Source organism: Lacerta agilis, chromosome 13, assembly GCF_009819535.1.
Source record: "Lacerta agilis isolate rLacAgi1 chromosome 13, rLacAgi1.pri, whole genome shotgun sequence".
Classification (NCBI taxonomy): domain Eukaryota; kingdom Metazoa; phylum Chordata; class Lepidosauria; order Squamata; family Lacertidae; genus Lacerta; species Lacerta agilis.
Window position 1 is genome coordinate 42,791,532 of NC_046324.1, and position 144,179 is coordinate 42,935,710.

At 46.1% G+C, this 144,179-nt stretch overlaps 1 protein-coding gene across 2 annotated transcripts; it reads left to right on the plus strand.

Moving 5' to 3' along the window:
• Positions 1-11,564: 11,564 nt before the first annotated feature.
• MAP2K3 (mitogen-activated protein kinase kinase 3) lies at positions 11,565-80,837 on the plus strand. 2 transcript variants are annotated; one of them, XM_033167381.1, is made up of 13 exons: positions 11,565-11,773; positions 65,716-65,748; positions 66,847-66,916; positions 67,444-67,492; positions 67,930-68,043; positions 69,450-69,569; positions 69,972-70,088; positions 70,712-70,763; positions 72,286-72,413; positions 77,398-77,475; positions 78,183-78,322; positions 79,657-79,702; positions 80,121-80,837. In XM_033167381.1, the coding sequence occupies exons 1-13, from the start codon at positions 11,758-11,760 to the stop codon at positions 80,202-80,204; spliced, it is 1,047 nt and encodes a 348-aa protein (XP_033023272.1). In that variant the 5' UTR covers positions 11,565-11,757; the 3' UTR covers positions 80,205-80,837. The 2 variants fall into 2 exon arrangements, with proteins under 2 accessions (XP_033023272.1, XP_033023271.1); XM_033167380.1 differs by lacking the exon at positions 11,565-11,773 and adding an exon at positions 49,591-49,810.
• Positions 80,838-144,179: the final 63,342 nt, after the last annotated feature.

Genomic DNA, 144,179 nt, shown 5'->3' on the forward strand with positions numbered 1-144,179 from the left:
AGCTTAGGGCCCCCCTCTCTTGGGGGCCCCAAAAAAATTTAAAGGGAAAAAACGGTGTGCATTTCCAAAATATAAGATAAAAAACAAATAAAATAAAACCTACATACAGCAACAGTGTTTTGTGTTGTGTAGGTTCCTATGATGTAAGTAATGGCCCCGCCTGCTAGCCTGCTCCCTAAAATATCACTGCTTTGCTCATTTCTATATATAGGGTGCCTACATTCTGCATGGACTGGTTGCATGGCAACATGTGCAAATGGCTTTAGATACCTGTTAGGTCCATAAATTACCATATAGCATCAGAACCGTCTTTCCTATTGGGCTTACTGGAGCGTTGCACCAGGGCGCTGGCCTCTCAGGGGCGCACCAGCGAGTGGGGGAACTGCGCGGCTTTGCCGGCGGCCTCCCCTTTCCCTGCATACCCGCCAGCTGTGCCCTGTCAACCATATGGCTGGCGGGCATGCAGCTTGCCTCCCAAGCCTCTGCGGGAGGACAGCGATCCCCGCAGAGGCTTGGGAAAAGGTCGACAACAACTCTGTGAAACGGGGGGGGGGGGCGGCGCCTGAGGGATCTTTGCACCATGGCACCAGATATGCTTAAGACGGCAGTGTATAGCATATACAGTCATACCTTGTGTTGCGTTTGCTGTAGGTTGCGAACGACACGGGATACAAAAGCCCCAAACCCGGAAGCAATGGAACGAAGTACTTCCAGGTTCGGCGGGTCGCGCATGCGCAGATGCTCTCAATGACGCCCTCTGCATGCGTAGGTGCGCCAAATCGCGACCCGTGCATGCACAGATGCGGCACTGCGGATTGCGGACTTCTCAGGATACGAACGGGGCTCCTGAACAAATCCCGTTCGTATCTAGAGGTACCACTGTATTCAACACAAAAAAAACCCCAGCGACAATTTGTTGTTGACAAAGGACAGCTGAATATATAAAGGGCCCCATTACCTTCAGTAGCTTAGGGCCTCATCAAACCCAAATCCGGCTCTGGAGGTGGCCCAGCCTCTGTCTGAAAACTTCTAAGGAAGGAGAACCCATTGTCTTCTGAGGGAGCCTATTTCACTGATAGCCTTCTTCTCAAAGAATTTGCCTAATCCAGGGGTAGGCAACCTAAGGCCCGGGGGCCAGATGCGGCCCAATCGCCTTCTCAACCCGGCCTGCAGACTGTCCAGGAATCAGTGTGTTTTCACATGAGTAGAATGTGTCCTTTTATTTAAAATGCACCTCTGGGTTATTTGTGGGGCCTGCCTGGTGTTTTTACATGAGTAGAATGTGTGCTTTGATTTAAAATGCATCTCTGGGTTATTTGTGGGGCATAGGAATTCGTTCATTTCCCCCCCAAAAAATATAGTCTGGCCCACCACATGGTCTGAGGGATGGTGGACCGGCCCACGACTGAAAAAGTTTGCTGACCCCCGGCCTAATCCTATTTTATATTTTTATAGTAGACTACCGAAGAAAGCATTTGGCTTAATTATATTTAGGTTGATCTGGGTTTTCTCTCTCTAGGCAAGCATTTAAAAGTCATGTCAGTTTTAAGCTGTTCATATTCATACTATAAAGTTGTCTTCTATAACCCGCTTATACAGCTCTGCTTTGTGGAGTTTTGATATTCATATCTCAGTTGGATTGTGTCTCTTTCTGTTGTGTGGGGTAGGGGCAACATTCCATTTTTGTTGGGTTCAGATAACAATAGGAACCGGTCCACAGAGCAATCTTCTCAAACTTGGTGCCTGCTGTATCTTTTGGACTACAGCTCCCATCAAACCCTCAGGAAACATGGCTGGCACCAATTTAGGGAAGGCTGCCATGATTAGAGAGATTAAATTTCAGTGCTTAGGGCATTTATGGAACTGGCACAAAATTTCTTCTGAATTTGCCCCATTGTGTGGATTCTGCCTAGGATTAAACTGCATGACATGAGTCATAATAGCTAACTGGGAAATGGAAGAAACAATCCTGGCTGAGTTTATTCACTTCTCACTTTTTTAATTAAGCCTCTTATTTGCAATGTCCCCCTTTGAAGTTAAATATAAATGTATTTTTCTTTTTTCTTTTTTAGAGAGTGGGCTAAAATCCTTCTCACAGTTATATAGTATTTGAGTTTAAAGTCTGGGAACTGGCTGGTGCGTCCGAACTCGGCTGTCTACACCAGGGGTCAGCAAGGTTTGCCTTGCCTAGGCCGGTTCACTCGAGCGGAGATCCCTCTATGGGCTGGATTGCACACGTGTGTGAACGTGCGTGCCTGCGAGCAAGTGCACCTGGGATTTCCAGCATCTGCACCTGCGCAGATGTGATTTCTGGCGCTGCGGAAGCGAGTCCCCGCACTGCGCCAGTTTAGCGCAGCGTGCAGGGACTTGCCGAGGAGGCGGCTCAGTTCGGGGGCGGTTTGGGGGCCGGTCAGACGACCCAAAGGGCCGCTTGTGGCCCATGGGCCTTAGGTTGCCTACCCCTGGTCTACACACTATACCTTTAAATCGCATGCAAAGCACATTCTTTCCCTCAAATAATTCTGGGCTCTGTAGTTTACCCATCAAAAAGTTACAACTTCCAGCAACCTAACTTAACAAACCAAGGTTCCCAGAATCCTTTGAGGGAAAGAAACATGCCTTGAATGTGCTTTAAATACAGAGTGTGTACACAACACAGGAATTCCCAGTGCATCTGCTTTGAATTCATTCCAGTTTTCTGCAAGGCTGCAGTACAGACCTGCCTCACATCTGGTGTTGCATATGGGACAGCCAGGTGTGTTTTCACAAAACAGCCGCTTAGGTTAACTGGAGAGAGCAGGCAGGCCAGGTTTAGTCAAACAAATATTCCCCACCCCAGGCCAACCTAGTTCTCAGTGGCCTACAAGATGGGAATGCAGATAGGAAGCCTACAAACATGATCTGAGTGTGACAATGCTGTCCCCGCTTGTGATTCCCATTAAGTGGTACATACGCGGGTGGCGCTGTGGGTTAAACCACAGAGCCTAAGGCTTGCTGATCAGAAGGTCGGTGGTTCAAATCCCCGCGATGGGGTGAGCTCCCGTTGCTCGGTCCCAGCTCCTGCCCACCTAGCAGTTCGAAAGCACATCAAAGTGCAAGTAGATAAATAGGTACCGCTCCGGCGGGAAGGTAACCGGTGTTTCCGTGCGCTGCTCTGGTTCGCCAGAAGCGGCTTAGTCATGCTGGCCACATGACCCAGAAGCTGTACGCCGGCTCCCTCGGCCAGTAACGCGAGATGAGCGCCGCAACCCCAGAGTCAGACACGACTGGACCTAATGGTCAGGGGTCCCTTTGCCTTTACCTTACATTAACAAAGGTATTTTTAATACAAATTGGTGTTGTCTCTTGTCTACTTCTTGGGTGATGCACGAGCGGCCATCCTAGTTTGTCTCCCCCTCTCTTTGTTTTTAGATAGTAGGGGACTTTTTTCAAAAACAAACAAACATCCAGTGTGGTGTAGTGGTTAAGAGTGGTAGACTTGTAATCTGGGGAACCGGGTTCGTGTCTCCACTCCTCCACATGCAGCTGCTGGGTGACCTTGGGCTAGTCACACTTCTTTGAAGTCTCTCAGCCCCACTCACCTCACAGAGTGTTTGTTGTGGTGGAGGAAGGGAAAGGAGAATGTTAGCCGCTGGGGGAAGCCATGGCCATGTTAAAGTGGTAGGAGTGCTTGAAGTGTAGGGTGTGAATTTGATCTCCATAATTAACTGACTGGTGTAAAATTATTAATGTTGATGTTAATTGCTTTGGGGCCTGGATCTGGCCCACTTGTCACAAGTTGGACCATCATTATTCTAGGTACTACAAGGATATGTGCACATTACTGTTTACTCTGACTCCAGCACACTCCCACCACTGGTGTTTGAAGCTGAGTGCATATGATGTGAGCCACACAATCCATATGCACCCTGTATTTCCCACAAACCAGCTTACACACAAATTGAACATGCAAGCCACAGATCGGACCACCATTGCACACACGCAGATGACAGCTTCCTAGAATAGGATTTCAGAGGAGTTGCAGGCACAGGGAAACAAATCAGGTAATGCACCCAGGTCAGGAGCATCCCAAACTCTGAGATTTCAGGACCCAAACCTGAGTCCTAAGGGCAGCTCCTGGTGATGTCATGGGGATGGGCCCTGGAGACGGAGGTTAATTGGGAGAGGGGAGCAGAGGAAGGCATATCTCCCACCACATACTTGCTCTAATTTGTAGCCAGCTTCTGAGCAGAAGCTTGCAAGCTGCATGCACCGCTTTCTTAACAAAGTCGCTCTTGGAGATTCAAGCCCTTCACCTGCTACCTGGAGGGGGCCAGGTGAACCTGAAGACTTCAGCTCAGACCTGGGAGGGCTGGCAACTCTAGGTACAGGAAGCGCAGATGTAACTTGAAATGCAGTGGTGGGGACGGCGGACAGACAACCTCACTGTGCTTTAAGCTGCTAATGTGTACACATGCCAAGTCACTTGCTGTCTCGTTTCCCTAAAGAGGCACTCGGCCAGCCTATTGCCTCTCATTGTGTGTCTGTTTTGTGCATTCTTTGGAGAAGGCCCTTGACAGCAAAGAATTTCTGGAATGGAAGTGGGTGGGGAATATGTAAACCACCCCGTATGTGCCCTGCTATTTACTCATGCAGCTCATTTACCATTCCTTTTCCTACAAGGCCACCTGACCTTCTCCCTGCTCCTGTTAAATCGCAAACAAGGGAAGGTTCTGTTGGCTGAATCTCAAGGAAGCATGAATGACGTGTGGGCATGTTTTTCAAGCTCAGGGTGGAAGGGGGAGATGGAGGAGCAATTTTGTCTTCTCCCAAGTCTTCGCACACAAACACTCAAAGGCTGGCAGTGTAGGAATGTAGAGCTTATTTATAACCTGAGGCTCATATCAAAGCCTTTCTGGGGATGGTCAAAGTATGATGTTGGAACACCTGCTTTGCATGCAGACGGTCTATAGTTTAGTCCCTGGCATCTCCAGGTACGACTGGGAAATACTCCCAGTTTGAAACCTTGGAGAGCCATTGCAGAAAATACTGAGCTTAGAGGAACCAGTTGGTTGACCTGGTATAAGACAGCTTCCTAAGTAGAAGTCTAAATGCAACCTGGGCTGCTGCCAACACCTGCCCTCCTTGAGCAGCTGAACAGGTGTCAGAAGCCAGAGTCACATGATCAGCAATAAAAAAAAACATGGTGTCAGTGCTCTTCAGTCTCCACAGAGCAGGCCTAGTGATCCTAGCATCTCTTCCCAGTAGGTCTTGCTTCAATGAAGCAGTTGCAAGGACTGGAGGTCTCTGCCTTTCCCCAACTCTGCAAGACTCCTCCCCTTCAGGGTCTTTCCCAAGCAGTCTCAAACTGCGCCTGTGCACAACCAATATCTGCTTTGGATTTGGATTTGATATTCCGCTTTATCACTACCCGAAGGAGTCTCAAAGCGGCTAACATTCTCCTTTCCCTTCCTCCCCCACAACAAACACCCTGTGAGGTGAGTGGGGCTGAGAGACCTCAGAGAAGTGTGACTAGCCCAAGGTCACCCAGCAGCTGCATGTGGAGGAGCGGGGAAGCGAACCCGGTTCACCAGGTTACAAGTCTACCACTCTTAACCACTACACCACTTTGCTCATTTCATTTCTCTTCGTCTTCTGGGAGGCCAGGGAGGAGGGGAGCTGGTCGCAGCATGGGGTGGGGGGAACTCTCTGGATTCTTCAGGGAGAATCCTGCCCCATCACTGCCTCTTGTCCCCTCTCCAGCCCTCCTCTTCTGTTTCTGAGTCTGGGTTTGCAGATGTTCTTGAACCACAACTCCCATCATCCCTGACCGCTGGCCATACTGGCTAGGAATGATGGGAGTTGTAGTCCAACACATATGGGAACCCAAGTTTGAGAAAGGCTGACCTTCTATGCCGCTGGTGAGTTAAGCTTAGGATCCATCATAGGTGAATATTCTTTGCCTCAGTCTTATGCCCAAAGAATCATGAAGACCCCATCAAACTATACTTTCAAAACAGTAACATTCCACTTTAAACAGTCATGACTTCCCTCAAAGAATCCTGGGAGGTGTAGTTTGTTAGCAGGGCTGGCCCCGGGCACTTTGGGAGGAGAACAGCAGCACCTACCGGTATTTGCCAAGAGGCTGCTGTAGAGGCGGAACGGCGGGGGCTGCTGAGCAGACCCCAAGGAGTGAGGGGCAGTTGTCATGCTGCTACCAGAGCAGTGGCGGCGGCAGCTGGCGATGTGTTCCTTGGAGGCTGGATCTGCCGCCCCTGTGGATCCTGCCGCCCAAGGCAGTCGCCTCACCTTGCCTAATTGGTGGGCCGGCCCTGTTTTGTTAAGGGGTGCCGAGAGCCATTAGGAGACCCCCTTACTCCCCTTCCCAGAATGGTTTAATGATCAATCCCTCTTGCCAGGGAACTCAGGGAATTGTAGCTCTGGGAGGGGAATAGTGGTCTCCTAGGGTTGCTGTATGTCCAGGGAAACCTGGACGTACCCTCTTTTTGCGGGCCAACATGCCCATGCGGGTGGATTTTTACATTTTAAAGGAAACATCCATGTTTTGGAGGGCTCAGGCTCAAGCCGCTCTGCAGGTCATGGCCGTCTCCAGCCAAAGAGGTGCACAGGCGTGGCTCTTCAAGATATGACAATCCTATGACCTAACAATGTTCAGCCACCCTTAACAAACTACAGTTCCCAGGACTCTCAGTGGGGGGGGGAGGTCAATTACCATTTAAAGAAATCTAATATTGCTTTAAACCAGGCTTTCTCAAACTCAGTCCTCCAGATGTTTTGAGACTACAGTTCCCACCATCCCTGACCACTGGTCCTGCTAGCTAGGGATTATGGGAGTTGTAGGCCAAAAAAAATCTGGAGGGCCGAGTTTGAGGAAGCCTGCTTTAAATGTGCCGTGGTTCTTGGAGGAAAAGGGTGGGATGGAAATGCAACAAATGAACAATAAAGTAATTAAAAGAGGCATCTCTATCTATACCCTGGATTATACGCTTACCCTTTTGCTGCAGGAAGTTGTGGTGGGACTCTCAGGAGTGAAGCAAAGTGAGAGGGATTCCTCCCAGTACAGATACCTCAGTTTCAGAGAGGGGACCTTCCTCAGGACCACAGCAGGGTGCAAATGGGCTGAACTCCCCTGCTACCTATTTACCTGTCAAACCTTCCCTGCAGCAGAGCCTTATTATAATTATTATTAGTGTATTTGCCTGTTAGGTGCAAAAGACACATTTAACATTGGTGGGATTGGCCTGCAATCTCTCATTGTTTCCTCCCAGGTGGTGGGTACTCCTTTAATCCATGACAAAGATTAGCAGCCTAACGGCTTCCTTTCCACACCTTCCTTTCCTACTGAAATGAATAACTTCTCCACCCACGCATGCTGTCCTAACGGCTCCCCGCCCTTCCATTCTTCTCATAAGGCTTCTCTTTTCCTGTCCCCCTTCTTACCCAGTTCCACCCTTCGAGATAAGAGGGAGTTAAGACACACACACACACAGAGGCCAGATTGCATTTGGATCCCTATTTTTTTTCCCTCCAGTGCGCGTAGGGCAGGCAAGGCCCAACTTGGCCCTCCAGCTGTTTTGGGATTACAATTCCCATCACCCCTGACCACTGGTCCTGTTAGCTAGGGATGATGGGAGTTGTAGTCCCAAATCAGCTGGAGGGCCAAGTTTGGCCATGCCTGGTGTAGGGTGTTGCCAGCTCAGGAGCATGCCAAACCTTGAGATTTCAGGGCCCAAACATGAGAGCTAGGGGTGGCCTCTGGTGATACAGCAGCATAGCATGGGTTGCCGGGACCCAGGGTGGACAAGCTGAAACCGCCACTTGAGCTCACCGCCACTGGAGCGTGCACAGGGGAGAGCCCAACCAGCCAATGCAGTCTTTGGCGGGGAATCCCCCCCCCCAACATCCTCGGAGAGGAGCACTGGGCTGAGCCATGCTGGGGCCCCTTGCCCGCCTCATTCTGGGGTCAACACCTGCTTACCATGAACCTGAGTTGCTCTGGTGCCGTTTCCAGAATGGGGCGGGGATCCCCATGGAAGCCGGCACCTGCGTGAGGGCTCCTGGTTGTGCCCCCCTCTGCAAACTGCCCTGAGATCTATGGACACCGTTTTAATAAATAATAAAATACAGACCTACAATTCCCGGCACCCTGAACAAACTACAGTTCCCAGGATTGCCTGTGACTGCTAAACAGGCACAACAGTGCTAGGGACCATAGCTGTCAATTCCCCCCCCCCTTTTTTTAAGGGAAATTCCCTTATTCCGAATAGGATTCCTCGCAATAAAAGGGAAAAGTTGACAGCTATGCTAGGGACGTGTGGCGTGGATGTGACCCTTGCCTGCCACACAATGTTAAGCTGGGACAAGAATCCCTTTTGATAGCTCAACCTGCTCTGGAAGTTCCAGATTCCAAGCTTGGGTGGTTCTCCGCTGATAATGCTATCACTTGTAGCTCCCAGGTTCACCACATGGGGCAGCTTCCTGACGACGGCGATGTAGCACTTCTATGTCCCACGATGCGGCATAGGAACATTTTGGTGAAACTCTTAATGGGCTGTTTTAATGCACTGTGGGATCATTTGGCTGGAGCTGGATGGGATGGGATACACATGTTTGTAATGTGGCTCAGTTCTGCAGCAGTTACATTTATGGTGCCCCATGATTATACATCTGGAGGTAACACATTTTCCTTAAATACAGTGATTCCCAAACTTCCCCACCCCCTCCACGGACCACGTGAAAAATATGGGTTTTTCCTACTGGTTGTAGCCAATGCTAGATTACCAAATGCATAGACTAAGAACATGTTTAGGGCAACAAAATTTTAAAAATAAATTCTTTTTTTTTTTTTTTAAGAAAGTCATAATCAAGGGAAAAACCAGACCTTCATTGGACTTTTTAAATTACTTATCCACACCTAAACTGGGGGCAGGCATTCCACTAATGTAGATAGAAATAATGCAGGGAAATCAGATCCTGTCATGTGTTGCATGTGACATGGAATCATAGAGATGTAGAGTCAGAAGGGACCGCGGGGGTCATCTAGTCCAACCCACCCCGCAATGCAGGAATCTTTTGCCCAACATGGGGCTCGAACCCACAACCCTGAGATTAAGTGTCTCAGACATACATGCATGTACATTTCAGCATACATATTAAGTTCTGTGTCGTTTCGAAAAATAAAAATTTACAGTTTTGCTTCGTTTTTATTTTGAGTTTACATATGGGGTGGCACCATAATCTCAGTGCTTAGACAGGGCCTCTTAAAAAGTCTGAGTCCAGCCCTATCTTTAGCAATTATAATGTGCCGTGCTAGATGCTATGTGGTTTATGATTGTATATTTGCAGACGTGATGGGGACCAACTGGTTGCAGCTCATCCACAGGTCACAATTTAGGAACGCCTGCCTTAACACTCAAATTTTAAAGCAGTGTTTCCACAGTTTAGCATGGGTTATTCTGAAAGTAGTGTGGCCTAGAGAAAAAAGTTTGAGAATCACTGTTTTGGGCAGTGCTGGATTAAATCCTGGGGAGACCCCTACCATGGGCATAGCCAGGATTTTTGTTAGGGGGGAGCAGGACTTTGTTTGGGGGGGGGGACTTTTGGTAGGGGGCAGAACCGATGTGATTGGTGAGTTAAGTATTTCTATTGTTTTACTTGTGGGGGGGGCGGGTGTTTGCAGCTGCCCCCCTTTGGCTATGCCCATAACCCATATACAGGCAAAATCTTGGGGTGGCCCTTGCAAATTATCTCCTAATACGTTTTTGATTTTACCAGCAGTTTTAATAAACCAAATTCGAGATAAAATCAGTATTATTTTGGTCTGGTGTTGTGGGACCCTAAGCTTGGGCCTACTCTGTCTATTTGTTCATCTGGTACTGGGTTTAGACCAGTGTTTTTCAACCTTTTTTGGGCAAGGGCACACTTGTTTTATGAAAAAAATCACGAGGCACACCACCATTAGAAAATGTTAAAAAATTTAACTCTGTGCCTATATTGACTATATATAAAGTAATTCTCTTGAATAGGAATCAAATAAACACAATTTTTCCCACGGCACACCAGGCAACATCTCGGCGGAACAGTGGTTGAAAAACACTGGTTTAGACAGTGCTGGGCTAGCCAGAGGCACACTCTGACAGTGCAACAAGACAGCTAGCTTCCTGAGGTTAAAAAAAAAAAAAAAACCCTCCCAGAACAGATTCTGTTCCTGTAATAGGAAAACACCAGATACAACACATCACATAATTTGGGATTGCCCTCTTCTCGACACTCATTGCAGAGATCTCCTAGGCACTCCCTTACAGCTCAAAATATCGATTTACAATGAGTCTGTCATCCAATATTTGTTGAGGGATGATACTACAAAGATCGTTTCGGGGTACTGAGCCAAGATCTTTAAAGCTAAATCTAACGTCGCCTGATTTATTCAATGGTGGCTATCTAGTCTTTCATATATTTATTGTATGTGTTTGGATTATAAATGCATTTGGATGACTTTGTAGGATTTTACTGTTTTAACTTATGCCAATGCATGCTAATAGCGGCGGCAGCTAGCTTCCTGTTTTCCTGGCAGCCCCTTGCCAAACCGCAGAGGACAAGGACGCAGAAGGAGCAAGACCTCGGATGCTGAAACACAGCATGCCAGTGGTAACCCAGTGCAGGGAAACAAACTTTTATTTTGAAATCTTTAAGATTACATTTTAGTTTTCTTCCTCATAACAATGACACCTTAGTTTTCTGCTTTGACTGTATGCTCTATATGTGATTTTCTTCAGATTGTTTTCTTGATTTAATATGCTGTAAACCGCTTTGAAAAAGCAAAGACATCACCTTGCCGACAAAGGTCCGTATAGTTAAAGCTATGGTTTTCCCAGTAGTAATGTACGGAAGTGAGAGCTGGACCATCAAGAAGGCTGATCACCGAAGAATTGATGCTTTTGAATTATGGTGCTGGAGGAGACTCTTGAGAGTCCCATGGACTGCAAGAAGATCAAACCTATCCATTCTGAAGGAAATCAGCCCTGAGTGCTCATTGGAAGGACAGATCCTGAAGTTGAGGCTCCAGTACTTTGGCCACCTCATGAGAAGAGAAGACTCCCTAGAAAAGACCCTGATGTTGGGAAAGATGGAGGGCACAAGGAGAAGGGGACGACAGAGGATGAGATGGTTGGACAGTGTTCTCGAAGCTACTAACATGAGTTTGGCCAGACTGCGGGAGGCAGTTAAGGATAGGTCCATGGGGTCACGAAGAGTCTGACACGACTGAACGACAACAACAAACCGCTTTGAGATTTTTCTTAAAAATATAAAGCGGTACAGAAATTTAATAAAATAAAATAACTTGCAGGCTAAGAAGAAGGCACCCGGAGCGCCAGCTTCTCCACCGCGCGGCCGGTGACTGGGATTCCCTGCGCGGCTACCTGAGAGTATAAAAGGTAGAGCAGGAGAAGGGGGTGTGACCTAAACACAACCCCGCCCCCTTCGGAGAAAGCAGCCAATGCGGGGGGCAGAAAGGATGGTCCTGGGCGGGTCCTGGGCTCCTTTTATGCAAGCTCGTCGCCGCCCCACCTTGCAGAGGCTGTGGCGCTTGATCCCCGGGAAGGTTGCGAGGCTGTTTGGACATGTCCTGGGTGCTGCCGGCGCGCGCCCTGCCCCGACGTCTCCCGCTGCCTCACCTGGGCGCCTAGCCGGATCTCATCGGGCGGAACCCGCGAGGAAGCAGCTCTCTCTTCCGCCGACACACGCAGCCAGAGAGCCATGTCCCTTCCGAAAGGTAAGAGAGGGATCTCGCGTGGGTCGCGAGTGGCAAGAGCTCTTTTGCGCCCCGGGCAAAGGCCAACTGCTCGCACTCCCGGACTGCACCCCAGTGCAAACTTCAGTGTTCAAAAAACGGATGGCTGGAAACGCACAACACTAGAAACCGCCAAAAAATAATACTATATTTTTTTTTTGCAAGGATTAGCAATGCAAGATATCTTGCTGATCTCTCCCAAATGCGAATGGAAATGTTTTAGCGCGCAAGTCAAATGGAATAATCTTGTGGCTCTGTATAAATCTGGCCTAACGATAGCTCTGGTACTCCGAGAGCGGGATCTTCCCGATTTTGCCCTCTTCCTGGAGGGCACCTGGAAGTCTAACAATCGGGCATCTATAAAGCCGAAAGGTGGTCACACTGTTTCTCTCTTTTTTATTATCTCTTACTGTTTTGTTTTTAAAGCGAGTTTTGAATTCGTTGATGAGATCGGTTGTCCCCCAACTTTCTTGAATGCGTTTTATTTTCAGTCATTATTATGCCAGTGCAGTGTCTTGAGAATAGTGTTGAAAGGCAATTTGCCAGTACTGTACTATTAATTTATTGATTATTAATGATTCTGTGGTACAATAATATCTGGAAGGTGGCTTGCCAGGAGCGTGATTAGTGCGAAATCGGAATCCTGCTCTCCTCTTTAGGTGTCAAATCTGAGTGTATTTTTCATTTTTTTTTTATAAGATTTTATTATTTTCTATTCAGACAAAAGAAAAACATAGCATAAACAATAACAATACAAAAATGCAATACATAAACACAACACAAAAACACAATCAAACAATTACAATAAAAAGAAACATATACAAACCTTTAAACTAACACTTATCCTCTTACTTTTCTTATTACTATCTTCTCTGTTTTGGGGGACTTCCCCCATTCCCTCCACTGTCTTCAGAATCAAATATATCTTCTGGGTAGCTTTTATATCTTATTCTATTCACATTTGCTCAATTTTTAATGCGCTTGCTTTACTTAACCATATCTTAACTTAAACACCAAATCTTAACACATTTTCTAGCAATTAAATCTTTCACACAAAAATATCTTACTAACACTTTTATCTAGCATATACCTGCTAAAGCCGCTATTCTATTTAGTTCTGCTCAAATATTCAATTTTACTGATTTAACTAGATAGTCTTTGAATTTCTTCCAATCCCGTGACACCTTCTCCTCCCTCTGGTCCCGGATTCTGGCGGTCAGTTCTGCGAGTTCCATGTATTCCATCATCTTCATCTGCCATTCTTCCACCGTTGGTATCTCCTCGCCTTTCCATGTTCTTGCCAATAAGATTCTGGCTGCTGTTGTGGCATACATAAAAAACACTCTATCCTGACTGGGTATCTCTTCATTAGTTATGCTCAGAAGGAATGCCTCTGGTTTCTTACAAAAGGTAGCTTTCATTACCTTCTTGAGTTCATTATAAATCTTATCCCAGAAAGCATTTACCGCTGGGCACAACCACCACATATGAAAAAAGGTACCTTTCGCATGTTTGCATTTCCAACATATATCTGACATTTTGGTATTCATCCTGGCCATCTTAACTGGTGTCAAATACCATCTGTAAACCATTTTCATTATATTTTCTCTTAAACTATGACAAGCAGTGAATTTAATACCTTTTTGCCACAATCCCTCCCAGTCATCCATCATAATATTATGTCCTATATCTTTCGCCCAATTTATCATTGACGATTTAACCAGTTCATCTTTCGTATGCCACTCTAGCAAAAGATTATACATTTTGGAAAGGTTCTTAAAGTTCGATTCTATCAGTTCTGTTTCCAGTTTTGATTTTTCTACTTGAAAACCAACTTTTTTGTCCATTTTAAATGTTTCATATACCTGATGATAGTGCAGCCAGTCGGGGACCTGGCTTTTCACTTGATCGTAACTTTTAAGTTTAAAAGAGTCCCCTTCCTGCTGCAATATGTCCATATATCTTAACCAGTTTGCAGACATGTTCGGTCTCTTATAGGCTTTGGCCTCCACTGGAGAGATCCATCTAGGGGTCTTTCTCTCTAACAAGTCTTTATATCTAGTCCAGACCTGGTACAGGGATTTTCTAACTATATGAGACTTAAAAGTTCTGTGGATCTTAACCTTGTCGTACCAAAGGTATGCATGCCAACCGAACATGTTATCATATCCTTCCAAGTCCAATACATCCACATTCTCTAGTTTAAACCAATCCTTTAGCCAGCAAAAGGCCGCTGCTTCAAAATAAAGTCTTAAGTCCGGCAGGGCAAAGCCTCCTCTCTCTTTAGAGTCTGTTAGAATCTTAAACTTAATTCTTGGCTGTTTGCCCTGCCATATAAACCTTGATAAGTCCTTTTGCCATTTCTTAAAACAGTCCAGTTTGTCCAAAATTGGTATGGCTTGGAATAAAAACAGCATCCTTGGTAGGACATTCATTTTTATCACGGCAATTCTTCCCATTAACGACAGTTTCAATCTTGTCCATATCTCCATGTCTTTCTTTATTTCCGTCCACAGTTTTTCGTAATTGTCCTTGTACAGGTTCAGATTCTTGGTTGTGAGATTGATCCCTAGATATTTTACTGTTTTGACAAAATTGAGGCCCGTGCCTTCCTGTATTCTTTGAATTTGTTCTGCACTCAAATTTTTTCCTAAAACTTTGGTTTTCTGCTTATTTAATTTGAAACCAGCTACAAGTCCAAATTGTTCAATTAATTCCAAGGCTCTGGGGACACTGCTTTCCGGTTCCTGCAGGGATAACATCAGATCGTCTGCAAAGGCGCGTAGTTTGTATTCCTTCTCTCCCACACGAATTCCTTTTATCTGTTTGTCCTTTCGTATCATATTTAGAAGGACTTCCAGGACCGTAATAAAAAGTAAAGGGGAGATAGGGCACCCTTGTCTTGTTCCTTTTTCAACTTCAAACTCCTCCGATATCACACTGTTTACTATTACTTTAGCTCTTTGTTCTGTATAAATGGCCTTAATGCCATTCAGAAATTTTTCACCAACTCCCATCCTTTCCAGATTCTTTTTCAAAAATGTCCAAGAAACTTTATCAAATGCTTTCTCTGCATCAACAAACAGTAGTGCCGCATCTGTATTTATGTTTCTCTCCAGTTTTTCTAAAATGTCCACAATAATTCTCGTGTTGTTACTAATTTGTCTTCCTGGCAAGAAACCTGCTTGATCTCTGTGTATGTAATCTTTCAACACTCTTTTCAACCTTGTAGCCAATACATTTGCAAAGATTTTGTAATCCACGTTCAAAAGGGATATTGGACGATAATTTTTCATTTGAGTCTTATCAGTATCTGGTTTTGGAATCAGTGTGATAAAGGCTTCCTTCCACGTCTCTGGTGCCCTATCTCCTTCTAGTATTTTATTGCAAGTTTCTCTTAGCGGCTGCGATAGCCAGTCTTTCAGTGTCTTATAATATTTTGCTGTTAATCCGTCCGGTCCTGGAGCCTTCCCTAGTTGCATGTTGTTTATTGCATCTTCTATCTCCTGTGTCGATATTGGGTGGTTGAGAGTGACTAATTTTTCCTCTGGGACTTTTTGCAATCCATTCTTTTCCAGAAATCGGTCTATTTCTACTTCATCTATCTTCTCCTCCTTATACAGTTGCTTGTAGAATCTTTGAAAACACCATCTGATTTCCTCCGGTTTCTCCACATTTTTTCCATTTACTACCAAAGTGCTGATGACATTTGCCTTTTGTCTTTTCTTCAATTGCCAAGCTAGTAGTTTTCCACACTTATTAGCCGATTCGAATGTTCTTTGTTTCATCATTTTCACTTTCCATTCAATGTCCTGATTCATTATATTGGCATATTGGGATTGCAAGTATTTGATTTCTTTTTGAATTTTAACACATCTGGGATGTCCTCTTAATTCTTTTTCCTTTTCTTTGATTGATTTCAACAATCTCTCCATTTCTGCGTTTTGTTGTCTCTTCTTTTTTGCTTTTTCACTAATGAGAAATCCTCTCATTACAGCTTTACTTGCATCCCATGCAATTCTTTTCTCAACTTCGGAGTTCCAATTTATCTGAAAATATTCTTTTATCTTTTTCTCCGCTCTTTCTACTAGCTTGGTGTCTCTCATCAAAGCGTCATCCATTCTCCATCTGAAAGAATCCTTGGAAATCATTTTTAAATTTAACTGTACCGGATTGTGGTCTGAAAGAGTTTTAGGGCCGATTTCTGCCTTTTGTATTTTTGGAGCCAATTCATTCGAAATCCAAATATAATCTATCCTCGACCATGACTGCTGAGGTTCGCTGAAATAAGTTGCCTCTGTATCTGTAGGGTTTTTTAGTCTCCAAGAATCCACCAAGTTCAAATTGTCAACCATTTCGAAAAAAGTCTTTGGGAGTTTCCCATCATTCGTTAGTTTGGTTCTTTGGGATCTGTCCATTAGTGTGGAAACTGCACCATTAAAGTCTCCAAGGCAGATTAATTTGTAATCCAAGTAGTCCAACAGCAGATCATGTATTTTCTTATAAAAAATTGACTTTCCATCATTTGGTGCATAAAGTCCCAGAATCAAAAGTTTTTCGCCTTGTATATTGATTTCAATTGCGATGTATCTCCCTTCTTCATCTTTAAAAAGCTGTCTTGGGCTATATTTCTCCTTTGCATATATCACTACTCCTCTCTTCTTGACCTTGTCCGATGATATAAACTCTTGGCCTAATTTTTTGTTCTGTAATAATCTTCTATGACGTCGGGCTATGTGGGTTTCCTGTAAACATATTATATCCAAATTTTTCTTTTCTATGCTATAAAACACTCTGCGTCTCTTTGGTCTCTGATTCAATCCCCGGACTGCGTCTCTTTGGTCTCTGATTCAATCCAAAATTGTATCGAGGTCTCTGTAATCCACAGTGGGTGCAAACAGGTGTGTGTGTTGTATTTTATGATGGATGTGTTATTTTTTGCTTTGTGTTGTAAACTGCACTTGTGTAAAAGTAGGAGACAGAAATAACCCCCACTCTGCCCATTGTGTTGCATTACTGGTAAGTTATTCAAAAGGGGAGTGATGCTAGACATCTTTTTGCATAAAGAAAATAAACAGGGCACTGATTCAGCTAAAGACTTGTAGAACATCATGGAATATTGGTGGCACATAGCCTTCCTTCTCCCTACCCCAAACGGACCCTGAGTTACCGTATATATTTTGGAGTCACACTAGTGTGCGAGGGTCCTTCAACGTAGCCAAGAAATGGAATTTGAAAAGGTGCTTCTGTATAAAATTTTGTACGGGCAATATTTATTTATTTGGAAGTTTGTATCCTGCCTTTCTTTGACTCGACGTTTCTTACAGAAAAAGAAAAAAGGCATAAAATATGTTGATGAAACAGCTCGGATGGCTAAGAAACAAGTTTACGGCTTAAACCTAAGAGCAGGGTTTGAAAAACCAGTTAAGCATAAAAATAAAAGACGTTGCTAAATTATTGGTGAAATTAAAAACAGTTTGTCTGAAACTTGACAGAGGGAGCCAAACAATCCTCTCTGTAACATATAAATTATTACACTTATGTCCCCCAGTTCCTTCAAGGAGCTGAAGGTGGTGGTGTACACTGTATCCCCCTCTCTTCATTGTATCCCCCCCTCTTGAGAGCCAGTGTGGTGTAGTGGTTAAGAGTGGTAAACTCGTAATCTGGGGAACCGGGTTCGTGTCTCCACTCCTCCACACGCAGCTGCTGGGTGACCTTGGGCTAGTCACACTTCTCTGAAGTCTCTCAGCCTCACTCACCTCACAGAGTGTTTGTTGTGGGGGAGGAAGGGAAAGGAGAATGTTAGCCGCTTTGAGACTCCTTCGGGTAGTGAAAAGCGGGATATCAAATCCAAACTCCTCCTCTTCTTCTTCTTCATTTTATCCTCACAACAACCCTATGAAGTAGGTTAGAGTAACCTAAGGCCACCCCGTCAACTTCATGGCTAAGCAAGGATTTGAACTCTGGTCTCCTAGGGTTCTGGTCCAACATGCTTAATAAAAATATAAATGTGTGTGTTGTCTTTATCTGTGCATATAAACATGAGGGGCAGTGTGGTGCAGCGGTTAGAGCATTGGCCAGCACCAGTTTCATAGCAACTGGGTTTGCAGGGTTGTTGTGAAGATAAAGTGAGTGAGTTGACTTCCTTAAGAAGCTGCGTGGCATAATGATGGTATAAGGTACAAACGTATGGAGAAAACAGAAGGCCTTGCTTGCCACTATGAGCTTCACAGGCTCTATGAGCTTCCCCTCTGCCGCTTCAGTTCGTCCTACAGATGTTTCATATTTCTGCTCTTATCATCCCAGGCTGCGTGAGCTCCGCTCTGTGTCATGCAGCAGCTCTGAGCTGTAACTCAGCCTTGGTGGGATGGGCAGATAACGTCATGCTTTTGTTTTGGAACGCTTGCTCACGTTTCTGTTTCCAAAACTCGGTCCTCTTTGCGTGGGATCTGGCTGCTTGTTCTCAACTGCCTGAACTCTGTCCAAGGGGCAAGATATTGCACAGCTCCTGTGGTCCTCGCCGCACGTCAGAGAGTGCAGGGCGGAATAAGAGTCAGGTCCTAGCTCGGCGGTAGAGCTTCTACCTTGCATGTAGAAGGTCCGCGGGTTCAATCCCCAGCACCGCCAGGTAGGGTTGGAAATGTTGCCTGCCTGAATCCCTGGAGAGGTGCTCCTGGTCATTGTAGACCAGCAATGTCCAACCGGTCGACTGCGATCGACGGGTAGATCGCCAGGGTTATCCAGGTCGATTGCGGGAGTAAAAAAAGAGATCGCCCGGTTGCTTCTGAGTGATCGCGATGTGCTTTGCCCCGGCGCCATGTCCCATCGCCGGTGCTAGCGCTGCTGTGAAAGCTTTAATTCCCTTGGTTGGCAGCAGACTGGGAGAAGGAGTGAGGGCTGCGGACTGTTGTATGATTGGTCTGCCACCCTTCCCCCCAAAAAGCTCAACAGCTCTGGTTATTATCCCCCCCCTAAAAAAAGCTCAACAACTGTGGGCAACGACAATGGGTAGATCACATTATACTGGGAGTAGATCGTAGTCTCTATAGAGTTGGATGTTTCTGTTGTAGACGATAGATGCAGCTGGATAAAAACCTATGGTCTGATCTGGTATAAGGCAGCTTCCTTTCCTGCTAGGAGTAAGTGGCTGGAGGATGCAGTGGCTAACAGCAGTATAGAGATAGAGGGCAAGATTCAGTCTGAATTCTTGCCACTGGCAACGAGGGATATGGGGAGATGCTTTAAAAGGCCCAAGCATGAACGCAAGTACCCCTGTGGCTCTGCAGAGGTGGAGTCTGTGGCCCATGTCCTCCTGTACTGGACAATATCTTTATCAAACCCCTCTAATTTGGAAGCTTCGGCTGCCCCAAAATGCTCCAGCCTGGCTGCTGACTGGCGCCTGTTCCAGAGAGCATAGAATTGTAGAGCTGGAAGGGAGCGCATGTAGATCACCTCGTCCAACCCCCTGCAATGCAGGAATCATTTGCCCACTGTGGGGCTTGAACCCACAACCCTGAGATTAAGAGTCTTGTGCTGTACCAACTGAGCTATCCCAGGTCACGAAAACAACTGCACAATTCAAAGTGTTGGTTATGACCTCTGAAGCCCTATATGACTTGTGCCCAGGCTCCCTGAGAAAATGTGCCTCACTATATATGAATGTTCTGGGATCCTCGGCTGACCACCTTCTGTCGGTCCCATGAGCATCAGAAGCGCATGGTCGGCGGTGACACGAAAGGGAGCCTTTTTCCGTGGCTCCAGCTTTGTGGAATTCCCTCCCAGGAGAGGTGAGACTGGCTCCCTCCTTGGCAGGCTAAGACTGACTTATTCAGAAGGCCTCAGTGTCCAAAATTAGCCAGGCGCCGTGTGCGTTTTGCCATCCAGCAGCCCTTTATGAGATGGGTGGTGGGAGGTCCTAATGGAGGTGTGGGCTTTGGTCCTGAGGACATAAAATGGACACACATTTCAAGATGCTATAAGATTATTTAGATTCATTCCTTTAGTCCGGGTTGGAGCATGGCCTGAGGAGGATCCCAAGGGCCAGGGAGAGAGGTTGTGTGCGGGGTGTGTGTGTGTGTGTGTCATTTATTTCCTGGGACAGAGGTTTAGCATCCCTGCCCTGCACCTAGGATTTCCAAGGCTGCTATTTGGGGAGGAAAAGGCTGCAAAATTTGGAAAATAAGCTTGGTTTGTGCTGACTGCAGTTAATTGTACAAAAAACATGTTATTGTCGTTCAGTCGTGTCCGACTCTTCGTGACCCCATGGACCAGAGCACGCCAGGCACCCCTATCCTCCACTGCCTCCCGCAGTTTGGCCAAACTCATGCCAGTCGCATCGAGAACACTGTCCAACCATCTTGTCCTCTGTCATCCCCTGCTCCTTGTGCCCTCCATCTTTCCCAACATCAGGGTCTTTTCCAGGGGGTCTTCTCTTCTCATGAGGTGGCCAAAGTACTGGAGCCTCAACTTCAGGATCTGTCCTTCTGGTGAGCACTCAGGGCTGATTTCTTTAAGGATGGATAGGTTTGATCTTTTTGCAGTCCACGGGACTCTCAAGAGTCTCCTCCAGCACCATAATTCAAAAGCATCAATTCTTCGGCGATCAGTCTTCTTTATGGTCCAGCTCTCACTTCCGTACATTACTACTGGGAAAACCATAGCTTTAACTATATGGAGCTTTGTCGGCAAGGTGATGTCTCTGCTTTTTAATATGCTGTCTAGGTGGACTGCAATCCCGTGCCCATAGAATAAACCCCATTGATCACAGTGGGAATTGTAAACATATAAAAATGGAATTGTGTTTGACGCTTTTGACCGGGCAGCACACCTGAGCTGTGTGTGCCTGTGTGTGTTCTGCTTAAGATAAAAATTTAAAAAAAAATACAAGGGAATGTCCCTTTCTGGGATTACAGTTGGAACAAGAATGCTTTTTTATTTGTTAATTCCCCACATCAAAGGCCGGGGAACCCTTTTAAGTACTCTGTTAATGACTAGTGGGGTATGGCCCGCATGTTGTTTGCATAGTTAGGCATAATAGAGTAATTACTACTTGCGTAACTGGCAAGAAGGCTAGATACTGAAATGTTCTTTGCGTTTCAGTGTTCTCATTTGCCAGGCTTGCTTTATGGCAGGCTAGTAAATAGCAGCTTGCCCGATTTGCCTGCGGTGGATAATAATCTCTTGCCTGCAACTGAACTGGGAGAATTTTGAAAATTGGAGGACAGTTGTCCATCAATGACTAACATAGGTATGTATGTGCAGGCAGGCAGGCAGATGAGTCAACAAATATGTATGGGCAGGCAGGCAATGTTTTTCTGGTTGGGCTAAGTAACAAGGGTGAGGAACCCGTGGGCCTCTCCAGATGTTGATGGGACTACAGTTCCCACAATCCCTGACCATTGGCCATGTTGCCTGGGGCTGATGGGAATTGGAATCCAGGAACATCTGGAGCAGAGCTTTCCAAACTGTGTGTCATGACATGTTGGTATGTTCTAGGTGTGTCACGCTCCCTGCACTCCTCCTGGGGCTGGAAAGGGGCTAGTTTAACCTCCAGTTTGCTAATAAAACTGAATTATTGTGTTGTGAAATGATGCACGTCTAAAAAGTGTGTCACCGACACGAAAAGTTTGGAAAGCTCTGATGTGGAGGGTCATAAGTTCCTCATCCCTGTATTAATGGACCTAATGTTCTACCACTGAGCTACAGTTTTGGTGGAATACAGTTTTGCTGGAGGCAGCCAGAAGCATTTGGAAATGCCTCAAAAGCTGGTGTGATAAAAGCAAGCGGCTGCTGTGTTGTAAAAATTGGTCCTTAATATCCTTTCAGCACGTACTTGGAGGCCTGTCATCGCCCACTTCCCTTTTGGCACGTTTGCAGAAATCTCTTTGGCGGGTGAGAATGCCCAAAGGTGTCACAGGAAGCCACTTAATGAAGTGGGCTAATTTATTTGGACCATTAAAAAAACAACAACCCTCTAAACGACTCCAAAACCACTTTGTATGTGGGTTTTTAAATAAGTCAGAAATGGAAAGCTGTAGGGTCATTGTGCCATTTATTTTTTAAAAGTGTGTGTATCTGCTTATCTTACTTGCCAAACTGCAAAATGAATGGAAAGTGGTTTGCAGCAATAGAATATTTGGTCAATATATTAAAAACTATATTAAAGATTAAGGTTACCAGACCTCCAGTTCTGAGCAGTCTCCAGGTTTGCCTTCCCCTGACAGGTGGACGGCTTGACTCTCCAGGTGGGTGAGAGTGCCTTTAATAGAGCAAAAGAATATTAAGAAGATTATGCATGTTGTTTGTGAGCTTTAGTCCGGTAGGACTTGGCTGCAAATTATAGCATAGAACGGGGTAGGCAACCTAAGGCCTATGGGCCAGATGCGGCCCAATCGCCTTCTCAATCCGGCCCGCAAATGGACTGGGAATCAGCATGTTTTTACATGAGTAGAATGTGTTCTTTTATTTAAAATGCATCTCTGGGTTATTGTGGGGCCTGCCTTGTGTTTTCACATGAGTAGAATGTGTGCTTTTATTTAAAATGCATCTCTGGGTTATTTGTGGGGCATAGGAATTCATTCATTTCCCCCCAAAAATATAGTCTGGCCCACCACATGGTCTGAGGGATGGTGGACCAGCCCATGGCTGAAAAAGTTTGCTGACCCCTGTAGAACTTCTGGGAGACCTGTCCTCCTCTGCTCCCCTCTCCCAATTAACCTCCATCTCCAGGGCTTGTCCCTGTGACATCACCAAGTCCCAGGCTTGGGCCCTGAACTCTCAGGATCTGGGATGCTCCTTATCTGGCAATCACACTGAAGATACATAAATAAGCAGTCATGGAAGAGCATGATGAGCCCCAAGTAGAATTAAATGACAGAAATCCTGATGCAGGTGTCTCCCCACTGATGGGGGTTACATTCCCAGGAACCACACGTATATGTGAAATCGTGTATAGTGGGGAACACCATCTAAAAAGCCGAACTCTTTCCAAAATCCACAAAAAACCCCACCAAACTCCACCACAAAAATTCCCTCCAAACTCTAGCTCTCCACAGTCCTCAAACCTTGGTGCAAAGGCTCATGGGATTGCAAGCTGTGTTCCTGCTCTTTTTGCGCCATTTTTTGCTATTTAAATCTATTTATTTAAATATTTCCTGGCGCTGCCCATAGATGCGGTCGCACGTGAGTCAAAATGCATGTAAGTGGGGAAAACGTTTGGAAACCAAGGCACAGCTTCTGATCGGCTGCAGGAAGCTCCTGCAGCCATTCGGAAGCTGCGTCGGACATTCGGGTTCCAAAGAACGTTTTCAAACAGGAACACTTACTTCCGGGTCTGTGGCGTTCAGCATCCAAAGCGTTTGACTTGCAAGGCGTTCGCAAACCAAGGTACAACTGTATTAGCATCACATACAAAAGCCACCTGCATAATCTTGTGCTAACCGAGCATATAAAGACGTGCAATGACCTGGGCTGTTTCTCACATAAACATGGCCACAGGTTGTCAAAGAAAAGATGGATGCCAGTTTGCTCTCGGTTCCCTCGCGTGAAGGCAGTTAGATCTCTGGCCCACTATTTGAGTGATCTGATAAATCCTACGCTAAGAAGGGCCTTTACACTAGCTCGATTTCATGCCATCCCCACGACATTCTTACAGGGTGTATTTCTCAATAATCCTCTGGATCTTTGACTCTGCCTATGCAACAAAGGAAAGATAGAGGACTTGATTCACTTTTTCCTCTACTGCCCACTATATGTCTCAATAAGACCTAGGCTTTTCCCTCTAATCCCACCGACTATCGCCAGGGACGTTGACCGCATGAAATACTTACTAGCAGATGCCAACCCCCCCTTGATTTTACGTGGAGTGGCCATCTATACGTTACAGGCCCTGAAACTCAGGACACCTTTTTGGCTAACTTGCCTTAGCCTTAGTCCTATGTATCTTCCCGACATGGACACTGTCGTCATGCCCTGCTATTGCTCTCTATTTTATCTGTATTATCCAGCACGATTTTACATCCAATGTTTTAATTGTATCTGTAGTATTCTTTGTATAATTGCGCCAGGCCACTGCCTGGTCTTTTACTATGTGCTATGGCCATATGGCTAATGCAATAAATAAATTGATTGATTGAGTTTGTTCTTTCTGTGAGCTAATCCATGGTCAGTCTTAGTTCAGGGGTGGCGAACCTGTGGCTTTCCCAGTGTTGCTGGATCAATATATTTCTGACCGTTGCCCAAGGGGCTGACGGGAATTGTTGTCTGTTTCCTGTGTATTCCTATATGTGTCTACTCAGAAGTAAGCCCCATTAATGGGATTGGGTTAATGGAATAACAATTATAATAAAAATTATTATAAATAATGATGGGTTAATGGAATTAATGGAAGTTTTTATAGGATTGCACTGAAAATGGACTTTATTGGATGCTCACCCATAAGAAAACACTACTTTTAGGAATAAAAACCTTTAATATATTCATATATTAATACAACAAACGTCTTTTTATTATAAGTATCCGATCTTCATCAACTTAAAGCAGCAGAATATTTTCTTGGAGAAGCGACATCACTGGATGTGATCAAAGTATGGTCCTTTCAACGGCTATTATCTATTGGCATTACAAATAATAGTATCTTGTGCTGCTGCTTGCGTGTGTGTGTTTGCTTAACCTCATCTGGAAAGGATGCTAGAATTGTCACCTGTGCAGGTGAGTGAGCCTGGAAGGCATCACTGGCTTGTCAGGTGCCTTTACAGGTGAGTGTGATGACAAGCAACTTGAATTATTTTTTCAAAACATAGGAAGCTGCCTTATATCTGAGTCATACCATTGGTCTAAGTAGGTCAGTATTGTCTACACTGACTGGCAGGTGCCCTCAAGGGTTTCAGGCAGGAGTCTCTCCCAGCCCTATGTCCAGATGTCAGAGATTGATCCTGGGCCCTTCTACCTGCATAGCAAATGCTTTACTACAGAGCCCTAAGGAAGGAAATGATATTTTCAACACTGTTGCTGGAAAGTTTTGAGGTGAATTTGGAAAGTGGTTTTCTGCTAATGGGGTTTTTGGGGACTATTTTAAATACGTTATATTATAAAATCATATTCTTAAAATTTTTTGTTCACCTCCTTTTGGCAACTCCTGCAGCCAAGCTGATGCCAAACGTATCGCTCTGCTTTCCTTTTAATTCAAATACATTTTATTCAATTCCCACAGATTTCACATATAATTCCAATACGTAATACAGTCATGCCTCGGATCTGTTCCGGAAGTCCGTTCAACTTCTGAAATGTTCGACTTCCGAAGCGTGGCTTCCGAAGCTCCTGAAGCCAATCGGAAGCCGCGGAAGTCCTGTCGGATGTTCAGCTTCCGAAAGAACATTCAAAAACCGGAACGCTCACTTCCGGTTTTCGATCGTTTGGGAGCCGGAACGTTCGACTCCCAAGGCTTTGGGGAGCCGAGGTACGACTATAATTATTTCTTTTGTTTTATCAACTTCTCATCCTGTTTTCCGATTCCCCCCTACCTCTGTGATGTACCCCATCTTCCCTCTTTTGTATCCTAATCACAGTACAATAATTTATAAATCTTTCCGTTGCTCACAACTCAAATCCTGCTCGCGTATTCATATTATAATATCCCTTTAAATACACTGCTTTCTTTTGGACCACACCAGTGAGACCAAGTGGGGGTGTCTTGTTGTTTGAGCAGCCCAGGGCCTCTGTAATAATTTAACAATTTAACAATAACAATACAGGAATTTATTATTTATACCCAGCCACTCTGGGAGGCTTGGATCAAAATATAAAAATGTAATAAAACGTCAAACATTTAAAACTCCCCTATATGTACAGGGCTGCCTTCCATACGCACTGCTGAGGTTTGCGTCTGGGACAAACAGATGTCAACAGCAATTTCTGTCCCACCTTTCTTCCATCCTGGAACTCAAATCGGCATACCTCCTGATCTGAGATGGTCACTCACCCACCTAGATACTGACCAGAGGCAGACCTACTTTGCTTCAGCAGGCCCTCTTGCATCTTCAGATCATAAACCTATTGTGAACTGCTGTGGTATATATTTGCAAGAATAATAATATACAGCTGTCTTAAAGCAGGTGTAGCAAATACTGCACACCCTCCAGTTGTTGCTGGACTCCCAATTCCCATCAGCCACTACTAGCATAGCCAATGGTTGCAATCCGGAGGGGCCTCCACATTGGGCATCGCTGCCATAAATGAATAAAAAAAATCACTTCCTTCTGAATCCGGTTAAGCTCATGCATAAATGCTGGCCATCACATCTTTATTACGCCCTCGAGGAAAGGAAGTGAGCTTGATGGAAGTTTCCGTTGTGTACCTTGGTTATTATTATTATTATTTTAGAAAGACAGGGTGCGAGAGGCAGCATGGTGTAGTGGCTAGAGCACTGGTCTAGGACAGGCCTAGGGGTGATGGGAATTGTAGAGTCCAACAATGCTTGGAGATGCCATAGGTTTCCTGGCTCTGTAGTTCACAAAGTACTTCACAAAGTGGGTGTGAGGGGTGTGTGAGAGAGAAATAGGTGGCTGTGGAGAAATAATTGTCTATGCTACCTTGAACTCCTTGGAGATATGGCAGGATAATAGTGTAGTTACAGTATGGAGTCGTGGTATGTAGTGCCAGAACTGGAGGGTGTTGCCATGTTCTGTTCTGAAAGGGGGGGGGGGAGAGAAATGGTGGTATAACTACCGGTACATTAGGGCAATTCCTTTATTTGGACCAACCAAAATGTTGCAGAGGTGTGCCTGTGTATTTCATTGTTCATCTCTCCCAAGGAAATGTGTGAAGGATTGTGGTCAGCAGGTTTTGCATACCATTTCCCGCCCCCCTAAACTTTCTCTCCCACGTTTCCCTCCTCCCCAGTAACACTTGTCAACACTGCATGGATTCTGAAGAGGTGGATTGGGTTTGCCGAAGGCTTGCCGTTCTGAATTCGTTGATTCTTTGCCGTTTTCGTTGCAGCAAACTGACTTGGCTACCCTTGGTGGCTGGAACCCATAGGTGCTTTTACGGCAGAAGGCCGGGGGGCCCACAGTAGGCAGAGCCAGGATTGTTAGCTGGCCCCCTATTCTCCTAACAAGGTTCACAGAATTCCCTGGGAAGAGGAATGGAGGGTTTAAACGTAATAAACTACTGCTCCCAGCATTCTTTGCAGGAAGCCATGACAATTTTGGGGATTCCAAACATTAAAGAGGGCCAGATTTGATAAAGTGAACGTGCATGAGGGTCAACTAAAGTTCTTGAGCTTTTTTAAGAATTTTACCCCAGGAGGTAGACTGCCGCAGGGGCCGGATTAAACCGACGGGTGGCCTGGAAACGGACTTTGGACATGCCTGGTTTAAAGCAGGGGTCAGCAAACTTTTTCAGCAGGGGGCCGGTCCACTGTCCCTCAGACCTTGCGGGGGGCCAGACTATATTTTGAAAAGAATTGTGAACAAATTCCTACCGGTATGCCCCACAAATAACCCAGAGATGCATTTTAAATAAAAGCACACATTCTACTCATGGAAAAACACGCTGATTCCCGGACTGTCCGTGGGCCGGATTGAGAAGGCGATTGGGCCGCATCCGGCCCCCGGGCCTTAGTTTGGGAACCGCTTTAAACGAATAGTGTGTAGACGGGTGGGGTTGAACTGAGTTTGTGTGTGTGTGTTTAACTAGAGAGAATCCAGATTTGCATTTCCTGTCTATTGGCGTGTAACCCTCTTATGAGTCAGCACAGTCATGTTTCTGAATGAAGCTGATTCACCAGCAGAAGTGTGTAGGCTGGGCCCAGTTCCCTGGTCCTTGAAGCAAGGGGCTCTGCCTTTTAAAGGGGAAATGGTGTGGCCTTGAGTTGTGACAGGGTTTGTAGCGCAAGTCTAAGGGTAGATCCCGAGTGGTCCAGTTTCTGCTCCCCTCATGTGGTGGAGGTTTGGGTTCAGGGGCGAACGATGGAAATATGGCTCTCTGAGCGAGGACAAAATTTCATAGAATCATAGAGTTGGAAGAGACCACAAGGGCCATCCAGTCCAACCCCCTGCCAAGCAGGAAACACCATCAAAGCATTCCTGACAGATGGCTGTCAAGCCTCCGCTTAAAGACCTCCAAAGAAGGAGACTCCACCACACTCCTTGGCAGCAAACTCCACTGTCGAGCAGCTCTCACTGTCAGGAAGTTCTTCCTAATGTTTAGGTGGAATCTTCTTTCTTGTAGTTTGAATCCATTGCCCCGTGTCCGCTTCTCTGGAGCAGCAGAAAACAACCTTTCACCCTCCTCTATATGACATCCTTTTATATATTTGAACATGGCTATCATATCACCCCTTAACCTTCTCTTCTTCAGGCTAAACATACCTGGAGCCCCGCCTCACATCTTATTCACCTTTTCTCAACTAAGTACTCACATTCCCACCCCACCCCCCACTGAAGTTCGCTTTTTGGAGGAAAAAAAAGAGAGGACTAAGTGCAATTAATAATAATAAATTCAAATTTCTAAGCCTGAATGCCTGCAAGTTGTTTGAGGGGCCTGTCTCTCCTACCCACCCCTCCCTGGGACGGGTCAGCATTTATAAAACCAACAGGCAAAATGCATTCCTTGTGTAGAAAATAGTAGAACTGGCTAGAGGGGAACAAAATCGAAAATTCTTTCTTGTAGCACCATAGAGACCAACTGAGTTTGTTCCTGGTATGAGCTTTCGTGTGCATGCACACGAAAGCTCATACCAGGAACAAACTCAGTTGGTCTCTAAGGTGCTACTAGAAAGAATTTTCGATTTTGTTTTGACTATGGCTAGAGGGGATTAGATTTCTTCCTTTGTTTAAAAGCGGCAGCAGCAACAATACTGGACAGCTTGAGCTTTTTAATGTGGCATTACACAGCTGAGCTATCTGGAGAGTAGAATCATATGGTGCAGTCGGAGATATTGGGAACTAACAAGACCTGATTGTTGCCATAATAATAATAATAATAATAATAATAATAATAATAATAATATTTTTTATTTGTGTACCGCCCATCTAACTGGGTTGCCCTGGCAACTCTGGGCGGCTTGCAACAAAATATTAAAAACACAATAAAACAGTGGACGGCAAGGTTTACCTGTGATTTCCGGCACCTGTGTAGATGTGATTTCCGGCGCCGCGAAGTGAGTCCCTGCGCTGTGCCAGTTTAGCGCAGCGCGCGGGGACTCGTTGAGCGGGTGGCTCGGTTTGGGGGTAGCTCGTGGGCTGGTTAAACAACCCCGTGGGCCGCTTGTGGCCCATGGGCCTTAGGTTGCCCACCCCTGCAATAAAACCTCAATATAACCACAATAAAAACAGGACTGCCTTCAGATGTCTTCTAAAAATCAGGTGTTTCTTTGACATCCGATGGGAAGGTGTTCCACAGGGAGGGTGTGATTAGTTAATGGAACCTCTCCACTGAGAATATTGATCTGTTGGTATAACAAGGTCTTGATTTTGGTCATTAACCTAGTTAAAGAAAGGGGGCCCTTGTGTCTTCGAAGGTGTCTCTCTTCATTATGCCTTTAATTGCCCTCTTGTGTCTGCTGAGAGGTTCCTTGTAACTTCTTGCAATGAAGGAACTCCGTGTCCGGCTGAACCAGGGGGTTGGAGACACTCCTTCAGCGTTAAATTTTAACGCACAAACAGACAGCTTGAAATGGGCATCAACTGCATAACGCTAGTTGGCCAAGAGATTGTCCCACCTTGGAGAAACTCGGCTCCGTTGCATCTGTCATGTTGCGATATTAATTGGTTGACGCTGTCAAATTCTGTAGTTCCATCAAGGGAGAAGTGTTCCAATGTGTCTTGGTAGCCTAACTCAAATTGGTGTGGTGAAGCATAAAGGGAGAGAGTGTCTGAGTGTCCCTTGCACCATTGTAAGGAGGTTGCATGCATGCACATACCTGAACTTGTGCTGCAAGTAAACCAGCCCCGAGTTTGCACAAGAGCTGAGATTCCTGACATCAAAACAAGTGTGCAACGTGGAAACGAGCACCTAGCACAGCAGCCGTTTTTAATCAGGTCCACGCGACTCCACAAATTTGGTACATTTCCAGGTAAAAAAATGGGTCATGTTGCGATTCTATTAATAGAATGTGATGCATAAGAGAGGGAAGGTTTGTGTGGTGGGAGGCATTCTCTGGGGAAACAAAGGGTACCGTCTTGGAACTTGGCGAGGCCGGAAATTAATAGTGCAGCGAGCGAGCTGAAGGGGCTGTGCTGGGAATGGGGCAAGTTCCTTCCGGCTGGTGGTGGCTGCAGATAGTGGAAGGAAATGCGGAAGGAAATTCCAGTAAAACAGGAAGGATGGGCCAAAAGAGCCACCAGGTGCCCGAGCCTCTCAAGTACGCCTGCAGCTCTTGAAACTCACCAGCTCTTCCTTCCCCTTTCTGCACAATGAAAATGGAAGTTATTCTGAACCCTGGAGGCTTATCGTGCTCCTTCTGGGAGGTGCTGATCTGGATCTTGTGCCGTCAGGGCTCTGCACGAGTGGCAGTGTGGTGTAGTGGTTAGTGTTGGACCTGAGAGACCAGGGTTCCAATCCCCACTCGGCCATGAAGCTCACTGGGTTGACCTCTCAGCCTAACCTACCTCACAGGGTGGTTGTGAGGATGAAATGAGGAATTGTGCATTTCACCCTGAGCTCCTTGGAGGTCAAAGGCCCATCGAGTCCAGCATCTTTTATCACAGGGTGCAGCCAGATGCTTGCCAGCAAGAGCTGAGTGGAGGGAACAGCATTTTCCCACTTGTAATTCCCAGCAGCTGATATTTAGACGCAGACTGTCTGATAGCTCAGTTGGTTAGAGCGTGGTGCTGATAATGCCAAGGCTGTAGGTTCGATCCCCGTTTGGGACAACTGCACATTCCTGCATTGCAGGGGGCTGGACTGATCCTCAGACTCCCTGCAAATTCTTTGACAGGATCCAGCCATTGTGGCTAGTAGCTATTGCAGCTGGGACAACCAGAAAGCATAAAACAAAGCAGCTACATATTCTGCAAATAAGAACATTTAATAATAATAATAATAATAATAATAATAATAATAATAATAAATTGATTTATATACTGATCTTCACCAATCAAAAGATCCTAGTCTGGTGTACATCATTTAAATAATAATAAAAGCAAAATACAAAGCATAATAGACAGCATAATAGTAAAATAATTATAATAATCATTTTGATATTATAGTGTGCTTTGTTGGCATCCGTCTGTCTCGAGAGACAATGGAGTGCGCTTCTGGCGGTCAAGTCAAACCACTGCATGATATACGACACAGGAATGTTTCAAAATAAAAAAAAATTGCTTCCTGTAGCACCTTCGAGACCAACTGCATTTTTCAAATATCTGAAGTGTGCATGCACACGAAAGCTCATACCAAGAACAAACTCAGATGGTCTCTAAGGTGCTACTGGAGGGATTTTTTTTATTTTTTATTTTGTTTTGACTATGGTAGACCAACACGGCTACCTACCTGTAATTAGATCATGAGGTTCTTAGATGTAGACCTGGATCTCTTGAGCTAATAATGGGAGAGGACTCTGGGATGACGGAAGTTGTGCTCGGCAAATTTTGCTACGTCAAGTGGAGTTTGGTTCTTTTGCTGCTGCGCAAGGGAAATTAATGTTGTCTTGCCTTGTTCTCTGTTTGCATTGGCCCACTTCGTGACTCGGCTCTGAATGCCTTTCTCCCCTTTGTTCTGGCTTGCAGCGAAACAAATATAATGGTTTAGTATTACTCGAACATCATTTGGAGCACCACGGATTCTCCGCCTCTGACCCATTCCATCATCTTTGTTTACCCTAGTGGGAAACTCGCAGACAGGTCACTAGTACAATGACTGTCTCCTGCTGTCATCCCCCAGTACAGTGATACCTCTGGTTACGTGCTTACCGTATTTTTCGCTCCATAAGACACACTTTTTTCCTCCTAAAAAGTAAGGAGAAATATCTGTGCGTCTTATGGAGCGAATGGTGGTCCCTGGAGCTGAATTGGCCAGGGGCCAAAAGAGGATCATGCTTTTTATTTTACAAAGAGAAAAGGGGGTGTTGAAAGGACCCCCCTCAGCAGCTGATCAGCAAGAGATCGGGAGAGAGATAAGAGTCCCCAGCTCCCTTTCAGCCCCGCCCTCCTTTGTTGAATGTGCTGCAGAGGGAGCTTGGTTGTTTCCCCAGCTACATGTGACTGGCTGATTAGATTATCTGTCTGGAAACTGTAGAAAAGGCTCCCTTTCCTTTAGAAGCTGCAGAAATGTGAGTTGAACTCCATAAAAACGGGGCTTTTCCTCTTTGCTTTTCCCCCTTTGCAAAAAAAGCTGCAAAACTTTTAGCTGATCCTAAAAAAAGGGTTTTTCCCTTTGCAAAAAAAGCTGCAAAACTTTTAGCTGATCCTCAAAAACAACAACAACAGGGCTTTTAGAGGAGGAAAACCAGAAAAATATTATTTTTCTGGTTTCCTCCTCTAAAAACGAGGTGCGCCCTATGGTCCGGTGCGCCTTATGGAGCGAAAAATACGGTGATTCGTTCCGGAGGTCCGTTCTTAACCTGAAAACTGTTCTTAACCTGAAGCACCACTTTAGCTAATGGGACCCCTCACTGCCGCTGCGCCACCAGAGCACGATTTCTGTTCTTATCCTGAAGCAAAGTTCTTAACCTGAAGCGTTATTTCTGGGTTAGCGGAGTCTGTAACCTGAAGCGTATGTAACCCGAGGTACCACTGTATCTGGAGGCATTTTTGCCTCTGATCCCGGGGTTACAAAACACCCAGTCTGACTAGCCAAGCAGCCACTGATTGTCTCAACCCCCCATGAATATCCTCAATGCTCTGCGATTCCTGGAAATCTTTTGGACATGACCCACATGCAGAGTTCTCTCTCGTGTAGACCAACCAGGCTGCCTTGCTGGCTAAGTTACAGCCTTGCATTTCTGGAGTGCATTTGTACAAGAGCTCCACATAGTGGCTTTGGGTTTATTTTTAAAACAGTGTCAGAAGGGTTGACTCGAGTCGCTGCTTTTCTTTTTTAAAATAAGTATCCCTTCTCCTTTTCTTTAGGTGAAATGTTTCGCTTTCCACCCGGCGTTGCCCATTTAATTCAAACTCGGTTAGCTAGCAACACTTCCTGTCAACGGCCCTCCCTTATTGGCTGGCGTTTCGCAGCCGCCAAATAAAGCAACAGTATATAAAGGGAGGGTGTCAGGCCGGCTGCTGTGGAAAGAGCTTTTCGTGTGGGTGGCTCCGTTGTGAATGGGATCATAACTGCGGCTCTCTCTCTTATCTTCCTGGCAGCATTCACCAGGGGGTGGGGAGTGTTATTTTTTTGTTTCATTTCCTTTTTCGAAGGCTGAAACTGTGTTCCAGCACCTGCAAAATCCGCAAGCATTTGGCTGGAAGTTATTGTACTTTCAACTTTCTCACCGGTGTGATTCTCTTTAATTTTCTATCACTGCTTTTGGTGCTTTTGTTAAGAAGGGTCAAGCCCGTAAACTAGACTCTGGGGAAATTTTTGTGGGGATGATTAAAACTACAATGGGGCATGTCAGTCAGTGTGACATACCACAACCCTCAATACAAGCAGTCATGGTCATTGAAAATTCAAGAGTACAGTATCTGTTTATTTACATTTATATCCCGCCTTTTCTCCAAGGAGCTCACTGCATTGTGCTTGGTTCTCCCCTCTTCATTTCATCCTCTTAACAGCCCTGTGAGGTAGGCTAGGCTAAGGGACTGTGAGGGGCACAAGGTCACCCAGTGGGCTTCAGAGGGGTGGGTGGGTTTGGACCTTGGTCTCTCAGGTTCTACAACACTCCAGCCACTACACCAGGGGTCAGCAGACTTTTTTCAGCAGGGGGCCGGTCCACTGTCCCTCAGACCTTGTGGGGGGGGCAGACTATATTTTGAAATAAATATATGAATGAATTCCTATGCCCCACAAATAACTCAGAGATGCATTTTAAATAAAAGCACACATTCTACTCATGTAAAAACACGCTGATTCCTGGGCTGTCCGCGGGCTGGATTTAGAAGGCGATTGGGCCGGATCCGGCCCCCGGGCCTTAGTTTGCTTAACCATGCACTACACCATACTGACGCTGATACAAAAATAAAAACGTACAAGTGGTTTCGGACACGATGTACCGTATTTTTCGCTCCATAGGGTGCACCTTGTTTTTAGAGGAGGAAACAAGAATTTTTTTTTCCTGGTTTTCCTCCTCTAAAAGCCATTTTTTGGGGATCAGCTAAAAGTTTTGCAGCTTTTTTTGCAAAGGGAAAAGCCCTGGTTTTTTTTGAGGATCAGCTAAAAGTTTTGCAGCTTTTTTGCAAAGGGGGAAAAGTAAAGCTCCTTTTGCAAAGAGGGAAAAGCAAAGAGGAAAAGCCCCCTTTCAACACCCCCTTTTCTCTTTGTAAAATAAAAAGCATGATCCTCTTTTGGCCCCTGGGCAATTCAGCTCCAGGGACCACCATTCACTCCATAAGACGCACAGATATTTCCCCTTACTTTTCAGGAGGGGAAAAGTGCACCTTATGGCGTGAAAAATACAGTAATTTGTGGGGACAACACACAGTAAGAGCCTGTCTCTTGTGCTTCTGTTGGGTGCCTGCAGACCACATCTCCCATCATCCTGGATCATTAGTGACGCTGAATGAGGCTAATGGGAGTTGCAGTGTAGCAACATCTGGAGGGTTGCAGCTTCCCCATCCCTGGTGTGCAAACCTGTTCCTAACACATGGAGAGATGCATAATGTCCGTGTCGGATATAGTGCACTGAGAAATGAAGGGAACAGGAAGTACAAGGGGGACATGTGCTTCCTCTTCTCCCTGTCTCCAAACCATTCCGTAATGTCTGGAACCACAGACTTTCCAGGTGTGTTTGAACCTTGGCCTGCTAAACGCCTTATCTGCAAGAAAATCAACATTTTGCTAAGCTTTTTTAGGTTGGGATGGACAAGGCTTTAGTTAGAAGTCTGGTTTTCGTTGTTAACGTCCTTTCCTTGAATTGTGCTGGTAACAATTGCATGGAAAGAGGCTGAGGAATGTTACCCTCTCTCTTTCATCTTCAGATGCTGACTACTGCCACCCTTCTTGTTTGTGCTGTTCTTGAGTTCCTCCCTGGAGAATTGTATGGGACTTCCCCCCTTTATTTATTCTGTGTTTCTCTTACACAAGCAAAGAAGGAATGTTGGTGCAGTTCAAGATTTCCTGAATTCAATCCTCTATTGTGCTTCAGGCTCAAAATATGCTTAAAAACCACACAAAACACCTGTGGGTTTAAAATAATGGTTTATGGAAGCATGCTGTTAAGCCTAGGAAACAAGATACTAGTCCTTAAGGATGTTGGTATGAATGCTCCCCTTTAGTCCTTTCAAAGACCGATCAAGACCTTTCCCAAATAGCCTTTGAGTTGACTTGTTGGCTGCTGTTTCTGCTGTTGTATTCTGTACTGGTCATTCCAATTATTCCATTAAAAAAAAAATGCTATCTGCTCAGGACAGTGTGATCGGTCCTTTCCTCCACCATTAACTTTTATCTTTACAAGAGCCCTGCGAGGTCGGTCAGGCTGAGAGTGACAGTTCAAGGTCACCCAAAGATCCTTGTTAGCGTTTCTCTTACTATGCTACGTGCATTATTTTTGTGTTTTTATATTGTAAACAACCCTGTAATCCTCGGATGAAAGGTGGCATAGAAATGTAATAAACAAGAACAGAAATAAATAAAACTTCATGACAAAGTGGGGTTTTTTAAAAAGTTTTTTTTTTGGGGGGGGTCCTTTTTATTTCTTTTTTTTTTTTACTACTTAATGTATTTTTTAAAAAATAATTCTACTCTTCTTCCATTCAAGAGCCCAAATCAGTTAACAGCAAAACATTTTTAAACCCATAAATAAAAATCTTAGGGAAACGAACAGCTGGCTCAGGCAATAGAGCACAAACTTTGCCTGGCATCCGTCTGTCTCGGGAGACAATGGAGGTTTGCGCCTTTTGGGAGTAAAGTTAAACTGTTGGAGAGTTGCAGCGCCCTCCGTGGCCCTAGAGACCGATACAGGAGAGACATGTTTTGTTGCATATGGGGAAGATGAAGGTGCCCGGTTTTGTTGCTGTAGATGCACAATGGCGTTTCTTCTCTCTGTACTCCTCCAAGAGGTCATTCTTCCTCTGGTCGCTGCTATGGATACGCGACTTGACTGCCTGTCTCCGGGCACTGCGGTTGTCTGCGAGGGATTCCCACGTGGCAGTAAAGTTAAACTGTTGGAGAGTTGCAGCGCCCTCCGTGGCCTAGAGACCGATACAGGACAGACATGTTTTGTTGCATCTGGGGAAGATGAAGGATGCAAAACATGTCCCTAGATAAGGGTTGGGGAAAGCAGTTGCTTGAGACCCCTGGAGAAATCTTGAATGCTACTGAGGAAGATAAACCAGCAGTCTGACTTGGCATAAGTGAGGTCAGGAACCTTGTGGCCCTCTAGCTCCGCATCAACTTTGACCAGCAAGACCAATAGTCAGGGACGTTGGGAACTGTACGCCAGCAGTATCTGGGGCGGAGGGCACAGGTTCCACGACACCCCTGTGGTATAAAAAAGCAACATCCTATGTTCTTCATGATGCAGCAAAATCGCTGCAGCAGATCAATACCAACCTCCTCAAAGGCATCCTGAAAGTCAGGTTTTAATTAGCTGGGGGAAATGTCTATGATGGCAGGCATGACAAGACTTCCTTTGAGAGACTGCAGACTTTAGAGCAGGCTTCCTCAACCCCGGCCCTCCAGATGTTTTGGGACTACAACTCCCACCATCCCTAGCTGGCAGAACCAGTGGTCAGGGATGATGGGAGTTGTAGTCTCAAAACATCTGGAGGGCCGAGGTTGAGGAATCCTGATTTAGAGCATCAGTGCCATCTGTACTTAATCTGGCAGGGCGGGCGTGGGGCGGGACTCCCAATATTTCATTCTTTATGATTGCAGTAAAACCTCCTGGCAGTTTGCAAGAAACATTCAGATTATCAATAACAGCTCAAATGTTTGCAATTGCTTTAAAAAAAAGGTAATTAAAATAGGCAGTTATCTAAAAAGAACACATTAGGCAAGCCTATCTGGACATACAGATGTTAAACAAAATAGTTCTAAGCAGGTGCTGAAAAGAATACAGCAAAGTTTCCCGATATCAATTGGCAGGGAGTTCCAAAGTGTAGCTGCTACCACAGTTAAAGATCAGTTTCTCACAAATGTGGACCGTATGTGTAACAGGGCGACTTCTGCTTACTGAAGCGGTCAAATGGGCATCTAGGGGGAAAGGCAGTTCCACAATAAACTAGTCCTAAGCGGTTAAGAGCTTTATACTGGTATATCAAGCTTTTGATCTGAGTGCATGGGGAGAAGCCAGTGTGGTGTAGTGGTTAAACTGTTGGACTAGGGACTGGGAGAGCTGGGTTCAAACCCCTACTTGGCCATGGAATTCACTGAGAGGCCTTGGGCCAGTCACAATCTCTCGGCCTAACCTACCTCACAAGGTGGTTGTGAGAATAAAATGGGGGGGGGGAATGACCACCTTGAGCTTCTTGGAAGATAAAGATGGTTTATAAATGTAATAAACAAAACTTGGTTTTGTACACTGCTCTGACTTTTTTTTTTAATATATAAAACAAAACAGGTGGAAACGTATTTTTTTTAAAAATAAAGTAATAAAAATGTGTACATTTGGACATCACAGCAAACTGTAGCTAGAGGAAAGGCAGACGACACACTGTTCTTCTGAATGTTACCGGAAGGCAAAAGTGTGGCAGCGACGACTTGGGTGCAATTTGTAGGTTGATTCTTCAACATCAACTTCGTTGGACTGGTCATGTTGTGCAGATGCCTGATTATCGTGTTCCAAAGCAACTACTCTATTCCGAATTTAAAAATGGAAAACGTAATGCTGGTGGTCAACAAAAGGCGTTCAAAGACTAAAGGCAAATCTTTAAAAATGTAGTATAAACACCGACAACTGGGAAACACTGGCCTGCGAGTGCTCCAGTTGGAGAGCAGCCTTTACCAAAGGTATCATGGGCTTTGAAGACACTTGAACTCGTGACACAAGGGAGAAATGTGCTAAGAGGAAGGTATGCTTGGCAAATCCACACCGTGATCGACTAATGGCTGGAAACCTATGCCCCCAGTGTGGTGTAGTGGTTGAGAGTGGTAGACTTATAATCTGGTGAACCGGGTTCGCTTCCCCGCTCCTCCACATGCAGCTGCTGGGTGACCTTGGGCTAGTCATACTTCTCTGAAGTCTCTCAGCCCCACACACCTCAGAGTTGAGTGCGGTTGATTCACAGCCTTTGAGATCTTGAGCTGGAAAGGGATGGGGTGCTTTTGTGCCTGGGACTAACCTGCTGTGGGGAAATTCAATTTCCATAGAACTGAATGACTTTTTATTTCCTGAGTCATAACTGTGGATAGTTGAGGGGGAAAACCTGCAAAGCTAGATTTCCATGTAATCTTGGAAACTTCCATCTCAGTTAAAAAGATGCTTTAAAAAAATTCCTTCTTTTCCTCCACCCCATTTTTTTTAAATAAAAAAACTAGATTGTCTTAGGCAGAAATCTTTGAGGGGTGGTGATCAATTGGGATGCAGGAAGAAATTGAAATCTGTTTGCATTTAAAGGTGGGCCTTAGCTTATTTGCCCTTCCTGAAACAACTGAACAACAGCAGTTCTTTGAGATTTTCACGTCTCTGAATTATGCATGCAGCATTCCAGCCACGTGCCGTGCACAAGAATGCACTTATTAGTGTAAAATTTGCATAAAAATATATGCACAAGAATGCAAGTGTTAACTCTCCTTCACTGGAGGCTTTTAAGCAGAGCTTGCATGGCCACCTGCCATGGTTGAGCCCCTGGTCTATTGTGCACTGAGCTGTGCAAGAGGTGCGACAGTGTCGAAGGGGTGCAATTTCATTTTCTGCCTCCAGCGTTCCTCCTTGTGCTACCTTCAGACACAGAGCCTGCAAAGGCCCCCTGCCCTAGAAGTGAGATCTGGCCGAGCTCCAGGCTTGTCGGCGAGGCGCTGAGTCATGCTGGCCTCTCTTCCAGTCGCTCCTCCTCGTTCTGAGAATCCCTTCCCTTGCAGGAAGAGTTGAGTGTGCAGCCCGCTTTCGGACTTCAAGGCCAGCCACGGCTGCTGCTGCCCGGCGGGGTCTCGAGGCACCGCATATTTCAGAGCTGACCTGCAGAGCACAAGAATGTGGACAGTCAGTGCAAAAAGAAAAAAAAAAAGTGCAAAAAGCCAGTGGGAAGTGAGAACTTCGGTGTTCCTGGAACTGTACCTCTTCAGATTGCAAGGGAGAGAGCTACACATCTCATGTTCCCCCTGCCAAACTCCCCGCATGCAGTCTTAGAAACTCAGATACATAATCTAGGCGTCAAATGGCTCCTTAAAACAAGGTTGCAGTCGCCAAAACAGAATGCCTAGTTGCCATTTTTGGGCAAGTTGGCTCCAAAGTCTTATTTTTTTTCAAATGTCTGACGGATTGTGACTGATTCTCAGTTAAACCTCTGGCTAGTTCAGATGACAACCTTGAGCTAGGTTAAGAACGTCTGAGAACTTAAAGAAGAAAAGACACCTGACCCAGGGGCAGTCTACATACAGTGGTTTACAACGCCTTAAAACATCCCTCCCCCCAAAAAATCCAGAATAAAACATTACTGAAGAAAGTATAAAGTATACACCCAAAGCAACATCATTAACAGGAAGCTGAAATTTTACCTCGGTTTTCAAAATGAAACATTATAAAAGAGGTCAGCTACAACAGAACGCACGTTTAATGCAGCAAAAAAATAAAATAAAATAAATTCCTTCCAGTAGCACCTTAGAGACCAACTAAGTTGCACACGAAAGCTCATACTAAGAACAAACTTAGTTGGTCTCTAAGGTGCTACTGGAGGGAATTTTTTTTTTTTTTTGACTATGGCAGACCAACACTGCTACCTACCTGTAACGCAGCAAAGTTAACCAAGAAAATACAGTGGTACCTTGGGTTACATATGCTTCAGGTTACAGACTCCGCTAACCCAGAAATAACGCTTCAGGTTAAGAACTTTGCTTCAGGATAAGAACAGAAATCGTGCTCTGGCGGCACAGCGGCAGCGGGAGGCCCCATTAGCTAAAGTGGTGCTTCAGGTTAAGAACAGTTTCAGGTTGAGAACGGACCTCCAGAACGAATTAAGTTCTTAACCCGAGGTACCACTGTATATATATATATCGGCCTATTCCAACTTCTTTTTCTTAATAGTGACTGCTCCAGGCTGCACAGAAAAAGCATTTCGGTTCCAGACGTTCACTCCGATTGTGCAGATAAAACAGAATTATTTGGGACGGGGTATTAGTGTGTGAAAACAGCCCAGATCCAATGATCCCCAAATGGTGGAGATGTCGGGCACCATCCTGGCATCTTCACTTGGTCACGAGTGCCCGGAAGCCAGGTGCAAAATGCGCCTGGCTAATTTCGAACACTGGCTGCATGTGGAAAGACAGTACGCTGGGACCTCGCTGTGTGATATGCAGATGCAAATTTATTTTGCTTGTAGGAACATAGGAAGCTGCCTGGTAGCAGACCATTGGCCCATATCAGGGGTTGGCAACCTAAGGCCCGGGGGCCGGATGCGGCCCAATCGCCTTCTCAATCCAGCCCACGGAGAGTCCGGGAGTCAGTGTGTTTTTACATGAGTAGAATGTGTCCTTTTATTTAAAATGCATCTCTGGGTTATTTGTGGGGCCTGCCTGGTGTTTTTACATGAGTAGAATGTGTCCTTTTATTTAAAATGCATCTCTGGGTTATTTGTGGGGCCTGCCTGGTGTTTTTACATGAGTAGAATGTGTCCTTTTATTTAAAATGCATCTCTGGGTTATTATTGGGGCCTGCCTGGTGTTTTTACATGAGTAGAATGTGTCCTTTTATTTAAAATGCACCTCTGGGTTATTTGTGGGGCCTGCCTGGTGTTTTTACATGAGTAGAATGTGTCCTTTTATTTAAAATGCACCTCTGGGTTATTTGTGGGGCCTGCCTGGTGTTTTTACATGAGTAGAATGTGTCCTTTTATTTAAAATGCATCTCTGGGTTATTTGTGGGGCCTGCCTGGTGTTTTTACATGAGTGGAATGTGTGCTTTTATTTAAAATGCATCTCTGGGTTATTTGTGGGGCATAAGAATTCGTTCATTCCCCGCCCCCCCTCCAAAAAAAATCCAGTCCGGTCCCACCACATGGTCTGAGGGATGGTGGACAGGCCCACGGCTGAAAATGGTTGCTGTCCCCTGGCCCATATGGCTCTGGAGTGCCTGCTCTGGCTGACAGCAGCTCTCCAGGGTTTCAGACAGAGGCCTCGCCTTGCCCTGCCTGGAGATGTCAGGGATCAAACATTAGGACATTCTGCATACAAGGCTGATACTCCACCTCTGAGCTCTCTCAATCAGCACTGGTTGTCCTGGAAAGCAATCGGGCAACGGGGAGAGGAGATGCTTAATCTTCACCTTTCCTAGTATTTTCCCACTCAGAATTGCCAATGACCTTTCTGCATTGTTTTTGATGTTTCCCTTCCATTAAAACGGACTGAAGTTAGTTATGTAACTAGCAGCATTATTAATCCTTGGGTTTCTAAAGAAATGAATAAAATCAGTTATAATAATGAATTTATTATTTCGGTCACAGACCCGTCCCAGCTCACATGCAATATCAAGGAAGTCATAAAACACGATAGGGATACATTTGAATTTGCAATTGGGTTTAACGGGGACAATACAGATATAGCAGCAGTTAAAATACATATAAGTTCAATCTTAATCACTGAAATATAACCTAAAATTGTCATTTAAGGCCTTAGTCATTATGGTAGCACATCTTGTTCCCTAGGTTTTTATGGCAGTCGCACAGAATTTGGCCACCCTTAGCGTGATCTCTGGGTCCACTACCAGGGATTTTAGACATCGAAGTTTAGACCTATTTGGAGATTTTTGTATAGCAGTGATAAATACCAAACGTATATCCCTGTAGAAACGACAGTGTAACAAGACATGAGGGACAGACTCGTTCTGCATGTGGTTTACCCTTGAATCTGCCCTGCAATAAGGTAGATGGCAGCACGTTGAATCTAATAAAATCAGTTAGTTTATAGGAGAATTTTAGTATAGTTAGAGCTATGGTTTTCCCAGTAGTAATGTACGGAAGTGAGAGCTGGACCATCAAGAAGGCTGATCGCCGAAGAATTGATGCTTTTGAATTATGGTGCTGGAGGAGACTCTTGAGAGTCCCATGGACTGCAAGAAGATCAAACCTATCCATCCTTAAAGAAATCAGCCCTGAGTGCTCACTAGAGGAACAGATCCTGAAGCTGAGGCTCCAGTACTTTGGCCACCTCATGAGAAGAGAAGACTCCCTAGAAAAGACCCTGATGTTGGGAAAGATGGAGGGCACAAGGAGAAGGGGACGACAGAGGATGAGATGGTTGGACAGTGTTCTCGAAGCTACTAACATGAGTTTGGCCAACCTGCGAGAGGCAGTGAAGGATAGGCGTGCCTGGTGTGCTCTGGTCCATGGGGTCACGAAGAGTCGGACACGACTGAACGACCGAACAACATAGGAGAATTTTAATAGTTTGGAAGCTGGATCTGCCCAGTCCCTCTGCCGTTTTGTCTCATTTGCTCCTCACTACCATTGCTTAAGAAGGGTAAATCAATTGCATCAAGGTCCCACTGGTAAAGAACAGGTTCTTTACCAAGGATGGCATCAGTGCAGCTAGTTTCTCATGGTTGTCTCATGCAGGAGGGAGAGGGGGGAGATAGAGTACGCAAGAGGGAAGGGGCAGAGCTTTGGGGGCTTACTGGGAAACAACAAAGTGTAATTTCCTCTATCCTTTTACACTCAACCCTCCCCTCTACTGACCGAAGGCATGCAAAGTTGCATATACCCAATGTTAATTGTGTTGGTTCTGGAGGAAGCCGAACTGCAGCCGAAGGGAAACAGCACTGATTGTGACAAATGCAGTGCAGGGTGGAAATCTTAGCCTCCTCACATTCCTTCTCCCTGCAAGCTGCAAAATAGTGCATGTTGGTGGTCAGGAGGCTGATCTGAATCCTTCTGCCCAGGGGTGGTGTTGGAGAATATCTCAAGCCCCAGGGTTTTTCCGATCTGCGCCCCATATCTCCATCCCCTTCTCTCCCCTCTGCAACTTTTAAAAACATAACCGGAAGAGATATAATTATTTGCTTACGGGGTTTGTGGCCGTGCTGCAAAGCAGGGAGCTTGTGCATCTTAATTTGCTCTGATTGGATTTTAAATTAGTGTCTGTTCGTAGACATTAGCCTATGTAAATTTCTGTCATGGGCCTGCCTCTTGGCCACACCCCTGTTTCTGCCTGTGGTGATGCTTTTTATTGTATGTGTGTGTGTGTGTGAGAGAGAGAGAGAGAGAGAGCATGCCACGAGTGTGCAATTCCTTTCCACACATCTACAGTCTGTCTCAAAAACCCTCCTTTCCACTGGTTCTTCATACCCCCAAGGCTCAATTGCTGTTTCTCACCCAACCCCTTCCTGGTTTCTCTTCCTCTAGCTGGTGAATCTGCTGTGCCCACGGTCTTGCAAGCCCGCTGGATCTTGAGTTTAGTGCCAGGTCAGCTTGTGTCCCTGAGTCTTGCATGAGCTGGATTTTCTTTTTTTTGCTGAGTTGATTAAAAAAAAAAAAGTCGCCCCCGCCCCTTTTCTCCAGGGGCATATGAGATCACGGTTCTAAAACCCAATCAGCAGAAATGGTTCGATGGAGCCAGCCTTGCTATTCACTTCTTAGGATTTCTGCAGAGCAAACCTCAGCGCCTCTCTCTGTATATGGAGATCTGTGCCTCTGCAGCCCATCTGGGTCCCATTATAGAGGGGCTGAAGAGGCACAGCCTCATAGTGCAAGAATTTTGCGGTTAACTCAGCCACGATCCTCCTCCCCGTCCCCCACCCCTCTTTCCCCACAAGTTTCACTCAACGTATATGGTTTAACTTAACATAACGTAATTGGGGCATTTTTTGGCGATGACGAAACTCTCTGCTCATTTGAAGGTAAAGCAACCGGATGCCCTATTGTTTCCTAGACTGACTCACTTCGGAATGATAGTTTGAGGGGGGGGGGGAGAGAGAGAGAGAGATGAACAAGTTTCTCCAGCCACACTGAAACTTCGATTTCTCTTTGATCAGCTAATGATGACCAGTTTTCCTACCAGCCCTTGGGAAGCAATAAGACAGTGTGTGTTTCTATTCCATTATATAGTTACTGTTCCATTTGTGTTCCGTCTTTCCCATAAAGAACTCAAGGTGGCATGCCTGATTCTCCCCATTTCATCACCGCCACAACCCTGCGAGGTCGGTGAATCTGTCAACTTTGGTTTCTCGTTTTCCCCAAGTTCAGTTCTCCACAATAAGTTATTTTTTTTTTAAAGTCCTAATGAAAATTCACCAGCATTTTAGTCTCAAATTTATCCAGATATATACATTTACGTATGCAAGCTTGTCATATATGTAATATAGGTAAAGGTGAAGGGACCCCTGACCATTAGGTCCAGTTGTGTCCAACTCTGGGGTTGTGGTGCTCATCTCGCGTTACTGGCCAAGGGAGCCGGCGTACAGCTTCCGGGTCATGTGGCCAGCATGACTAAGCCACTTCTGGCAAACCAGAGCAGCGCACGGAAACGCCGTTTACCTTCCCGCCAGAGCGGTGCCTATTTATCTACTTGCACTTTGACGTGCTTTCGAACTGCTAGGTGGGCAGGAGCTAGGACCGAGCAACGGGAGCTCACCCCGTCGCGGGGATTCGAACCGCCGACCTTCTGATCGGCAAGCCCTAGTCTCTGTGGTTTAACCCACAGTGCCACCTGCGTCCCATCTATATATATAATATACATACATACATGCAATTTCCCTTAATACAGTGTATGGAGCTTGCAGCTCGTGGGTCAAAAATGGGGTCCAATTCGGCCTGCCAGGCCATTCCCCAACCATGGCCCCCCGCCCATCAGCATTCCACAAATGGGTAGCCACAGCAGAAAAGGCCCGTTCTTGTATTGCTGCCACCTGGACTTCTCATGAATGGGGCAATTGAAGAAGGGCCTCAGGTGATGATTGCAGGCTGTGGGTCAGTTCATTTGAGTCTGCTCAAGTTTTATAATCAGCATTGGAGGCTCTGTAATCTACTGGTGAAAGCTGTGAGATTAGTGAGTACCAAGGACAGAGCCTCTTCTATGGCGACTCCACATTTTCTTTGGAAGAATGTATGGCCTCCCTTTTTTGCATGTGGTTAGTTTCAATGCCCCGTGCTTTTTAACAGAGGTTTTCTCTGCTGCCGCCACCTTGACTATTTATTTATGGTTTGTTTATTCATTCTGCTTTTAAAAGTATGCTGTAATCTGCTTTACGAGGGGCTAGTTACCCCCAAAAGCGAGCTGGAAATCTGTTTAGTACCATGTCAGGGATTGAGTGTTCAAATCTGTCCTTAAAGGAGTAGATGCGTTTGGGAATCTTACTCAGTATATGGTGTCCAGCGGCTTAGTTAATAATAATCAGGACTGGACCTCTGCCACCTTTAATAGCAGGGCAGAAGAGGGAGGCTTATCCGTCTGGAAGCAAACAACGTCTCCCCTCACCCTTCCTAAAACTCGGCTGCAGAGAGGTCCCAGTTTTGATTGAGACTTCGGTGCAGAGGAAGGGATCTAACTTTTAAAACCATGCTGTAGTGCTTACCTAAAATGTCTCTCTCACACCCCCCCTCCGCCCCGCACTGAGAAGAGAGGTACATTATAGACATTTAAATCATTATGAGCCTCTGCAGACAGTTTTTTATTTGCAGTATTTCATTGATGCAATAATCGTACATTTGTGCATCAGTTCGACAATAGTGCACAAATTCTCCTCCTAGCACGGATCTTGCACCGAGTTGTGTTTCACTCCCGTGCCCGCCTGCCTAGCTTCAAACAAGTCCATCCAATCTCTTCTCTTTCTGCCTCCCTCCTTCCCACTCCCTGAAAAAAAATCAAAAAACCCTGCAAGCACACTGGCATAGGGTTACCGATTCCACTCTCCTCCTGACAGCTGGCTTGCTCATGTTCCAAAAGAGGATCTCTTGTTTCGCTCCTGACGCAGGTTGCCGCGAGGGGGGGGGGGCCGGGCTTGGGAGTTTGGCGTCAACGGGATAGGTGAGAGCTGTCACCAGGAGGCACCCTCTCCCTCTTCTCCAGAAGAAGTTCCATAGCTACCCAGCTACAGTGGAACACAAACAAAACCTTTTCACCGGCGCTATTATTACTGTTATTATTTCATTTATTGAAAAAACGAGGTAGCCTTTGTTTCCGTCGCCTGCTTCCCCTTCGATATCTTGGAAAGATGCGTGGTGCTTCTTAAGTCAAGTGCAGGGAGTTTGCAGGCCTGTGTAAGTTGAGATTCCTGCATTGCCAGGGGGGGTTGGATTAGATGACCCTCGGGGAGCCTTCAAATCCTGCAATTCCATGATTCTATGTTTTCCAAGGGCGCGCACGCACAGCCTTGCAAGGGGCTGAAATGTGGGTTGACAGTGTGGCGCTGTGTGGTTAAGCCACAGAGCCTAGGGCTTGCAGATCAGAAGGTCGGCAGTTCGAATCCCCGTGACAGGGGGAAGGTAAATGGCGTTTCCGTGCGCTGCTCTGGTTCGCCAGAAGCTGCTTAGTCATGCTGGCCACATGACCTGGAAGCTGTACGCCGGCTCCCTTGGCCAGTAAAGCGAGATGAGTGGCGCAACCCCAGAGTTCGTCTACAACTGGACCTAATGGTCAGGGGTCCCTTTACCTTTTATGTTTGCCAAGGGTTCACACACACAGCCTTGCAAGGGGCTGAAATGTGGGTTGCCAGTGTGGCACTTGTGGGCACACATCTTATGGGCCACAGGGTTTCATTCTCTCCATGCCCCCCTCCCAACCCCTGCTGAAATTGTGCTTGGAAGAGGTCGCCTTTAGCCAATAGAAGGCTCATTTTAAAAGCCAAACCATGGTGCAGGGGCAATTTCAGTGATGCCACAGATGGGGAGAGAGGGGATTTTTGGCTGGCAGCAACTCCTCTGGTTTGCAAATGTACCCATGGGCCCTGAAACGATGATGGCGCCCTGTGGACATTAACTTGTAGGCCAGACCTGTTTTGGGTGTGTACCCATTGGAGTTCTGAAACCTGGGTTTGTCCATGTAATGTGTGAAATCACACAAGGGTTGTCAAGTCTCGGAGTTGTCTCATGTTGGTCTTACCCAGAGAAGACCCATTGAAATTAATGCACATGACCTATCGATTTCAGTGGGCCTACTCTAAGTAAAACTTAAGTGGATGCAACCCTCTGTATTTGATCTGAAATTTCAGGACAGGAAGGAATATCTGAGTGGAAGGTGCTAGAATTCGTGTCTAGCTACCTTCTGTTGACCAGTTTCTCACTCTTGGCTCCACCCCATGTCCAATAGGCTCCGCCTACTGTTAGAGCCAGTGTGGTGTAGTGGTTAAGAGCGGAAGTCTCGTAATCTGGTGAACCGGGTTCGCTTCCCCGCTCCTCCACATGCAGCTGCTGGGTGACCTTGGGCTAGTCACAGTTCTCTGATGTCTCTCAGCCCCACTCACCTCACAAGAGTGTTTGTTGTGGGGGAGGAAGGGAAAGGAGAATGTTAGCCGCTTTGAGACTCCTTCGGGTAGTGATAAAGCGGGATATCAAATCCAAACTCTTCTTCTTCTTCTCAAAAATATTTGGGAGAACTTTTAGAGAGAAAAAGTGTGATTGTCGGCTCGTGTGTGCCTGTGTTGCAGCTGAACCACCATCTTTGAAGGGAAAATCCCCTTTTCTCTTGTCCAGGAAGGAATGTCTCTTTCAAATCTATTTATCACAAAGGCATCTGCTACCCACATTTTTATTACTTTTTTGTGCATTCGTATTACAAGCAATTTGGCGTTTATCTGTTGGCTTAACCTAAAAACAGGGTCATCGGATTCACTCCTGAGCTAAAAATAAAAACCAGATTCTGCCTTTGTGCACAGAGAGGAACATTTCTAGGAAAGTGGGCAGTTTTCCGGCCGAGAAACAACAGCACATTACTCACAAACGCCCCCGCCCTAAATCTGATCTCCCCTAAAGTATTATTCCTCTGAAGTCACTAGTCCTCTGAAGTCAACTTTCAGGTAACTCTTCTGACTGCCTACCGTTCTTAGTAGATGTTTCTGCTGTTTCATAACTCAATTTATTTCATAAGAGTTATATGCCACCTGATTGTTAAAAAAACAATTACCGGTAAGCAAGGCTCAAAGCAGTTTTTAGAATACTAGAATTCAACAACGGCAAGGTTTTTAGAAACAGTACTCAATATTATAGCTAAATAATAAAATGTTATGATTAACAACAATGCGTTTTTATTATATAATGTCTTTAGCTGCTTGGGGACTTTTTGTGCAACCAGAGTTGCCTTGGGGCAAGAAAAAGCGACTAACAAATTTAATTCATAGTAAGTGGGATGGCTCAGTCCATAGAGCGCGAGACCCTTAATTTCAGGGTTGTGGGTTCGAGTCCCACTTTGGACAAAAAGATTCCTGCATTGCAGGGGGTTGGACTAGATGACCCCTGTGGTCCCTTCCGACTCTATGATCTTACGGTTTCCTATGCCTAGTTGGGGTTGCAGTTTGATTCAGTTACAAATTTGCACATGAATGGGGCATGCCTTTCCGTGAGCCACCAGGTGGGGAACAAAATATTGGGGTGCTGGCATGGGCGTAGCCAGGATTTATCTTGGGGGGGCAGGTAGCCAGGATTGGGGGGGAAGGGGCAGGACACCCACCTGTCATCATACTCTTAATAGATTCGGAAGTAAATGTCTCCACAACAGTTCTTTTAAATAACTTTTCCCCAAGTGCTTGGAAAAACCTGTCAATCTTTCTACAGTGCAGTGCCCCCCCCCTAAAAAAAATGTTTAGGGGTACTCTCATTTTCCTACTCATATTGAAATACTGCCCCTCAACGAGGCCGAACTTTAGATTCACAAAACGTTTAGGTGTATGCGTCCCCCCCAAGAAAAAAGCACCGCTACAATGTATACTTGTGGTTAAGTATTTTTTTATTTATTTGCTTGATTGGGGGGGGGGCGGCAGCTGCCCATGGGTGCCGCTCGCCCCCCTTTCATGCGCTTGGAGAGCAAGGGTCCCCGGTTCCAATCCTGCGCTGGCGTTTCCAATGCAAAAGTCTCGCCTGGGCTGCCGGATCAATCTTTTTTGGGCGAGCAGTAGCAGGAAGAGGCTGCGACGACCAGCCTCGTGTGTCCCGTCCCAGAGCTGCCGTCTCCCCGCTCCCTTCCGCCCCGATTCCCGGGAGCCGGGGCTTTTCCTCGCCCGCCTCCTGCGGGCAGCTTGGCCGCTGCCTCCCCGAGTTGGCGGCCTTCCAGTTTCCTGTTTGACGTCACGGGCCTCTCTCTCTCTCTCTCCTCTGCCGCCGCTGCTCTTTTTGCAACTTGCGCTGCGTTTCGCTTGTAATCCGAGAAGCCCCCGGAACGGGGCAACCTCAGCTGCCGCCTGGAGAGATCGCGCTGCGCTTTACTACCGCGGGGAGTTGCTTCTCCCTCCTTGCTGCCTCTCTCGCGGGGTCTCTTTTTTTAGCCTGCGGGAGGAAAAGGAAAAAAATAAATAAATAAAAATCCGGATTGCTTTGACTCTGTGCAAACCTTCCCTCCCTCCACTCGCCTCCTTGCTGCGGGTTTTCTGCACGCCGAGAGCACGAAGGAAGAGTATTTTTTTTAAAAAAAAAAATTTTTAAGGGAGCAGGAGGCGAAAAGATAAGCAATTGGCGGATAAAGGTTCTAGTCCGCAAGAACTTGGGAGCATGCACCCGTGCTTTTCCGACTAGCCGCCGCTTCTTGCAGCCGACCGGGGGTTGCCTTTTTTGCAAAATCGCCCCTCCGAGGCGTGCCGTTCGCTGTTCTTTCACTTCTGGGAAACCGACATGGACAGAAAACAAGGTAGATGTGTGTTGCAACTGTCGGAAAAAGGGTGGTGGAAGGCTTTAAGAGATCGATTGCTGCTTCCAAGACTCCTTAAAATGTCCTGCGTGCAATTGCTAATTTTAATTTTTTTATTATTTTTAATTTTGCAAAGGAGGGTCTGTGCTCGGCGGAGAGTCGCAGGAAACTTGCATGCTTTTGCGGGGAGGTGCCGGGAACAGCCGGAGGAAGGGATTTGCAAGGTGGAGGGGAGGGTGGGGGCGGCTGAAATGTCATCCTGGTTCAATCGTGAGCGTGCAAAAAAAAAAAAAAAGTTTTGCAAGGGGGGGGAGAGTTGGGTGGTGCATTTTGTGTGTGGGTCTGCGCGGAAATGTTTTTCCGTTGCACAACTTAAACAACCCCCCCCCCCAAAGCGCCGGGTTATTGTTCTGCAGAGCATTTTAACGTTGCATGCTGCCTGCAAGCCCCCCCGCTCCCCTTTCCAAGTTCTGATTTTAGCTTGGCAGTTGACAGGTAACAACACTCTCTGGGGTTGCCTCTGCAGCTGCTGCTGAGTTTTATTCCCACCCCCCCTTTCCCTTCCTTTGCACAGGCCTCTTCGACTTGGAAAGGGGACTTTTCTTAGTGAGCTGCTTTTTCCTCTCTCGTCCGCGTCCCCTCCCCCACGCCCAGTTGCAACTTCTGCAAACAAAAAATGTCACTTGGCTCTGCAGGAGAAAGCTCTCCGAGGGTCGGCGATGGGGCGATGGGCGGCAGCTCGAGGCTCCCCCCCCCCAAGCGCTTGCAAGCTTGCAATGTCCACAGTTTGTGTGTGTGTGTGTGAGAGAGAGAGAGAGAGAGACGCTGCGTGCGCACGCACCTAAAAGCTCTCGGTTCCTAGACCAAGATGTGCTCGGTCAATTTATTCGTTCCGCAGTTTCCTACTTGTGGACCATGTGGGGGGGGGTTTATAATCCTGGGGTATAAGGCGATGCACTCTGCACGTGCACAAAAGCAGGCTTTTTGCCTGCCATGCACGCGTTCGCAACTCCTATATATCTTTGTGTGCTCCCGGGGACCTGATGGTGCAAAGGGCCTCTTGGAGAGGGGTGGGAAAGAAACTCGAACTTTTGCCCGCTGCTCGCTCAGTCAGGACTCTGTGTACTTTCTTGCAATCTCTGCAGGATTAATGCATGCCTTCGGAACATCCCTTGATGTCTGCGGTGGTTTCGCGTTGAGCAAGTCTCCAGTTCTCGTGGCTGGCTAAAATAAAAGTTTGGCTGTTAGAAAAGAAAAGTTTGCAGACATGCACAGGAATTTCTGCCGCGTCTCTTTAAGGGGGGGGGGCAGGGCTTAGAGGCGGCTGGACGCGGAAAGGCACCCTGCTTCTCAGCCTATTCCTCCTTCCTCTTGAGGCAACATCTGTGCAGTGCGCACCAGGCAGGAATCCTTGCAAGCAGACTTAAGAATATACAACCAGATCAGTTTCAGTGGCTCCCCTAGTCCAGCATCCTGTTCTCACAGTGGCCTGCCAGAAACCCGCAAGCTGGATTTGAGCCCCAGAGCGCTCTCCCCTCGCCTGGTTTCCGGGAACTGATATTCAGAAGTATTGCTGCTTCCGAGACCCACTGCTGCTTCCAGAGGCAGAGTGTAGCCAGTGATCCCCCCCCCCACCCTAGAAAAATAGGTGCCGGGTACTGCATTACCCTTAAGCACCCCCTGAAAAAAAATCCTGCTGTGTAAAGCCATCGTGGCTTCTGTAGCCATTGATAACTGCCCTCCAGGATTGGTTCACTCCTCTTTTCAAGCCGACCCATGTCAGTGGTTTTCTATATCCTGTTGTCAACACGTGGGATGGGCTGGGGCTTGCTGATTTGCCAAAGACCACCCATTCAGTTTGTGCGGAGGTGGGATTTAAGGCTTTCCAGGTCATCCCACATCAGTGGCTATCTCCCACAGAGGACAGGATGGTTTGAGAATATTGCACGGATCCTGGTCCAGCTGCACTTACTTGCCACTCATTTTCCAGGCCCTTTCCCCAGGGAACTCCAGGAATTGTAACTCCGCAAGGGGCACTAGGCATCTCCTAACACAGGGGTCGGAAATGTGCGGCCCATGGAGGCTGTTTAACCTGCCCACAAGCCGCCCCAGAACCGAGCCGCCCGCTCAGTGAGTCCCGGCACGCTGCGCTAAACCGGTGTGTGTGCACGAATCAGCCCACGGAGGGATCTCTGCGGGACTGATCCAGCCCCAACCCCTGTCCTAACAACTCCCAGAACCCTTAGCAAACAACAGCTCCCAGTATTCTTGGGGTGGCAAGCCATGACACTTGAAAGTGCTATGATACTGCTTTAAAATTATAGTGCAGATGGAGACTCGGGGGAATAAAGCCATCCAAGCAGCTGAAGACATTGTAGTTTATACCGAAATGTCTGGGCAAATAAAAGTTTTGTCATCTTGGCACTTAGCGCAGTGTTTGACGCCAGGTGTATCTCCATCTAATAGTGAACTCGGCTGGTGAGTGCCAACAAAACTGTAGCCAAGTTGGAACAGGTTACCTGTGTGCTCAGAGGAAACTCGAGCTTTGCAGAAGTACCCCAGAACCCTTAAGTGTTACCCACTTCGTAGTTTAAGGGTTTGGAGTATTTCTGCAAACCTTTCTCCCACCCCCAAATATTGTCCCGTGAAGCCTTAAGATGCTCAGTGACCACAGAATGCTGAGCTCTCTTGGAGGAATTGGTGGGGGGGTGGGAGGTGCTAGAATGTGTGTTCTGGAAGAGACGCAGGCTGGCTTTGGGCTTTGTATTTTTTTTTTAATTCATTCCATAAAATTTATATATCTCTTGATTGTCCGGGGGGACGGGACCTCTAAACCCGGAACAGGAGTTCTTCAAACTGCAACACATTGGTCTCTGTTTGCAGCATCACTGTTACAGTATTTATTCTTCCTGTCTTCCAGGAGCCCAGAGTATCCTGCTTGGTTTCTATCCCTTAAACCCATCCTGTGATTGTGGTTAGATTGGGATAGTGTGAACGGGCCAAGATCCTTCGGGAAACCTTGGTACCTGAGTAGGGATCTACTCAGTGTGGTGTAGTGGTTAGGAGCGGTAGACTCATAATCTGGGGAACCGGGTTCGTGTCTCCGCTCCTCCACATGCAGCTGCTGGGTGACCTTGGGCTAGTCACACTTCTCTGAAGTCTCTCAGCCCCACTCACCTCACAGAGTGTTTGTTGTGGGGGAGGAAGGGAAAGGAGAATGTTAGCCGCTTTGAGACTCCTTCAGGTAGTGAAAAGTGGGATATCAAATCCAAACTCTTCTTCTTCTTCTACCCAGCTCTCCTGGATGTGCATGACTTTGATCATTTTGTGCTCCACTCTGCTCATGCGCTGAACGCACATGCGCAATACTCTCGACGCATGGTCTGCAAGGCAGGGAGAATTCCAAGCGAAACGCTGCGTGTCGTCTGCTGTAGAATTGCTAACCCAGAATATAACAAGAGGCTCCTTCCTGGAGCTTTGATATTGTTGGAATGATCGCCTGGAAGGCTAGTGAAAATCCATACTCGGTACCAAACAAATCAAGGATTTGGGAGAGGGTTGGTGGTTGATGCCCCAAAGCGTACGTACCATTAAAAACCCCAGCAACCCTAATCCCCTAAGTGATTTTGGATGTGTTTATGAAGGATTTCCATTAGGGGAATTGGAGGAAGGCCTCAGGGTGAAAGAAAAGGTAGTGCAATGGAAGTGAAATAATTTAAAAGCACGCCCCCTGGAAAACAATTGTCGCCTGGGTTGTTTTGGCAAGATATTGAGGATAGGTGAGTGAGTGTGCTGCATGCTTGTCCACTAATAGGTCAAATGTCAGCAATCGGCTTCTCCGTAATTCCTAAAGGTAAGAATGACACTGTGCAGGACAGCAGTTTATCTTTTCGATTTTATTTATGGGGTTAGTTGGTCGACAAGAGTATAAGCGAGGACAGCTTGTTCTCTTTCCCCGCAACCAGTCTGCAAGTTAGGAATCTGTTTGCAAACTTAACATGCAAGCCCGTGCGAGTGAACTTTGCAAGATGCGTGGAGCACATAGTGGTCTTGAGAGTTTAAGAACAGCTCTCTCTGGTCCAGTGCCCTGTTTTCACACCGGCCAAAAAGATGTCCCAATGAAGAGGCCACCGAGCGGGATCTGAGTTGCAGCTTTGCTCTCCTGGGACTTGGCGATTTCCAGCAGCTGCAATTCAGGGGGCAGACCCCCTCCAAAATGTAGAGGTACAGCATATAGCCTTAGCTTTGGTCCATTTGTCTAATACCGTATAAGAGCATCAGAATACAAGAAGAGGCTGCCAGATCAGGCAGAGGGCTTGCCTAATCCAGCTTCCTGCTCTCGCAGTGGCTAAACAGATGATTCTAGGAAGCTTGCAAGCAGGATTCTTGAGTGCAACAGCTGTCTCCTTGCTTGCAGCTGGTATACAGAGGTTTGCCACCTCTTGCCTGTAGCACCTGAAAGCACATTAGGCAGAAAGATGGCTCCTAAGCTGTATGCGTTCTCCTTGGTTAGGCGAGTGAGCGGTCCTGTTATTCCCGTACTTTACAGAACCCTTCCCTGCAAACTGGCATTTGCTTAATGTTCAATTCCTGCTTTTTTTTCGGGGGGTGGGTGGGATTTTTAGACCAGCTGGAATTCTCTTGTCTACTCTGTTTTGGTTTGTCATCCTCCTGCTTGCTCAGACAAGTATTCGGAGAAGTGTCAGCTGAGTGTAAATCTCCTTGTGCTATTTATAGCTTTTCTTTGCCCTGTGTGTGTGTGTGTGTGTGTGTTTGTGCGGTGATGAGGAGGTTTACGAGAGGTGGAGGGAACTGCGCTGCAGCCTTTAGCTAGCAAGAGGCAACCCTGAAACTGTAGCCGCAGCAAACGTTGACAAGGCCTCCAAAACAGAAAGGCGGAATTTCCAGCAGAGCTTGTTGGGTTAGGAACAGGTCACCAAACATGCATATTTTCATGCATGCTCCTGGCTTGAGGTGTTCCAGGAAGCTGGTGCGTCAGAAGGGTGGAGATTGCAATGCAACGTGAGGTTGCAACCCATCCTTAAATCCCGGAGGTGTTGCAATGGTGCCACTGAGGAAAATACAAATGTTAACAAGGGCGCAGGTATTGAGGCGGTGGGTTTGAAGGTGCTGTAAACTGCAGCCCCACCTGTGGAGGGGTGGGGGTTGTCGTCCAACCTGCACCCTACAGCATGGGTAGGCAAACAGGCCCGGGGGCCAGATCCGGGACCCAAGGACGGTCCAGGAATCAGCGTGTTTTTACATGCGTAGAATGTGTCCTTTTAGTTAAAATGCATCTCTGGGTTATTTGTGGGGCATAGGAATTCGTTCATTTTTATTCCCCCCCCCAAATACTATATAGCCCACCCCCAAGGTCTGAGGGACAGTGGACTGGCCCCCTGCTGAAAAAGTTTGCTGACCCCCTGCCCTACAGGGTCATTATTCTAATGTAGGACCCCTCCAGATGTGTGGGGCCTTTTTGCAGGCATTTCCTGCAACTTTTCAAAGATGTAATGATAGTGCTTTGGTGGTGGATATATATTGGACTGATATATTGGACCGTCCATGCAGTATCATTCTGCTTTATTTTTTTTCTATGATGCTCCCCCAGTGTTAATGCATTATTGCCATCTGGAGGGACAACCCTCCAAAAAAAGAGTGGTATTAAAAAATGCTGTATTTTGGTAGGAAGTTATGGGGAATGAATTAGTTGGAAACAAAGCAGTAGGTTCAATCCCAAAACATTGCAGGAACAAACAGTATTGAAAGAGGAATTGCGTATAACTGCCCTGGTTTCATCTTTTATCATTTTATTTATCATTTAAATTTATTTATTGTTTAAATGTAGCTTCCCACTCCGCAAAAAAACCCCACGCGTCTTTTTTAGATTTTTAAAATACAGTACTGGTTTTAATGCATGTTAGTGCTTGTTTTTTGCTTAAATTATTGTAAGTCGCTTTGAGTTGCTGTGGCAAAAGATGCAACTAATAAATTTATTTTAAAAAATATTATTTGGTTTTACAAATACAGAATTATAACAGTACAATACAAGATAGATATCTATATATTTAGACATTTCTCCGAATCTCTAGACTTCCCACCTTCCCCTCCATGGGGTCCTATTGTCATCCTTTTCATCTGCATATTATTTCATAATCCATGTTATATGTCTCCCATTTTTTCCATATTATTTGCTACATTAAAAGTGTTATTGCAATCCTGATAGTGTTTTCATCTGCTTACAGTGGTCCCTTAGATAAGATGCAACTAATAAAATAAATGAATAATAATGATTACAATAATCTGGAACTAGACTCTGGATCCTTGGAAGAAGTAGGATTTGCTGGTGACGTGGTACTAGCACCCATGATTGTGGAGGATTGGGGGCAAAGTTTGGACCTGAGGATCTGGCCATCTATGGGAGACTGGGCGCCTCTGCACTGAGAGCTGTGCCCATCTACCGATGAACAGAACTCCCTCCTTTGTGTGTCTCACACTCTCTCGGTAGAAGTTGTGGGCTGCAGGTTGTGGACACAGCGTTCCAGCTTCCTGATCCATCCCAGCTTTCACTTGGGGGGGGGGCAGCAAGTCTCTAGGCCTCAAGGATGTGCTTGAAAATGAGTGGGGGCGATGGCTGCCAGAATCCCAGGGAGGCATCTTGAGTAAGAACTTCTGGGTGGCAGGACTTCAGAAGCTGGCTCTGCTCCTCGTTTAACAGTCTGGGAAATCAGAGGAGCAAAAACAGCAGACCACTGCAGAAGTTCCTCAGGGAAAATAAGCCAATTGGCCTAATTTTATGCTGATTGTAGAATTTTGGGTTTCCTACATGCAGTGTTTTGGATTGCCTAGCCTAGAAATACGCGCCTTCTCTCATTAGCATGGGGTTTCTCTCTCAGTGTTAGAAACTCAGATATATGAACTAGGCACCAAATGGCTCCTTTAAACCGGGATTGCAGTCGCCAAAACTGAACGTCTTAGATGCTGTTTAGGGGCCAGGCGGCTTGAAAGTTCTTTTTGGTTCCTGAATTTCGTTCCGATTGTAATAAAAATTAGGTTCGGCCCCAGAAGGGAGTCCACGAACCCTCAGCAGGGCTCCCCTCCTGTCAAGAGCACCTAAGAACAAATAGAGTCGATACAGAATCTCCCAAAGCAAGGCGATAGCCCTTTATTAGAAACTGCTGCAGCAGGGTGTTTTGCAAGCAAAAGACCTCCAACAAAGGGGCGCAAGCTCCTATATAGACTTTTGAAATTGCCCCCCTCCAGCTCAAGACCACCCCTCCATACATCACAAATTGGGAGGGTCTGTTAGCAGTGATCTGAGCACACTGGATCCTGCCCCCTGCCTCCTCTTGCCCTCCACCAAAAACCCATCAAGTGAAACAAAATATATTTACATTTCCCTATATCCCAGCCAAGTTAATCACACCTTTTTGTCTGGCACTCAGGTATCAGGATGCCAGAGATTATCACTCAGGCAGAGGGCTGCTAAGTAGCTGGAGGGGCAACCCCCCCTTTGTTCCTGAGACAAAGAAATACTTGGTCAGTTGGGAGTCAGACTGGAGTGAGGCCTGTCTTCCTGTGCTGTTTTTCAGACATGTGGCCTTATTTGTTTTGGTACATTAATAACAATTATTATATATAAATAAAATACCTTAAAATTCTTACAACACGATGCTGCAGATAAAATATCATGGGTAGAATTCTACAGGATTTGCTGCTAGCTTGTGAAAACAGGCAAGATCCAAACGTCAGGTGACATTTTGGCACCTGGGCATCTTCACTTGGTTGCAAAATGCGCTTGGTAAATGTTGAACAATTCTCTCTGGGGACCTTTCTTGTCGCCTGTCCCAGATTTCTACCCCTTTGCCTTCTGCGTCATTCTAAATTCTGCAGAAGTCCCTACGATCAGAGTTCACTAATAAACTGTTAATAGATGGGCATTTAAAAAACAAATAAATAAATTGGCGTCTAGTCGGAGGGCAAGATTAAGGGTTTTTACCTGCTCGCTGGAATGCAGCAGTGGGGAACATACACCCCCTCAGCTATGAAAAGATTTACAGCGCCTGACACTAGGCCAGGGGTCAGCAACCTTTTTCAGCTGTGGGCCAGTCTATATTTTTTTTGGGGGGGGGGATGAACGAATTCCTATGCCCCACAAATAACCCAGAGATGCATTTTAAATAAAAGCACACATTCTACTCATGTAAAAACATGCTGATTCCCGGACTGTCCGCAGGCTGGATTGAGATGGCGATTGGGCCGCATCTGGCCCCACGGGTCTGCACTAGGCAGACCAGCTCTGTTGCAGTCATTCATTTAGGGTGACGAAGGGATGGTTCACACAGTAATTCAGTCTACGGCCAAGCCCTTGGCAGGTTTCTCCCCCCCCCCACACACACCTTAGCAACCCCTCACTAACCTACATTTTAAAATCTTCATGAGTTTGGGAGGTGGGTAGTAACATGGCTGGGGAACGTTTCGGGGGGGGGGAAGGGGGAGGAAGAGAAATCAGAGTATTGGAAAGCTTTTAATTTTCTAAAAAATGCGTTGCTTCATTAAAGATCATTAGTAACGTTATTAATAGCTGCAACACCAGTCAAACATCAGGCAGTTTTAGAGTTGCAATTAATTCAAGGGTGTGTGTGTGTGTGTGTGTGTAGGTCCACCGCTTTTGGGATGTGCTAAAATTTACAAATGCTAACGCCCCCCCATGCCTTTGTTCCCTCCTTAAAACATCTGAAATCTCAAGAAAGTTTAGAGATAAAAACAGAAGAATACCCGGAAGTATTTCAAGGCATGGCCTATATAGTTTTCTTACCTCAAACAATGTGAGGAAACTACAGGCCATGCCTTGAAATACTTCCAGGTATCCTTATTTATTTATTTATCCTTAAATAATATTCACTTGAGTTTTCAGATGTCTTAAGAACAGAATGCTATATTTTGCATCAAATACTATACTACCAGGTATACGGTGAAAATTACTTTCTAGGTAAAGCTTTGCATTATTATTATTTTTAAATGTAACATTAAATGTGCTTAATGGGTTTCCCCTCTCCACCCATCAAATATTTTAATTCATATCTGTTGGCCTTTCGGGGTCCAGGTTACACACTCCGTTTAGGGCAAAGGAACATTTTCCGCGTTCCATTTTTTGCATGAAGGCACATCTCTTGGGGAGAAATTTGCACAATACGGTGTTTGTGTGTGTGTGTGTGTGTGTGTGTGTGTGTGTGTGGAGCCTCTGCCCCTCCCTGCCAGCTTGCAGCTAGATCTCAGAGACAGAGTTGGTAAACGGGACAGACAGACGGGGCCTTTGCATGCTTCAGCTCCGCTTTTCAGGTCTTGTGAGCTGACTGCCTCTTCTCTTCAGATGAGAGATCCCAGGCTTCCTCTGAACTTTGGAGCTGGGGAAAGGCCACTAGCCGCAGATTGTCAAAACCAGGGGTCAGCAAACTTTTTCAGCAGGGGCCCGGTCCACCGTCCCTCAGACCTTGTGGTAGGCCGGACTATATTTTGAAAAAAAATAATGAACAAATTCCTATGCCCCACAAATAACCCAGAGATGCATTTTAAATAAAAGGACACATTCTACTCATGTAAAAACACGCTGATTCCTGGACCGTCTGCAGGCTGCATTTAGAAGGCTATTGGGCCGCATCCGGCCCCCGGGCCTTAGTTTGGGGGACCCCTGGCCAAAACGGACTCATCACACCAAGTAGCTGGTTCCAGGTTTTCCAGGTTTAGGGAGCATGTGAGCCCCAGCTTTGAAAAGGGTGACAGCTAGAACAGGCCTCCCCATGCATGCATGCTCTGGCCGTCGGTTTGCAATGGGAAACAGGGTACAGTGGTACCCCGGTTTAAGAACAGTCCTGTTTAAGAACAATTTGGTTTACAAACTGCCCAAAACCGGAAATAGTTTCCCGGTTTGAGAACTTTAATTCGGTCTAAGAACAGAATCCGAACAGTGGAGGCGCACCGGCGGCAGGAGGCCTCATTAGGGATAGCATGCCTCGGTTTAAGAACGGTTTCGGTTTAAGAATGGACTTCTGGAACGGATTAAGTTTGTAAACCTAGGTACCTGTGTGTGTGTGTGTGTGTGTGTGTGTGTGTGTGTGTATGTGTGTCTGAGTGTGTCTGTGTCTCCGAACTCTTTTTGTCCATCTTTGCTGAACACTGAAAGCACTGTACAGTTGTACCTTGGATCCCAAACACCTTGGTACTTGGGACGTTTTGGCTCCCGAACGCCGCAAACCCAGAAGTGACTGTTCAGGTTTGTGCATTCTTTGGAACCCAAACGTCCGATGGGGCTTCCGATTGGCTGCAGGAAGTTCCTGCAGCCAATCGAAAGCCGTGCTTTGGTTTCGGAACATTTTGGAAGTCGAAGAGACTTCTGGAACGGATTCCGTTCGACTTCCGAGGTATGACTGTAATAGCACTTTAAACAATTGTGGCTTCCCCCATTTGTTAAGGGAGGTGTTAGGAGAGGACCCCCCCCTTTAGTCTCCTCTCAGAGCTAGTTCCCGGAGCGGCTTAACTGTCAATCCCTCTTCCCAGGGAACTCTGGGAATTTCTGTTCTGTGAGAGGAACGGGAGTCTTCTAAGAACCCTCAGCACCCTTAAGAAACTACAGCTCCCATAATTCATTGGGGGGAAGCCTTGTTGATTTAAAGTGGCACGATACTGCTTCAGATGTTTAGTGCAGATGAGGCCAGAAGCAGAACTGGAATATTGGCCGCCCACTCCTTCCCCCTACCCAAAAAGCTCTGTCTTGAAAAGTGCACGGAGGCCATTTTGTGTTCTGGAACATTTTTTCCATGTAAACCTGTCCCCGAGCAGTAGAGGCCTGTTGCAGTTAATGGCTCCTCTCAGTCCTTTCATGCTAGCAGAAAATAGGAGGATTCTCCATCGCTGCCGCCGCCTCCATGAAGGCCGTAATGAATGGCCATTGTCCTGCTGTCTGCTGTTCCAGTCTGACATCACTGGCACTGTTTTGCGATGGTGTGGGACACTCTCTCTCTCACCGGTTAACCCTTCCCACAATCTCTTTGAATTTTGCAAGCTCCTTTCTACATCTTCACGACTCCAGGAGAACCGCAAATTTGCTCAGGGTGCTCAGCTGAGCCTGAGACCGTTCAGACTTGACTCTGAAACTGTGGTTTTTTGCATTCTTGCTTTGTTGTGGCATCTGCACCAGCTCCCACCTGACAGAGCTATGGTTTGGGAGAGGCTGCCGAAGCCGTTTGTTTTTTTCAAACCATGGTTCAGGCGGCTGATGTTTTGATGTTGCGTGTGAACTGACAAATTGTGGCGTTGCTTTGGCCTCGAGAGGCTTTGGTTTGGGGGTAGGATTTGGGGACTTTTGAGGCACAGGGGAACGGAAACAATAGATGCTATGGTCTGCCTGAATATTGGGGGCACAAATTGTGGTTTGGAGCCTAGACTGTGGTTGGCAGCACAGGAAGTTGTCTTCTACTAAATGAGACAAATGATCCTTCTAACTGCTCTGCTGACTGGGAATGGCTTTCCATGCTTTCAGATGGGGAGTCTACACCAACTGCACCGGGAAGTGCTATGAAACTGGGACATTCTACATGCAAGGCAGATGTTCCACGGCTCGACTAGAGATTTTCCCATTAGCTCATGTCATCTGTTGAAGCTGCTGTTGCAATCCTGGAGCTGCAAGCTCCCCTCCCCCTTTTACCAAAATTATTACAACCCCCCCCCCCATGCTTTATGCAACCTACTCCTGCAGAACTGTAGTTGGGTGTGCATTTTGGAATGTGCCAGGCAAAAGCTTTCCAGCGGGGGGAGCCCAGGCATTAATTGGAGCGTCAGGGGCCGTCAACAGATCTTGCCAAGGCCCCGCAAGGACTGCGCATGGCTGTGTGCCAAATTTTGGCCTCGCACAGAGCGCCATAGTACCTGAGTAGGCCACCAATATTGGCCATGAAGATCACAGGGTGACTTTGGGGGTAGCCGTAGTTGTTTTTTGTTTTTAATGTTGTTGCTGTTGTTGTTGTTGTTGGGGTAGCCGTAGTAGTTTTTGTTTTTAATGTTGTTGTTGTTGTTGTTTATATGCCACCCATCTGACTAGCTTGCCACTCTGAGCGGCTTCCAGCAATATATATATATTAAAAAAAAACACAATAAGACACCAAACATTAAAAACTTCCCTATACAGGGGAAGTCACTGCATCTCAGCCTAGCCTACTTCACAGGGTTGTTGTGGTGATTAATTGAGGAGGGAGGAAGAAACAAGCAAGCATGCCACCTTGATCTCTTCGCAAGAAATGAACAAGGAATAACTCAACACGCGGCAAGACCGCTCCCACTGATGCTATTATGTGGAAATTCAGAAGAGCTCTCCTTAAGTATATGGTTACCAGATTTTTTTCAATGAATCCGGGGACCCCCCCTTTTTTTTTGAAGCTGAGTAGCAACAGGGAGTCAGTAGTGGGGGTGGTGAGGCAAAAGACCCTGGGCCCAAGCACACATGCATATTGTATAAAGGTGCAAAGCCCTTCTTTCACACCCTGTGAAACATAAATGCACAGAGTTTTTAAAAAACTGGGCAACGGTCGCCCGCCCGCAACTCCCGAGCCTCCCCCGATCAGTCAAAACAAAGGGGGAAGGAGATTTGTACCGCCGGATGTCCCCGGTTCCCCTTCGGGAGTGGTTGCAACGGTGGCAGCCCAGAGCCAGCATGGTAGCGCAGTTGGCTCTGGCTGGCTTCAGGAGCTGCTTGCTGCCCACTTCTGTGGTGCCCGCCATTTTTCCTCTCCAGAAGTCCCCATATGATATGTTGCACACAAGACACATCATATGGGGACTTCCAGCAAGGAAAAATGGTGGGTGTCAGGGCAGCAAGCAGCTCCTGAAGCCAGCCAGAGCCAACTGCGCTACCAGGCTGGCTCTGGGCTGCTGAGGCTGCCGCTGCCATGTTTCCCGGGTACAGATTTGCAAATTGGGGGACATTCCGGGGACGGAATTTGTCCAGGGACAGATTTGCAAATCCGGGGACGTCTGGTAGAAGAAGAAGAAGAAGAAGAAGAAGGGGAGTTTGGATTTGATATCCCGCTTTATCATTACCCAAAGGAGTCTCAAAGCGGCAAACATTCTCCTTTCCCCTCCTTCCCCACAACAAACACTCTGTGAGGTGAGTGGGGCTGAGAGACTTCAGAGAAGTGTGACCCAGCCCAAGGTCACCTAGCAGCTGCATTTGGAGGAGCGGAGACGTGAACCCGGTTCACCATATTACAAGTTTACCGCTCTTAACCACTACACCACACTGGCTGACCCTACTTAAGAACCCTACACTTGGTGCCCAAGCCATTAAGACCAAAGTTCCCCGTGGAACGGATGGGCATTTCACACCTTCTCTCAAGTTAACCTGAGGATACCAACAACTGCCACTAACGCCAGTCCTGGCCAGCTGGATCCAGCCTCGGAAACTTGACCTGAACGATCATAACCCCCTGTGAGCAGTGGCTGCTGCCACCGCATTCTGAATGAAAAGCTTGAACGGATTCTGGAAAAAGGCGGCGTTTGTCCTAAACTGGGTTTCATATCTTGATTCATTTCCTCCCCCCTCCAAATGCTTGGAAATGTAGTGACCTCTAGTGGTCAAGAAAGGCCTGAAGCGGTAGAAGCCCAGAGCTTTTTTGCCCTTGGCTCCCCAAGGGTAGGAACCCTGGGGAATCGAAATTCAGCCACTGCCCCTGAGACTGTGTTGTGCATCCCACAGCCCAGAGCTGGTTCGTGCTGGTTAGGAGTTAAATGGCAAAATTCAAGCATAGGAAGCTGCCTTGTACTAAATCAGATGGTTGGTTTATGTGGAAATGGTTCAGTTTGGTTGTGTACGTTCTGATGTTTAGCTTCTGTCTGCTTTTGCTTATGTTTGTAGTTCATAGCCGTCAACCATTCCCTTTTTTTGCATGAAATTCCCTTACTATAGCATTGGGAAACAGCAGGGAGTGTTGACAGCGACGTAGTTATAAAAAGTACGTGTGTTGTAAGGTGCCTTGAATGTGGTTTTAACTTTGGAAAGGCAGCATACTACTACTACTACTACTACTAATAATAATAATAATAATAATAAAATTTTTTTATTTATACCCCGCCCTTCCCTGCCAAACCGGGCTCAGGGCGGCTAACACCAATAAAATCGCAACAAAAAAACAGTTCATTAAGATACAGATTAAAATACAATTTAAAATTAAATCTAAACTGCAGCCTCATTTTTAAGTAGCCCACCAATCACACCAAAGGAACATCAGGGTTAAACTGAAACCAACCCAAAGGCTAGGTGGAACAGCTCCGTCTTGCAGGCCCTGCAGAAAGATGCCAAATCCCGCAGGGCCCTGGTCTCTTGTGCCAGACTGTTGGAGCCAGTACTGAGAAGGCCCCGGCCCTAGTTGAAGCCAACCTAGCATCCTTGTGGCTCGGGACCTCCAACAAATTATTATTTGAGGACCTTAAGGTCCTACCTGGGACATACCAGGAGAGGCGGTCCCTTAGGTATGAATAAATAAAATGATTGATGGATTGATCATTGGTCCATCTAGCTCAGTTGGTAGAGCCTAATAATAATAATAATACATTTATTCTGTATTAATTTGTATACTGCCCTATACCTGCAAGTCTCAGGGCGGTTACAGAATAAAACCACAATATAAAAATACAAAATAAATAATAAAAACAAAAACAGCTCAATATTTCTATCAGGCATAGGCAAACTCGGCCCTCCAGATGTTTCGGGACTACAATTCCCATCATCCCTGACCACTGGCCCTGTGGGCCCTGTTAGCTAGGGATCATGGGAGTTGTAGTCCCAAAAAATATCTGGAGGGCCGAGTTTGCCTATGCCTGATCTTATATGCTGCCCACCTGACTGGGTTGCCCCAGCCACTCTTGGCGGCTTCCAACAAATTAAAACACAGCAAGACATCAAACATTAAAAACTTTCCTATAGTTTGGATGTATAAATATGTTTAAAAGTGATAGTGTGTAAAATAGAATGGATGATGAATTGGAAAACTGGGAATTAGGTTCGATTTTGAATTCAACAGGGGGTGGGATCAGAGGAAGTCAATCGATGATGAAATTAGGAAGAGTAAGAGTGTCTGGCCCCAGGAAAAGGGCCAGGCCTAAGCAATGATTTATACAAGTTAATTGGCGAGATTACAAGAGATACAATACAAGAGAGCCAGTGTGGTGTGAGAGCCAGTGAGGTGTAGTGGTTAAGAGCGGCGGACTCGTAATCTGGGGAACCGGGTTCGCGTCTCCACTCCTCCACATGCAGCTGCTGGGTGACCTTGGGCTAGTCACACTTCTCTGAAGTCTCTCAGCCCCACTCACCTCACAGAGTGTTTGTTGTGGGGGAGGAAGGGAAAGGAGAATGTTAGCCGCTTTGAGACTCCTTCGGGTAGTGATAAAGCGGGATATCAAATCCAAACTCTTCTTAAATTTGAAATGGTATTGTATGTGCTCCTGTGAGAGGGGGCTTGGATATTTGCTCCCCTTGGTGGGAGAGGGGGGAGTTTGAAAAAAAATAACCGTGTAACGTTTTGTGCTTAAAATGGTAAAAACCCTATAAATTTTTAATTAAAAATAATAATAATAAATTAAAAACTTTCCTATACTTATGCCTTCAGGTGTCTTCTAAATGTCAAATAGTTGTTAATTTCCTTGACATGTGCCGGGAAGGCGTTCCACAGGGCGGGGGCCACTACCGAGAAGCTCCTCTGCTTCGTTCCCTGTACAACTCCTAATTTCAGAGTTGTGGGTTCGAGGCCCACGCTGGGCAAAAGATTCCTGCACTGCAGGGGGTTTAGAATTCTTTAGTACCTGGATAGCGTCTTGGCTAGAATTGGGCTCTTAAGTTTGTTTTCTCTTTCTCATAGATCCTAAAGGATCCTCGGAAAAGCGGAAAGGAGGTAAGGGATCACCTGAACTTTCGGAAACGTTCCTTCCTCTCCACAGTGCTTTTTCTTCTCCCCACCCATGGACTGTCATGGACTGGTTGGAAGCAGAGGAATGATGGGAGGAACCAGCTGGGGAACTCTTGAAGAGAAGAAGGCTCACAGCCCAGGGATTGGTGGTGGGACAACGATAAGTAGAGGGAGGAGACTGGGAAGAGGTGGTGTTGAAAGCTGGAGAGGTAACAGGGCTTAGTGAGATGGGAGAGTCTGTGGCAGAGAGAAGTCCAGATTCAGAGGCAGAAGCTGAAGCCAGGAGTGGAGGGAGGCCATCAAAGCAGACAGCTGAAAAGGGCTAAATTAAAGGATTCTAATTAAAGGTTTTTTAATACAAAGTTTTGTGGACTAAAATCAAAGTTAAAATTGATATTTTGTGGGCTAATATAAAGTTGCAGGCTAAAGTACAGTGACATAAGGGAAGTTTTCAACTGATTCCTTAAGGAGAAACACCCTGGTGCTTCTCCATGGAGATGTGTTCCATTGTTTTGGTGCCACTCTTGAAAAGACCCTGTCTTGCATATTTGCTTCAGAGAACTGATGTTTAGGACCTGGTCCTATTCTGAACATCGCCTGAATGGTACATCAATATTTAATTGATTACATTTTGGGTGTACATTCCCCCCTCCCCTCCAAAGAGCTCAAGTTACCCCATCTCTCTTGAAACAACCCTGTGAGGCAGCTCAGATAGTGACTTTCCCATGGTCACCCAGTCCAGTGAACATTGTGTTAGAGTGTGGATTCGAACCTGGGTCTTCCCAACCTCATTTCAGCGCTGCTATGCCCCTGCTGGTTCTTGCTTTATTAAAAAAATACCTGGAGTAGCTCAGTTAGTAGAGCATACGACTCTTAATCTCAGGGTCATGTGTTCGAGGCCCATGTTGGGCAAAAGATTCCTGCATTGCAGGGGTTGGACTAGATGACTCTTGAGGTCCCTCCCAAAAGATAATTTGATGTAGATGTTCAATTTCGTTGTTCTGCATTGGACAACGACAATAAAGATTATCCTATCCTATCCTATCCTATCCTAACAAGAGAGTGTGTCCTCTTTCTTTCCAGGGCCGAAGAAGAAACGGCCGCCCCTCTTGAGCATGCCATCAGCAAACAAACAGTCATCCGTCCCCCCAACGTAAGAACCGCTGCTTCGCTCTCTTGCAAATTCCTAATATGCTGTCTGCTGTAATGCTTTTTATTATTATTTTTAATTATTGGTGCTCTGTAATGTGTTTTTAGTGTTGCACGCTGCGCTGGGATGTTTTTTGATAAAGGGCGGTTTATAAATAGAATAAATAAATAAATGCAAATAAAGCTGGAACTCTCCAGCTCATTGTTTGTCTACGTAAGGAGAAAGGAGTCTGTTGCTCTGCTGGACTATATATCTCTCATAAAGCCCTGACCATTGTGCATGCTGGCTTGGGGCTGATGGGAGTTGGCGTCCAAGATCACCTTTGTTAGGGTCACAGTTGCCCACTTCTGCTTTAGATTCTCCTCCCCGTTTATGTGCCCCTCAGTTTTGCTGACTGAAGCCCTAGTGACTGTACTGAGTATACCCATTTGATACCCACCAGCAGCCAAATTGCAAAATTTCAGAAAATCGACCCCAAGTGGTGAATACTGCATTGGACTTTTAAATACAGTCTTTGTCTTTCCTTGCAGACCTCCAAGAAACTTGGATTCCAGGACTTTCATTACTGTTGGTGAGAAGGTATGTTGATGCCGATGTTGTTTTGTCCCCCCCCCCCATTTTTACTTGTTTGGCGCCTACACACCGATTAACAACAGTCCCCCCCCCCCCCCCGTGATGATATCTGGATTAGCAATAATTCTTCCTTGTTCATCTTTAAATAATTGTTTTGGGTCCGGTTTTATATACATTACAACTCCTTCCTTTTTTGTTACACCCGAGGTTACAAAATCCTTCCTCAAAGTCCTTTTGTTCTTCAATATTCTTCAACGTTTCCTCGCTATGTGTGTTTCTTGGAGGCAAATCACACATCAAGGTTTATCTTCTTTAACAACAAGTTTTGTTTGCGAAAGAGATAAAGAAGGTCGCCGGCTGATGTAACAATACGAATATTGGCTCCATCCTAAGCTAAACGTATATTTTGACAGTTTTTTGTGCATCTCTCTCTCTCTCAACAGAACTTTGAAGTAGAGGCCGACGACTTGGTGAGCATTTCGGAGTTGGGAAGAGGAGCTTACGGTGTAGTGGAGAAAGTGTATCACGCGCAGAGTGACACCACCATGGCTGTGAAGGTAAGAGCCGCAGTACCATATAAAAATTTATTTATTTGGTTTTTCAAATTAAAGTTTTACAATCACATATCCAACATGCATCATAAAAACAAGATCCCAAAGAATCTCCTGGACATCCCTCCTCCCCTTTGTGGATCCTGTTGTTAGTCATTTCCTCCTACATCTGTTATAATACAGTGGTAACTTGGTTCTCAGACTTAACACGTGCACCACATATGATAAAATGTGCCTGCTGCAGTGAAGTACTTGATCCATCTGGAATAGGGTGTAAGAAGCTGGGCCTGTGGCTCTGCAGGTGTTGCAGTCCAGCCAGCATGGTCAGTGGTTGGGGGCAACATGTGGGGTTGTAGTAACACCTGGAGGAGCTGGGGAGAGGTGCAGGGCCCCTTGTGGTTCTGGAAAGCTTTAATTAAATAATAAATAAATAAAACACACACACACCATATTAAGGGACACAGGTGACTCTGTGGTTTAAAACACTGAGCCTAGGGCTTGCCGATCAGAAGGTCGGCGGTTCGAATCCCCGCGATGGGGGTGAGCTCCCATTGCTCGGTCCCTGCTCCTGCCAACCTAGCAGTTTGAAAGCACGTCAAAGTGCAAGTAGATAAATAGGTACCACTCTGGTGGGAAGGTAAACGACATTTCCGTGTGCTGCTCTGGTTCGCCAGAAGCGGCTTAGTCATGCTGGCTACATGACCCAGAAGCTGTACACCGGCTCCCTCAGCCAGTAAAGCAAGATGAGCGCTGCAACCCCAGAGTCTTCTGCGACTGGACCTAATGGTCAGGGGTCCCTTAACCTTTATATACCATATGTGTCAGGGATTGGACTCAAGGGGACGAGATGGAAGAGGAATGGGGGAGATCACACACACACACACACACACACACACACACACACACGCCGCTGCAGGAGAAGAGGAATACACCATTGATTGAGGAACACAGCATTGAACAGGGGGTTAAGGAGTTTGAAGAAGGTCGCAGCTCAGAGATAGACGAACAGAAGAGTTGGGAAGTGTTAGAAGAATTGCGGGGGGGGGGGGGGGGGTTGGAGCTGTGGCAAGACAGCCAGATGACACATTGTCACTGGAAAGTATTTCTGACCCCACTTCTCCCAGAACTTGCTGTTCGTTAAGACTCGGAGACAATTGGCCACGAGTGGCCACCAAAAAGGGAGGTGCTGTTGTGAGGAAGGAGGAGCCAGTTGGAGGAACGCCATTGTCAAGACTTACTGCATTCTTTTGTCTCTCACTGTTATGAATGAATGAATAAACTCATTAAAAAGGACTCTACCTCGTTTTCTCTGCTCTTGTTGCAACCGGGGGGGCGGGGGCGGGGGGAAGGAATAGTTTTCCCGAAGCCTTGACAGTATGGTTACTTTCTTTTTCCTTTTCCACTCTTTGCAGAGAATCCGAGCCACTGTGAATTCTCAGGAGCAGAAGAGGCTGGTGATGGACTTGGACATTTCCATGAGGACCGTGGACTGCTTTTACACCGTCACGTTCTACGGAGCCCTTTTCAGAGAGGTAGGTGAGCAGAAGTGAGGCCGGAGTGTCTTCATTTTTGCTGGCCGCCTTGGACAGCGAGCACAGCTTCTGAAGCATTTGTTGAAAAGCAGGGGGAATAAAGCCTCGTGCCCTCCAGGTGTCTTATTTATTGATTTAAAGGAGGTATACAGCATAAAAAGTAACACTTCAGTAATAACATTGGTTAAACAAATAGCATTCTCAATAAAGTGCATTTAAAAAAAATCAGGTTCCAAAGGCATGTCTCGAAATAAAAGCAGGGATGACTCCTGCCACACCTTTCCATTGGCAGGGAGTTCCACAGGGCAGGACCTGCTGCACTAAAGGTTCAGTCCTCTGATGAAGGCCAACCAATTCATCTCTCCCTCCCTTCTCCTCCTCCTCTCACTCCTTTGTTTTCAGGGTGATGTGTGGATCTGCATGGAGCTAATGGATACGTCTCTGGATAAATTTTATAAGAAGGTCCTGGAAAAGAAGAAGACGATCCCAGAAGACATACTTGGGAAAATAACCGTGTCTGTGAGTGGCATCTTCTTTCTTTGGGGAAGGTTGCTGTGGGAACCACCCACCCATAGCAAGTGAGCAAGGGAGGGCAGTCTGCATGATTCCTAAGCGCAGAATGCAGCAGCCAACACAGATGGAGAGACCCCAGCTTCTCTTTAAAATCAGGGGGGGGGGTTGTGCAAAACCCTTTTTATTAATTAAACTTCTATACCGAGGACTGTCTCCCCAAGCTCTTTATTTCAGGCTGGCGGAGAGGCATGTGGATCTCCCCCTCCTGCTGCAACAAGCTCCTTTCCCTGCTTGCTCCCAGAACCAGAAGAGGCATGAAATGGGCAGAGGAGAGATAGGCGGCACGCAGGCGCAGTCTCTGATTGTTTGGAGAAGAGGGGACTTAGGCAGCTGTGGGGAGATGGGGGACCTTTGGTCTCATGGGGGCAAGACTTATTGGAGATGAGTTGCTGTGCTCATTAGGCCTGACACTCCTTTGCAGATTGGCATTTTTTTTTTTTGCTAATAAAGAGTTAACTGCAGCTTGCACAGTGTGATTTACTGCTGGATCGCTCCAGGCATGTCATGTCACCTGGTTGGCCAAAGCAGGTCTGCAGCTAGAATACACCTCTCTCTCTCTCTCTCTCCAGATTGTCCGAGCCCTGGAGCATTTGCATAGCAAGCTGTCTGTGATTCACAGAGGTAGGCATCGGACTTTGTGCATTACGAGGGCTGAGCAGGGGGTGTAGAGCTCATAGGCAGAGCACCTCTTGGGATGTGCAAGATCCTAAGGTCAGCCTCCAGCATCTCCTGTTGGAATGATCCTGGCTGCAGACAATATAGAAAGATTGCCTGCCCAGAACCCTACCAAGCTGTTGCCAGTCAGTATGCAGTACTGGGCTAGATAAGAGGCAGAAAACAGTCTGAGCTGATAGGAGATGGCTTCACCATTAATCATTCCAGAACCGCTAAAGTTAGTTTCCATTCTGCCTGACTGGACACACCTTGTCATGTTTGCATCTGTATCTTTGCATATAATAATAATTTATTATTTATACCCAGCCCATCTGGCTGGGTTTCCCCAGCAACTCTGGGTGTGGCTCCCAACAGAATTAATGATGGTAATAGTAATACTAATAATAATATGATGAAACCCCAGACATTAAAAACTTACCTAAACAGGGCTGCCTTCAGATGTCTTCTAAAAGCCAGATAGTTGTTTATTTCCTTGACATCTGATGCATTCCACAAGGCGGGTGCCACCACCAAGAAGGCCCTCCACCTGGTTCCCCGTAGCATCACTTCTCGCAGTGAGGGAACTGCCAGAAGGCCCTCGGAGCTGGACCTCAGTGTCTGGGCTGGATATGCGTCTTCAGGTTTAGGGCTTTAAAGGTCAGCACCAACACTTTGAATTGTGCTCGGAAACGTACTGGGAGCCAGTGTAGGTCTTTCAGGACAGGTGTTATATGGTCTCAGTGGCCACTCCCAGTCACCAGTCTAGCTGCCGCATTCTGGATTAGTTGTAGTTTCCGGGTCACCTTCAAAGGTAGCCCCATGTAGAACGCATTGCAGTAGTCCAAGCGGGAGATAACCAGAGCATGCACCACTCTGGCAAGACAGTCTGCGGGTAGGTTGGGTCTCAGCGTACCAGATGGAGCTGGTGGACAGCTGCCCTGGACACAGAACTGATCTGCACTTCCATGGACAGCTGTTAGTCAAAAATGACCCCCAGGCTGCGCACCTGGTCCTTCAGGGACACAGTTACTTCACATGCATAATTTTGATTTACGTGTTAATGTGTGGAAAGTCCTGGGAACTTGATGCAATGCAACAGGATGGGAGCACAATACAGAACATTTCAGCTGCGTTTGTCTCCCCCCTAATTTAAAGGCCCTTGGGGAGGAATACGAAGCTGTGCACAGCATGGGAGCCCTGCCCAGGTTTTTGTGTTCCTTCCACAGACACTATCATGAGGTCTAGGAACCTGTTTGGTTTGGCAGTGACTTAAGACTCTTAACGTTCAGCACACGGCTAGAGTTGTGCGCATGGCAGTGGAAAGCCCTCACAGTTCCAGCTGCGTGCTCTTCAAACATCCAACTAAAACTGTGCACCAAATGTGCCTTTAAATAATTTTCATTAAAAAAAATTAACAGAGGGAAGTCTCCCTAACCGATCCAGAGAAAGGAGTGTTAACCGATCTCTTTGTGCATCTTCCTCTTAACAGATGTGAAGCCGTCCAATGTCCTTATCAATAAACAGGGACATGTCAAAATGTGTGACTTCGGGATCAGTGGATACTTGGTAGATTCCGTGGCGAAGACCTTGGATGCTGGTTGCAAACCTTATATGGCAGTGAGTTTTTGATCAGTTTTTTTGGGCATCCCGCCCTTCTCTTGTCCCCGTCTTCCACCCCACCCTGTTCAATCAATCAGTTTCTTACAATCAGTGGTCAGCCTTCAGGAAGAAACATGCACAGTTATTTATTTATTTGTTTGTTGGTTTGTTTCCTATATCCGAGGATCACAGGGTGGGGTACAATATAAAAATACACGACTTGGTATCAAATGTAAACAATAACCGCTCCCCAGTATAAGAGGCTATAGATGGTTTAATTAGCCCAAAGGCCTGGGAGAAGAGGAATGCTTTTGTCTGGCATTTAAATGAAGGCACCAGACAAGCATCCCTGGGAAGAACATCCCACTAGTGGGGAGCCACCATAGAAAAGGCCCTGCTCTCAGGTTGCCGCCCTCCGGACCTCTTGCAGAGGAGAGGCATACAAAGAAGGGCCGCAGGCGATGATTGCAGGGTCCAGGTGGGTTCATATGGAGAGAGGTGGTCCTTGATGTCTTGGCGATCCTGAACTGTTTATACAATAATACCAGGTCCTGGGATCTTCTGGTAAAGGGTAGTAATGTTAATTGTATCAATAATGGGAAACCAGACTGATAGTTACTAATAACAGTCTCATGCTATAAAGCGGCAGGCATGGAAAACAAAATTATAAGTTTGCTCAAATAAACTCTGGCGAGTTTCACATGCACAGTATTTAGCTGCCCTGGAAGGAAGAGATGGATGTGTTCTGATCTGAAAGGACACCCCCCCCCCCAAAGCATTTGATCATCCTGGGAATTTCCATAAAGTGAGTTCAGTACAAATCTTACATATATCCCAGGATGAAAAGTGGTGCTTAAGTGCATGAGTTGTCAAGTTCTACTGTGGTTTTATAGGGACCCAGGTGGCGCTGTGGGTTAAACCACACAGTCTAGGGCTTGCTGATCAGAAGGTCAGCGGTTCGAATCCCTGCCACGGGGTGAGCTCCAGTTGCTCGGTCGCAGCTCCTGCCCAACTAGCAGTTCGAAAGCACGTCAAAGTTGTTGTTGTTGTTGTTCAGTCGTTCAGTCGTGTCCGACTCTTCGTGACCCCATGGACCAGAGTACGCCAGGCACGCCTATCCTTCACTGCCTCTCGCAGTTTGGCCAAACTCATGTTAGTAGCTTCGAGAACACTGTCCAACCATCTCATCCTCTGTCGTCCCCTTCTCCTTGTGCCCTCCATCTTTCCCAACATCAGGGTCTTTTCTAGGGATTCTTCTCTTCTCATGAGGTGGCCAAAGTACTGGAGCCTCAACTTCAGGATCTGTCCTTCTAGTGAGTACTCAGGGCTGATTTCTTTGAGAATGGATAGGTTTGATCTTCTTGCAGTCCACGGGACTCTCAAGAGTCTCCTCCAGCACCATAATTCAAAAGCATCAATTCTACGGCGATCAGCCTTCTTTATGGTCCAGCTCTCACTTCCGTACATTACTACTGGGAAGACCATAGCTTTAACTATACGGACTTTTGTCGGCAAGGTGATGTCTTTGCTTTTTAAGATGCTGTCTAGGTTTGTCATTGCTTTTCTCCCAAGAAGCAGGCGTCTTCTGATTTCGTGACTGCTGTCACCATCTGCAGTGATCATGGAACCCAAGAAAGTGAAATCTCTCACTGCCTCCATTTCTTCCCCTTCTATTTGCCAGGAGGTGATGGGACCAGTGGCCATGATCTTAGTTTTTTTGATGTTGAGCTTCAGACCATATTTTGCGCTCTCTTCTTTCACCCTCATTAAAAGGTTCTTCAATTCTTCCTCACTTTCTGCCATCAAGGTAGTATCATCAGCATATCTGAGGTTGTTGATATTTTTTCCGGCAATCTTAATTCCGGTTGGGGATTCATCCAGTCCAGCCTTTCGCATGATGTATTCTGCATATAAGTTAAATAAGCAGGGAGACAATATACAGCCTTGTCGTACTCCTTTCCCAATTTTGAACCAATCAGTTGTTCCATATCCAGTTCTAACTGTAGCTTCTTGTCCCACATAGAGATTTCTCAGGAGGCAAATGAGGTGATCCGGCACTCCCATTTCTTTAAGAACTTGCCATAGTTTGCTGTGGTCGACACAGTCAAATGCTTTTGCATAATCAATGAAGCAGAAGTAGATGTTTTTCTGGAACTCTCTGGCTTTCTCCATAATCCAGCGCATGTTTGCAATTTGGTCTCTGGTTCCTCTGCCCCTTCGAAATCCAGCTTGCACTTCTGGGAGTTCTCGGTCCACATACTGCTTAAGCCTGCCTTGTAGAATTTTAAGCATAACCTTGCTAGCGTGTGAAATGAGTGCAATTGTGCGGTAGTTGGAGCATTCTTTGGCACTGCCCTTCTTTGGGATTGGGATGTAGACTGATCTTCTCCAATCCTCTGGCCACTGCTGAGTTTTCCAAACTTGCTGGCATATTGAGTGCAGCACCTTAACAGCATCCTCTTTTAAAATTTTAAATAGTTCAGCTGGAATATCATCACTTCCACTGGCCTTGTTGTTAGCAAGGCTTTCTAAGGCCCATTTGACTTCACTCTCCAGGATGTCTGGCTCAAGGTCAGCAACCACATTACCTGGGGTGTATGAGACCTCCATATCTTTCTGGTATAATTCCTCTGTGTATTCTTGCCACCTCTTCTTGATGTCTTCTGCTTCTGTTAGGTCCTTTCCACTTTTGTCCTTAATTGTGGTAATCTTTGTACGAAATGTTCCTTTCATATCTCCAATTTTCTTGAATAAATCTCTGGTTTTTCCCATTCTGTTGTTTTCCTCTATTTCTTTGCATTGCTCGTTTAGAAAGGCCCTCTTGTCTCTCCTTGCTATTCTTTGGAAATCTGCATTCAATTTCCTGTATCTTTCACGATCTCCTTCGCATTTTGCTTGTCTTCTCTCCCCCGCTATTTGTAGGGCCTCATTGGTCAGCCACTTTGCTTTCTTGCATTTCTTTTTCATTGGGATGGTTTTCGTTGCTGTCTCCTGTATAATGTTACGAGCCTCCATCCACGTCAAAGTGCAAGTAGATAAATAGGTACCACTCCAGCAGGAAGGTAAACGGCGTTTCCGTGCGCTGCTCTGGTTCGCCAGAAGTGGCTTTGTCATGCTGGCCACATGACCCGGAAGCTGTCTGTGGACAAACGCCGGCTCCCTCAGCCTATAAAGCGAGATGAGTGCTGCAACCCCAGAGTCGGACACGACTGGACATGATGGTCAGGGGTCCCTTTACCTTTTACTGTGGTTTTATAATTTGTTGGGAGCTGCCCAGAATGGCTGGGGCAACCCAGTCCAAAGGGTGGCATAAAAATTATTATAATTATAATTGTAGTAATAATAATAATTATTAGTCTGCCTCTCTGGATTCACAGAAACGTTTACATTGACAATAGGGGACTTCTTTGAACTTCCCCTCCAGAAGTGCTGGTGAAAGTGCATTTAACATTGCCAGAATAAATGCCCCATGATGTTCAAAGTGCACACACAGAACCCTTTTCCTCCTCCTTGGTCGTTTCACCAGAATGAGTGTCACTTGGCTGAGGACCCTTTCCAGGCACTCTTTGGGGTGAATGGGTGGGAGGGTATATTCTGCATCTTGAGAGCCAGTGTGGTGTAGTGGTTAAAAGCGGTGGACTCGTAATCTGGTGAACCGGGTTCGCGTCTCCGCTCCTCCACATGCAGCTGCTTGGTGACCTTGGGCTAGTCACACTTCTTTCTGAAGTCTCTCAGCCCCACTCACCTCACAGAGTGTTTGTTGTGGGGGAGGAAGGGAAAGGAGAATGTTAGCTGCTTTGAGACTCCTTCAGGTAGTGATAAAGCGGGATATCAAATCCAAATAATTCTTCTTCTTCTTCTTCTTCTTCTTCTTCTTCTTCTTCTTCTTCTTCTTCTTCTTCTTCTTCTTCTTCTTCTTCCTGTTGGCCCCATAATAGTGTTTTAGTGATAGGAGTGATACACATTGTCCACACGTCATTCCACTTCATTAATTGTTCTGTAATTCTTCCCACGATGTGAATGAGCACGATTGCCGTCTGGAGGATAACTCTTGTGCTCTTGTAGGGCAAAGCAAAACGTACCTGGATATTTGCAGTATTAACCCCCCCCCCCACCGGATTTCAGCAGGAAGCTACAGGTGGTACCTCGGGTTATGAACTTAATTTGTTCCGCAAGTCCGTTCTTAACCCAAAGTGTTCTTAACTTGAAGCGTGAATTCCCTACATAGGCCTACTGCAGCCCCAGAAGCAGATTGCATTTGTATCCCGGGGCAAAGTTCACAACCTGGGACACCTACTTCCGGGTTTGTGGAGTTCATAACCCGAAGCATTCATAAGCAGGACTGTTCGTAACCCGAGGTACCACTGTACTTAATGTGCAGTGTGTCTGCCCTGAGATTCCTGCAGGCGCAAACAGTATATTTACAGGTGAAACTCGAAAAATTAGAATATCGTGGAAAGGTTCATTTCTTTCAGTAATTCAACTTAAAAGGTGAAACTAATATATGAGATAGACTCATGACATGCAAAGCGAGATATGTCAAGCCTTTGTTATAATTGTGATGATTATGGCGTACAGCTGATGAGAACCCCAAATTAACAATTTCAACATTGGGGTTTTCATCAGTTGTACGCCATAATCATCACAATTATAACAAACAAAGGCTTGACATATCTCGCTTTGCATGTCATGAGTCTATCTCATGTATTAAACTCCAGTAGCTAATGAAAACAATTGCTTACATAAATGGACTTTTCAACGATATTCTAATTTTTTGAGTTTCACCTGTATATCTTAACCTAACTGCAAGGAACTTGGGGGAATGGGTTCTTCACCTCCCCTTTTTTATCCTTAAAACAACCCTGCAGGGTAGTTTGCGGCTGAGAGAAGGAGTGGCCCGGCTGAAGGTGAGCTTTCATGGCTAGGCAGGGACTTGAATCCAGCTTTCCGTAGCTCAGCCACCAGACCATGCCAACCCTTTTTCGATACCTTTCCTTTGCAGCCAGAGAGAATAAACCCTGAGCTGAACCAGCAGGGATACAATGTGAAATCGGACGTCTGGAGCCTGGGCATCACCTTGGTAAGAAATCGTAAGCAGAAGTGTGTCTATGTAAAGGGATCAGTGCTCTTGTGGGTTTAAGAATTCTACAGTCAGGAAACAGGTGAACGCTGTTGGGGATCTATGAAATATATTGCATGAGATATTGTCACCTTATTGTGGTGCTTGCCCCAATCTAGAATAGACATATGGAACTCCCTGCTACCAGATGCAGGGGTGTGTATTGGTGTACGGTGGTACCTCAGTTTACGAACTTAATCCGTTACGGAAGTCCGTTCTTAAACCGTAAACTGTTCTTAAACCAAGGTGCGCTTTCCCTAATGAGGCCTCCTGCTGCCGGTGCCCTTTCACCGTTCAGATTCCATTCTTAGACCAAGGTAAAGTTCGCAAATTGGGACACTACTTTCAGTTTGTAAACCGAATCATTTGTAAACAGGGCTGTTCTTAAACCAAGGTGCCACTGTACTTGGCTTTAAAAGAGGATAAAAAAAAACCACAGGGAGAGTTTCATCAGTGGCTACTGGGCGTGATAGCTAAATGGAGCCTCCTTGTTCCAAGGCAGGATACCTCCAAATAAAAAAATGTCAGGGACCTAGAATGATGAAGCTGTTGCCATCAGGCTTTCTGGTTGGCTGCTGCAGCAAGCAGAAACACTGGACCAGGTAGAAGTTCCGTTAGACCAGGAAGGGCTCTCTGTTTTATGTTCTGTTCTGGTCTCTCCCTCTCAGATTGAAATGGCCATTCTCCGATTCCCGTACGAATCCTGGGGCACCCCTTTCCAGCAGCTGAAGCAAGTGGTGGAAGAGCCCTCGCCTCAGCTGCCTGCTGAGCATTTCTCACAGAACTTTGTGGACTTCACAGCCCAGTGGTAGGTGCCCTTCCCATCCAGGCCGCCATCTTGTCTCCCAGAATGCACTGCACCGGAGGCGATCCATTTCCCTGAAGCACAGTGCTTCAAAACACCCCCAGCTTTGCATGCAGAACGTCCCTGGCAGCATCTCCCAAGTTGGTTTTTCTCAAAGTATTGGGCATTTTAATCTGGTTTAGGACTCCTTTGGCTGTTGGTGGTTTTAGTGACGTGTGCAATGCAGCTTCTTCACCTGAGCTTGCTGTTGAAGGGAGTGATTTGTAGGAAGAGGAACCTCATTTTCCCACCGTCTGTTATTAGCAGCTTGCAGTGAACTTTGCCAGCAAGTGAAATTCCTGGGAGAAGCACCTCTGGGTTCATGTGGATCATGCATGGGCACACATGCGTCTTGGAAATGAGGAGCTTCTGCCATCTCCGACCACCCCAAGCCCAGATTTACCCCTGCACTTCTGTGGTAGCAAGCTGATACCTTAAATACAGTGGTACCTTGTGTTACGTACCGTCCCACTTTACGAATCCTGCTGGTTACGCGCTCCGCTAACCCGGAAGTAGATGCCCCTTGTTGCGACCTTTGCCCCGGTATGCGAGCGGAGGGCGCCATTAGCGAGAGCACGCCTCATGTTACGAGCGGTTTCCTGTTACGAATGGACCTCCGGAACGGATTAAGTATGTAACACGAGGTACCACTGTGTGGCAGATCCAGAAATTAGTACTCTTGCAGCTCTGCAGAAGGCAAAAGCAGCAAAAGCAATTTTGTAGGAACAGGCGAGAGGAAATACGGACTGTCCCTGATGAATTTGGGCAGCTGAAATGTATGCAGATTGAAATTACTATGTGTAATTAAAAGGCAAAATAAAAGCTGCTTTCAACAAGAGCAGAATACTGGGACCTGCCCTATCCCATTTTTATTTTTATTTTAAAAAACCATGGATGTGTAAAATATGATGCAAACTATTGTTGCTTTTTCCTTATTCAAACATAACCTTTGTTAATTTTCTGCAGCGATAATATATATTGGGAGGAGTTAAAGCTTCACACAGCACTCAAGTTTCTTCCGGGTCTTGGTAGGATGCATTTAATCACCAAAACATATATTACACATAACCATATATCACAAAACTCTTATTTACATGAAACAACCTGATGAATATTCAGGACTCTATTAAAACGCCACACAAATAAAACCAATGGCTTCATTGCTATGAAAAAGTTACATTTTATGTCCACACGAACATAATACCTATCCGGCTTTCCTCTAAAGTTCTTAAGGTTTTGTACAACCGACCTCTTTAACTCTCACGAATTTCCTCTTTCCTTGTTTTCCGTTCTCTCAGTTTGAGGAAGAATCCTGCCGAACGATTGAGTTACGTGGAGCTCATGGTGAGTGTCTCTTCTTCCTTCCTTCCTTCTCCAAATTTGGTTAAGGGTTATGTGGTGCCAGCAAGGAGTTATAGAATTGTAGAGTTGGACGGGACCACGAGAATCATCTAGTCTAACCCCCTAGCAATTCAGGAATCTTTTGCCCCACGTGGGCCTCGAACCTGTGACCCTGAGATTGAGTCTCACTCTACTGAGCTAGCCAGGAAATGACTGTCCTTCATTGGAGGAGTTTGGACGGCCATCGTATCAGGGACTCTTTAGTTGTGATTCCTGCATTGCAGGGGGCTGGACCAGATGCCCTTTGGGGGTGCCTTCCAAGTCCACGGTTCTATTATTGCTGCTTCCTTTGCTCCTTGTGCAAGATGAGACCTCTTCTCCCTCCCCGTCTCAAACTGAAACCCTTCTCCATTCCCAACAGGCTCACCCGTTCTTCACTATGCACGACACCCGCGAGACTGATATGGTCTCCTTCGTCACAGAAATCCTCGGAGAAGACTCCTAAAGTCTCACGGACCTCGCCATTGGAACAAAAGAACCAGCCCTGCCTTCTCCTGGCGGGGAGAGAAAACGGAATAAGGATTTTTATAGCATCAACTGTGGTTTGCACAAAAGAGAATGAATGTCTTCGCTGCTTCCTTACCCCCCCCCCCAAAAAAATAATTTTTCTCTTCCCTCCCACCCCCTTTCTCGGCATCATGCTGGACTTAGAGCGATTTTATTATTATTATTTAACAAGAGGCCTCCTATGAATGACATGTTTTTGACACGTAGAAGTCTTCGATCCCAACTGTAGCCACGCACAATCTGCTTTAAGGGTGAGAGTTTGCTGTCGCTGCTCTCCCTCGGGTGGGTTTTGATAGAAGCACGTTGTGTTGCTTTTAAAACCAGGCGCTTTTTTGAAATGCGGCTGTGTGTGTGTGTGTGTGTGTGTGTATGTATGTATGTTTGTGTGTCTATGAGCATGTGTACTTCTGCTTGGAGAGACCTGAGCCCATCCAAAACTGCATTAATACAAAAATCACAGCGGCCACAGAAATGTCACCTGCCGCAGGTTAACCAGCAGAGCTGCGGGGCTGGTTGTTTTTTCAGGTGGTGTCATTTCATCTTGCAAGCGGCAGATTGCATTAAAAAAAAATAGCTCAAGTCGGTAGAGCATGAGGCTCTTAATCTTAGGGTCATGTGTTCGAGCTCCACATTGGGCAAAAGATTCCTGCATTGCAGGAGGTTGGACTAGATGACTCTTGTGGTCCCTTCCACCTCTGTGATCTAATATCTATGAACTGAACCCACACCCCAGTTACTCCCTGTATGTAGAAAACTAGCTCTTAGAGCAGAATGGAAGAGTTATTTAAATGTTCTCCACTATGGAAGTCTGGGAAGGAGACTCGCCTATAATTCTGTTTTTAACACGACTCTTAGTTTTGTTACCGCCCCCAAACATTTATTCATTTAATTCTAACAGCCATTTTTCTTAGGCCTAAACAGACGTCACCTTTAGCTTTCCACAGCTAAATGTAATGTATCATCGGTTTATTTTAAATGCTCTGTCCAGTCACAGTTGTGTGGCAAAATCAGTAGACACACACATACACAAACCCCTCTTTAAACACAAGCAGAGAGTCCGCCTCTCCAAAGTTGCTCTGGAAGCAGTGATTGAGTTGAGCTGCCATCTCTCTGCTGACCTAAGACCACAGGTGCATTCTGTTGTCGGACTGCTGTACCCATCATCCCTCACCCGTTGGCCATGCTGTCTGCTGGGGTTGATGGGATTTCTAGTCCAGCAATGTTTTGAACACCACGTGTTTCCCACCCCTGCTACAGAAAGAGTCCCAAGGACAGGCAGGCAGTTCCTAGCCATATTTAACGTAGTGGTGGCAGTGGAGGGAAGAATCTAAATTCCAGATTTATCTAACGGATCCCCAGATCTTTCTTTCTTCCTTCTTAATGAAAAGAGCAGTTGAACGTGGGGTGTCTATATGTATTTGGGTGGGGGGGCATGTTGACACTTCCTCTGCTGTCTTTCCCCCTACCCAAAGTTCACACACACAAACCAGCTTCAATACCACCCAGCCAGTATGATTGGTTGCCGGCGATGATGGGAGTTGTAGTCTTAATAAGGCTTTTTTTTAAAAAAAATCCAGAGACACATTTTCATCTGCGACACATTGCAGGATAGAAGCATCCATGTCGATTTCCCCACTGCAAGCAGAAGCAGGCTCGCCTTTTCTGTCATGCCAGTTAATGCCCGCACATGGGGAAGTTGCTGTCAGGATGCCCTACACACGAGTAGAACCTTGGCAGAGACACATGCCTGACTGGCATGTTTCCTCCCTCCTGGGCGATCATTCGGGAGCTTCAAAAGCATTCCTCAGCCCGAACATCACAGCGACTGATGCCAGAAGACACCAGCACACTTAGGGATCCGCAGAGGTTTGCGCAGTTGCGTAACAGAACTCAGCAGCTCAGCATTTAGGCTAACCTACTTTATTTACATATAAATACACACGGAGCACTGCAACATGGCTCCCTCTCTCTCTCTCTGGCATCAGACAGCAAAGAGAAAAAGGACAAAGGACAGTAGTCCCACTTCACAGAACACGGTAAGACAAACATCCTGTCTTCGTCGCATCCCATTCCTGTGAAATCAAAACACACACCGTCATGTGACAGACAATAAACCCATGACTGCACATGGGGAATGAATCTCGGAACAGTTGCGAGTCAGGTTGTCCAGTATTGTGTGTGCTAACTGGGATTTCTCAGGCAGTGTCCATTTCCATTCCTACCTGGAGATGGCTTGGAATTGAAGCCTGCGACCTTCTGCATGCGAAAGTCAGGTGCTCTACCGCTGAGCTAGGGACCACCTCCTTATGCTCATCTGCCTCATCCTCTCGGAAAAGGTGCTTACCAACACGTTTGACACTTGTTTCCAAGTTGTACTCTAATGCCCTGCCCACGACCGACAAAAGGGAAGCTTTTACCTGTGATATTATATAGCCCCACTTGGTTTCTGTGGATTGCGCCTCTCTCCCCTCTCCTAAACACACGGGCAAGTCATATCCATTATTATCTTTCTTTCTAATGTATTTGTACATATAAATTATATTTTGAAAACTCGGCATTATGCCGAGGTGGGAATAGGTTTGGCAAAACAACCAGCAATTTCACTCAGACCAAGCAGCCTTAGGGAGTGTTGGCAAAGCGTTGTGGTTCAAAGAGAAAAAACAAAAACAAGCAACCTAATTTTTAACAGGTCCTTTCTAAAGAAGCACCCCTGGATTCTTTAAAGCATGCCTTGGGTCTTCAAAAGTGGCCGCCACCTTTGGAGAAATTAGGTTCCCCTCCTTTGCTCTCCCTCCTACCCCCCAACCCCAATAATGTTCCTAAAAGTTCTCTGCCTTAACTTACTTTTGCAATTCTGTGGAATAAGGTGTAGGGTTCTGGAACCGTAGGAATGCAAGCAAGATCAGTCGAAAGCTCTATCATTGACCAACCAGATCCCTCCGAGAGACCTGCAAGTGGGGAGCTAAGGGCCCTCGACTCCTGTTAGGGCCGGTCCTGCCATTTGTCAGAGTGAAGTGTGCCTCAGGCTGCATCTGCTGAGGGGATGGGAGCAGCTAGAGAGTGGTACCCGCATGCCTCCCAAGCTAGCAAGCTGATTTGGGGGGCAGTTGAGGAAGCAGTGCCATCACCAGTGCTGAAGTTTGGCCCCATTTGCTCTACACATTTGAAGTAGCCTTCTCCTACTTCAAACAGTGCCAGAAGCGGCTGAGAGCTGTTGGGAGAACCCCATTCAACTCGCAGAGCTTCAATTTGCAGAGTCCCTTGGGGAAGAGGGATTGGCTGCTAAAACAGCTCCTGAGAACTGTAGCTTCTGCGTGTGGTGGGTGTGGAGTTACCTTTGGCCTTCCCGTTGTTGCTGACCTACAACTCCTGGGATCAGTGGCCTCGCCAGGACTGATGGGCGTTGTATTTCAGCAAAGGTTCCCCACGCCTGGTATATGGAATGGGTGAGGAGAGGTGCCACCAGCTTTCATGTGGGCAACACAATGCCGTCACTGGCTGTGTTGTTTTTTCGTACCTGGGCTTCAGTAGCCATGCCATCACTGAAAGTGGGAGGTTGGTATATTGCCATCATGGTTCCTGTTACTTTGCCCAACCTCCCTTCTGTAGCCACCAAAGCCAGCGGCCGTTGTGGCATATTGCGTTAGCAACCTCCTTAAATTAAATAGGTGCCGTATGATCAAGTTCGTTCTTTTGCCCGTCCCGGAAAACCCATGCCTTCACCGTTTTTAATGTTTTGTTTTTTAAAAATACAAAGACGATGAACCACTTCCCTTTTTTCTTCTGAATTCCCCCTTCCTACATCTCTTCCTAAGGCAAACGCCTGCACTTTCCTCACGGGTTAGCACTGCAAGTGTCGTGTGGCAGGTTTTTGAATTGCAGATGTTGGGAAAGATGGAGGGCACAAGGAGAAGGGGACGACAGAGGATGAGATGGTTGGACAGTGTTCTCGAAGCTACTAACATGAGTTTGGCCAAACTGCGAGAGGCAGTGAAGGATAGGCGTGCCTGGCGTGCTCTGGTCCATGGGGTCATGAAGAGTCGGACACGACTGAATGACTGAACAACAATAATTTTTATCACTCATCTTGATTTTGAATGTTGCAATTGTACCTTTCTGGAAAATACCCCCCATCCTCCTCTTCCTTCAAAGCTTCGGTGGATTATTATTTTTTAACTGCATGGTTTTGGATTTTCAGGCTCTTTTTCTCCACTTTTCTACCCCACCACCCAACCCCACTTTTTCCAATAAAAACCTGGTTTGAAAAGCCGAGAGTGACTCCATTTTGAACCCAGCAAACGAAACGACTGCTTCCCCACTAGAGGGAATCCAGGCCAAGGGGCTAAATGCAGCCTATGTGGCCTCTGAATAGCCGTGTGGATTCTCCAGGCCACGCCCCCTCTGTCCAGGCCACGCCCATAACTGACCTTACCTCACACATTTGTTGAGTGGTTTTTGCCTGACTGGAATGTGTCCTAATAATGCCTTTTGCTTACCTGGATGTGTGTGTGTGTGTGTGTGTGTGTGTGTGTGTGTGTGTGTGTGTGTGTAGAAATTAGCTTATTGTGTGTAGGTAAAATTCACATTAGCGTTTGCCTCTGGTCCTTGCCCACTCCCGGAATGTGGCCCACCAAAGGTTGCCCACTACGGAATGTGGCCCTCAGCCTGAAAATGCTTTCCTATCCTTGTTACATGAGATGGAACTACGTGGAGCCAGAGAGAACCTTCTGGGTTGATCTTACTTTAGAGAGAACGACATAGCCTCTCTAAACTGCACTGCAGCTTGCTTGCTTTTTCTCCTCCGCTTCCCCTGCCTCGCCCAGATCTTTTTTTTAAAAAAGGCTCACCAGTGGGGATGGAAAATGGTTTCGTATCTAGGAAAGGACTGGATGCTTTTATGAATTGGAAGACTGTATATAACAACGAACTTGGTCATTGGTTTTCAATAAAATAAGCCACCCAACCCAGTTTCTTCTGTGGTTTTTTTCCTTAAAAACACTTTAAATAAAAGTAACAGCCAAGTTTTCATTGATGATGAATTCTTATTCTAAATCAGTTTTTCTCAAACTTGGGTCTCTCCAGCTGCTTTTTGGACTACAACTTCCATCATCCCTGACCACTGGTCCTAGCTAGGGATGATGGGAGTTGTAGTCCAAAAAAACAGCTGGAGTAACACTGTTCTAAAGCTGTTCGCCATCACAACTCTTAAATGTTGCACCAATTCCTAGCTGGGGGAAGAGAACTGCTTGCTTAAGGGATCCTTGATTTGACCCAAATTGTTCTGTCCATTACTATAATGTGTTGTCATCGTTCTGTGATGAGTTGCACACCTAGATGCTGATTTGCAATAGCTCCAGAATGCCTTACATGTTTACAGAACAACTTACAGAAAACTCTTAAATCCAAATGTTTTTAAAATGTATATTCTGTCAAGGCAAGTGTACAAAGGCCTTCTACGCTGCTGTTAATTTTTGCAACATGACATGGATGCAATAATGGTGCAATAGCGGTGGATTTACACTGGACTGTTGACAAATCATTCTGCTCTTATTCTGCAATACGTCCCCCATGTTAATTGCATTACTGCTATCTGGAGGGGTCCCGCTGCATGACAGAATAAGGGCAATAAAAAAATTAAACCGAAGCATCACATCAGCCGTATAAAATGCTACAGGATTTCAGCAAGAAGACACAGGATGGGAAACAAAGCAGTACGTCTGCCACAAAACATTTGCAGGTTCAAAAGGTATTGGAATAATCATGTATAACCACCCCAGTACCAGCAGGAGCAGAAAACCACCATGAATGCATAAGCAGGAGCGGCCCATTGTGTCCTGACTTAATCTCCAGATTCCTGGTGGAACTTAAAATGTCCTATGCTATTGCCATCGTTTTATCATTTTCCCCACATTTTTTGCTGCAGTTAAAAAACAACTGGGAGGATTGCAGTAGAAAGTGCAGGCTAACCAGCAGATTAAATGCAGAGTGCAGATGGGGCCTAGTTCATTCTCACCTGGTTGCTCGTTCTTATCCATGAGAGCCAGTGTGGTGTAGTGGTTAAGAGCGGTAGACTCGTAATCTGGTGAACCGGGTTTGCGTCTCCGCTCCTCCACATGCAGCTGCTGGGTGACCTTGGGCTAGTCACACTTCTCTGAAGTCTCTCAGCCCCACTCACCTCACAGAGTGTTTGTTGTGGGGGAAGAAGGGAAAAGGGGAACGTTAGCCGCTTTGAGACTCCTTAGGGTAGTGATAAAGCAGGATATCAAATCCAAACTCCCCCTCCTCCTCCCTTAAAGCAAGGAATTAAGTGCCATTTCCCTTTTTCACAGAGTTGGAAGAGAAGAGGTGTAGGAGGTACTTCAAGAGTGTTATCACATCATTTTTTGACGAATGCCTTCTGAATTAGGTACCATATCCCTATTAATCTTTTATTCATAACAGCACAGCTTCAAAAGAGAAGTTAAGGGGCTTTGTGCTTATTTTTAAGCATTCTTGTCTGCTCAAAGTGGCTTAACGATGCCAAAGTTGTCTTCCTGGTGAATGTAATAAATGCATACCGGGGCAAGTGCAAGAAATCCATTTGATGCTTTTGTGAAATGATCCATTTTTATCCCCCCACCCCAACCCCCGGTAACCTCAATACCTCTTGTGCCACAGATGTTCAGGCTGGAATTACTTGCATTATTTTAAATTCTTCAAGGAAAGCACAGCTTAAGCCGCCGCAAAATAAGATATTGGAGCACTCCAAATTATTTGCCTGCGCATGAACACGGAAAATAATACATCTAGCTGAAAGGCAACACATGGAGATCTGCATTGAACATTGCAATGTATCCCTAATCATAACTATTGCATAATTATAATTAGGGATACATTGCTATTTTATAGTTATTATTGCATAGTTATAAGATTATTGTATAATTGTAGGAGCAAAATAAATAAATTCCTGGATGCCAAGATCCAAGTTTGGGGCAAGTAGTCTTTGGTGATAGAACCCCAGCAGAGATTTAAAGTCACAAAGTATGCAGCAAAGTAAATTGTGAAAATATAGGCTGTTAGTCCTTTAAAATGTGACCCTCCAAGTGAGTTCCAAAATGTCCTATTAAACAGTCCCCCCCACTAAGTTTCCCTCCTCATCGTAGGAAAAATGTGGCATATAGAATCATAGAGTTGGAAGAGACCTCAAGGGACATCCAGTCCAACCCCCTGCCAAGCAGGAAACACCATCAAAGTAACTTATATGTTAAGTTAAAAATGAGTTTACTTGCAAAGCCTTCAAAGGTCATGTTCATGTGCTTCAGAAAAACTGCAGAGGCAGTGGAACTTGGTTTAGTTACAAAGTGGTAAAGGTTCCTAGATTATTGGTATATGAACTCAAAAGTGGCTGGTGAGAGCCATACAGCCGAGCTGGAAAAACCAGCCCAAAGCTCTTCACATGCTGAGCTTCTCAGGTAGACAGATCTGATTACCTCTTTCCTCCCAAGATAAGGGGAAGTAACATAGCTAGGCCTGGCAGGACAGCTTACTTTATGGTTTTAACCCCTTCATGCATTAATTGATTTAAACATGTTGGTTATATAAGGCTGATTATCCCACGGAGGGGACTATCGTGAAGGGATCCAGTACTTCTGAGTTTGCCACTACACTGCTGCTAGCACCGGAGTAGACATAAAAATGCACATTGTGTCTCCGCTCACAGGTGCTATTCATCCCATTCATCCCATCAGGCACTGCTGCAACACAGTTTCCCTTACTTGTTGGCCATTGTCTGGGAAATTTTCTGATAATTATAAGAAAGTTATATCCAAGCTTTCCCATCATTCACCACTAGAGGGTGCTGTTGACGTACGTTTGCCCCTCTACATTGCACCATAGAAGATTGCACTGTAAAACAATATTAACCATGTCGGCTCAGAAATAAGTCCTATTGAATTCGACGGGGCTTCCAGGTGAGTGGAGCTGGGATTGTAGGCTTAATTTGCTAACTAGCTACCACAGTCGTAGATCCCACTTTTCCACCAAGATGCTGATGGTACTGTACCTGCCATCATCCTGTTTTTATTCTTGCAGTAACCTTGAGAGGTATGCCAGACAGCAAAAACGTGTTTATTAATCAAAACCACATGCAAAATATGTTTATTGAGAGAGGATAATATTAAAATGCATTTTTTAATAGGGATTTAAAAAGGAAAATCCACCTCCTGCACTTCCCTGGTGGTAAAAATATAGAATTGTTGGCATCTGTTTGTCTCGAGAGACAATGGAGTGAGCCTCCGGGGGTGCAAGCCTGGGCAGTGTGTATGGGGGTCCTGGACTGCCCTTGGCATCCCTGATATGGACCAAAGCAGGGGTCAGCAAACCTTTTCAGCAGGGGGGTGGTTCACTGTCCCTCAGACCATGTGGGGGGGCTGGACTATATTTTTTCAGGAAAAATATGAACGTATTCCTATGCCCCGCAAATAACCCAGAGATGCATTTTAAATAAAAGCACACATTCTACTCATGTAAAAACACGCTGATTCCCAGACCGTCCGTGAGCCGGATTTAGAAGGAAACTGGGCCGGATATGGCCCCCGGGCCTTAGGTTGCCTACCCGTGGACCAAAGGAAAGCAGAGCAAGATGTTTGGCACCAGCTTGGCTGCAGGAGTTCCCGGAAGGAGGCGTACATTGCGCCATCCAACTGTGTTAGGAACCCCACTCTGGATTTGTGTAGGGTTTACTCCTGAGCTTTTTCTTTTCCTGAAGATGTCCTACAAGGCAGAAGGTACAGATTATTCCTTGGGTTTACTCCCAAAGCCTTTCTCACGAATGAGTTTAGCCGCAAGGCCATGGAGGTTTAGCACCAGAGTTTTCCTTCTAGATGGGCTACCTTCCCAGGTGGACTAGCCCCATCTTCCCCTCACTTCCCTCTCCAGCACATGCAGAAACCACCTTTTGGAACATTGGACCCGCTGTTGGTCTTGTCTGCTCAACATAGCTGTCAAGTTTCGGATTTGAAAATAAGGGATCAGCAGCCTCACCTATCCCGGGGACAGTCACATGGCAGTGGTGGGCGGAGCCAGAAGCAAAAGTGGGCGGAACTGGTGTGAACGCACGCAGTAGACTTACTGTATTTTGGAAACGCTGCCCGTGGGCTACGACGCCTGTAAGCACGGGAAATGGCTCCCGCTTGCTTTGAGGCTGCAAGGAGGCGAGGTCTTCCCAGTCCCTGGCCCGCAGGGGGTGGGAGAGGAGCTGCTTCCTTTGAAAAAACGGGAAATTAAAGGGATATAAAAAATAAGGGATAGCAGCGGGAAACTGCTTGAAATAAGGGAGATTCCTGGGGAAAACGGGATACTTGACAGCACTGCTGCTCAATCGACCGCAGCCTGTCTTTGCATGCAGGCGAAGTCCCTAACTCCCTGAGGGTTGGAGACCCATTGGTTCCCCTCACCTGGCCGCTGTCGCATGCTGACAGCTTCTAGGAAACACAGGTGAGAACTGAATGCAGGGTGGGGACCACAGGTGACAAACTACCCCAGAAGGAGCACAAGGTGCCCCCCACCAAAGGTTTCAGTCTGCCTGCATCTTTGGGACTCTCCTTGGAAGTGTCCTGCAATTTAAATTTTACCACTGCTCCACAGTCCAAAAGCTTAACTGTAGCAAATAGCCACATGCCGCCACCCACCTGTTTTGTGTCAAGACCTGTGACTGGATGCCACCACCCACCCAGTTTACAACGAGGCCTGCGATTGGTGCTCCTGACCCATCTCCAACTCCTCCGCTTTCAGCCCTGCCCTATCGGAGGATGTGGACAAAGGCTTCTGTACTGCCAGGATTCCAGCTTTCTGTTCCCCCCCACTTTGCTGTCGTAAAGGAAGTGTGGGATGCAACAATATGCATTGTTGCTCTAACACAAGTCGTTTGTTGTCATTGTTGCAGCGGGGACGGGACGCGATTGGGTGGGACTAGGGGTGGAGACCATTGCTATTGTTCCCCCTTTACAATGGGGCCATTGGTCACCCGAGGCCACGGACGTCTTAGCAGAGGGGTTGCCTCCACCCATGGAAGCGGAAGCCACCGGATGGTGCAACTAAAGAGCAACTCTTTCTTGTTCTCCAGAAGCTGCAAAGCCAGGAGGGATGGCTCTTGAGAGACAACGCTAGCAGGGAACAGGGTACTGTCCTGGACCGGTTGGACGCAGAGACATTCTGGGAGGAACCAGCTGGAGAACCATCCAGGGAAGAAGGCTAAGATCCTGGGGAGTGGTGGTGGGACAACCATGAGCGGGAAGAGGGAGAAGACTGGGAAGAGGAGGTGTTGGAAACTGAAGAGGTAACAGGGCTTAGTGAGCAGGGAGAGTCCGGAAGCAGAGGGAGAAGCTGAAGCAGGGAAGGAAGAGGAGGAGGAGGAGGAGGAGGAGGAGGAAGAAGAAGAAGAAGAAGACGAAGAAGAAGAAGAAGAAGAAGAAGAAGAAGAAGAAGAAGAAGAGGAGGAGTTTGGATTGATATCCCGCTTTATCACTACCCGAAGGAGTCTCAAAGCGCCTAACATTCTCCTTTCCCTTCCTCCCCCACAACAAACACTCTGTGAGGTGAGTGGGGCTGAGAGACTTCAGAGAAGTGTGACTAGCCCAAGGTCACCCAGCAGCTGCATGTGGAGGAGCGGGGATGTGAACCCGGTTCACCAGATTACGAGTCCACCGCTCTTAACCACTACACCACACTGGCAGAGATGAGTGTAGCTATTGAAGAGTCACAGGTGTCTCTCCTTCCTGCTGTAAGCCTGGGCAGCCCAGGACCCCCATACCCACTGCCCAGGCTTGCACCCTGGGGAGGTCACTTAATTATTATTATTATTTTTATATCCCACCCATCTGGCTGGGTTTCCCCTGCCACTCTGGGTGGCTTACAACATATATAGAAACGCAATGAAACATCAAACATTAAACACAAAATTATCCTCCACAAGGAACAAACCAACCAATAAATCAATAGAAATTGATAACAACAGTAACAAAAATACAGTGGTACCTCAGTTGTCGAACGTAATCTGTTCCAGAAGACCGTTTGACTTCCGAAATGTTTGACAACCGAGGTGCAATGGGCATACAAAACTGAGCATAAAAATGCTGCTCATTGATTTGATTTGAACGGTGTGTGAATTTTTATTGCAGGTTTTTAAACAACAACAACAAATAAATGAATGAATAGCAAAATGATGTTGAACTGGGAAGAACTGAGTTTAAGACTGAAAGATCCAGAAATTGAGAGATCTGTCCATTCCTCTGTCTCCATGCTGGTTCTGTCCAACTTACACAGATCTTCCTTCCCCTCTCCTTCAATTACAAACTTAATAGCTACATCAAGAAGCATTAAAAATGCATTAGGCCTCAGTAAGGAAAGGAACAGAAGAGAGAAATCCATCATTTTAAAATTACTTTATTAGCTCAAAAGGGTTTTATTTCACCCCCTTTCTTTTTTTAGACACTGACCAAAAGAAAAAAGAAACGGAAAGAAATAAGGTTTCAGCTGTTTCCCAAAGTCCCCCGATGCATTTGCTGTTCCCAGCTAAACTATATTATTTCAGACTTGCTGTGCCAAAAAACAGGAGCCTTATTTAATTGAACTTTCTCCTCCTCAATGGACCAGAATTCTAAGGATGCTCTCACACACAAAACGTAGGTGTTTCCTAGAGAGCAGTAAGGGGTGCGTCCACACTGACCTATGTAATGTTATTAGGATGATATTAGATATGTCCTTCTAAAACTTCACAGGGCGTACTTGTAAATTAGAGCGGGGTTGTTGTTTTTTAGCCTTTTTTATTTTGTGTGTGGTCAAAACGTTGTCTCCCTGCTGTTGGTTGCTGGTTGCTCTAGGGCCAGGGCCTTTTCAGCACTGGCCCCAACTTGGTGGAATGCTCTGTCACAAGAGACTTGACATCTTTCTGCAGGGCCTGCAAACCTAGCCTACGGCTTGGACTCACTCTGACCCCTTATTTGGAATTTGGTATATAAATTTTCCCTTGGCTTTTTTGCTGGCCCATGTAGGACCAGCATGGATAGCTGGCTCTGGTGAATATCTGAGGTTTCCTCCCTTCATGGTCTTGATTTATGGGCTACTACTAAAATGAGGCTGCATTTTAAGCTGCATTTTTAAGCCGTATTTTAACTTTTTTTCTTTTTTCTTTTTTTTCTATTACTTTTTATTGTAATTTATATTCAGTGTTAGCTGCCCTGAGCCCGGCCCTGGCCAGGGAAGATGGGGTATAAAAATATTATTATTATTATTATTATTATTATTATTATTATTATTATTATTATTATTATTTTATTATTTCAGAGCTCTCTGGTGTCACATTTTAATAATGCATTATGAAGGTTAAATTGGGGTATCATGTGTCCAAATATGCTATGTAAACCATTCCATAACCCTTCCTTAACATTAAAAACCACGACTGTAGTTCCACCCCAAGGATACATAGTTTTCCATGGGAACGAGAAAGGAATCTCTTCCATGATTAGAAGATCATCTGCAAGCATCACTCTCAGGGTTGGTCTGGATTAAATAGGGACCGCTCCGGCGGGAAGGAAAACGGCGTTTCCGTGCGCTGCTCCGGTTTGCCAGAAGCAGCTTTGTCATGCTGGCCAGATGACCCGGAAGCTGTTCGCCGGCTCCCTCGGCCAGTAACATGAGATGAGCGCCGCAACCCCAGAGTCGTCCGCGACTGGACCTAATGGTCGGGGGTCCCTTTACCTTTTACCCCACAGAAAGAGAAAATTGTGGTGGTTTGCCTTTAAATGCAACCTGAATTGAATTTCCCTCTCACCCCTACAAATAATTAAGCAGCAAAAACAAAATTCCATCCTTATATGCCTCAAAATCCTACAGTTATTCAAACTCTGCTTGGAAGTTGTGAGTTGCTCACCCCTCTTAACTTGGTTTCTATACACAGGGGTGGGGGAACTTGCAGCTCTTCAGATGTTGCTGGTGTGTGGTGTAGTGGTTAAGAGCGGTGGACTCGTAATCTGGGGAATCGGGTTCGCTTCCCCGCTCCTCCACATGCAGCTGCTGGGTGACCTTAGGCTAGTCACACTTCTCTGAAGTCTCTCAGCCCCACTCACCTCACAGAGTGTTTGTTGTGGGGGAGGAAGGGAAAGGAGAATGTTAGCCGCTTGGAGACTCCTTCGGGTGGTGATAAAGCGGGATATCAAATCCAAACTCCTCTTCTTCAAACTCTTCCTGTCATCTCTTGATCATTGGGTTGGCCTGGCTGATCCTGCAACACCCAGAAAGCCACAGGTTCCCCTTTCCTGCTATATAGTAGGGAAAGTTTCAGGTACTTCATTCCGTTATACACATGCACTGTTGAAAAGCACAGCAGCAGGGCCGGTATTAAAGAAAGAAGTTGGCAGCCTCCTTTGGAATCGACTGTGGGGTATTTAAAGAAAGGTTAGTGCAACATGGGAGGCCTATTTGTGGATCTGGAAGAGCACCAGGAAGACATGTTGAAGCAATTAGACCATCTCAAGGCAGAATAACCTGAAATAACCTTTCTAAAAATAAGGCGAGAGTCCCCGCGGCATCTTAAAGAGCAACAAATATATTAGGGCATAAGCGTCCGTGGAGCCCATAATAAATCGGTTAGGGTCCCTCGGGACTGTTGTTCAGCGCTGCAGGTGACTTTTCCAACATGTTCTTAAGGCCCAATAATGTTGCATTAATGACGGGTTTATGCTGTTTTAGTTTCTTCTGCAATGCTTCTCCAGTGCTACGAACATCATTGTTGTCCAGAGGAGATGTAGCACAATCGAAAAAAGCATTTGTAGTACGGAAAGTCGCAGGGCTTCAGCCGCACGAGGGCTGACTGGAAACCAAGTATGGCTGTGGAAAGACAACTAGATACCAACGAAAGAAGAATGGCAAGAAAAACTGGTGGGAGTACGCCGAAATGGCAAAACTAACTGGGAAACTAAGAGACAAGGACGATAGAGACTTTAAAAAGTATATGTTGTATTTACAGAAATATTGTATAGAAGTGGACTCACTAGCCATCTCACCCCTTGCCTTTCCCTGCAAGACTAATTGCAGCCGTTAAGAGTCGTCAACAGGTTTTCCACACCTATCAGCTGATCACCCATTCCCACCACCCTTCTGAGTAATACCCCTCCCCACCCCCTCACTATATTTAAGGATCTGGTGACTTCTATTTCAGTGTATCTGAAGAAGTGTGCATGCACACGAAAGCTCATACCAAGAACAAACACAGTTGGTCTCTAAGGTGCTACTGAAAAGAATTTTCTATTTTGTTTTCACTAGCACGGTTTGAGTAAAGACTTACAATTAAGAAAACAAGCATAAAAGTTAAGATGTAATAATGAGACAATAACAAAGGGTAAGTTGTAATACGAAAGGGTATGGTACAAAAATGATAAGATCAGGGACAACTCACACCCCGGCCAGCACCTCTTTAATCTCCTACCTTTGGGCAGGAGATATAGAAGTACAGTTATAGTCAGCCGCACCAACAGGTTAAAGAACAGTTTTTATCCGTGGGCTGTTGGGCTGCTAAATGGGAAAAAACAGTGGTGGAATTGACTTCTGACAAGCACACAGAGTGCAAACAAGATTGAGTGAATGTGTGTGTGTGTGTGGGGGGGGCTTGTTTAATTTCACTGTACACAGGTGGTGTAGCGACAATAAAGGTTTATTATTATTATTATTATTATTATTATTATTATTATTATTATAGATTACACCAATATCAAACTAAATGATTACAAAATTAGGGTAGAATAAAACAAGCAGGAGAAGTAAACATTTAAAGAACCAGAAGAGGAAGTTGAGGGAAGTCACGGGAGGGGAGGTGGAGGAGAATGGGATTTATATATTCTTTTTGTGACGATAATGATTGTGTTGAATATGAAATTGTAAAAATTATTTAAAAGGAAACAACGTATGACTGCCCCCGGACACCTTGAAATGGAAACGGTAGTGAAAGCGTGTGACCTCCCCGACAACATCACGAGCACAAACAATCATGAATGTGTAATAAAGATCACCCGCAGGGGCCCTAAGTCTTTAAGGTGCCACGGGATTCTTTGTTTTTGCAGCAAGAGACTGATGCCGCTACCCCTCTGGAAACTTTCTAAAAATAATACCTGTATAACCAGAGTTCGCACTCATGAGCCTCTGCTGAAGTATTTGTTCCTTCCCTCGACAAAGTGTTTCATGTTTGGATAGGACTCCCTCCTTCTCCTCCACTTTGTCCCTCTAAAACTGCACTTCTGGAATTGAGAGCAGAAAAGGGTGCCAACCTCTCCTGGCCTGCCCACCTTGGCAGGACTTCTCTGCCTTTAACAGCTGCGTGTGGTTGGCAGACAAACTCCGCACAGGAAGCTTTCTGATTGCTCAAATAAGCCTCATCTGTGAAGTTTCTGCCTGCTCTGCAGCTGCTCCAAGGAAGAGCAGTCCTTCCAGATTTTTTAACAGTTATAATGTGAAATATTTTATTGCCAAACATAATGGAATAAAGTCACTATTTATTTATTTTTAAGATGGTGGTTGAAATTCCCTCTTCTATACAACCATTTAAACGTGCCAGAGCCCTGTCCACCTGGACACCTTACCTATCACCCAATCTTTTTTTTAAATGTAATTTTATTTCTTTTACCTTTTTACAAACGTCCACAAAATAAGAAGCAGCAACAATGTGTTTGTTATTTGTTTATGTTTTATTCATTTATTGGAGAACATTTGACAGTGGAACAGACTTACTGGAAGGCGGTAGACTCTCCTTCCTTGGAGGTTTTCAAGAAGAGGTTGGGGGGGCCATGGATTCAGTATTCACTATTATGTATCCATGTATTATGTATTCAGTTGTGTTTGCCTGAGCTTGAGTCGGGACTAAGGATTCTGAGCTCCTGTGTTCTGATTCGATACATGATGTCCAATCACAGAACATTTCAGGATTTGGGCCTCTGCCATTGGCCCTTGAACTCAGAGCCGTGATTCGCAGCTTGGAAGTTTAGACAGCCAATCACGTTGGGAGTGGGAGTGGCCTAGGCTTTCAGGAATGTATATAAGCAGTTGCTTTGCCCGTTTCCCGGTTATGTAGTTCAGTAAAGGTTCTTGCTGTTATCACTGTGTCTTGCCTCGTGGGAACCCACCTACACTTCACCATGTATCATGGATGCTTGTGTTGAGATTCCTGCACATTGGCACCCATGGGCAACACATACCCTGCCAGGGAAACAAAGTGTTTAAATGGTGTGAAGACTACAGGGTGGACCAAGAGAAACTCTCGGTCAGGCAGCTTCCCCTCGCCATCCTCTGTCATCCTGTGTGTACTTTCAGCAACTCCAACCTCTCCTTTCTGATCCCTGGCTTGCCCCGGCGGGTCCCAGTGCTGGCCGCACCATTCGCCGCATCCTCTTTCTCCTCCCCGTTGTGCCATTTTGCGAGCATTTTCTCCTCTCCGTTTTCCTGCCACATGGAGCATTTTCCTATCTGCACCGAAGCCGGCAGAGGGCTTTTAGAAGAAGGACGCCAACAGGCAGGCTTGCAAGTTTTGTTTTTCTGGAAGATCATCCGTATTGCTTTGTCATCTAAAGGTTGAGCACCCAGTCCTGCTATCATAGGCATCCATTCATCTTCTCCATATATGCATCTCCAAGGCCTTGCAAGGTCACGTCTAATTAGGATGATAAAAGACCATCTCTCTCATTAGAACTTTCAAGCGGGCAGCGGAAAATATAAGGCAAAAACAAAGTGCCACCATGCTTTATGTAAGGGTGGGGGGGGGGCAAAGCAAAGCAGCTCTTCATTATAAGGAATAAACAATATGTAGGGTATATACTCCCCTTCATGGATCACTGCCTTGTCGTGGCGAAGGGGCTTGAATAACTCAGGGAAGCTATGAGCTATGCCGTGCAGGGCCACCCAAGACGGACAGGTCATAGCTGAGAGTTTAGACTAAATGTGATCCACCTGGAGAAGGAACAGGCAACCCACTGCAGTATTTTGCCAAGAAAACTCCATGGACATAAAAAAGGAGAAGGTTTGAGAAGAAAGTGAGAGTTTCCAAGGCATGCTCTGGTTCATGGGGTCATGGAAAGTGGAACACGACTAAGACAACTAAACAACAACAACAACAACAACAACAACAACAAGGAACAGCAGGACAGTCTGGAATCAAATCAGAAACAGGGACGGACTCTGTAAATTTGGGACTGTCCCTGGAAAATTAGGGACACTTCGATGGTCTGCAATAACAACTCTCCCAATTGGATTGTCAGCAGTGGTACCTCTGGATAAGAACTTAACTCGTTCTGGAGGTCTGTTCTTAACCTGAAATCGTTCTTAACCTGAAGCACCACTTTAGCTAATGGGGCCTCCCGCTACCGCCGCCGCCACGCAATTTCTGTTCTCATCCTGAAGCAAAGTTCTTAACCCGAGGTACTATTTCTGGGTTAGCGGAGTCTGTAACCTGAAGCGCCTGTAACCTGAAGTGTCTGTAACCCAAGGTACCGCTGAAGTCAGAGACTTAATGCCTCCCACGGTGGAGGTGGAACATAGCCATCGTGGTCAGTTAGCAGCTTTCTCCACACTCCCAGTGTGGAGCCTTCCTGAGCTGGGGAAATGGGAGATGGGCTCCCACAACTTCTGCAGGCGACCGCTTCCCTGCTGTCCAGAATGTGGGACCTTCTGCGCACAAAGCGTGCTTTCTACCGCTAAGCTATGGTCCTGGAAATCCAAACATCACTGGCCCACCAAACCATGGGAATGAGAATTTACACCTAGGGACACTTCCAGACTTGTTTTGGGTGGCATTCCATCGCATACTGGCAAATTCTGGTTGCGTGGTTGTTGTTGTGCGACAAACCCCCAAAGATTGGATTCTAGGAATTGTGTCTCTGTGGGGAGATTGAGCGTCTCCCAACAGCCCCCTTAACAAACTACACTTCCTAGCCTTCTTTGTGGGGGGAGCCATGACTGTTTAAAGTGGTGTGATACTGCTTTAGACGTCCAGTACAGGTGGGACCCGAGTCTTTTCTCCCAGTTAAATATACCCAACACCTTAAACCTCCATTGGACTCATTTTCCTCCTGATGGGAAAAAAAACCACCTCATTTTTCTCCATAGGAGAGTCATGTCATTCTTGGGTGGTGGTGAAAAACAAAAACCTAATTCTGGGGTTGTGTTGGGTGTCTTCTAACGCTCCCCCCTGGGTGATGCCTCCACTCATCTGCCTCATTGGTGGCCTCTTCGTCACATGCCCGCCGAGTGGCTGCTGTCGTGTAAATCTGAAGGAGCTCCTGTCACTCAGCGACGGATCAATAGCCTCTTGAAAAGCTTGTCAGCAGCTGCAAGAGACACCGGAAGCGTGAGAGAGCAGATTGAGGATAATGGAGCCGAACTGTGTCTTATCGATCCATCCAGGCGAGACGGATCTCCGGGGATCTGGCTGGTGGAAGAGCAAAGGAGCAGCAAACTGATTCACCCCACCCCCCAGCAACACCCTCCATTGTCCCTATTTAGCAGAGATAGGCCCAGTTTTGTTAGTGCCTGGCCAAGGCTGTCTTGCTTTGTAATTTTAATATTTCTTGTAAGCCTCTGGGCTACGTATAATCAAGGGGTATATAAATTTTGTGGGGTGTATGGGGTGTATGGGGAGGGGTGGTACCTCTTTTTGGGGGGGACACATTGTGCTCCTTCTGGGATAGTTTGCCCACCTTTGGTCCTCAACCTGTACTCAGCTCTCACCTGTGGCTTCTAGATGCTGTCAGCCTGAGACAGCAACCACATCCTGGGAAATGGCTTCAACTGTTTGGCTAAATCTGGTGAGGGTAGTCGATGGGTCTGAAACCCTCAGCGAGTTAAGGAGTTCCCCTGCATGTGAAGCTAGGCTCTGGTGGATTGAGTGGATAAGGCCAAGAGTGGGTCCAATGGTCAAGAAGGTGGTTTCTGCATGTGCCATAGCGGGGGGCAGGAGGGGCACATCAACCTGGGAAGGTAGCCCACCTTTGCTTCCTTGTGGGATATCTTCCGGAGACGAAGATGCTCAGAAGTAAACTGTACACAAATCTGGAGTGGGGTCCCTAAGACGGTTGGATGGCACCTTACATGCCTACCTCCGGCAACTCCTGCAGCCGAGCTGGCGCCAAACATCTGGCTCTGCTTTCCTTTGGACCCCATCAGCGAGGCCAACATTGGGGTCTTGTTGCCTGGGCAGCCCAAGACCTCCGTACACACAGCCCAGGCTTGCGCCCCGGTGCTGCTAATGCAGCAGTTTGGCTTCACCCACAGAAGCACACTCCATTGTCTCTTGAGACAATTCAGATGCCAACAATATAAATTTTGTGGAGAATCCCAAGGGTCGGGCAGAGAGGCCTTGAGGATTTCATCCGTTCCTCAAACCTGAGTTTCTCCATCCTTGCTACATACATTATCTCTGGTATTAGAGGCTGAGTAATACCAATTGACCCAGGTGGCACTGTGGGTTAAACCACAGAGTCTAGGGCTTGCCGATCAGAAGGTCAGCGGTTCGAATCCCTGTGACGGGGTGAGCTCCCGTTGCTTGGTCCCAGCTCCTGCCCACCTAGCAGTTCGAAAGCACATCAAAGTGCAAGTAGATAAATGGGGACCGCTCTGGCGGGAAGGTAAATGGCGTTTCCGTGCGCTGCTCTGGTTCGCCAGAAGCAGCTTTGTCATGCTGGCCACATGAACCGGAAGCTGTCTGCGGACAAACGCCGGCTCCCTTGGCCTATAGAGCGAGATGAGCGCCGCAACCCCAGAGTTGGACACAACTGGACCTGATGGTCAGGGGCCCCTTTACCTTGACTTTTAATACCAATTGGTGGAGATCACAACTGGAAGAGGCCTATTGTGTTCATGTCTTGCACCTAGTTGGCCACTGTGAGAACAAGATGCTGGGCTGGGTGTGTCTTTGCTTTGATCCAGCAGGACTCTTCAAATATTCTTATGGGTCCTGGCAACTCCTAATATGACCCCCCCCCCCAGACTTTTTGGGGTCTGGTCCAGTGTGGGGCCTCACTGGGATATATTGTTTAACAACAAGGCCTTGCAAATAAATATCGTTTGAATAATCAGAAGGAAATCAGTGCCCGGGATCAACAGTAAATCAGTCTATGCTAATAATTTATTTACATGTGCAGTTTTTCAGACGCCATAAAAAAACTCAGCACACCCATTCTCGCCAGCTGAAGACTTCTAAAAATAGGGACTGCAAAATTATTAGATCATCTTTTAAAAAAATAAAAAATCTGTAGGCTCCGCAACAGATGAATGTATTTCCACTGTTAGTCTCCCTCAATAGCTTGTGCATAATAACTCAAGTCCAATTGCAGAGTGGAAATGATAACAGCTATAAAAAATGATAATGATTTTGTAACAGCTATTTTGAGTTGACTTGGATACGTTGAAGCGGTTCTTGCTTTTGAAAAGTATAGATGTCCATAAATGATCCAATATATATGTAGGTTCTCGTCATTATTATAAATAAGGGAGCAGAGCAGCCATCTTCTCAAGATGATTGAGGGGGCCTGACGCAACTTTCTCATGTCATGCTGAGGAGCCAGGGGATGGAGTCGAATACCCTCTGAATATTGAGGGAGTCCATCCTAAAAAACAACAACATTGGTGTGTGTGTGTGTGTGTGTGTGTGTGTGTGTGTGTAAGTAAAAGTTCCTCGGTCCCTAGGAATCGGAGCCTATGCAAGTGAGCACAATTTATTGCTGTTCCTAGCGTTGGGTTTCTCAGGACATGTGGTTGTTTCGTTTTGTTTTCGACACCATTATCCCAAGCAGGGGTGTCCACTTGAATAAAATATTGGGGGTGTGCATGTCCTGCCCCACATAAGCGATCACGTGGTGCAGAATGCACACACCATTTGAATGGCAATGCCCATCAACTTGGGGGGCGGGGGCTGGTCCCTTCAGATGTTTTATTGGGTGAGGCGAAGGGACCTCAGCCCCTCAGAGTTGGCTCCTATGATGCCAAGCATGTTTACATCCTAAACAGCACTGCAAACCCCCAATTTCTGAAAAAGGATTCCCACATGAGCTGTGGACTAAAGAGCCCACTTCATCAGATCAGATGCATTTAGTGAAACGGCAATAGGTTTGTGCTGTAGTAAGGCTGTTCCTCCTTAAGGTGCCACGAGACTTTCCCAGCGTTCACAATAATGTGTGGTTTCATGCTCCTGGGTTGCGTGCCCTCCCCGGCTTGCATCTCTGATGCACTTATTAAACCTTCTTCCAAGAGACGTCGGGAACTGATCATGCTGGCTGGGGGGTGGGGGGGTCAGAGAGGAACCCATTTCGTGCCCTTGAAAGCTCCCTCTCCATCTCCATCCCGCTGCCACCAAGCTCCAGCCAAATTTACTTAACGCAAGGCAACTGCATGTTAAAGCCTGGTTAAAAATACAACGTAACTGGATTGCTATCGATGTTTCGTTTGGCAGGATGAATTCGGGAGACTTTACACGGCCGTCAGCAGAAAGACTCGTGTTTTTTTTTTCTTCCTCTGCCAGAGATTGTAAACAGAGCCGGCCCATGCATGAGGCAGATTGCAGGAGGTGGATCCAGAGTCAAAAACAGGCAGAGAAATGGACCTGATTGTTATCTGTGCACAATAGGCAGCGATCTAGCCATGCTAAAAACAGAGAATTACACACACACAAACACACACACACACACACACACACACACAAACAAACAAACAAACACAAACACCTCCATCTCACATCCAGGCAAGTATGAGGCAGCATCACTAGTCGAGGGTAAATTCCAGACAGGCAGAAACACTCAAAGAGGTTGCAGAAGAGAATCAGCAAGGGGTGTGGCATGGGGAAGAGAGAGAACCAAGTAGAATTCCGAGGGCCAGATCTGAACCCCTGGAGGGCCGCATTTGGACCCCAAGCCTGAGGTTCCCTCCCCGTTCCCTAGAGGAATAATAAATAAATTATTTATTTGTTTATACCCCAACTCTCTCTATCCTCCATCCTTCCAAGCAAGCAAGATGCGCTATCAGAGGACAAGGGAACGATTCAACCACGCAAGATCATTCCAGAAGGCGGTGAAGGGCTTGTGGAGAGAGGGTGTGTCCTTGGGACATTCCCAAGGGCCAGATCAACAGCCTAGGAGGCAGCATTCGGCCCCCAGGCCTGGCATTCCTCACCTGTGCTCTAATAGCACTCCATGCTGTTGAGGGTGCACCCAAAGATCCCTGTAAACTGTAGTTTGTTAAGGGTGCTGGGAATTGTGTCTCTGTGAGGGGTTTGCCTAACAACTCTCAGCACCCTTAACAAACTACAGTCCCCATGATTCTTTGCGGGAAGCCATGACGGTGTTAAAGTGGTATTGAGAGTGCTTGAAATATATGTTGTAGATGTGGCCAAAGTCTCATTTCCAATAGCATCACTTTGAGAGCTCCAATACGGGCAGCTAAAGTCCGTTTCCCTCCTCCTCTCTCTCCATTCCTGCCCTCTGCAATTTTTTAAATTACATGTTCAGCGAGGGTTTTGCCTCTGCGAAACGGCCTTGTTAATTAAAACGCCGATCTGGTCCCGGGGAAGGGAGGGAGCCCCACTCTGGGGAAAACAGATGGTGACTTCTAGACTGGTGTCACCACATGTCAGAAAGAGCCAAGCTGATTGAAGGCCAGACAAGAAGAGACGGAGAGTAGGAAGCAGAGACCAGACAGCTCTCCGCGTAGGGAAGCCAATCATTGGGCAAGGTGCCTTGCTTCGTTGCCGTCTCCAGTCGCCAAATTAAAAGCTGTTTTACTTTGTTTCAGGTCCCCCGAATCTGACAGCGCAGTAGAATTGACAGCCAACTCGGTGGGCGGGGGGAGAGGAATCTTTTGGCTGTCAATGTTTGGTTGTTGTGCCAGCTGCAAGAATATCTAGGGCAAGGCAACTCAAAGTGCTGGTTTTAGATGTTAAAGGAAGAACGAGGAATCTCAGACCCAGGGGATAAACGTTTCTATTCGGACCCTCCAAACACCTCTCTGTTTGGCCCTTGGGACTCTCTCCCCATGCCAAACACCCTCCATAGCCACACCCCTCTCTCTCCAGGCCTCACCCTCTTTGTACCCTCCTTAAGTTTTTGCCTGGCGGGAATTTGTCCTTCACTAGAAGGACAGATCCTTAAGTTGAGGCTCCAGTACTTTGGCCACCTCATGAGAAGAGAAGACTCCCTAGAAAAGACCCTGATGTTGGGAAAGATGGAGGGCACAAGGAGAAGGGGACGACAGAGGATGAGATGGTTGGACAGTGTTCTCGAAGCGACTAACATGAGTTTGGCCAAACTACGAGAGGCAGTGAAGGATAGGCGTGCCTGGCGTGCTCTGGTCCATGGGGTCACGAAGAGTCGGACATGACTGAACGACTGAACAACAACAACAACAAAATTTGTCCTTCAACTCTGATCATGCTTCTTCCTTCCTTGCATGGAGGATAGAGAGGGGCGTGTGAGTGTGGAATCTAGCCTACAAGGCAAAATTTACAAGTACTGTTCTGCCAACTTTTGCTTCTGGCCCCGCCCACCACTTCCATGTGCTTATTATCATGGTTGTCCCACCACCAATCCCCAGGCCCAGGGCATTCTTCCCTTGGGGGTTCCTGAGCTGGTACCTCCCACCATTCTTCTGTGTCCAACCAGTCCAAGACAACCTGTGACCTCCTGGTGATGGACTGTGTTATGTACTGAGTTGAATAGGATCCAAAATGCAGCAGTCTGATTGGTCCCAGAACAATAGGATTGAGATTGCAGCAGTCTGATTGGTCCGCAGGAGCCACCCAATCCAGCTCCAGGTGGAAGTGAATCCGCACTCCGATTGGCATACAGGAGTATCCCGGAATTAGCCAATCACGTGGGGCCCATTGTGTAAATAGTGTATATAAAGCAAACGTTTTGGGGGAACTGCATTCCTCACTACTATGAGCTGAATAAAGAGCATGAAATTCACACTTGACTCCGAGTATATTTCAGGCTGGTAAGAAATCCCACAAATAAAAGCGAATAAAATAATTCCAGCTCTCAGCCCACAAATCTGTTCCCCTCTATGCAAACCTTATTTTTCACCCATCAGAGGAGAGGCCCTTCTGGGAACCGGGCCCTTGAGCGGGAAGGATCTCCCCCCCCCCCCGCCGAAATAAAACAAACAGATGACTTTCTTGATTTCCCTTGCCAGCTATCTGAGACTTGAGTTCCTGGGGTGATCCATCATTTGGCATACCAAAGGAAATGTCAAGAACAATTAAGAGAGACCAGTGGCTTTAACTTTATCAGAGTCAATATGTCTTCTTTAATGAAATGCTGGGGGAGGGGTGGGGGACTGGAAAGTGCTGACGGTAAAAGTATTATTTCACCTCACAGTCATCTGCAGTCTGCAGTTTTCATTCAGGGAAATGAACAGGAATGGAAGTGTGGCAGCAGAAGGACATGCCAATTTAGGGTCTCTCCATTTCTAACTTTTCCGGTCTTAAATCCAGTACTCCACCTTTTGCAGCAATCTGCAATTTGGTGCTTTTTTTTTTTTTTTTTAAATGAAAACCCTCATGGAAATTCACCAGCATGTTAGTGCATTTTTATAAGCAGTTTTGACTAATGTACAGATTTCTTTGCATAATGCAACTTTGTACATTATTTTCACCAATAGCCTTCACTTTTTTATGCACACTAATATATATGCATTACTGTAAACCTTGTTTGGTCGCAGAAATGCAATGCAAAGCTTTATATAAGCACAAATCCAAGAATTGGAATGGACTGTGAGGATTAATCTCATTCAACCCCCTGCAGTGAAGGAATTTTTCATTCATTGTGGTGCTCAAACCCATGGCCGTGAGATTAAGAGTCTTGCGCTGCCCCAACTGAGCTATCCCTTAGTTCAGGGGTCAGCAACCTTTTTCAGCCGGGGGCCGGTCCACTGTCCCTCAGACCTTGTGGAGGGGGCGGACTATATTTTTTTTTGGGGGGGGATGAACGAATTCCTATGCCCCACAAATAACCCAGAGATGCATTTTAAATAAAAGGACACATTCTACTCATGTAAAAACACGCTGATTCCCGGACCGTCCGCGGGCCGGATTAAGAAGGTGATTGAGCCGGATCCGGCCCCTGGGCCTTAGTTTGCTTACCCCTGCATTAGTTGAACATTTCAAAGCATGATTTGCTGGTTTTCAACATTGCAATATATCACCAGCTAAACATTATAATATATTTATATAGCACAACACCTGAAATAAGGATGGAACTATGTAGAGGAGAACAGTAGGGCTGGGCGATATCTGATTTTCAACATCATGATTAGCTAAACATCACAATATACCAATATATCACAGTGTCTAAAATAAGGATGGAGCTATGTAGAGGCACTGGTTGACTTCATTGTTTTTTCCACATTGTGATTTTTGCATAGCGCGCGCGCACACACACACACACACGACCGGATTTAGGTTTGATGAGGCCCTAAACTACTGAAAGTAATGGGGCTCTTTATATGTCGAGCTGTCCTTTGTCAACAACAAATTTTCGCTGTTTTTTGTGTTGAATATATGCTATATGGTAATTTATGGACCTAATAGGTGGTGTTGTTCAGTCGTTCAGTCGTGTCCGACTCTTCGTGACCCCATGGACCAGAGCACACCAGGCACGCCTATCCTCCACTGCCTCCCGCAGTTTGGCTAAACTCATGCCAGTCGCTTCGAGAACACTGTCCAACCATCTCATCCTCTGTCATCCCCTTCTCCTTGTGCCCTCCATCTTTCCCAACATCAGGGTCTTTTCCAGGGAGTCTTCTCTTCTCATGAGGTGGCCAAAGTATTGGAGCCTCAACTTCAGGATCTGTCCTTCTGGTGAGCACTCAGGGCTGATTTCTTTAAGGATGGATAGGTTTGATCTTCTTGCAGTCTATGGGACTCTCAAGAGTCTCCTCCAGCACCATAATTCAAAAGCATGAATTCTCCAGCGATCAGCCTTCTTTATGGTCCAGCTCTCACTGCCATACATTACTACTGGGAAAACCATAGCTTTAACTATACGGACCTTGGTCGGCAAGGTGACGTCTCTGCTTTTTAAGATGCTGTCTAATAGGTATCTAAAGCCATTTGCACATAACAAATGCGCAAATAACAATTTGCGGGGGCCATTACTTACATCATAGGAGCCTACACAACACAAAACACTCTTGCTGTATGTAGGTTTTATTTTATTTGTTTTTTATCTTACATTTTGGAAATGTACATCCAGGTTTTTTTCCCCCTTTAAATTTTTCAGGGGCCCCCAAGAGAGTGGGGCCCTAAGCTATAGCTTGTTTAGTTTATACGTAAATCTGGCACTGCACACACATAATGATTTGTGATATATTGCTAGGTCACAAATTATGATACCAATATCACAATATGGACTTCAAATTGGTTTTGGACAATATATCAATATGTCGTCCAGTCCTAGAGAAGGCGTGGCCTAAGGAGCGTCCCGAGAGTCGCATTTGGATGCTGCGCTTGTCCTCCCCCCCCATTCATGCTTTTTTTTAAAAAAAATATTTATTAACTTTTTCAAAACATCAACAAAATACATACAACAAACAAATACAAATACAACTATTACAAGCAAACTACAAAAAATAAATATTTTTTTTTACAAACAAACTACAAAAACAAAAACAAAAATCATTCATTAAAGACTGATTCTTTCCTTAACATTGTAAATTAACTTCCTCACGTCTGCCCTTCCTGCATTCATTGTCATTCATCTTTAGTAATTTCTTTACGTTGCACAAACCTTATTTTTCAAAATATCCGAACCATTTCTTTAACTATAATCTTAATTCATGCTTTAAAGACTAGGCGTGGCTTTCTGTCTTTGCCTTGCCAACAGATAAGAAGTCTTTAATGGTTCCCTTCCAGGTTCCACATTCTAGAACTTCTCACTCAAATCAGGAACCTCAGAAGGGCTCACCTGTTGACCCAGCTTGCCTACTCGAAAATGCCCGAGAGCCGTTTGCAGAGAAACCTGTGAACAAAAACCGCCCTGTGCTTTTGCTATATTTAGCGCTTACAGATGAAACGCAATCAAAGGAAATATTTGAAGAGTGCGTGTTCTCTCTTAAAAGGAAGGAGAACATTTCATTAAGAAGGAAGATAAGCTCTCCTCGGCTTTGTTCTCTACAAATGCGGTGTAAATAATGGAGCATCTTGCCTGACGAATAAGGGAAAGAATCTCCTGTTTCTCCCCGTGATTAGATTCCAACAATAAAAGCAAAATTTGCCTCATAGAGTTGTAAAAATATCTCCAGGAAAGACAGCTCAGCTCTCAGTCCCGGTATTGATTAGTAAATGGGTTCTGTCGTAGCTCATGGTGTATCAAACCTTGTTTAATTTGGGTGCAATTGATTCCTTGTAAAGCTCTTGATGCAGAGTTAACTGGCATGCTTTCTGTGAGGTTTTTGGGGTTTGTGTGTGTGTGTGTGTGTGTGTGTGTGTGGAGAAAATGCTATTTTAAAATAAATCTAACAGGCGTTTGAGTATGAAAACATTTTGCACATTGGCACACAAAGAGTGAGGGAGCAGGAGGACCTTCGAAGGAGGAAATGCTCTGAAATATTTAACAAACTCCCCTCTCATTCCCCCAACTGCATGTTTTATTTAGCGAATCTCAGAGAAATGTAATTTATATTCTGCGGTTTGCTCTCGTCCCAAGGTCCTTGGCCTCAACAAACAAACAGGCTGCTCAAAGAGATCCATTGTTGTCACTTCTAAATGTGAGGCTCATTAAAGAAAATGTCTGGATTATGGGGGTGGGAGCACTGGTGGATAAGTGTTTGCTTCTTCTTCTTCTTCTTTAGATAACAGCTAAAGAAAGGGGAAGATGAAATATCAGCCCAACATCCTCTTTCATCTTGGCATATGTTTTCATCCACGGCTCAACTGACAAAGCCATTCCTTTGAAAATGTCATTTGATTAAAGAGACTTCATTCAGGTGCTTTGGCAGTGTGTTCTAAGAACATAAAAACACTCTTATTGGATCCAACCCACGGTCCCACTTAACCTAGGATCCAGGATTCAAGCTCCTGAATTCACAGGTGAAAACCTACCGGTAGTTTGTTCGTTTCATAAAATATATACACCCTTTGATTGCAAAATACCACCCGCCCCAGTGAATTATAAAAAGTATAAAGCAACTCTACTATTGCATGGCAAGGCCCCAGGGCCCAAAGTTGCTTTAGATAATAAAGAACACAAGGACACAAATACTTAGGTTAATGGGATAAAATAGGCCACAACTTTATTCGTTACAGATGTGAGTGGTTTGGCTTACGCATTGAGTGAAACAGGACTATATCATGACTCCCGTCCATCTGCAGGGAGTCCCACTAAAGCAGTGATGGCCAAACTTGGTCCTCCAGCTGTTTTGGGACTACAATTCCCATCATCCCTGACCACTGGTCCTGTTAGCTAGGGCTGATGGGAGTTGTAGTCCCAAAACAGCTGGAGGGTCAAGTTTGGCCATCACTGCACTAAGGGTAAACCACCAGTAGGGGGAGCCCTGTGACATATGTCAAATTGGGGTACCCCCAGGGTCCCTGATGGGTCGTGGCATGGCCCTAGCCCACGACCAGGCTTCAGACAGGATCCACGCCCCCGGATCCCTTTAACAGGATACTCTTACTGAGGAGGGACAGGCGGAGGCTACAACCTCCCTTCCCATTACAAAGGCTTAAAGGTAAAGGTAAAAGGGGACCCCTGACCATTAGGTCCAGTCGCGGACGGCTCTGGGGTTGCGGCGCTCATCTCGCTTTACTGGCCGAGGGAGCTGGCGTACTGCTTCCGTGTCATGTGGACAGCATAACCAAGCCACTTCTGGCGAACCAGAGCAGCGCACGGAAACGCCATTTACCTTCCCGCCAGAGCAGTACCTATTTATCTACTTGCACTTTGATGTGCTTTTGAATTGCTAGGTTGGCAGGAGCTGGGATGGAGCAATGGGAGCTCACCCCGCCGCGGGGATTCGAACCGCTGACCTTCTGATTGGCAAGCCCTAGGCTCTGTGGTTCCACAGCGCCACCCGCATCCCTTACAAAGGCTTACCCAATGCCTAACCTTACAAAGTTGTGACGATTGCTACAAGGTAGGTGAAAAGCAAATGGCTGGTGCCAATTTGCCAAGTGGAAAAATTCCCACCTGGCCCCACCAATATGGCGGCCGACATTAGCCCATGGCAAGGCTGCTGTCACAGCAACGCATAAAAAGATGGCGGGTCGGCTGGGCGATACAGCAAGGAGGCGAAAGGAGGACGCCCTCTGGCTGCGCCGCAGTTTAAATGGCAAGTGGCCATGCCCCTGGCTGTGCCGATTGGTCAGCTGGGGGGATGATGCGGCCAGGAGTCCCGATGACGCAGGCAGCATCCCTCTGCCCTCCAGCCAGGTCACTGCCCACCGGAGAAGGTGAGTGGACTTCTATGATTCTAAGTCATTGGCAAAGCCAGCTGAAAACGACTAAAACATTTTTAAAAATTAAAACCAGCGATAAGATAAAAACAGACTAAAGCGCACTACATCTCAGCTTATGTAAACAAAAATGTTTTTAGCAGACACTGAAAAGGATTCAGCGAATGTGCCTGTCTGATGTCAGTAAGCAGGGAATTCCATAGTATCCTGAGTGCTGTCACCCTAAAAGATTGATTTCATACAATTGTGGAACAGCAGCTGTAACAGTGCCAGTTCCACAGATCAAAGTGGTTGAGTGGGCATATGTAAGGGTAAGGTGATCTCACAGATAAATGGGACCCAAATTAGGAATGAAACCAGTTTCTCAAGAAGTGCTTTCCAGGGGCAGTAACAACAAGAAGAGAAGAAGAAGAAGAGTTTGGATTTGATATCCCGCTTTATCACTACCCGAAGGAGTCTCAAAGCGGCTCACAATCTCCTTTCCCTTCCTCCCCCACAACAAACACTCTGTGAGGTGAGTGGGGCTGAGAGACTTCAAAGAAGTGTGACTAGCCCAAGGTCACCCAGCAGCTGCATGTGGAGGAGCAGGGAAGCGAACCCGGTTCACCAGATTACAAGTCTACTGCTCTTAACCACTGCACCACACTGGCTCTTTCACAACAACAACAATGACCCTAGATCTGGATTGTGTGCAGACTACATAGAAAAAACTAGTAGCCAGTCTCCATTGATTCCAGAATATAATGTTGGGTTTATGCAGCAATGTCTTACATTCTTTGCTAATCCTACTACTTCAGAAATGAACTGACCCTTGGTTCTACGCCCCAAATAAGCCAGAGGTCCATCAGTACATCCCAGCTTTTCATAAACAGATGCTTGCTCTGAAAAGAAATTGCACAGTGAAAAATCTCAGAATGTGTAACTAGCGACAAAACACTCCGCATACCAAAAGTGCATTGTGAACTGCTTTAAGATCTACGGATATAGGGAGAGATACAAGTTTAATAAATAATAATGATGATGCTAGTCCACATGAAACCTCCATGTGCCTATTGCATTTTAATATTTTGTTGGAAGCCGCCCAGAGTGGCTGGGGAAACCCAGCCAGATGGGCAGGGTATAAATAAATTCTTCTTCTTCTTCTTCTTCTTCTTCTTCTTCTTCTTTCTTCTTCTTCTTCTTCTTCTTCTCTTCTTCTTCTTCTTCTTCTTCTTCGCAGCTCTGTCTGGGATCACACGGTATCTGGTATCACTTCCACACCCACCCTGTCGCTGGCAAAGGGATCAGCTAATTAATTAAGCCAAATACATGATTAATTTTCCACAGCGCCGGTGTCGAGCAGTCATTAAAAGCAACCGTGTAAGCCTAAGTCTCAGATGCCTTTTTGCCAAAAGAGGCTAATTACGACTTAATTGCTTGTGTAATTTTGATAGGACGGCATGACAGAAGAGGGGAGACTGCTCCACTGAGAGCCCACGGAGACCTCAGGAGAGTGAGACCAGCTTTAATACGTCTTTATTGAATAGTTAAATTAAGACATTGGAGACATAGGGTGGCAGGTGGGCTGTATTGGAGATGGGGCCTCCTGGTGCATGTGTGGGTTTTTTTTTTTTAATGCGCTCCCAGCTGTCTCGTGGTATCTGCGATGCAGTCATGTTATCTGCCAAGCCTCCCCATTGTTCTGGAGTTGTCACGATGTCTCTGTCGCTGCCTGTTGCATCTTTGTGTATTTAGCTCGGAAAGCTGACAACTCGGCTTGCTGGTGCTTGAGTCATTTCCCTCTCCCAACCTCTCCCATGTCCATACAACACTGTCCAAATATTGTGCGTGCTGGACCAACATCGATATCCAGAACGATAGACAGGGGAGTACCCAGGATCAAAACCTGGGGGGGGGGGAAGCCCTGGTCGTTCAAGTTGTGACATTTCAGCACGGAAAAGGCGAATGAAACAAAAATTTTAAGAAAATTATATATAATTATAGCAGTGCTTTATTACGGTAGTTATTACAATTATTTGTTTGAATTTTTTAAATTTTTATTCTAGTTACATGTCTTATACTAATATCATTTTTCTTGGGTTTGAAGAAAACTTGTTCAAAACCTTCGTTTCAATCCAGTCCTGATTTTCCTTGAAGAATTTCCGATGGGCGCTCATCAAACACAACCCAGTCAGTCTGTCCTCTCCCATTGTACTTCTGAGCCAGGTCTTTACCCTTCGAAGGGTACTGAAAGATCGTTCAACAGTAGCTGTGGTGGATGGGAAAGCACTTAAAATACTGATCAACTAGCGGCGGGCGGCTCAGTTTATATAGTGACGCGGAACTCACTAGACCCCTCTAGAAGATTCCCTCTTCTTTCTGCTAGAGCCCGCTAAAGACCTCTCCCTCCCTTGAATCCAACTGGCTGGCTGACATAGATTCCTCTACCAGTCGCTAAGTGGCTCTAGATACTTCGTGGTTTTTACACCATTTCAGTGTGGTAAACAGCTGATTATTCGTCATCGCCCTACCTAATTTTGTTTCGTTTCATCACTTTATAACCATTTAAATTTTTTTGCTTCGGGGGGGGGGGGCAGCTGCCCCCCTGCCCCTCGCTGGGTACGCCCATGATGATAGATGCAGCCAGCTGTGCTGGAGGCAAAAGCTGGACATGCCCCTGAGTTGTATGTGTTCTGGGGCTCCTCCAATCTCTTTATGAGTGCCATAGAATGGCTATATGCAGAGAAGTGGCTTCGGCGACTGTGGGAAAGCTTCACAACTGCCTCCTTGGGGCAAGATCTACCGGGAAGAGTTGTTGTGCTCGCTGGTGTCAGGTGGCAGACATACCAACCCCCACAGCAGGCTGCCAAGAGCGGACAAGACAAGGAAAAGTCCTTACCACCTGCTTTTATTCAATATTCACAGAGAGAGGCTTGGGAATGCTGCCACTCTGAATAATGGCGTTGCTCCGAGTGAATCTCCACTCCCTCCGTCTCTCCCACTTCCTCATGAGTCATCGCTACGGGTGCTGGAAAGTGCCCTCTGCCTTTGAGCTCTTTGTTCTCCTACTTTCAATGCCCCCCAGGTTCTGGGAGAGGGTGTGTGTCTGGAATGCTTTCTTAAGACACTGAGTCCGTCAGCTGTCGCTCCCCTGGTGCTTCATTCTCCTCCTCCTCTCCCATTATTTCTCAGCTTTCCCCCTCATCTACCTCTGAGCTGTGACCTCCCTCAAACCCCTGTTGTAATTCTGAACTGTCTCCTTCTTTTCTGGAAGGGTCAGGCTGGGGAGGCAGTCTCCACCAATCTTCCTCTGCCCAGTTCCTGACAGCTAGGCCTGGCGTCCTGAGTCTGTCCCAAGGTCAAACAGCTCTTACTGTCAGAAAGTTCGTCCTGGTGGAATCTGCTTCCTTGCAACTTGAAGCCAATGGTTCAGCATTCTCCTTCTCCCAAGTGACAGCCCTTTAGATATTCAAAGATGGCAATCATATCTCCTCTCTAGTCTCCTCTTACCCAGGCTAAATGTACCCAGCTCCCTCGAGTTTTGGTTTCCAGACCCTGGACCATCTTGGTCGCCCTCCTCTGCAAAACCTTCCAGCTTGTCAACATTCTCCTTAAATTGTGGCAGCAAGAACTGGACATAGCATTCCAGGTGTGGTCTGACCAAGGCAGAATATAGCGGTACTATTACTTCCCTTGATCTGGACGCTATACAGTGGTACCTTGGTTCTCAAACTAAATCCGTTCTGGCAGTCCGTTCCAAAACCAAGGTGTGCTTTCCCCTAGAAAGTAATGCAAAATGGATTAATCCATTCCAGACTTTTAAAAACGACCTCTAAACATATAAGGGTCGGGTGAGTTCTGTTTCAGTGTATCTGAAGAAGTGTGCATGCACACGAAAGCTCACACCGAGAACAAACTTAGTTGGTCTCTAAGGTGCTACTGGAGGGATTTTTTTTATTTTTTATTTTGTTTTGACTATGGCAGACCAACACGGCTACCTACCTGTAACTGTCCCTAAAACAGCAATTTAACATGAATTTTACTATCTAACGAGACCATTGATCCATAAAATGAAAGCAATAAACAATGTACTGCAATCACACAATCAATCAATCAGTAGCTGAACTGGTTTCCACACAGTCACAAAAACAAAACAAAAAAGCCGCAAAAACAAAAACGCAAAATAAATAACAAAAACAGACAGACTGCAGCGTAACACTTAAATCAGAAGTGTAACACTCAAAACGGAGCATGTTTGGCTTCCAAAAAAAATTCACAAACCGGAACGTTTACTTCTGGGTTTGCAGTGTTTGGGTTCCAAGTTGTTTGAGTACCAAGATACCACTGTACTTATGCTGATGCAGCCTAGAGAACATTAGCTATTGTAGCCAGGAAACTCCCTGGAATGTCATCATAAAGCCCTAAACGGCCTTGGTACAGTATACCTGAACACACCCATCGTTCTGCCCGGACACTGAGGTCCAGTGCCGAGGGGCTTCTGGCGGTTCCCTCGCTGCGAGAAGCCAAGTTACAGGGTACCAGGCAGAAGGCCTTCTTGGTAGTGGCACCCGCCCTGTGGAACACATGGCAAAGAGAAAACCAACTACCAGACTTTTAGAAGACATCTGAAGGCAGCCCTGTTTAGGGAAGCTTTTAATGTTTAATAGACTGTTGTATTTTAATATTCTGTTGGAAGCCACCCAGAGTGGCTGGGAAACCCAGCCAGATGGGCGGGGTATAAATAATAAATTGTCATCATCATCATCACCATCATTTTAGCCTCCAGTTACAGCTTGTTTCTTTGACCTCCCATTTCAATTTTTTTTGGTAAGCTGATTATTGTCTAGCCCATTGTCATTTTTTTTTAAAAGCGGCTGTTATTTGTGTGGTGGCATATATTTTTTACAGCGTGGTTGCGCTCATTTGGGGTTCTGCATCTGTGCCGATGGAGGGTTAGGGTTATGCTTTTTAAAAACAATCATAATCATAATGTCAACAGTAGCTTCACGAAAATCCAGATTGCGTGTGGGGCAGAGAGGGGGAGAGGCCCTCCCTCACATAGGTGCAGGGAAGGCAGAATTAAATGCCGAGAACAACAGCTGTAATCCTAAATCGTGGATAATCTCCTCAAACACGTACATGGTGTGTTTGTGTGTGTTTGTGTGTGTGTGTGTGTGTGTGACTAATAGCCTGCTAAGGGCATGTAATTGCTATTTGTCATTGTGCGCCCTGAGTTTATTGTTCAGTATTCTGTGAAAGAGAAAGAGTTCTGCTTGGAAGAGAACAATCCCATGCCATTCACTGTTTTACAGAAGGCCCATAGCTTCGTGGTAGAAGGTCCCAGGTTTGCTCCCCGGCATCTCCAGGTAGGGCTAGGAGATGCTCCCGCCTGGAATTCTGGAAAGCTGCTGCCAGTCAGTGTGGACAGTACTGAGCTAGATGGACCAATAGTCTCGACTCATTGTAAGGCAGCTTCCTGTGTTCCTATGTCCAAGGGAGTCAAGAGCTCATGCGAACCACAGTGTCATAGGAAAATCCTCGGGCTCATTTGGATTACCAGACAAAGACACCACGCAACACACAAAAAATCCCCTGCGTTGCAAAACAGAACAACCTGACAAGCATAAAACAACACGTAGGCTAATAGTGTACTAACAATATTTATATAACACTATCGAACTGTTTCTTGATTCACAATCAGAAAACATACAATATGTACATGGAGTCACAGACTAATAAGAGTCAAGTAGATATTCCATTTAAAGCTATGGTTTTCCCAGTAGTAATGTACGGAAGTGAGAGCTGGACCATCAAGAAGGCTGATCGCCGAAGAATTGATGCTTTTGAATTATGGTGCTGGAGGAGACTCTTGAGAGTCCCATGGACTGCAAGAAGATCAAACCTATCCATTCTCAAAGAAATCAGCCCTGAGTGCTCACTAGAAGGACAGATCCTGAAGTTGAGGCTCCAGTACTTTGGCCACCTCATGAGAAGAGAAGAATCCCTAGAAAAGACCCTGATGTTGGGAAAGATGGAGGGCACAAGGAGAAGGGGGCGACAGAGGATGAGATGGTTGGACAGTGTTCTCGAAGCTACTAACATGAGTTTGGCCAAACTGCGGGAGGCAGTGAAGGATAGGCGTGCCTGGCGTGCTCTGGTCCATGGGGTCACGAAGAGTCGGACACGACTGAACGACTGAACAACAACAAAAGATATTACATGAAAGGAAATGATCAGATTAGTATTTGACCGAAAAGAATCACTGAATTTTGAGGCTAAACGCCTTCTAAAGTTAATATCCTATACCGAATTTTGCCGAAATTTCTGATTGTGAATGAAGAAACGGTTCGACAGTGGTATATTAATATTGTTAGTGTACTATTAGCCTACGTGTTGCTTTATGTTTGTCAAACAAAGACACAAGCCAGGAGTAGCCTATAGCAGCAAAACAGCAGCCTGTAGGCCTGATCTTTATTCAGAAGACTGTTGCAACAGGACTTCCACCCACCACATGGAAGAAGCAGGAAGAAGCCCCAAACAAAGGGGTGCTTCCTCTTTTATAAGTTTCCCCCTTTCCCCATAAACACCTGTGGTGAAGCATCATGCATACATCATAGATACATCACACATGTGTCACAAGCCGGGAGGAGTTTTCTGGCAGAAACCGGTTCACCTCTCCCTTGCCCTCCACCTCACACCCATCAAGTGATACAAAGGAAATATTTACAAGTTCCTGGTTTTCTTTGTCCAGACAAGAACTTAATAATCCATCGTTGGATGGTTTGCTATTGTCCGTGTGATGACTACCTGTCTGCCACCCATTTGCTAGCATGCCAGTGATTATCTCTTGTACAAGAGGCTGCTGTGTATGTGATCCCACTGTTTCAGGGATTATGGCTGTCTTCATCAGTTTTCCCAAGCCCCCCCCCCCTTCAGTCGTCCTTTGTTCCCTGAGTAAAATGAAGTTGGAAAGGCGTCGATCCGACATAGGGCTGATTTTATACGAACATTTGAAGGTTTTGCTGCACAAGGGAAGGTGAATGCTATGTCACCTTGAACAAGATAAAAAGGTAAAGGTAAAGGTCCCCTGACAGTTAGGTCCAGTCGCGAACGACTCTGGGGTTGCGGTGCTCATCTCGCTTTATTGGCCAAGGGAGCCGATGTTTGTCCGCAGACAGTTTTTCTGGGTCATGTGGCCAGCATGACTTAGCCGTGTCTGGCGAACCAGAGCAGCGCACAATAATGCCGTTTACCTTCCCACTGGAGCGGTCCCTATTTATCTACTTGCACTTGACGTGCTTTCGAACTGCTAGGTTGGCAGGAGCTGGGACCGAGCAACAGGAGCTCACCCCGTCGTGGGGATTTGAACCGCCGACCTTCCGATCAGCAAGCCCTAGGCTCTGTGGTTTAGACCACAGCGCCACCCGCGTCCCTACTTGAACAAGATATAATGCAGCAAAACTGTGATGGGTTTTTATGGGGATATTTACGAAATTGAATGGTGTCAGTTTGAGGGGGTGATCTGGGGTGTCCCATTTAACTGGAAACAACAACCCCCCAACCTTTACAAAAAAATCTGGTAACAACAGTTCACTAGAGAGTGAGGCAGGCAGTGGTATAATGGTCTGGGGTCATGAGGAGTCAAAGACCCGTTACTATTCCTGCCTTAGGGTCCCTATCTTCAGCATCTTACAACCGCTGTGGTGTAATATGGTGGTTTTTTTGGGGGGGGACACCCCCTACCCTAGAATTTGATAAATGGTAGGATTTTGATTACTTGGAATATGGATGAAAGTACAAGCTGCAGGACTGTGCCAGACAAGGATTCCCTGGGCTGGCTTATGCAAACCAACCTGGCTGGCCTAGTTAACATGACCAAAGGGGCTGATGGGTCACCTGAGAGGAATCCTTTGGCCTGGGGAGACAGGTGTTGCCGAGGCAATGGGGTGTGTGTTTGAGGTAATGGGGGGGGGAGAGTTTTTGAGCAAGGGCTTCTGCAAAGAAGAGGGAAGACTGGGATCCATCTTGGGCAGGATGGCTGAAGGCTGCCTGGGGGCTGCCTGGGAGAGATGCCTTGGACTCCACGGCTTCCCTGCTGTGGGGAACTAGCCCCTCTTGAAATGACCATTGTCGGGATAACCGGTCACTGGAGAGCCTGCTCCCACTGGTTATCAGGGTTCTTGAAGGTCGTGAGGAGTTTTAGGAGTTGCAGAAGGTCTGAAGAGGATAGTGATAGGCAGCAAGGATAGCAAAAGGAACGACCGAAGAAGCAGAAAGGAGGCCAAAATAAATCAGACTGCAGATGGTTGTTGAAGTGCACTCACTGAATGCGAGCGAGCTCTCCGTCGCCTCGAACTGAGGCAGGGGCTATTTATTGACAAATTATACAGCGTCACCAACTCAGCATAAACCAATCACAACTTAGCAATAATGAGTCTTTCCGGGCGGGAAACCAGCCTTGTAGCCGTTAGCAAGGAGCTTCCTGGTGCGCTTTTGGGAGGCGCGGAGGGATCCAGGCTCCAACTCCGGCCGGATCTTCTTCTCCTTCTGCACGTTAGCGCGGAAGGATCGGTGTAGCGGCTATCGCGCGCGGGAGAAACCAAAACGTATTCCCACAGACCATGCTGTAAGATCTCTATTCCCTCCATGCAGACTGAAGGTGTAAATAGGGGAATAAACCATATTTCCTTACAGCTATGACAGTCTCTGCCGTGTCTCAATTCTCCAAAGGAACACCGACCCTGAGTGAGTGCCGGGGACCCCATGGGCTCTTGCCAGCGCTTGGCAGAGAGGGGGAGGCAGCCAACTTTTGTAACCGTATGCCCCAAATGCTAAGCATTTCGGAACACTGATAACGCAAGACAGCTGGAAAGCAAAATGCACCACAAATTGTCAAAGTTCTCAAAACCTGCCCAAATGTTGGAGGGAGCTACTGCTGGTCAGAGCCCACAATATTGCCTTGGGACAACTTTGAAACGAAAAGTGGCCTGCAAATAAACAATCGCATAGGGGCCAAATGCAGTCTTCCTGCCTGGCCCCTGAGAACTCTCCTCTGGCTGCCCTCCTCACTGGCACTGCTTCAAACTCTTCTTGAATGTTTTGGCCAGGCTGCGATGCATTCTTGAACTCTCTGGATGGAGGGAAGACAAGGGTGTGTTCCTACAGAAGCTAGCCTACTGTGCCAAAGTGAAATGAATATTCATTGCTCCGCCCATATTTGCCCCAGGCTCCACCCACAAGCAGCATGTGACCCTCAGAATATTGCCCAGAAGGGATTACGGCCCTTAATTTGGAAAAAAGTCCCCCCATTTCCCCAAACAGATGACTGACTCATATCATGCCAACTTTCTAAGTGTTATGCCCTAATGCCCAGAAGGGGTGTGATTTTTTTACCAAAGGGGGTGCCGTGCCTTGCGATGATGGACACGTAAGAAACATTGAGATCTAGCAGAAGAGGTGACAATAGTCTTCCAAAGCGGTTTGAGGATGTTGCCCTTAATTATAAAGAGAAAAATGCTCATCGCCATCTGGTAGGAAGGAAGTCGCAGGGGAACAGAGATCTTCCGGGTAAGGGGAAAAAAAGTTAAACAAAACCAACCAAAGTTAATTAGTTTCTTCATTAGGACAAAAGAGTGCTCCTTTCCCTGTTGCACAAAGTGAGTGACAGCTACCAGGAAATGAGATTTGTCTCAGGGATGAAGCATGGCATAGTGGTTAGCCTGCTAGCCTGGACTAGGGCCTGGGAGACAAGGGTTCGAATAGCCACTCAACCCTGAAGATGGGTGACTTTTGGGCCAGTTACTGTATTTCAATCTGACCTACCTCACAGGGTCGTTGTGAGGATAAGATGGAGACAGAGTGAATCATGTATGCCGTTTCATTTCATTTCACTTTTAATTCGTATACCACCTTTCCATATTACTATACACAAGTCGGTTTACAACAACAGAATATACAACAAAGAACACACACCTCATAATAATCTGATTCAATGCAAGAAGTCAAAATAAAACGTAACTTTAAAATGGAATAATAATAATAATAATAATAATAATAATAATAATAATTTATTTATACCCCGCCCATCTGGCTGGGTCTCCCCAGCCACTCTTACACATCAGGTAAAGTAATATTCAATAATCCTATCAGAACATAATAGTACACAATAAAATTAATTCTCAAAACACCAGCAAATAATAAACAGAAATTCACTCCTAACAATTACAATTAATAAATACTGAACTATGATCAATAAAAATAACTGCAAGCCACAATGCAAAAAATTGCGTGTTTTTTTCCATTTTTGTAAAAAAAAGCTCAAAAACTTTGGGGTTTTCCTTTTGAAACATGGCAACCCTAAAATTGAGAAACAAAGACACACAACTTATAAAATTATTATTATTTAAATCCCCTTTCTTCCAAGGGTCTAAACATGCAGGGCACAACTCAGTCACTTTGAGTTCCTTGGTGGGATATAAAAATAATGACGACAACAACAACAACAACAACAACAACAGCAGCAGCAGAAGAAGAAGATAAAAAAGAGGCAATGTTTATGATGCCATTTGATTTGTGCATAAATCAGCAGTGGAAGCTTTTTGAAGTGGGGGCCATCTTGATAGTGTCCGCAGCTCCAGTACGGGAGCATGGGTGTCAAAAAACAAGAGTTGACAACACTTCTTATCATAGCTGTCAAGTTTCGGATTTGAAAATAAGGGATCAGCAGCCTCACCTATCCCGGGGACAGTCACATGGCAGTGGTGGGCGGAGCCAGAAGCAAAAGTGGGCGGCACTGGTGTGAATGCGCGCAGTAGGCTTACTGTATTTTGGAAACGCTGCCCGTGGGCTACGACACCTGTAAGTGCGGGAAATGGCTCCTGCTTGCTTTGAGGCTGCAAGGAGGCGAGGTCTTCCCAGTCCCTGGCCAGCAGGGGGAGGGAGAGGAGCTGCTTCCTTTGAAAAAACAGGAAATTAAAGGGATATAAAAAATAAGGGATAGCAGTGGGAAACTGCTTGAAATAAGGGAGATTCCCGGGGAAAACGGGATACTTGACAGCACTGCTTCTTAGCGCTCCCTTCAACATTTCCCTTGGTACACAGGGCTCCAGTTTATCCCCTCCCTGTCCCCGGGGAGCAGAGCCAGGAGTTTCACTTAATTACTGTAAACCACACTAAGCCTGCCCCATGGTAAATAATAAAGTTATTAAGCGTGATCTTTCAGATTCCGGGGTTACAGGCCATTATATCCAATCCATTTTCATTCGGCCGGCTACCAAGTTCTGCGGCAGAAAGAGCAGGGTCTTGTTGCCTGCCTGGCTGCCCCCCTCTTGCTCCCAGCTCCAAAAAACGACCTGATATTAACTGAAATGCACCTTTCTCCCTCAGTCGGCATATGGCTGTGGCTTTAAGGAGGCGTAATCCCCTTTAAACAGTTTATTCTTGTTAATTACACAAACACATGTTTTGAGCTGTCCATGCTTCAGGCTGAGGGGTGGGCAGATGTTTCTTTTTTCTTATTCACCCTGGTACTTTGTTAACACCAGGGTTTGTTTTTTTGGGCCGGAACTTGCTGGAACATTACGGCAACTCTCAGGTCCTTGCCATCCTAAGAGAACGAGGAAGGTTTTCTTGGTGAGTTCCGGCACCTCTTTTTCTAGAAAAATAGCTCTGGTTAACATTATTCTTGCTAATGTCCCCATTCTGTCCCTTTTGATTTTAAAGGGATCTCTATTCAAATCACGGGTTTCCCCAATGTCTTTTGAACTTTCAGCTTATGACTATAAAAGGGTACAGATACAACCTTTGCAATGTGGCCCAAGAATGGCACATTTTCTCATGGCGAGGTGGAAAGTGTGTGTGTTTTGCTTTCTTATAACTGACAGCCCTGCTGTGAAATTCTCCACTTTGCATTCGAAAATTAATGAGCCGTTGTCTTCAGCAGACAATGCTTCATTTGCAAGAGCGGCAGAGGATTTGCACATTGGGGGCTGCGCTTGAGTGGCGTAATTTGGCACGTCAATTCCGTCCGTGTCAGAGAAAGCCGAAACCACAGTTTGCATTCATGTTAAATTTGTTTGGCAATATTAGCGTTCCTGAGAACAAGTGAACAGCCCTTGAGCAAATCTTGTCCTGGGCACAAAAGGAGAAAAAGAAGGAAGATTCAAAGCAGAGAGAACTAATTCATTACATTATTTATTGCATTTCTATCCCATCTTTTCTTCCAAGGAGTTTGAGGTGGGGTACATGGTTCCCCGTTCTCCATTTTATCCTCACAATAACCCTGAGAGGTAGGCTAGGCTCAGAGACCGCGGTTGGCCTAAGGTTGGCCAATGAGCTGCATGGCTGAGTGGGGATTTGTTTTTTTTTATAAAGATTTTATTATTTTCCATATATAAACGAAAGAAAAATACAAACATACATAATAGACAATAAACAATAAACATCAACTATAACAATGACAATAACGATATACATAAGAAAAAACACAAATACATACCTAAACATACACCTATTCATCTTCTTTTTTCTATCCTCTTTACATACATTGAGACTTCCCCCGTTCCCCCCACTGCATTCAAAACTAATATATAATTTGGGTAGCTTTGTATCTTTTTCCATAAATCTTTACCTTACCTCTCAATAAACTTTAAATTAATTAAACACATATAGATTCTCACTTGAACACAATATCTTTAGATACTCTTAAACATTCATAACATTCATATCTAAACTTCTTCTACACTCTTTTATCTAACATAAACAAGCTAAAGCCGATTCTGTTAGCTAATTCTGCTCAAATATTCAATTTTACACATTTAACTAAATAATCCTTAAATTTCTTCCAATCCTGCGACACCTTCTCGTCCCTCTGGTCTCGGATTCTTGCGGTCAGTTCGGCGAGCTCCATAAAGTCCATTAGCTTCATTTGCCATTCTTCCACTGTAGGAATCTCTTCGCCTTTCCAGTTTCTTGCCAATAAGATTCTAGCAGCTGTTGTGGCATACATAAAAAATACTCTATCCTGACTGGGTATCTCTTCATTGGTCATGCTCAAAAGATTACCTTCTTACTAAAGGTAATTTTCATTACCTTCTTAAGTTCGTTATAAATCTTGTCCCAGAAGGCATTTACCCCTGGACATGACCACCACATATGATAAAAGGTACCTTCCGTAGATTTACATTTCCAACACACATTAGACATTGTAGGATTCATTTTTGCTATCTTAACTGGTGTCAGATACCATCTATAAAGCATTTTCATAACATTTTCTCTTAAACTATTACATGCTGTGAATTTGATACCTTTCTTCCACAATCGCTCCCAGTCATCCATCATAATGTTGTGACCCACATCTTTCGCACGGCTGAGTGGGGATTTGAACCCTGATCTCATAGGTCCTAGTCTGACACTCTAACCATTATGCCGTACTGGCTATAGCCATTCAATGTCAAATCAAAAGTATCATACTGTTGCCTGCCATCCCAATCTCTGAGCAGCGTCAGATTCCAGGGCTTCTGGGAGCTGACACAGGGTTCCTGTTTCCTTTTGGAAAGAGGCACAGCAGAGATGGTGGTGTCTTTAGGATATAATATGATTTATACATATATACAACCTGAGCCTACAATGTAGGGGCTCCTGACATTACACTCCAAGAGGTTCTTGCTTCTTCCATGGCCGCAGTCTTGGATGCCAGCAGAAATCAGCCATGGCTCTCTGACCCTCTTGCTGTGTTTAACCGCCGGCCGGCCGGCCGTTTTCTCTCTCTCAGCTCTCATCCCAGCCAAACTGCCAGGAGATCACAGCCACAGAGATAAGAAAAGAAGAGTTGTTTCGTTGTCTGGAAAGGTCACTTCCCGATTCGTGTGGAGAAGCCATTTTCAATGGATCCCAGTGACAGAAGCAGGCAGGCGTACTGAGGCAGCAACGGGGGTTGACATTTTGAGCTCCGTAACAATTTTGGGCCTGGTGAAACCACCACTTCTTGGGTGCAGGATATTGAGCTGTGTGTGGAGAAACTATATCCTACTTTCCAAAGACACCATTTACATCCGTTGCTCAGCTCACTGTTGCCTCTGGCCCTGCCCACCACTAATAATAATAATAATAATAATAATAATAATAATAATAATAATAATAATAATAATAATGGCAAACTCAGGCACCGGCTCTTGACATTGCAGTGGAAATAATGACCAGGTGAGGTATAAGCAGTCCAGGCAGCCTGATGGTAGGGCTAGGTGACAGTTGTTGTTGTTTAGTCATTTAGTCGTGTCCGACTCTTCGTGACTCCATGGGCCAGAGCACGTCAGGCACTCCTGTCTTCCACTGCCTCCCGCAGTTTGGTCAGACTCATGTTGGTAGCTTCGAGAACACTGTCCAACCATCTCGTCCCCTGTCGTCCCCTTCTCCTTGTGCCCTCCATCTTTCCCAACATCAGGGTCTTTTCCAGGGAGTCTTCTCTTCTCATGAGGTGGCCAAAGTATTGGAGCCTCAGCTTCAGGATCTGTCCTTCCAGTGAGCACTCAGGGCTGATTTCCTTAAGCATGGATAGGTTTGCTCTTCTTGCAGTCCATGGGACTCTCAAGAGTCTCCTCCAGCACCATAATTCAAAAGCATCAATTCTTCGGCGATCAACCTTCTTTGGTCCAGCTCTCACTTCCATACATTACTACTGGGAAAACCATAGCTTTAACTATACGGACCTTTGTCGGCAAGGTGATGTCTCTGCTTTTTAAGATGCTGTCTAGGTTTGTCATTGCTTTTCTCCCAAGAAACAGGCGTCTTCTAATTTCATGACTGCTGTCACCATCTTCAGTGATCATGGAACCCAATAAAGTGAAATCTCTCACTGCCTCCATTTCTTTCCCTTCTATTTGCCAGGAGGTGATGGGACCAGTGGCCATGATCTTAGTTTTTTTGATGTTGAGCTTCAGACCATATTTTGCGCTCTCCTCTTTCACCCTCATTAAAAGGTTCTTTAATTCCTCCTCACTTTCTGCCATCAGGGTTGTGTCATCAGCATATCTGAGGTTGTTGATATTTCTTCCGGAAGGCCAAAGACAGGCGATCTCTCAGCAAAGGTGATGAAGTAAACTTGATTTTCTGCTTATTCTGACAGAGTGGCATCCTGCTGAGATTTCATCCTTCCTCAGTTTCCCTGGTGCCCTCTTTTTGATATATGACAACAAGGGAAGTGCTTAAAAGCCAAGATGCTTCATATAGTAGCAATGAAAGGAGATACTCTGTCTGCAGGCCTCATGAGGGGTTGGGAACCCCTGACTCATAACGTTCTGGCTCGGGACTTTTACAGCCGGAACTGGCACAACCATGTCAGCTGAGATATTGTTAGGAGCAATTAAACTCGGGGTATTGGGTATTCATTTCCAGGGAGATTCATAAGGCAGCACCCAGGAGACTTCCGTAAGCAGCTGGGTGGGTTATGCTGGGTTTGTTTTTTTCCACAGGTCATTGGGTCCTCAAACCATCTGTCTTAGGCCTTGGCATTTCCAACCCTGTGTATGTATATTTACTCAGGATCTGGTCCCACAATATCCAGCAGGACCTTATTCCCAGGAAAGTGTGATTGCAGCATGTAATGCTGCTTTTTCTGCAAATAAAGGGTCACTTTTTTAAAAAAAGGAGGAAATACATCACCTCCTTCTGCAAAAAAAGGACATAAAATTTGCATATAGGAACTTGTGTGCATAGATGCAAACATGGAAATAACTATGATAATTTAAAGAGAAGTGCACACATCACACCCTAGTGGGGGAAAACAGTGACAAGCTGGCCTGTTTTTCTGTCTGCTCAGTCTGCAACTTCAAGACTCTCCCTTCTGATGGTTCTTTACCTTTAAACCGGACTTGCAACAGCAGCCTAATGGGCATTTGTGCCAAGAAGTATGCAAGGAAGTGGAGACATTTCAACTCCCTTCGACTGCAAAGAAGTAGATGTCTTTCAGAAAGATCACCGAAGCATTAAGACCAATATGCACTCAGGTCTCCCAGCTGCCACACAGCAGACAATCAGCAACATTCAAATCTGATATTCATTTGGTGAAGCAAATGAGTTTCTCTCTCTCTCTCTCTCTCTCTCTCTCTCTCTCTCTCTCTCTCTCTCTCATCTCTCCCCACAGACCTCTTTCAGTAGCAGAAATTAATGGCTGGAAGCAAGCCGTGGGTTTAGCAACGGCATCACCTGTTTGCAATGGTGGATCTCTGATACAAAAAACAAGTGATGTAATGACTAAAGCGCCTTCAAGCATGTGCAGAGAGCATTCTGGCAGAATAGCTGCAACAATCCCACGCAGATCTGGGTTGAGGAGAAAAAGGCATCATCAATCCAAGGGTGAAACTTCCAGACACACTCAGGCCCAAGCAGCTCCTAATTTCGAAAGTAATGTTTTAGGTCCACAAATATTGGTTCTGTAGCCCAGGGGTGGGGCAACTTTTTAGCCCAGGACTCCCAGGCCAATTTTAGCAGGTGGGTAGGATACCGATTTTGGGAAGGCAATGAGAGGACTGGGATCAGGTGTGAGGGCTCTGACGGGGTCCAAGAGTCCCCCTTCTCCTTCCCAAAGCTTATTTAGCAATTTCCCAGTTTTTGGGAAGGAGAAAGGAGGGCTCTGGGACCCTGCCAGAGCCTTATGCCTCCTTCCCAAAGCCAGGCACCTCACTTGGCCAGCTTTGGGAAGGCAGTACGAAGCCTGAGAAGGGCACCAAATTTTGGCCCCACTTCCCTCAACCCCTCCGTGAGACAAGGCAGTGGGTGGCCCACCAGTTCTGTGTCGAAGAACTCTTGCAGCACACTTGGTATGAAAAGTTGGACTGCCCTGTTTTAGACCCTCACTCAAATGGAAACGAAAGCTAGTAAGTCGTTTCGCCTCAGTCCTATTTATAATGTTTTGCATTGGTGCTTTCAGGAAGTCCCCTCAGGAAGTGAGTTAAAAATATTGGCGAATATGCCACATGAATCTATTCTTGAGACCTCGTAAGCAGATTTTCTTTTTTTAAATGTGCCGCTTTTTGCCACCATCCTGATAGCTTGTTTTCCCCATCCTCTCCTCCTGAGCCCACATCCCAGGTTGCTAATCTACCAAGTCTAGCTGTCTAGCTATCCCGCTTATCCCACTCGTCCCATTTGCTGGACCTGCAGGGCTCTGAAGGAACTGAAGACCGGGAGTGGCGAAAGTAGAGCAGGGATCAGGACCCTGGGCAGGGAGGCAGCATTGAAAAAGCCTGCTGCCCCAGTTAGGCGCATAGCTGTCAACTTTTCCCTTTTCTTGCGAGGAATCCTATTTGGAATAAGGGAATTTCCCTTACAGCTATGGCTTAGGCGTTGTGTGGCATCTCTCGAAAGTCCCTTTGGGGGAGGCACTTTCAGGGCTGCAAAGATTTGTCTCATTTGTCCTTTGTTATCTAGACACAAATCTGAGCAGTTTTCCATTTGTCCCACCACTTCCCCCAGGGAATCTGATCTGATTCAGCAGTAAACAGTGGGTTTTCCGGGGGGAAAGCAGTGAGACAAGTGGGACTGTGGATCCCCGTTTCTAGACCTGGCTTGTGCCTTCACAACCATGAGAACTAGCCGCTTGACTTTTACAAACCCGAGCTGCCAAACTTAGGCGAAACCAAACAGCCCCCTGACTGTATTTCCTTAAGGCGTCTCTGCCCCAATCAGCAGGTGGGAGTTGAGGCCGGAGAGAGAAGTTAATAAATGTGTGTCATCCCTTGTAATATAATTAAGCCAAAGAGGAGATTTTTCAAAACTTTTTGGGTCCCTCGGAGGGAGTGTTTTATTCTTAGCCTTCCCGGGAGCTGTGTGGCAGCTCCATTAATTACGGGCGCCTTCTTGCTGTGACAACCTCCCTTCTGAGAGCCCACAATGGTTTTATCATCCTGACACCCAGAGTTTATTTCGGGCAGGCGGCGGATCACAACGCCGAGTCTGGCCATTTGCAGACTATTTGCCCTCTTTTTTCCCCCCCATGGGGCTTTTCAAGACTGAAGGAATGGTGGCTACATATATATATATATAATCAGGTGCAAACTCAACTAATAAAATCATTTTGAAACAATCTGTTTATTTATTAGGTTTCTGACTTTCCTCTAAGGAACACAAGGTGGCAGCCTACACGGGTTCCCCTCCCCATGTTATTCTCACAACGACCCTGTGAGGTAGGTTGTGGCGGAATAATGCCTGCTGATGATTCAGGTTCATCATGGGCTAACCTATCACTCCCATTTTAGGTAGGTGTTCCCTGGGAGGCGGAGCTAGTTGGCATTCTAAAAGGAGGGGGAACAACCGTTAAAAGGCAGTTGGGGGTTTGGCAGTTGGGGGTGGAGGATTAGAGAGAGAAAATGCGAGGTTAGGCTTTGGGGAATGGGAGGAAAGGCCATTACCATTGCTAAAGGGGTGCAGGAAATATTACAACAAAGCTGAGTTACATGAGAAGAAGATTTGTACCAGTAATAACCCGAGACATCCATGTTTTCAAGTTACCTAATAAAGTAAAATGTGCTTAAACGTTCGCTGACTGTGGCAGTGGATCAGTACCTTAAGAGGTGTGACTAAGAGGAGAGAACAAAGCTTTCCTGGGGAAGAGGAAACTGTTTGCTTATTCTCCTGTCAATCAGACGGCTGGACAGTGAAGCCAAGTGTGCCACTTATTTGCCTAAAGGGGAGGCAAACTGCAGTAGTTGGGAACCCTGGTAGGGAGATCCCATAGGTGGCAAAAGGTTTTCAACCGTAGAGCCCTGAGGTACCCCAGAGACAACTCCCGTATGAACACTGAAGGATTCATCCTAGTTGTCAGTGAAACTTAGGGAGAGTCACTGCTGGGGAAGTATTGAAGGGGAGGGAATAGGATCCCTCACATAGGTCAGTCGAAGAAACAGTGACTGGCCTGAGGTTACCCAGTGAGCTCCACGACTGAGTAGGGATTCGAACCCTGGTCATCCTGTTTCCTAGTCCAACACTCTAACCACTTCACTGGAAATTTTGGTTGACGGCTATTTTGGTCCCTGTGCTGCTTTCTACATGTATTCATTTTCTCGGAGGGCAAGTACAACTTGTAAGTGCCATGCTTTGTTCAGAATGAGTCACTTCATCCACCAAGGCCTTTGGCAATTTGATAGGAGATTCATAACACTTACTTCCTCCGTGACTAAGGATGGAATTAGACTTTACTGGAACACATATGTGTGCTTATTACACGGAAACCTATTTATTTCCCCAACTCCTTTTTTCTTCAGCACTGGATGAGGAAGGGGAGCCTGATGTCATCCAGATGTTTCTGGCCTCCAGCTCCCATCACCACTAGCCTTTGGCCATGCTAGCCAGGGCTGTTGGGACCAACATCTGGACGTTACCACGTTGGTTATCCCTGCTCCTGATTCCAACCGCAATCCAGTGTGGTCATCAGCCAGGGATGTTGGAATCTGTAGTCCAACAAGACCAGTACGTTTCTGAGCACAATTCAAAGTGTTGGTGCTGACCTTTAAAGCCCTAAACGGCCTCGGCCCAGTATACCTGAAGGAGTGTCTCCACCCCCATCGTTCAGCCCGGACACTGAGGTTCAGCTCTGAGGGCCTTCTGACGGTTCCTTCACTGCGAGAATTGAGGTGACATGGAACCAGGCAGAGGGCCTTCTTGGCAGTGGCGCCCACCCTGTGGAATGCCCTCCTATCAGATGTCAAGGAAATAAACAACTATCTGACTTTTAGAAGACATCTGAAGGCTGCCCTGTTTAGGGAAAACAAAATAAAAAATAAAAAATTCCTTCCAGTAGCACCTTAGAGACCAACTAAATTTGTTCTTGGTATGAGCTTTCGTGTGCATGCACACTTCTTCAGATTCTTCTTCTGTGTATCTGAAGAAATGTGCATGCATACGAAAGCTCATACCAAGAACAAACTTAGTTGGTCTCTAAGGTGCTACTGGAAGGATTTTTTTATTTGTTATTTTGTTTTGACTATGGCAGACCAACACGGCTACCTACCTGTAACTGTTTAGGGAAGTTTTTAATGTTTGATGTTTTATCGTGGTTTTAATATTCTGTTGGGAGCCGCCCAGAGTGGCTGGGGAATAAATAATTTATTTTTATAATAATTATTATCTGGGGCGTAGCCATGGGGGCAGCTGCTCCCCCCCCCCCCTAAATCAAGTAAGCAAATAAAAATACTTAACGAAGAGTAGAAACAATCAGAGTATTTTAAATTGAAATGCTCGCTGAGGTTGCTTGGATGATGTTCTAGCAACACAACTGGCAACCTGGCTGAGCGATAGAGTCAGAGGATGATGACAGGTGGGTGTCTTGCCCCTCCAACATAAATCCTGGTTACGCCCATGTCTTGGGCATCATAGGGCCCCCATCCCCAACACAAACCCTTACAATTTCAAATCATGTGTAAAATATTGCTTTCAAAGAACACTGGTATCTCTGAGTCTTCTGCATGCTGGAGCAGCAAATAAAGCATTCAGGTGGGGAGAGGAATGGGGAGACTTTAATGCAGGGAAGGGGAGACTCAGGCCCTGAGAATAATAATAATAATAATAATAATAATAATAATAATAATAATATATTTATACCCCACCCACCTGGACACACTTCTATTCTTAAAAGGAAAGGCAGAAAAATAGACCCAGAAAGTGGAGCACACACCTGGATGGATATATATATATATATATATATATATATATATATATATATATATATGAAAACTATAAGGCACAAAAAGATAGCAGAGGCAGATAATGTGCGGTGAACTTTTTTTGATAAATTTTCTTTTTTTGATAAAGTCACCAGCTTGGTGGATCAGGAGAATGCTATGATGTAGTGTATCTTGATTTCACTAAGGCTTTTGGGAAAGTCCCCCATGATATTACAGTGGCACCTCGGGTTAAGTATGCTTCAGGTTAAGAACTCCGCTTAAGAACAGAAATCGTGCTCTGGCGGTGCAGCAGCAGCAGGAGGTCCCATTAGCTAAAGTGGTGCTTCAGGTTAAGTACGCTTCAGGTTAAGAACGGACCTCTGGAACCAATTAAGTACTTAACCCGAGGTACCACTGTACTGTGGAGGAGCTGGTAAAATGTGGGCTGGGTGAGGTAACTGTTAGGTGGATTTGTAGCTGGCTGGCTGACGGAAATCAAAGAGTGCTCGTTAATGGTTCCTTGTTATCCTGGAAAAAAGTGATAACACAGTAAGCGTAGGTAATTAAAAAGGAGGATTTATTGCAAAAACAGATAGTTCCGGACGGCTCTGACAAAGCCTCTGGCATCATTACTCAAGATGACTCTTCTGAAGACTCCTTCAGGCATTGACAGAAGTTATTGAATTTACGACCTTTACGTCTCTTGTTTTGCTTCCTATCTTGCAGCCCTCCCATTCGTCGACTCTTCAGACTTAGTGGATCAGCTCCAACCCCTCCCTGCTCTGAGAGGCTGTATCTGAATCTATTTGTGCTGATTTGTGCTTCCGGTGAGCTTTGGCTGTGTTCTAGCCTGCTCTCAGCTACTGCCTTATCAGCTTGCCCGCCAAGGTCAGGAACAGCCGAAGTCTGCAGCTGCCGGCTCTCCCCTGCCTGACATCTAAGCCTCTCTGTTCCTGGCTGCTTTCTGCAGTTGGCTGCAAACCTTCACTTGGAGCTGGCTCATTCCTGACCAGCACATAGCCTTGGGCTTCCTTCTCAAAAATGAAGTCAAGACATTCAGTTGTGCCCTTTGCCCATTGTTGAAAAATGATTTTTGTTGTTGTTGTTGTTGCTTATTTCCATCCGCTATCGTTCCAATGATGTAGAAGCCACCTGAGACCCAAGTTCCAAAGATCCTCACCATTCTGCTGGCTCAGCATGCTCTATTTCTTATGTCTCCTTGAAGGAGATGCAGTCAGTTCAAGGCTTTGCTACCCTATACATAGCTTTGCTGTATCCATAAGTAGCATAAAGAGACCAATTTGGGTCAGTCAAACTCACAAAGCATTCATCTTGCTTCCCATGGGAAGACCTTAGGAACACGAGAAAGTATCTGCAGACTCTTGTGTGGATCAAAGTGACCCTCAAGAGGAGCTGGGTAATTTTGCAATATGATGCTATTGGGACCCGATAGACCCTAGAAATGCTATTCAAATGAAAATAAAAGCAGTTATTGGGGTCACTGATAGGCTTTGAGAAGGACACGACTCGTGAATGCCATTCATAGGAACTGCCTTGCTGGAACAAGCTAACCCAGACCCTGGAAAAGTGCCTGTAACCTTTGGAATGTTACACCGCTCAGATATTGGGGTGGTGTGCAGCAATATTAGGATAAAGTACGCTTCTAATGGGGACACAGGTGGCTCTGTGGGTTAAACCACAGAGCCTAGGGCTTGCTGATCAGAAGGTCGGTGGTTCGAATCCCTGCAACAGGGTGAGCTCCCATTGCTCAGTCCCTGCTCCTGCCCACCTAGCAGTTCGAAAGCACGTCAAAGTGCAAGTAGATAAATAGGTACCGCTCCGGCGGGAAGGTAAACAGCGTTTCCATGCACTGCTCTGGTTCACCAGAAGCGGCTTTGTCATGCTGGCCACATGACCCAGAAGCTGTATGCCGGCTCCCTCGGCCATTAATGCGAGATTAGCGCCGCAACCCCAGAGTCAGACACGACTGGACCTAATGGTCAGGGGGCCCTTTCCCTTTCCCTTTTTACCCTTCTAATGATGAGCTCGTACGTAGCCCAAACGGGTCCACTGAAAAACAAGGAGCAGGTATCAGCATGCTCAGGAAAGGCCAGGATTTGCAGAAGTGAACAAAATTTTAGAAAACCCAATGAGGACTTAGCGGAATGCTGAGCACCTGTTTCTGGGATGGAATGGCGCATGGCTGCCTTGCTGGAAACCTCAACAGGGGAGCCCCACACTGCACTATTGTACTGCAGGTCCCTCTTGTAAATTGCAGTACAAATGCTTATTGACAGCAATTATACACCAATCCATCTTGCATTAGCGTAGAATCGGTTTTGATGCCAGGTGCCATTTCAAACTCTTCAGTGTGCTGTTTGCAAAAAATAAAATTAAAAAAATAAAATCAATCAATCAACCAATCATATTTTTAAATGGCTTCATTTAAAGCATTTGATAAGTCCTGAGGCCTGAGATGAGTTACTTAAAAGCTGTAAGAGATGGAGTGGAAGGCTCTGGTCTGACCTCCGGTCAGGTGAGTTGCTGCTAGTTATCAGGAGGGGTGAGGTGGCAGGCAGGGTGGCACAAACACATAAGCAGGAGCAGCAAATCTGCTGTGCACTGACCTTGATGCTGCCTCGTCCTTCTCCCTTCTAGGAAGCAGCAAGGACTCACCTGCTGGGAGGTCAGGTAAGCGCCTTTGCTCCATCATGCCTGCTTAAAAGTGTCTGTGGCTGATGATCCACAATAGAATCATAGAATAGTAGAGTTGGAAGGGTCCTCAAGGGTCCTCTAGTCCAACCCCCTGCAATGCAGGAATCTCAGCTAAAGCATCCATGGCAGATGGCCATCCAAACTCTGCTTAAAAACCTCCAAGGAAGGAGAGGCCACCACCTCCCGAGGGAGACCGCTCCTCTGTCGAACAGCTCTTAGTGTCAGAAAGTTCTTCCCGATGTTGAGTCAGAATCTCCTTTCTTCTAACTTGAATCCATCGGTTCGGGTCTTGACTTCCGGAGAAGGAGGAAACAAACTTGCTCCATTTCCCACGCGATATATTGCACAATACTTCTGTTCACTTCCTGTACATCTGATTGCCAAATTAACAGCCCCTCCTCCACTGCAAGCCCCCAGGCAAAATTAATGATACCTCCCCATCAGTGGATTCTGTTCCATCAGGACAAATGGGGTGCTATGCCAACAACCTTTGCTGTCAACCAGCCTCCACCTCCCTGCCTTCTTGTGTACAACCGGTCAGAGGGTGTCTCTGCTTGTCACTGGCTCTGGTACCTCCCAGCCTCCCACCCTACCAGTGTCAGTGGAACCAGCTGCCACTGCTTCCCATGTGTGGCAGTACTTGAGCCACAGTGTCCTATGTGCATTGCAAGAGATTCTGGGATATACCTCTTGGAGGGCATGTTGGCTTATTATTACCCCTAAAAATATGTGTCCCAAGCGCTCAACTGGTTTGCTTGTGGTGTTGTTGTGATCACCCCAGGTAGTTGGTGTCCATCACTGCCTCTTGTGGGCATGAGTTCCGCAGTTTAATTATATGCTGAGACCAGGTCCTGTTGTCTGGTCTCTCTTTCTCTCTTTCAAGTAAGAGAATGCTTCCCAGCTTTGGCCTACCATTTCCATATCTTCTTCTTATGGGCTCTAATCACCCTACAAAGAGCTGAAAAATGTTAGGTATTTGCCAGCCACAAGTGCTTGCAAACGCACCATGGTACCAGAGCAATACTCAAGCTCATTAAGGGAATTATTATCTTGTTGCTGTTTTTGGATTGTTGTTGGAAAAGGAAGTGAGAAATATACCATTACAATAAACTGAATGACTTCTGCTACTTGGATACTCTAATGGCTTGTTCTGTGGAATGCGGCGGTTGTCTCCAGCAAAGAGGAAACAGGGAAGGCAATTAATATTGCATCAAGTAGCAACCGAGATGCACTCAGTCTAAAACAAACAAGCCAAGTAATTTTCTTTTTCTATTTTAAAACCCCCCTATGCATTATGACAGATATGATATTAGTCATGTGCAGGGCAGACTCATCAAAATCATTAGATCAAAGTTATTTAGGTCTATTGCAATTTCACTGGGTCTACTCTGTGCACGAGGCTTCCTGACATTACTCAGAACAGTATCATGTTACCTGTGAACATGTATTATCCAGGAACGTCCAGTTGAAACCACTCTCTTCCTTATAGGACAATTTCAGACCCCAACTGGCAACTGACAAGTGCTGAAGCAACATCTCAGGCTGTTTTAGCCAGGCTATGAACTTCTCCGTGAGCTGTCCTTGGTCCTGATCCCTTGCCATTGCAACTATTTGAGCTGCGTGATGCTTGAGTCCTTATATTTGGCTGATTTAGAAAATGTGGGCGTCCTCCACACCTGCCCCTCTTCATTAAAGTCCAACACCTGGGACAGTGAAAGCTCTGGGGAGATTGTGGGGCCCGAAATCGATTCATCTGGCTAGTTCATCATCACACAGAGAACCAATATAGCGCGAGGATGAGAGAGATGGACTAGGAGAGGAAAGAGCAGGGTTCAAGCCTTTCCCAGCTGTGAAGCTTCCTGGGCGATCACTATTCCTCAGCCTAACTTGTCCCATAAGGTTGTTGTGAAGATGAAATTCTGGGGACGAATCCGTGTGCCCTAATTCTTGGGCTCATTGTAGGAAAAAGTGGGGTATAATTGTAATAAGCCAAGCTCACTGGGTCCCTATTTCTCAGCCTAGTCTATTTCACAGGGTTATTGTGGTGAGGAGGAGGCAGGTAGGAAGCACCCTGATCTTTTAGGGATAGGGAAGGAGACAGGATGCAAATATAGCAAGTATTATCTGTGCAAGTCCTTTGTTGTTGTTGTTCAGTCGTTCAGTCGTGTCCGACTCTTCGTGACCCCATGGACCAGAGCACGCCAGGCACCCCTATCCTCCACTGCCTCCCGCAGTTTGGCCAAACTCATGCCAGTCGTTTCGAGAACACTGTCCAACCATCTCATCCTCTGTCGTCCCCTTCTCCTTGTGCCCTCCATCTTTCCCAACATCAGGGTCTTTCCCAGGGAGTATTCTCTTCTCATGAGGTGGCCAAAGTACTGGAGCCTCAACTTCAGGATCTGTCCTTCCAGTGAGCACTCAGGGCTGGTTTCTTTAAGGATGGATAAGTTGGATCTTTTTGCAGCCCATGGGACTCTCAAGAGTCTCCTCCAGCACCATAATTCAAAAGCATCAATTCTTCGGCGATCAGCCTTCTTTATGGTCCAGCTCTCACTTCCATACATTACTACTGGGAAAACCATAGCTTTAACTATATGGACCTTTGTCAGCAAGGTGATGTCTCTGCTTTTTAAGATGCTGTCTTGGTTTATTGCAACTTGGTCTCCGGTTCTTTAGGACCTGCTGCTTAAGGTAGCTGTTTCCTAAAGTGACATGGCATGCTTTATGAATAAAGATGAAGTCGACTTGGAGGTTTGGGAAGGGGAGGGTGGGGAGGGAAGAGAAGAAAGGAAACATAAAGCAAAATCAGAACAAAAAAGCGACTCTCAGAGAATAGATACTTGCTCCAGCTCCCCAGGCGTCCCCTAAAGGGCTTAGATAATATGTCTGAGCCAAAGAGCTTTTGGGTTCCTCTCTGACTGTTTTGCAACTAATGGCTCAGCGGCAGGTCGAGTGGTTCTTTGAGGAGATTGTCAACCCCTGGCAAATCAGAAAGACAATTTTGCCCATTGTTTGTCACTTGGCATCTTTGGGGAAGGATGAGGAGGGAAGTGGAGTTAACCCTTGACCCGGAATAAGGCAGTGGCTTCTCCCTCTCTCATAACAGTAGAAGATGGGGGGGGGTGTATGTCAACCAATGAAGCAGATTTTTGTGGGAAGATTCAGCGACAGGATCAAGCCAGCAATAATTCACACTGTGCACATTGGAGTTAACACTTTATTAGCAAGAACAGGGTGTGCACAGACTTGGAAGAGTGTCAGTCCTAATGAGCACAGAGAAGCGGACACGGGGCAATGGATTCAAACTACAAGAAAGAAGATTCCACCTAAACATTAGGAAGAACTTCCTGACAGTAAGAGCTGTTCGACAGTGGAATTTGCTGCCAAGGAGTGTGGTGGAGTCTCCTTCTTTGGAGGTCTTTAAGCGGAGGCTTGACAGCCATCTGTCAGGAATGCTTTGATGGTGTTTCCTGCTTGGCAGGGGGTTGGACTGGATGGCCCTTGTGGTCTCTTCCAACTCTATGATTCTATGATTAATTTTACCTTCCCCCCAAAACCAGACATTTTTGGTGGCAGTAACCCAGACAGAAATCCTCATGTGCCAGAAAAAGTTTATTTATGTATGTAACAACAGCGGCCCATGTTCTGTTAGCCCAAAAATGGAAAGTGAAAGAGGGAGTGGTAACTTAAGATGTTAGAATATGCAGAACTCGCAGGCTTAACATATAGAATAAGAGAGCAAGAACAACGTACAGTGGTACCTCAGGTTACAAACTCTTCGGGTTACAGACTCCGCTAAACCAGAAGTAGTACCTCGGGTTAATACATTTAAAGAAGAGTGGAAAATATTTACTGAATATGTGGAAAAGCATTGCACACAGCTGAAAACGCTGGCGGCATTAAGATAAATTCAACAGAGTAAACAATATTTGATTGATGTAAAAGTTGAAGATTGATTTCAATTGTTATACAGTGGTACCTCGACTTACGAATTTAATCCGTTCTGAATGCACATTCGTAGGTCAAAAAATTCGTATGTCGAGTAATTCGTAAGTCGAGGTACCACTGTAGTAAAATATGCAGGAGTGTATCATATGTCACGTGAACAATGGAAAGAGAGGAAAGGAAGGCATTGGATATTTTAAAATTTGCAAAATGTCTATTTTGAAATGTAAAAAAACTGAAAACTCAATAAAAGTATTAATAATAATAATAATAATAGTAATCCATGCACTGTTGACCAACTCACTCACAATTCCCACATCAAAGCTATCCTTGCGACAGTCAGATTCTCCGTAGGTCTGAGGTAAACTTGCATGCTTTCTCTTAAGACCTATATTCATACGCACACGGCAGTGGTGAGAGCTGGCTCTTTCTGACATCCTCTGTTCTTCTTACAAAGGGCTTTGGTTGGGTACTGCCAGCTTCATTTACAATTCAACGAGGACCTCTCCTCATGTTTGATAACCTCACCCACTTTACAGCCAGGATACAAAAGGGAAGCATGTGTTTTTCACAAGAAAGCAGCCCTCTTCCCCCCCTGGGTATTGCTTTCCCCTTCAGCTGAGGTCATCTTCTCAGCAGGATAACCTCTGTTGCCTTTCATTCCATTGGCTGGTGGACATGCTGGTTCCTTGGGGTCCAGACAACTGGATCAGTAGATCTGAAGAGATGTGCAAGGATAGTTCTGTCCTTTGAAAGACAACACAGAAGACTTTATTCCTACCACATTTCTAAGTTGCAAAGCAGAGGAAGCTAACCTGTGATCCTTCATAAGTTGTTGGACTCCATCTCCCATCTTCCCTGACTATTCACCATGCTGGCTGGCATTGATGGGCATCAAGAATCCAAAAACATCTGGAGGGCCACAGTTTTCCCATCTCTGATGTAAGAGATGGTCCCACCTTGCTCTTTGCCCCTATCGGAGGAATGGAGATCCTGTGATTTTCTAAATGTTGTTGGTCTATTATAAGGGAGCTGAGAGTTGGTAAAGGTAAAGGGACCCCTGACCGTTAGGTCCATTTGCGGATGACTCTGGGGTTGTGGCGCTCATCTTGCTTTATTGGCCAAGGGAGCCGGCGTACAGCTTCTGGGTCATGTGGCCAGAATGACTAAGCCACTTCTGGCGAACCAGAGCAGTGCACAGAAACGCCTTTTCCCTACAGCCGGATTGGTTAAGAACATACCTCCGGAACGAATTAAATACTCAACCAGAGGTACCACTGTATTTTGTTTCGGCTATGGCAGACCAACACGGCTACCTACCTGTAACTACAGGATTCTTCGGAGGAAGCCACAACTCTTGAAAGTGGCATGGAACTGTTTTAAAGGCATAGTGCGGACACGGCCTTCACTTCTGAATCACCAGCCTTGGGATGGTACAGTTGATTTGCAATGCTGGTCACCACGGTCCTGTTCCCAGGATTGGGAACCACAACCCCACTTGCGATGATTCTAAGGTGGCAGGAAGCCTGAAGAGCCAGGCTGCTTGCCAGCTGCTCAGCCTTCCTGCACAGAAGCAGAAGCCATGGAGACCGCGATGTTCCTACTAACAAGCCCCTCCGTCCCTCTCCTGACACAGCCGTGAGATCACCCACGCAAGGCATCGCATTTCGCCTGGAGGGGGGAATCTGAGGAGAAAAGAAGTTCACACCCAGGAAACAGGGGCACATATGCTACTCTGTGTCTACCGCTCCCTGACAGCGGAGCCTCCGACAGGACTGGACGCGGGGTTTGGCTGCTGTCCCAGACAAGCCTTAGCGCCTGTTTACATAATCAGTTATCCTGGGACAGAAACCTCTGGTCTCATGTCAGCCTTTGTCAAAACAGTCCTAAGATATGGGGCTCTGTTCATGCTGTCTGTTTTACATTATTATTTTTTGGATAGCACCGGTTGGATCATGTCAGTTTCTTAATTTGAATGTGTTTGTTTTTAGGGAATGCGGCTGCTTGCAGACGATCCGCTTAAATTGTGGCAATATATGGTTACTGACGCTCACTTGACGTTTGTTTAAAGGCGAATGGGGGCGGGGGGCAGATGTAAAATCTAACCAAGAGGAGCCGGGTGCCTTCAGAGGTGCTGCTCTGCTAGGAGAGTGCAAGAACCTCTTCCCAAACCTTCTCTCTCCAACAGCATATTCATCCTGATTTGATGCCCCAAAGTTTGCAGGGAGGTTGGAAGTCGGCTGTGCACACAACTAAGCATTCGAAGCACATTCAAGGGACACCTCCCCTCTCAAAGAATTCTGGGGCCTGTAGTTTGCTGGCAAATGTAACACTCAGAGGGGTAAACTACAGTGCCCAGAATTCTTTGAGGTGGGAAATATGCTCTGAATTTGCTTTAAAGGCATAGGCAATGCTCTCCTTTCTACTTATGCAGAGGATTAGAATAGAATCATAGAACCCTAGAGTTGGAAGAGACCACAAGGGCCATCCAGTCCAAACCCCCTGCCAAGCAGGAAACACCATCAAAGCATTCCTGACAGATGGCTGTCAAGCCTCTGCTTAAAGACCTCCAAAGAAGGAGACTCCACCACACTCCTTGGTAGCAAATTCCACTGCCGAACAGCTCTCACTGTCAGGAAGTTCTTCCTAATGTTTAGGTGGAATCTTCTTTCTTGTAGTTTGAATCCATTACCCCATGTCCGCTTCTCTGGAGCAGCAGAAAACAACCTTTCATCCTCCTCTATATGACATCCTTTGATATATTTGAACATGGCTATCATATCACCCCTTAACCTTCTCTTCTCCAGGCTAAACATACCCAGCTCCCTATGCCGTTCATAGTGGGGTAGGAGAGCTGAGGTGTGTGTGTGTGGGGGGGGGAATCACCTCTGGCAACCAATGCGTCCCTTTGGTTTCAGATAGTACATGGGTAGATGAAAATAATAATGATAATAATGATAATGATAATAATAATAATAATAATAATAATAATAATAATAATAATAATAATTTATTTCTACCTCGCCCATCTGGCTGCGTTTCCCCAGCCACTCTGGGCGGCTCCTAACCAAATGTTTAAAACACCATACAGCATTAAACATTAAAAACTTCCCTAAACAGGGCTGCCTTCAGATGTCTTCAGATGTTTTAAAAGTAAGACAGTTGCTTATTTCCTTGATTTCTGCTGGGAAGGCGTGCCACAGGGCAGGCGCCACTACTGAGAAGGCCCTCTGCCTGGTTCCCTGTGACTTTATTTCTTGCAGTGAGGGAACTGCCAGAAGGCCCTCAGCGCTGGACCTCAGTTTCCAGGCCGAACGATGGGGGTGGAAACGCTCCTTCGGGTATACAGGGCCGAGGCCGGAACACAATATTTCATGGCTCTCTGGCAGCCATGGTGGCTCATTTTCCAGAAATAATGCATTCAGCATTAACTCTGGAAGTATATTCTTGATTCTGACCAAACCTAGACTCCTGATTTATATTGTGCATGATTGCTTAGGTAATCTCTCAGCCTCGATGGCAATGTTCCCCCCACACTGTCGGAGGCAGCAGGCTTCTGAATACCAATTTCTGAAAACAGCAAGAAGGGAGAATGCTGTTGCGCTCAGGTCCCACTTGAGAGTTCCCCACAGGCATCTGGTTGGCCACTGTGAGAACAGGATGCTGGACTCGACAAACCCCTGGCTTGATGTTTTAATGCTCATGCGCTGCATGTATTTCTGTCCTGGAACCTTTTGGGGCTCCCCCCTTTTCTCCACAACCTTTACCCCTGAACCCCCAAATACTTTAAGTTGTGTGCTCATTAGCATCACCAAGTCTGTGTACACACTCCTGCTTACTCTGCATCCTCTGGATTCGAAAGCAGTGCATGCATGGCATAAGCCACAACCCATAGCTATCCTGCTATTCCTTAGGAAGCAAGGTTCCACCTAGCTGCATTTTAAGGTGGCAACGCTTTCACAGCTCAAAAGCGATCGCAGCAGTTCCTTGGAAATCTCCACTCTGCCCTCTCTGAGCCCACGAGTGATCCAAGCCTATCCCCGTGTCTGAGGGGAAGACCAGCCCATCACCCAACTGCCTTCCCTGAGGCTGTGTGTCTCTGTACCATCTGCCTGTCTCAGGTGAATGTCACACAGCTCATTATAAGAGTCATCCTGCTGGTCAGAAGCAAAATGTCACCTGGAGTCGGAGGATTCTTTTTGCCATTTTAAACGAATAAGGGGTACTTTTTCTGGAAAGGAACCGAACCCCCGCAGGGCTCGCTTCTGCAGCTGGGTCGTTGTCTCTAGAGGAAAAGAGGATATGCAAAGTTGGGCTCCGAGGGACTGTTGCGTTGATATCTGGTGGGTGGCAGCAAAAGAGGTTGGAACTGAGCCGTCTCTAGCCACGGTTGGCTGCAATCCTAAATGCACTTACTCTACTTGAAAAAGATGTGGGATGTAATCCATTGGAGCAGTCAAATGCAACATTCCTTATTTCCCTAGAGTAGGCATAGGCAAGGGGACACTCAGTCAGTGTAACTTCCTGTTCCACTGGTCTGGAGCTTCCTCCCCCTGCATGTGACCTGGGAGATGGGCATGGCCCTGGCTGACTCCATAAAAAAAGCCGAGTCATGCAGCTATTTTCTCAATCTAGTTTTTGTCTAGCTTTTGTCTTGTTTTCTTTTTTTGCTGCCATGCTGCTCTCCTGCAGCCATTTTGTTATCTTAATGTAAATTTGCTGTCTGCTGGCTCTCAGCCAGCAGCACATGAGTTCAGTCTCCCTATGAAATGAACTCGCAGTTTGTTGTTGTAACCACTAAGCAAAGCCTGCCTTTCAGGGTTCAAATCGTGAACTGAAATGTGAGTAAACTTGTTGTTACTTTACTCAGAAACACTCTCGTGTCTTTATTCTTTTAAGAGGGATTAAAGGGGACGCCAGGAAATAATCTTAACTAAGAGATTCAAACGAATCTGCAAACTAGCTTCCAGGGGAATCACTTACTAGCGCGAGTGAAGGAAGAATAATACTTATTCAGTACTGTATATCTTTTCCTACAATCCTTAACATTCCCACAAAAGAGTAGGGTGAGGCCCTGTGGGTCACCTGATCATGTGCCCAGAAATCCCTTTCACAGGTAAGAACGGTCTTTTCTCCATGACAGCAGGAGAGCCATCACACTGGGAGTGAGATGTCACTATTACATCCCTCTCTGTTTCTTGGCTTCTCAAGGTCAGCCGCCTCGGTCTCAAGAGAATGAAAGTGTTCCCACACACAACTTCCACCTAGCAGACAGATAGCCGTGCATGTGATATTCTATACAATACAATGGACAGCCCCTACATTGCATTAATTTACCTCTGAGCTTGGTATTTATTTGTTCGCTAAGGGGAGAGGGGCAGACCAGTTTGCTCTGGCCTGGTTACCCTGCTGCTGAACTTGCTCAGTTGCCGAACTCACTTGTTACCATGACACTTTGTCGCTGGGGCAGAGCCACGGCTTCATCCGAGACTCCCCTCTTGCCGGTGGAGCCGCTTCCCTTGCAAGGCTGTTCCAAATTTGCATCCTTGGCAAGCTTCCTCCAGCTCCTAATGCAACTAGACGGTCCTCATTTGAAAAAGAAAACACAAGAAAGTGTGGGTCAATTTCTGGGCTAAACCAAATTCCAGGGAGTAGGAATTTGAAAGAAGGGCTAGTTTTGGCTCAGTTTAAGCCCCCTGGGAGTGGGGAGTAGACAATGGGTGGTGATTATTTGAGGATTAACACTCTGCGCAAGATTTTTCTTAAAACCAAAACTAGCATTTAACTGGGTGGTTGTTTTTTTTACTGAACTGAACTGAAAGCTGAAACTTTGACTCAGGCTAAGATTTACTATTTGACTTTACCTTGTATAACATTTGACTGGACCTACCATTGTGCATCAGGCTTTTTAAAAAGTGCAAGTTGCACTGTAGTTGGAAGCTGTAACCACGGGTTCCCCATTCCTGAGCTACAGTAAGATGGCCTTCTCCCTCACATGGCGGTTCCAGTAGGTTGTAAAGTTGCCCGTTACTATGAACCAGAGCGAGTTACATAAAGTATTTACTGTATCGCCTGCGACCATCTTGACAAGAAGCCAATGGGATGATTAGGTGACTTTTGCTTGGCCTGGGAAGGATTTCACTTGAGAACATCTGCTGCCCGCTCCGGTGGCCTGGGGTATTTTATGTAAGTTCCTGGCAGGAGTTTTACGCGGTGGAGTTGGTTTTTGCGTGGATGTGAGAAACATGACCTGGGCCAACTTTCAACCTTCCTGCTTTCAGTTCGGAGGGACAACCTTCCCTTCTGTCACAGTCCGGGCCTTGCCCTTGGAGTCTGAGGAGGAACATGAGCTGGTCAAGTCTGCCATTGGCCAAAGAGATCTTCACTCTGAGCCCGCTAAGCCAGAGTCTGCAGAAGCAGCGTTGGCCACCCACCCACCATGAGCAACCTTCGCTTGAGGCTGAAGGAGCCAGATGCCTCCTGAACCAGCACATCTGCTCCTTGGTCCAGGGTGTGTTCTGGGCAGGAGACCACAGAGAACAGCAGGAGTATCCATCTCCATTTTGGGGGCAAGTGGATGGCACGTAGGTACAAAGGCCCCAGGGCACTTCCAGCCTTTGCAAGAGCAAGGTGCTCCTTCAGATATATTTGTGCCAGTGTGGTGTAGTGGTTAAGAGTGGTAGACTCGTAATCTGGTGAACCGGGTTCGTGTCTCCACTCCTCCACATGCAGCTGCTGGTTGACCTTGGGCTAGTCACACTTCTTTGAAGTCTCTCAGCCCCACTCACCTCACAGAGTGTTTGTTGTGGGGGAGGAAGGGAAAGGAGATTGTTAGCGGCTTTGAGACTCCTTCAGGTAGTGATAAAAGCGGGATATCAAATCCAAACTCTTCTACTACGTAGTAGACTCTTAGCACGGCATGGCACAGCTGCTGAGATCTACTTAGGAGAGCTTGAAGGCTTCAAGCCAACTCCCCATAGGAAGAGTGGGGAACCTCAGGCCCAGGGGCTGGATGTGGCCCTCTGGGCCCTGCTGCCTGGCCCTTTGGACTCTCCTCAGGCCACACCCCTCTCCTCAGGCCACACCCTTCAGCAGGTATCCTTGGAGGACCAACACCCAGCCTCACAGCCCTTCCACACAAAGAACCTTCTCTTGATGACCCTTC

Coding starts and splice junctions, on each gene's coding strand:
- MAP2K3 (XM_033167381.1), top strand. Junction 69,570..69,971: donor ACGGAGCCCTTTTCAGAGAG/GTAGGTGAGCAG, acceptor CTTTGTTTTCAG/GGTGATGTGTGGATCTGCAT. Junction 78,323..79,656: donor GTGGACTTCACAGCCCAGTG/GTAGGTGCCCTT, acceptor CCGTTCTCTCAG/TTTGAGGAAGAATCCTGCCG.